At 39.4% G+C, this 117798-nt stretch overlaps 4 protein-coding genes across 9 annotated transcripts; 1 reads left to right on the top strand and 3 right to left on the bottom strand.

The window, feature by feature from the left end:
* Positions 1-4093: 4093 nt before the first annotated feature.
* On the bottom strand, positions 4094-24514 carry SUV39H2 (SUV39H2 histone lysine methyltransferase). 5 transcript variants are annotated; one of them, XM_045533877.1, is made up of 6 exons: positions 24312-24514; positions 21778-21923; positions 10418-11089; positions 8470-8616; positions 6583-6712; positions 4095-5749 (listed from the first exon to the last, which is right to left on the bottom strand). In XM_045533877.1, exons 1-6 carry the CDS (start codon positions 24340-24342, stop codon positions 5643-5645), a joined length of 1233 nt encoding a protein of 410 aa, XP_045389833.1. In that variant the 5' UTR covers positions 24343-24514; the 3' UTR covers positions 4095-5642. The 5 variants fall into 5 exon arrangements, with proteins under 5 accessions (XP_045389839.1, XP_045389833.1, XP_045389857.1 ...); XM_045533901.1 differs by lacking the exon at positions 24312-24514 and adding an exon at positions 24077-24093; XM_045533883.1 differs by lacking the exon at positions 8470-8616 and having other exon boundaries at positions 4094-5749.
* Positions 24515-29243: 4729 nt separating this feature from the next.
* On the bottom strand, positions 29244-57826 carry HSPA14 (heat shock protein family A (Hsp70) member 14). 2 transcript variants are annotated; one of them, XM_045533804.1, is made up of 14 exons: positions 57534-57826; positions 56416-56496; positions 56259-56341; positions 46812-46860; positions 46572-46677; positions 45648-45738; positions 44445-44549; positions 43183-43344; positions 41777-41932; positions 40115-40217; positions 33208-33420; positions 32604-32777; positions 30309-30379; positions 29244-29461 (listed from the first exon to the last, which is right to left on the bottom strand). In XM_045533804.1, exons 1-14 carry the CDS (start codon positions 57588-57590, stop codon positions 29383-29385), a joined length of 1530 nt encoding a protein of 509 aa, XP_045389760.1. In that variant the 5' UTR covers positions 57591-57826; the 3' UTR covers positions 29244-29382. The 2 variants fall into 2 exon arrangements, with proteins under 2 accessions (XP_045389760.1, XP_045389768.1); XM_045533812.1 differs by lacking the exon at positions 33208-33420 and having other exon boundaries at positions 57534-57811.
* Positions 49497-54103, bottom strand: LOC123625382 (zinc finger and SCAN domain containing 29). The gene is made up of 2 exons (XM_045533825.1): positions 53397-54103; positions 49497-52875 (listed from the first exon to the last, which is right to left on the bottom strand). The coding sequence occupies exons 1-2, from the start codon at positions 53956-53958 to the stop codon at positions 52352-52354; spliced, it is 1086 nt and encodes a 361-aa protein (XP_045389781.1). The 5' UTR covers positions 53959-54103; the 3' UTR covers positions 49497-52351.
* Positions 57827-57986: 160 nt separating the features above from the next.
* On the top strand, positions 57987-69939 carry CDNF (cerebral dopamine neurotrophic factor). Its single transcript, XM_045533788.1, has 4 exons — positions 57987-58164; positions 64865-64992; positions 66098-66239; positions 69532-69939. Exons 1-4 carry the CDS (start codon positions 58050-58052, stop codon positions 69708-69710), a joined length of 564 nt encoding a protein of 187 aa, XP_045389744.1. The 5' UTR covers positions 57987-58049; the 3' UTR covers positions 69711-69939.
* The last annotated feature ends 47859 nt before the right edge of the window (positions 69940-117798 follow it).

Raw genomic sequence — 117798 nt, 5'->3', positions numbered from 1 at the left:
TCAATTTCCTAATGATGAGAGGTCCAGTTCACCAAGATGACATAAGAATTCTATATGTGTATGCACCTGACAATAGCTTCATTGGAGCAAAAACTGAAAGGCAGAAGAGACACACTAATGCACAATTATAGTTAGGGACTTTAACATCCCTTTCTTAGTGTATACACAGCAAATCAGAATGTCACCATTAGCCAACCAGACTGAGTTGACATTTATATAACATTCCACCCCCAAACAGCAGAATACATCTCTTCAAGCACACATGGAACATGCACCAAGATTGACCATATCTGGGGCCATAAAAACACTTCATTTAAATTGAAAGAATAAACTTGGATCTATTATAATAAACTGATGGCTATAGAAAAAATAGGTACCTTATTTCCAAAGATGTTACATCATTTAAGAACCTTGATGTGAATACAGTGGTAAAATTAAAACTAGACAATTAGGACATAAAAGAAAATGCTTTAGAATTAAATGGCTAAAAGTATGTGTGTGTTCTGTGTCATTCACCTTCCTCAGAGTCCATCAATAGGTTATACTTTTGTTACGTATGTGGATTTAATAAAGTTTTATATTCATGCTTTGGTATGCTGACATTTCATAGACTAAGGAAGCAGAAATCACTTCAAACAAGTTTAAACAGAATCTCTAAAACAATTTGCAGATTAAATGATATGCATTCTCACCAGGCTGCATGGTAATTCAATCATAAAGAAGTATTCAACCCACTAGACTAATTAGGATAATAGGACTCAGTGTATATGTAACTGTACATAGTCACTGATACCTAAGACTTAGTTTCACCATTGTACCTTATGATCCAAGGTGGCTGTTCAAAAAATGCCTGTAAACATTCTTCTGAATATATTCCTAGCATTATTATAATCAGACCATCAATTTAGTATTATACACTGCTGCATTTTCATTGTTTTATGTGTGAGTCTGGCATCAAATGCTGGCTGAATGAATTTAAGGGCTAACAGCACCAGAACAGACTCTGATCAACAAACCTATAGCGATCACCAGAAATTTTACAGCAAAGGTTTAGAGTACACAGTTACAATAGCTAATACTCATATATGGTGCTTCCTCTAATAATGTTCTTAAGTTTTTCACACAGTATATATTACCTCCGTTGATCCTCACAGCCATCCTTTGAGGTAGATACATTTCTTATCCCCATGTACAAATGAAGAGGCTAAGGCACAGAGGTTAAGTTCACATAGCTAGTAAGGGGCAGAGTGAGGATTCAAACACAGGCAATTTGGCTTCAGAGTCCATACTCTTTTTTTTTGTTTTTTTTTTTGAGACAGAGTGTCACTTTGTTGCCTGGGCTAGAGTGAGTGCCGTGGCATCAGCCTCGCTCACAGCAACCTCAAACTCCTGGGCTTAAGCGATCCTACTGCCTCAGCCTCCCGAGTAGCTGGGACTACAGGCATGCGCCACCAGCTAATTTTTTCCATATATATTTTAGTTGGCCAGATAATGTTTTTCTATTTTTAGTAGAGACGGGGTCTTGCTCAGGCTGGTCTCGAACTCCTGACCTCAAGCGATCCACCCGCCTCGGCCTCCCAGAGGGCTAGGATTACAGGTGTGAGCCACCGTGCCCGGCCTAGACTCCATACTCTTAACTGCTATGCTATGATGCTTCTCAAAAAGAGCATTAAAAAATGGCCAGGATTAATTGTAGTGGCCACTTGAGTTTTACTTTAAGAACTGTAAGTTATAGGCCAGGTGCCATAGCTCAGGCCTGTAATCCCTACACTTAGGGAGGCTGAGGCAGGAGGACTGCTTGAGGCCAGGAGTTCAAGACCCTGTCTCGGGCCGGGCGCGGTGGCTCACGCCTGTAATCCTAGCACTTTGGAGGCTGAGGCGGGTGGATTCTTTGAGTTCAGGGGTTCAAGACCAGCCTGAGCAAGAGCGAGACCCCGTCTCTACTGAAAATAGAAATTATCTGGGCAGCTAAAAATATATATAGAAAAAACTAGCCGGGCATGGTGGTGCATGCCTGTAGTCCCAGCTACTCAGGAGGCTGAGGCAGAAGGATTGCTTAAGCCCAGGAGTTTGACGTTGCTGTGAGCTAGCCTGATGCCACGGCACTCTAGCCAGGGCAAAAGAGTGAGACTCTGTCTCAAAAAAAAAAAAAAGACCCTGTCTCTACAAAAAATGAAAGAAAAATGAGCCGGACTTGGTGGCACGCACCTGTGGTTCCCAGCTACTCATGAGGCTGAGGCAGGAGGATCGCTTGAGCCCAGGAGTTTGAGGCTGCAGAGAACTACGATAATGTTACTGTGCTCCAGACTAGGTGATGGAGCAAGACCCTGTCTCAAAAAACAAAAACAAACAAAACCCCCTGTAAATTATAAAAGGAAATGTGAAGAAAAATTCTTTCAAAATGCCAAGATATATCACAGAAGAAACCCACAAGCTAGTCACATTTGCCTTAAGAGAGGAGTCCTAGGACTCAAATGTTTACATAGCAGAAATTGAGTTTTTAAAAAGTTTGCTTGAAGTTGAAAATTATATATTTTTCAAATATGGTTTATGGCCTATTACCTGGGTGATCTTGGGCATGCAAATGTTACCGAACTAGTCTAAGCCCGTTACCTCAGGTGTAATATAGGGACGACAGCACCAACCTCATAGATTAATGAGAAGTACATGAATATATATAAAGGGCTTGCTCAATGAATATTAGCTCTGAATTCAAAAATCCCTTTGCATTTCCAGGCAGTATTTAGCACAGGATGTTTAAGTACCTGATGACCAGTAATGCTCAAAAAATTTGAGAAGTAGCCATCCACAGTACACTAACTAAATGTACATTTGTACTTTATATTCAAATTCATGAACCACGATGACAAGTTTTCTTAAAAGGAAAGTAACATTTAAAAGAATCGTATATAAATCTTCATTTAATCTTCTAAGTAATCAGGAGTATATCAGTACTTTTCTGCCCTTTTGGAAGACTTACTGGAAATGACTGTAAAGTAGTCAAACAAAGCTAAGCCATGGTAAATACAACATGGAATGATAAACTAAATTTATTTTGCTAAGGAAAAACTGTTGAACTAAAAGAGAAATAGTGCAGTCTAGACTTTAGATATGTGGGGAAAAACCCTGAGATTACTAATTGTATACCACAATCCTCTTATGTAGATACTGAAAATGTTAGTATTAATACAACTTGAATGGTGGATTTACAATTTTAAACTTGATCTATTACCTTTGAATATTTGCTTTATATTGAGAGAACAAATTCTGACATCTTCAGGAAACTAACCTGACTAGTTTAACAATTGTTAAAACCCTTAATAGCTTCATTTAAATAATTTCTATTTTACTGCTGAAGTTTAGCTTTTCTTTTTTTAGGAAAGATATTCAGCTTCACCAAAGTTCAGATTTTTAATAATGAAGGTAACATAAGTACTTAAGGTCCCAAAAGCCCATTAAATTTCTATTAATAAGGACAAAACTACAAGTTTACTGAAAATAGTCTTTTTCCCTTTGCCCTCCAGTTTTACTTTTTTTTTTTTTTTTTATTTTTTTTGTTTGAGACAGAGTCTTGCTCTGTTGCCCGGGCTAGAGTGAGTGCCGTGGCGTCAGCCTAGCTCACAGCAACCTCAAATTCCTGGGCTTAAGCGATCCTACTGCCTCAGCCTCCCAAGTAGCTGGGACTACGGGCATGCGCCACCACACCCGGCTAATTTTTTCTCCATATATTTTTAGTTGGCCAGATAATTTGTTTCTAGTTGTTAGTAGAGACGGGGTCTCGCTCTTGCTCAGGCTGGTCTCGAACTCTTGACCTCGAGCGATCCACCCGCCTCGGCCTCCCAGAGTGCTAGGATTACAGGCGTGAGCCACCACGCCCGGCCCAAGTTTTACATTATTTTTAACACAAAAAGTCAACAAGATCAGATAACTAGACAGTAAAACACTGACTTTAAAAAATTATGTCTTTAAACCCACAAGAATCATAGTTCAAAGCAAGCTTGGCCACCAGGGTAACATATAAACCTGTGACCCTTTCTCACCACTGACACTATGAGACTAATTTTTCATAAAGAAAACACCAGAAATGCCATTTAAAAAGTGTATTTTTCCGTAATACATTCTGCAAATTTTGGTTAGCAGATATACTGTAAGGCTCCAGACATGTAAACAATTTATCCTATATTATGAAAGAACAAAGTCATGTGATGGCAAGATAATGGATAATAAAGGATAGCTTCTCCCAAAAAAGAGGAAGGATTAAGATTTGAAGTGCACATTCTTGAAGTCAGTTCAGTTTTTATCTCAGTTTATTTTAGGCCATGAAAGCCTAGAGCAGTGAGCTTAGGTAGAACGTAATCAGGAATACTGAAAGCTACATTTATTGCTGCATTTACCTTCACATCATTGGACGCCATGACTGGAAATCCTAGAATTAGAGATGAAAGCGGTTTTTCCTGATTGAGGTTTTGTACCATGCCAGGGGAAAAGAACCCAAAGAACAAAAAAAACCACAACCCCCCAAATTAATATATTCATCAGTCTTCACAGGTCAACTAATAAAAGGTCTCATAATTTAGGCACATGCTTTGCTCAAGTTTAGCTTTATCCCATTTAAAAAATTCATGTATAAAACAAGTATCAATTCCAAATATAGATTAATTTTTAAGAACAGCCTGCAGGAAATATAAAAATAATTTGGTGGAAATGTTAAAACTGCCTGAAATTGAAAAGATGTACTATTAATGCACATGACATTGTCACTGGGTATAGCTGCTCTCCCCAGGCATCCTGTTTTACTGTTTTCGACCACAGGTACTCAACATGGATCGCCTAATTCACATTACTAAGAAGTGCCCTTAAAGCGCTCCATTTCCTCTGCCTGGTCCTCCCCCAAACCTTCCTGGTCCCACTGTCCTGCCCTTTCAAAGCAGCATAATGGCCAGCCATTCCAGACTTTTAGGAGATTTTTCTTCTATAGGATTAAAAAATCTTTAAGGATTACAAGTTCAGACATACACCCCTCATAATGGTCTAAGTTGCTTCAAAATATGAAATCAAGCTAAAATTTTTTTACATTGAATTTTATACCTTCAATTTCTATGTCATTAAGATGCCAATGTTTTAATGAAAAAGTAGAAAATAGAGTATAAAATTCAGTATCACCTATTTGTCTCAAATACAGTGAGTATTAAACAGTAATGACAATGTAATAACAAAAACAGAACTTGCATGTTTCCCCAAACTGAATTAACTCTATTTCTCCAACTCTGGGGCGTATGTATGGCAAGTCAAATTTCTGATTTCAGCAACTGCTACATTATCAGTTCAACACTCTTCAAATACTGAAGAAGGCATTTTTCTATTCACATGGACTTTTTACGTATGCATATGCTGACCTGTAAATAGTTTGCCTTCCATGTTTGGTCTCTAAGCACTACACATGTAGACTTCAAGTCAGTCTATGTGGCACACTGGCACTCTCTTTAGAAGCATTGGTAATACATTTGGCAAATGTGTTGAAACATGAATTATAAATTAACAAAGGTATAATCTTGCTGATATGAAAGAGAGTCTCAAATATTCATTTTTTAAAAATGTTAACATCAGAAAAACTACAATTATCATTTCTATTTCCTGAAAATTCAGTTGAGGTAACCTCTGCAAGTCACAGCTCCACATTTACATACAGTTCTGACCCTCTTTTTGGCTGGGCTGAGGTCAATAGAATCTGAAGATATATCTCCAGAACCTGAATACACAGAAAAAGAAATAAAGGAGAAAGAGAGTTAAGACAATTTAGAATGAATTTCTAAATCTCTATTAAAGTAGCTAGCAAGGGTACTTACGTATTCAAGACTGTTAGAGTAAGTTAACTCCCAAAGAGATATAAGTTCCCTTGTATTTATAAATAAATGTGAATAGCAGAGACAAATCATGATGGATTATCCTGAAAGGATGGTATGGGCTAATAATAGGTAAAATTTATGTTTATTACCCCGTACTTGTGAATATGGATTTCTGAAACGACACTTACTGGGAAAATCTAATCATTCATTTCATGCATTACATAAGAGCACATAAAGTGAGGTCAAACAATAACAATATGTAATGGGCATCATTCTTTGAAAAACAAAAGAAAAAAAAACATCAATATTGTGACAATAAAGCAAAGAGAATTAAGTGTTTTTTAAAAGCCAGATTCAAGTAGGAATGGAATTCATGTGATTTAAATTATATTTTCAATCTTTTAAATATATATCTTAATAAATATTCAGCAATGTAAGCTAGTATAGTATTGAGAAAACATGTTATAATAAATCAGCTTCCAAAATGGAAGTTCTGAAAAAAATCAGGAGGCAATGTGATGTCGATGAAAGACCATTCCTCAGCCCATGGTCAGGCAGACCTGGGTTCCAGCATTAGTTGTCAGATTAGCTTCGGACTTTAAGATCACAAACTTAGAGCCTCGATTTTTTCCATGTTTAGTATTAGTTTGATTCAGATGATCTAAGGTCTTTTCCTATCTTATTTGATTCTTCCTATTGACACTAACACTAATGAAACTGTACTTGAAAACCATACCTTTCATTTGATAATCAAAAGTCAGCTCTTCTCCAGCATTTATGGTTCTCGTGGAAAACAATGCTATTCGGGGAAGACGAGTATCGAGGTTATCAATGAAAACATTGAACACCTGAAGATTTGGGTCACACTAAAAAGGAACATTAGAACCCATTTAAGTAAAAAATGATGTGAATGAGCTCTTCTACCTGCCACATAAATTTTTATTTTCCCAGAGTATTAGTTTTTTAAGTTCCACTGGAAAATAAGTTGCTTATTGTTTAGAGGTCTTTGAGGCATGCACATTTTTTTACTTATGAAAAATTTTAGGCCAGGCACAGTGGCTCACACCTGTAATTCTAGCACTCTGGGAGGCCAAGCCGGGAGGATGGCTTGAGGTCAGGAGTTGGAGACCAGCCCTGAGCAAAAGGAAGACCCCCGTCTCTACTAAAAACAGAAAAATTAGCTGGGCGTGGTGGTGCATGCCTGAGACTGCGGCAGAGGAATAGTTTGAGCCCAGGAGTTTGAGGTTGCTGTGAGTTAGGCTGATGCCATGGCACTGTAGCCCAGGTGACAGAGAGAGACTCTGTCTCAAAAACAAAACAAAAAATTTACACATACATAAAAGTAGAGAAAATGACATAATAAGTCCACATGTATCCACTAAGCAGCTTCAACAAGTTTGCCAATCTTCACTCAACTTTTTTTTTGCCTTGAAAATTTCAGTGCAAATCCCACATAACATTATCATTTCACCTCTGTTTCAGTAGGTCATATAAAGAACTAGAATAACTATATTTAAAAAATCAAATCAGCACTGTAGAACTCAAATTTCATATTGCAGAGAGTTCCATCACCTTAACTTTTGTTCAGTATTTTGAGAACACTAACTATACTAACTTACGGAATATGTGAGAAGAGAGATCTAGTGAAACATACTAAGAAATCAAAATAAGTGTTTAATTGTCCTTGGATGGAATATATCTGTTTTGAGAATATCTCAAATTTATTATCAAGAAATAAATTCCTTAAGGTGAAAATTTAAGTAAATCAGAAAATTCACAAGGGAGTCAGGAGGTCTCTGTCATTTTACTGCCAATCGTACACTAATTTCTTGGTATGAAATCCATCAGAAGTTTAACGCGGTCTACCTCCTTATATGGTCATCTAAGTAACTCTCTGAAACACACTTTCCTTGTTATCCATAAAATCTCTATAAAATGGAGATAATGTCAACCTCGCAAGCCTAATGTTATATTATCTACAGCTGGTACTCAGTAAGTACCCCAAAATTATTAACTTCCTTATTTTTGGAAATAATTTTTATAGAGTCTAAGATTTTGGAGTTAAGTCCAGCTGTAGTCTAAGTTCTTTCAGACACTAATTAAAAATTAAGGAAGAATACTAATTTATAATTTAGAAAAATAGCCCCAAATACTTCAATATTCTGTAAGTCTTTAAATTTTATAAAAAATGTTAACATGTTACGCAAATACATTTATCTTTAGTTGTACATCCTAAAATTTAGTTGTGTTAACCTCTGTAAGACACCTATGTAGTTGTGTGTGATTCCTAAACATATTACCTCTTAACTCCTCTACTCATCAATTTCCTCCTCTGATATGAATACCTATCTTATAAAGTTACTGGAAAGTTTAAATAACGTATTAAAATACATTACTCTTATAAAATGCATGGTATTGGGTAGGTACCTCAATGTTTATTTTCCTAATACAGCAATAACACCATGACTTAACAGAAGTGGCCCTCATATTAAAATATGAACTTTGGAAATGTTAGAAGCATATGTAGTTTAAAGATGATTATTTTTCAAACTATGGAAAATCATTAAAAACAGTACTAAGTTGAATTATTAGTCTGGTGTACAGTTTAAGTATTTCTTCTTACACTGTGATTCACAAAATGAGACACATTTCCATATCGAGCTGCATCCACAGTGAATTCATCAGATTCATAGTCCAGATCAAAGAGATATGTGATTCCTTTGTTGTCATATAACTGCCCTCGTCTTTCAGCTTCTTCACTTGTGATTACCTAAACAGAAAAAACTATAGTATATTATGTATCTATTGCTGAACTGAAGAAACCTTCATCCATAAATTTATTAATATATGAATGCCTACAAGTGTTTAAAAAGTGAGAGATTCAAGTGTCATCAAAACAAACATTCACATAAAGAAAGAGCCCTATGGAAAGAAGTGGGAAAACAAAAAGAGGAAAAATGATGACGCAAAAGATTTATGACTTTTTAAATAGGATTTGAGACAATTAACAAGTTGAAACATTGCACTACTTTCATTATAATTAGTATGTTCGACAAGCTATACAACCAGAGCTCTCTATAGGGCATAACTGAATGTTAAGGACTACATTTGCAAGTATATATCCTCGAAAAGCATATTTTCCCTATAACTAATCTATGTGCAGTTACAAATGGAAATTTGTTAATAATACAGGGGAGAAGACATGTTAAATCTGCAGTCAACCATGTGGAAAGTTTTGTTTTGTTTTGTGGAACAGGCTGTTTTCATGAAATTCTGTAAGTTCAAAACCATCATCTACAGTTCTGCTTTGTCACAAGCTCAGCTCAAGAAACCAAAAACATCTAAAGTGATTCATGTCACCGATCGAACTTGGCTGCTGTACTCATTCATAAGTTAAAAAAGATAATTTGATTAGCCAAAAACATTGATTGTACAAGATCTAGAATCCTGAAATGATTTATAATAATCTGCCATTGTCTAAAAGTGTAAGGATCAAAAGAGGGATCTCATTTAATTTTAGAATTCTAGATGAATACAGATAACTATAGGTGATCCAATTTCAACTAATTTAAAAAAAACAATCAGATTTGACAACCCCAGATACGCAGCCACACGCACATCTTTCTAGTCATAGCTTAACCCACCCTTCAGTTTGAGGCAGTGCAGTGCAGTGGTGAAGAACATGATTTTGGAATTTTGTCTTTTTTTTTTTTTTTAATATTTTTAAAATATATAACTCATGTTTTTTTCTTTCAACCGCTAGTCTACCAGGGAGATTTTGTAGTTTTGAATCCTGGCTCTTCCTTACTCCTATGTGACCTTGGGCAAGTTGCTCAATTTCTCTGTGCCTCAGTTTCTTCATCTATAATGACGGAGATAATAGTACTACCTCTTAGAGTTGTGGAGAGCATTAATGAGTGAGTTAATACATAAAATGCTTAGAACAGTAAGTGGCACGCGGTAAATACTAGTTTTTATATTTATATAAGTATGATTTGTATACAAGTAAGTTTCCTAGTATTTGGTCATTCAGAGAATGGTCCTTACAGTTCAGAGTATCTTGAGTTACTGATACAGTCTGATTTTCTTATCGATGCAGTAAATGCTTGTATGTATAGTTTACAATACTTGCTTGTAAAGCATTGGCCTACCCCATAGTATCTTTCATATTGATACGAAATAGGGTTTTGCCAACTATACTTAACCATACTTGGCCAAATGAATGAACAACTTTACAGTTTCAAAGTCAGCATGTGATCTGGTTTTCTTCTTAGGACTTTTGTATAAAAACTGTCATATTTAAATATTTTTAAATGCTAGCTTCAATAACTATGAATGAGTGTTTGCTGAATGATGACTGTATCGATTTAATTTGCCATTATCTATTTTTTGTTCATAAGTTTATTTCTAATTATGCCAGTGAACCCTTCTCCTAAACTTGAAAATAAATTTCTACATATCTGCAGATAATATCAAAATGTACCAAATATTTATGTTATTCAGGTAAAAAGGCAACTTTTCAAAAGCATTATGCATATATGCACATTATTTGCTGTATAAGTTAAACGTACCTCTCCAACATATTCCATGACAAAACTCATTCTTTTAATCTTCACAAGGGTTTTTACACCCCAGCCACGGCCATTGCTAGTTCGAAAGATGCAAAGTGAATACTGTGTGCCTTTTTGTACAATCCTATTGGGACAATCAGGTCCACATTGACACCTTGAGTTGCATTCATAGATGGGGGTGCCAGGCGGGATTTTAATTTGTTGGTTTTTGTTATAAGCCAAAAGAACTCCAGCTTCAGCAGGACAACATTTGTCAAAGAAGCAATCCGTGCACGAACAACCACATGTAGCTTCGTTAACTAAGCTGATTCCAGGAGCTGGTTTATATTCGTTAATATAGTAGAAGTCTGAAGGTGGGCCCTCTAAGTCAACAGTATTTTCAACAAGTATCATTCCTTTATGATTCTTTCTTCTGTTGAGTTCATCCTGCCATCTCTGCAGAGCTATCCTTTGTTTAGCCTTCTTCACAATGTACTCAGCAACCGCAGGTTTCAGAGTTTTGTTATTGTCTTTTGGAATTATTGCTTTGCCTTTCTTTACCTGAGATAAATAATTATGCTTGTCATTAGAGAATTGCTGAAGCAGTAATGGGCACTTGAGATTTTGTAAAGGTTCCCAAGTACTTGTAGAATCTGGCCATCCTTTCCATTTTACAAGATAATATTCCATATCCTTGAAATACAAAAGAAAATGCAATTCAGATTACAATAGTCCCACTTATTGAAAATAATTAAACATCTTAAAGAGTAAGGTATCCATTACTATTTTTCTGAATAACAGTTCAGAGGCACCAACTGGGCTGAGGAACAAGAGAAAGCCGCTGTGTGGGAGCAAGTCGCCCACCCATGAGTGAGCTTATTTTATCCCACCATCTACATCTTCGTGTTTTGCTTTATTGTATTCTATTCAATAAGCAGTAATCCTTGTGAATTAAAAGAACTTTGTTTCCTTTGGAAAACTGGATACAATTTTTTCTGCTAAACAATGTGATTAAATTATGGTGTGAGGATATGTGCCAAACCTGTCCTTCTGTGGAAGTATATATTGTGGTTCCAGGAAAAAAGCCTAGACATACATTTAGGTATGTGTCAGACTGATCCTCAGTGAGGTTTAAGGACTTCTTCCTGTCAAGTAAATGCTAGAGTTTGGGACTACTGTTAGCAGGTATCTGCTCATGCAAGCACATAAGAGAGCCACATGGAAAAATCTAATATATCTATTCCCCTTATTTCTATAAGTTTTTAATTTTTTGGATGCTAGAATAAAGCAATGCCTGGTCCTCTGTTTTTTTCTGTTACAGTTTTTCCTACCATAACCCTGGGTTATGCCAAATGTTGTCAGCAAACAATAAGAGAAATAGATACACGGGCTTTAAGTCCGATGATTAAATTTTCATCCAGCAAAACTAAAAACATCTGCCACTGAAGTTTATTTCCAAAATAATTAATTGTATTCTTTGATTTTAGATGAGTCACTTGCATTTTAAGTGACTAAGTTTTACATGTTAATCACGTTTGTTACCTACTTAATTTATGTTTGTAAATATCTCACAAAACATGAATGGCTTTGGCAAAATAGTACAGAAACCTCAGTAATGTTTTTACTTTATAGACTTGTCTTTGCTTTGTAAGCATATTTTACTTTTAAAATCCAAGACAGATATTTCCATTTTGAAAAATAAGATAATTTACACAGAAAAATCACATTGACTTAAGAAACAAATTCAAGTAATCTGATAACCTAAAATTTCAAATAAAAGCCAAAAATTTCATTAAACTTATGTATTATATTAATATCTTACTCTGATATGTAATCAACTCTTGATTACCTATAGAAATGGAGTACAAGTAGTAAAAATGATCCATAAATCACTCCTATGTAGTTTGGAATGCATCGTATGAATTTCTTCTTAAAGACATCTTCCCCCACTATGGTTGGCTTAAGTTAAATTTAGTCAAAATTTTAGTATCGATAATAAGTGAATGAAAATTTAGTCACTAGGGGTTGTGATGAAATGTAAGGTATTACTAGCATTTAGGAGCAAAATCTCACCAGGACAAGAAGGCAATAATATGTGAAATATGCAGCAACGTAAGACAATCGATACCATGAAAATATAAAGAGGAAAACCAACACAGGTGAGACAATCGGAAAAGGGAACAGAGGAAGTAGAACAAACTACACTGTGAAGGGCTGACAGAATTTGTTCAGCAGGGAACGTGGCAGGCAGGATGAAAAACATAAGCAAAAGCTGGGAGCTCAGATTTGTATGAAGTGTCCAGAAAACACTGAGAAGATGGATTTGTCTAGTTTTAAAGTTCGGTTCTCACAATTCCTAGAAAGCTCGGTGTTTCTGGGGGGAGCTTCATTAAATACAAATACATTTTACTCCACTTTGTTATGCAAGTTTACAGATCTTCTAATCACCCGGGCAATGAACTCTTCAGCCCTATCTCATTTGACCTCACTATAGCAGCAGCCACTGCGGGACCATCCCCTGGGCTCCAGTATCATTGTTCTCTCTTCCTTCTTGATCCTTTCCCACTTTCTTTGCTGAGACTGCTTTCCTTGCCCATCTCTTAAACAACTGAGCTACCCAGCACCCTGCCCTCAGCCCCTTTTCATGCCAAACAAGTGTTTATCCCTTTTGAGAAAGAGACAGCCAGGGACCTTTCCGTAGCAAAAGCCACATAAGTAACATTTTTGGCAACTGCAGGACATTTGGATTCCAGGTTAAGAATTCCTGTTCTAAATGGGCCACCTCATCACTCCAATGTTTTGTTTTTACTATTAATTATACGCTGATGATTTCCAAAATTTTCTCTGCAACCCCCTATATCCAGGCTGCTGGATGTCCAACAGGTTCCTGGACAATCTATCCACACAGAACTCACACTGTCCTTCTTAACCCTCAATTCTTGCCTGGTTTAATAATCTTCCAAAACACTGCCTTCCTCCAGACTGACAACACTGTCGTTCTTCATCACAGAGTTTTCTTACAAAAAACAAAAATCCACTGAACCAGTTACTCTGTTGTTTTCTTGCTTGAAAATTGATAGTGGTTCCTACTCTGCAACTAACAGAATAAAGTTAAACTTCCTGTTAACTTTATTATTACTACCAACTAACTCCCTCGTGTTCCCATTTCTTTTTTCTTTTTTTTTTTTTTGAGACAGAGTCTCACTCTGTTACCCGGGCTAGACTGAGATGGCATCAGCCTAGCTCACAGCAACCTCAAACTCCTGGGCTCAAGCCATCCTCCTGCCTCAGCCTCCCCAGGAGCTGGGACTACAGGCATGCGCCACCATGCCCTGCTAATTTTTTCTATATATATTTTTAGTCGTCCATATAATTTCTTTCTATTTTTAGTAGAGCCGGGGTCTCGCTCTTGCTCAGGCTGGTCTCGAACTCCTCAGCTCAAAAGATCCACCTGCCTCGGCCTCCCAGAGTGTTGGGATTACAGGCGTGAGTCACCGCGCCTGGCCCCATTTCTAATTTAAACTGTAAGCTACTTGTGGGAAGGGATGGCATCTTATTCTTCGCAGCTTGAGAACGAGCACAGTTGACTACCATATCTCAGGCTCTGTGTAACAAGAAATATGACTACCAAAATACACGCGATATAAAAATCATAACAGTAACTATACAAATTCTTAAAAGAAATACAAGCTGTTAAACTGAACCTGGAGGTAGCAATCCATGGTTTCTCAATATTTGTTTTTGTCACCTGCTGTCTCTAGCCAAGAAGTGGCAGCAAACACCAAAACTTTAAAAGAAATATACATGGGAGAACAAAGACCAAGAACATTTTCTATCTTTTCCATTAGCTAATTTTTTGTGCCAATTTGAAAATAATCATTACATTCAATATTAGCATTAGGATAACCTGATTATGACAACACCAGTGGTTCCATGGGAACACAGTTTGAGAACCATTATATTTAATGGAAAGTCACTGGATTTTCATGCCAGTGACTGACAGACAGTAGGAATTGTGAGAGCTGGATTAGAGACCCAGCACTGAAAAAAATTGAGCCACATGACTTTGGAAAAGTCCTTTCCTGGAGCTTTGTTTTCCCAATCTCTAAAATTCAGATTATAGTCCGATGATTTCTGTGTTATTACAGTTCTTAAGAAACACTCTAGGTGCAATCAGACTTGTAGGAATATTAATCTATTGTTAGATGTGGACTATTCTGTTTGCCTGTGTCATGCAGTACAGTGGCAGTTCTAAAGACATAGACGTACCTGTATGCTTTAAGAAGCCAACGCTGTGGGTCATATTTATCATTTACTAAGACAGAAACCCCATCAATGTGCATGGAGACTCTTGTTCTTTACTGCTGAACTAAGTATGTTAAATACCCATCGTTTTATCAGAAAGCATTCTGTATGTGATGTGGCAAGAATGCTACTGCAGAAAAATCACATGGCACTGAGACCAAGTATGACTATAATTTGCATCCTTTAAGTTCAACTAGACCCTCAACATGAATTCGTAATAGTAACCCTTCTGTTCCCCCAGACAGCATTCTTTCCATTTCCCAAGTTGGCTATTTCAGACCTCCTCTACTTTACTTAACGTCCCTATCCCCCTACTTCCTACATTATTCTCAGTGGCATGTGATCTTTCTTCCTAATGCAGAGAGAAAGTAGAAACCATCAGGCACAAATTGCCTTAATTTCCAGCCTTGCACAGCCATGTAACTAGAGAGAAGGTGGATGTGGATACAATAGAAGAGATGTACTTCCTCCATCAACTATTCCTCTTCTCCTATTTCTTCAGTTTCTCTCTACTGGTACTCACTAGCATGTAAACCTGCCCCATTTTTTAAAAGCAAAATAAAACCAAACTGCCCTTGAGATATAAATGCTTGTATATACAAGGAATCTCTAAAAGACATACTGAATTGCTAAGAGTGAGAGACTGAACTAGGTCACGGGGCAGAAGATTTCAGTATCTCGCCTTTTATAACATTCAGTTTCTTAAATCACATGCATATATTACCCTCTTTAAATTTTTTTAAATAAAATTATGAACACCCTCACACCCACATAGCCCTGTCTCTTTTCTTGAAAGCTAGGATTCATACAAAAGCAAAAACAAACAAACCAACAAAAAAACAAAAAGAAATGAAAGCCAGCATTCATGGAACAATTGTCCATACTATACTTTCTTACCATCAATTTATTCTTTAATTCATTCTTTTGGCTCCTCTATCCAAGCCACAGAAGCTGCTCTGAGGGCATCAATGGCCCTCCATTGCTAAATCCAATGGATTCTTGGCAGTTCTTTGACCCACTGTTTAATAGTCTCTTTTGTTCACACGACCTCTCCCTCAGGCGTCCATGATTTACTCTTCCAGTTTTCCCACCATCTTTCTTGCCAGTTTGTCTCATCTCTTCACCAGGTCCTCCTCTGAGTGCCCCTCACTACCCCTCAGGGCTGGCTCATCCTCAGTCTTTGTCCTTCCCTTCTCACATTCATTTTGCCTGGAGTACTGCAGTAGCCTCTTGCCACCATTCAGGACACAACAGCCAGTATAATGGTTTCAACATGTACTTCTCATCATGCCACTCCCTTAAGACCAAGTGCAAAATCCTTTTCTTGGGCTTTAAGGAACTGCACTTTCTGGGGCCTGCCCACCCTTCCAGCCTCATCTCGCCCTCTCTTGCTACATTCCGCGTGCATGCTCTACCCCTTGAAGGCCTTCTTCCTATTCCCTGACGAAGCCAGGCTGTCTTCTTCCTCAAAACCTTCCCCTACTTATCTCTTCATTCTTTAGTACTAGGTCAAAGCATCAGTTCCTCAGGGATACCTGCCCAGTCTCTCCAGGATAAGTTAGATCCTTCTGTGACAATAGCACTCACTTCAACTATAATTAAAGTACAGTTGTATTTAAGGGATTTCTACCCTCATTAAAAGATAAATTCCATAATATCAGAGACCATATCCCCATGTTGTTTACTGCTGAGATTCCTGGTTCCTAGCAAAGGCCATGCTAGATGGCCAATAAATGTATGTTGAGTTCATGAATGGGAAACTATATCTGCTCCCAACGCTTCAATCACTCACTATCTTTTTTTGCCAATTACTTCAAGATCTACATTTCTAGGTAGATCTCACTCTTTATTCGGAGCCACATTTCCAGCTGGTTTAAGTTCTACTTACAATATACTCAACTTTCCTCCCCAAACCCAATCTAGTTCCTCTTCCTATATTCCTGGAAGTTGGTAAACAATAAATAATATCATCTACACTGCTGCCCAAGCAGAAACCCATATTTTCCTAGATGTGGCTCCTTCACTGCAAACTCCTACCCAACTGTCCGACCAAAACCACAGACATAAATTTTATAACCTTATTTTAAAAAAAAATTCACCTACTTCTCTTTCTCGCCATTGTTAATACTTCAGTTCTAGCACCATCGTTTCCTGCCTGGCTATTATGACAGCCATTCAGAAAGTGGAGCCGTGTGTGTGTCATTCCCTTTCCTTCCTGCCAACCAACTTTCCTCTGCAAGGAAAACTCCCTCAATTACAAATCTGATGTGTCACTCTCTATAGAACCTGTCAATTGATTCCCCTGTCAATTGATTAGGATGGCTGAAAGATCCTTCACTCGTCTCTCACCTTTTCCACGTCCAGCTCCTACCACCTCATTCTCTAGACAGAAGCCACACTGAAATCCAATGCTTGTCTTTTCATGCCCCACTTGAATATCACCTTTTCCAGGAAGCTTTCTGTGACCTGTCCTAGGTGTACCTCCCAAAGACGTTATAATGATGTTTGCCATAGCATTTATTTTATATATATACTGCAATGTCAAACTTCCCCACTAGGCTGTTCTTTAAAGTAAGGGATTGTTTCTTACTAATCTTTATATTCCCAATGCCTACTACAGTACCCGACACAAGGAAGAAACAAAAATGTTTGTTGAGTGAATCTATGGGAAGGAGGAGAATGTATGAGTCAATAGAGTACTGCTATAATCTAAGCATGAAGCCAGGAAGGTCTCGTCTAATAGTGATTGTGGGCACTGGAGAAATGACTGGCCAAAGACAATCCAACTCACTAACCACTGACTAAACACTCCTCTGTACCAGGGACTACAGAGTCCCAGCCCTCAAATGATGGACAATTTAGGAGGGAAGGCATGACAAAAATTATAAAATGTGACAAGTTCTAGAATAATAACAAGAACAGTGCTTTATAAGTCCTGAACATAAAGCAACTAACTTTGCTGGAGGTGAGGGAGGGAGGTTACTACAACAGGTGGTAACCTTGACACTGAACCTTGCAGGCTATATAAGGATTTTGCCAAGCAGAGAAGAGAAACAGTAGTATTCCAAAGAGGAAACTGGATGAGAAGAGTAAAGGGCACAAAGGTACATGATGAGCTCAAGGAAATTAGAATATAAGCTATGTCTGTTTTTCAGCTATGTTTCCAATGCTTGGAACAGTGTCTGGCTCACAGTATGTGCTCAGTAACTCTTAGCTAAATCAAAGAATCTACAAGTATTTCAGTGTGGACAGAGAATAGGATATGCCACAAGAGATGAAGCTGGAAAGGTGGGTGGCCACATGGTAAAGAACCTCAGTCCCATGCTAAGTGTCTCAGATTGGTAGACAACAAGGGAACCAGTAAAAGGTGTAAAGCAAAGCCCCAATGCAATCAGAGCTAGATTTCAGAAACTGTAATGGCATTATGGAATAATGGTACTAAGACCATATTTTTCATAGATAACACAATCTGATCACCTACTAGATTTAGAAGGTAAAACAGGAGAATTAAAAATTTATGAAATTATTAGGTTAGGTAACTGGGAGAATTACAATTCTGTTAACTAAGACTAGGGAACGTGCCAGTACAGGATGTAAATTTGAAGGAGGAAAATACTTGCGATTTTGAATGTGATGAACTTGGGCACCTGTAGAGTATCTAGTTCAAAATGAAGCCCAGAAAGAGGTCAGGGTCTCAGAAAGATTTGGGAATCAGGAGCCAAACAGATATACGTAGAAACCATTGGGCAAGAGGTTAGCTATGGTGTACCTGCAAGGTGAGAAGAGGGCCAAGGACTGGAGATGACTGATATTTCAGAGGGAGGATGGATAAGAGACAATAAAGGAGATTCACAAACAACACTAAGAAAAACAGGTGGAAAAAGAAGTGGGGATGATGGAGGTGAGTACAATAATGACAGTAAACACTGATATAGTATAAATACACATGTCAGCCCCCGTTCTAAGCATTCTATCTAAATCAACTCATTAATGCTATTATTAATAGTACCCTATGAGATCGGTACTATAACTATCCTTATTTCATAGACAAAGAAACTGAAGGACAGACAAAGTAACTTGTTGAAGGTCTCACAATTAATAAATGATAAGAGCCAGAACTTGAACCTAGGCAATCTCTCCATAGACAATGGAGTTTCAAAGAAGAAAAGGTAGCCAACAGTGTTAAATGTGGCAAAGTACTAGAGTAAGATTTGAGGTTTTCAAATTTGGCAATCAGAAGGTCACTGATAGATGCACAAACCATAATAAAGTGGGTTAAAAAGTTAATGAGAAGTGAAATGACAACCTACAGAATGGCAGAAAATGTTTGCAAATCGTGTATCTGATAAGGGATTTGTATCCAGTATAAAGAACCATTCCAACTCGATAATAAAATGACAAAAAAATCCAGTTTTTAAAAATTGGCAAAGGATCTGAATAGACAGCTCTCCAAAGATATACAAAATGGCCAATATGCACATGAAAAGAGGCTCAGCATCATTAGTCATTGGAGAAATGCAAATCAAAACTGCAATAAGATACCACTTCATACCCACTCAGATGGCGGTCATCAAAAGTCAGATAATAACAAGTATTGGTCAGGATGTAAAGAAACTAAAACCTTCAGACATAGCTGGCGGGAAAATAAAACAGTGCAGTGCTTTGGAAGGCGGTCTGGCAGTTCCCCAAATGATTAAACATTGAGTTATCACATGACCCAGCAATTTCACTCCTAGGTATACACAAGAAATGAAAACTTACGTCCACACAGAAACTTGTACATGAATGTTCATAACAGCATTATTTATAACAGTACCAAAATGGAAACAACCCAAATGTCCATGAAGTGATGAATGGATAAATTAAATGTCATATACCATACAATGAAATATTTGCCAATAAAAAGAATGAAGTACTGATAAATGCTACAACATGGATGAACCTTGAAAACATGCTAAGTGAAAGAAGCCAATCACAAACGACCACATATTGTATGATTCCTTTTATACAAAATGTCCACATAGGCAAATCTATAGTGATAGAAAGTAGATTTAGTGGTTGTCTAGCATTGGAGTTGGAAGGTTATGAGTGAGGTGTTTTGGAGGGTAATGGCTAAGGGATTTGGGGTTTCTTTTGGGGGTAATGAAAAACATCTTAAAACTGTAAGTGTACTAAAAGATGTGATTTGTATCCTTTAAACAGGTGAATTGTATGATGGCAGCAGGTAAATTATATCTCAATAAAGCTGTTAAAAAAGTTAATGGGAAGTGAAGTAGAAGGTAAAAACAGGAAATACTTCCATGAGTGGGGAGGCAAGGTTAAAGAAAGATTTTTGGAGGTAAGAGAAGATCTCAGTATGTTTACTGATTGGGATAAATAAGTGAAAAAAAGAGAGCTTGATATAAAAAAAGACATCAGAGATTAACCAAAATCCCAGAGGGGGTGGATAGGAAGAAAAAAGAAAAATGGTGACATCTCCAAGTAAGACTGAATGAAGATACAGATAGCTTGTGGTGAAGGTAAGTTGAGAGTTCATACTAAAAGGATCCTATTTTTCACTGACGTAGAAGAGGTCTTCAGCTGAATATGAGAAAGTAGGTTACTGAATCTCCTCAAGAACGTCACCATTTGTATGTACAGTAAGAAGCTCAGAAAAGTAAGAAAAGTTAAAAATAGCTGACAAAATGTGAAAAAACAATAGATAAAAAGCTTGTCAAGTAGAATTGAGCAGTATGAGAACAGAAATAAATTTTAATGGGGCTGATAAGCATGATTATATGATATCCTCAGCTAGACTGGTCAGTCCAGAGCTGGTAAATTGAGAGGGCAGAAGATTGGGCTGTTTCAGGGGTTGAAGGATGCCGAGACTATAGATGCAATGCTTGATCCTAAAGTCCCACTGAGTGGGGAAGGCAGCGATACCAATGGATATGGACATTTCAGAGAAGAACTGGATTTAGTGACTGATTCAATATAAAAGATGAAGGAGAAGAAAAACAAAGAATGAAACAGAATTCCTCATTCATTTATCTGAAAGAATGGGCAGATTAATGACCAAAACAGAGTTCTTGGAAGGGGAGGTAGGCCAACGACAGATGACTTACTCAAAAATATCATTGTAAGGTTTAGATCAAAAAACCCAAGATGCGGCCAGGCGCAATGGCTCACACCTGTAATCCTAGCACTCTGGGAGGCCGAGGTGGGCGGATTGTTTGAGCTGAGGAGTTCAAGACCAGCCTCAGCAAGAGCGAGACTTCGGCTCTATGAAAAATAGAAAGAAATTATACGGACAGCTAAAAATATATATATAGAAAAAATTAGGCCAGCATGATGGCACATGCCTGTAGTCCCAGCTACTTGGGAGGCTGAGGCAGGAGAATTGCTTGAGCCCAGGAGTTTGAGGTTGCTGTGAGCTAGGCTGACGCCACAGCACTCTAGCCTGGGCAACAGAATGAAACTCTGTCTCAAAAAAAAAAAAAAAAAACAAAGCTGAGATGAACAACTATGTCATTTTTAAGAGGAATAAAGGGAGGCCCAGAGATGTTAAATAAGTTTGCAGAAGCTATAAGGTATGAAACAAAGGCTGGAAATGACTTTGAAATCCAGGGTATCCGATTATATCCTAGAGTCTCACTAGTATTTGAGTTTGACATGATGGTAGGACATACAAATGGTGACGTTCTTGAGGAGATTCAGTAACACTAAAATCCGTTTGAAACTCTAAGTTCATTTCAGGTGATAGGGGAGAAATATGATCCAGGAACAAAACGAATGACAGGAGAAGCCAATCTGAGACCAAACATTTGCTCCGGTAATCCACCACAGAGATAATCAAGAGTTGGGTGCAGAGTGATATAAGCACCTTAAAATATTCTAATGTAAGAACATTTCACACTTCAAAATCCTCTCAATGTTATTTGGCAATACAGATGACAGGACATATAAATTTATCATGGCTTAGAATTTTAAACATTAAGAAGAGCTTCGCTTACTTTTCAGGTTCTTTTTATGTTACAAAAATATGAAATACTGAAGTCTGATTAGGTCTCTTTTAAGGGGCTAGATATTTGCCTTACCTTTACTACCTTGTAGTCACACAAGTATTCCACCTCATAATTGTTTAGATTCCTTTTGGTGATTCCAATGGATTTACATGTGAGCTTTTCTTTTCTACATAATTCCTGAAGAGTATCAAGGGAAACTAGGCAAGGCACACACCAAGCTACAATAAGAAAATAGAATTCTTTACTAATGAAATAGCTACTCAATTAAAACAAAAAAGAGAAACTTAAAACCTCTAGATCCCCACCATTTAAATGGCAATTTTATAGGACTAAAAGTTCATATGACAAGAAACCAATTATGTGTCTTCAAGAAAAAATTAAGCATTGGTAGAACTATTTCGGTAAATTGGCTTTTTCACGGATTTTAACCCTACTATGCTTAACTGACATCAGTTAATTTCTACTAAGCCACTTGAACAAAATGTTGCACATCTATAAGCTTTTTGAAGATTATCTATAGATGCAAAGGTCAACAGAGGAACATTTTTGACTTCCATTATATTCTACATAAAATATAATTGCTATTTTAATAAAACATAGATCTCTAGGACATATTGTATGTATACATATCTAAAATATATCTTAAAATGCAATCTTATAATTCATTAAAGTCACTTTTTCATTTAATTGGACAATAAGAACCGAAATCTAATTGAAATATAGTTCTACAGTTACAAACTCAAATCATTATGTCCTAGTTTTCCCACTTTGGAATGCTGCATGAAATTTTAAATTTTAAATCCACTTATTATTTTGCCCATGTGGCAATGTATTATCATCAAAGTAAATAAACCCAGAAGTTATAGTTTAAAAATGGAGAGTATATTGATTTTTGTAACACTTATTGCCTGTATTTTTTAAAGCCAAGAGTTACCAGTGTTCAATTTAAATAATCCATATACTGAACTTGAAAAAAATCAGACATACTCATAATCAACCTTACAGATGCCAGAAACTACTTGCTGCAGAAGATTTTACCCTCAAAGTTCTGTGACCAGTATGCTACCATACTGAATTTAAAGTATAAATTAACAAAGTCATGTTTACGAAAACGTAATAAACTTGGTTTTATGGCTAGTGTTAGCAAGCACTAGGCAGGAGCAAGAGTCCTCTGTCCTACCCCTTGCCTGGCCACCTAACTACATGACTTGAGGTCTCAATCTTTCTGGGGTGTCAGATTCACGGGAAAAAGATGTGGGGAGTGGAGAAAATTGGATTTATCAAACAAAATCTATCGGTAAACTCAAGCTTTACTTGGTAGCTCTCCGAGGTAGTTGCAATAACCTTGTGTTTTGAGGTAATTTCCAGGGAAGAGAGAACACTACTGTAAGCTGCTCTAACTTTATTACATCCTTTCCTCACCCTCCCTAACCTCACACAGCGACTTTACTGTCAGAAACTCTTAAGCACAATTTCCACTACCCCCACTGGCTGCAGACGACTCATAATTCTAAACCAAGAAAGGGAAAGATAATCTGCCCCCCAAAATCTAGGGGGCGAGGTTGATAGCTTTGGAGTGATGGTTTCGGGGCAGGGCAGCGATGATAGAGAAACGATCCTATAAACCCCTTAAACCTAAAAAAGTTGAGGTTGTTTTGGGTAATGTTAACTTCATTATGCTGACCACATTCAAAGGGGGTTCCTCTCGGGTGTCTACCCAAGGTGTATTGCTCCACTGTTCCTAATTTTTTTTTTTATCTAGTTGGGAATTCAAAACACAACCCTCCATAAAAATGCTACCTTTGAGAAAAAGGAAATTTGAACATAAAAACTGCAAATACTTGCTTAAAAACAATCAGACAGTCTACCATAATGCAGAGAAAGATTTCACTGACAAAAATCAAATACTTCATTACCACCGCAGAAAACTTTCACTAGTTCACATTACCCCCTGCCATTCTTAAAGGAAGAAAAAGGTTCAGGGATAATGAGGTCATAATCTCCGTGGAGAAAAGCAGAGCGTGAAAACACCTCGACATTCCAGAATGCATTAGACGTTCCAGAATTTCAAAGCGCGCGCGACACACCCCCCACGCGCGCACCCACTGTGCAATTCTTCGGCGTTCGAGTAACACGCAAGTTCCTGGTGGGTGGAAAAGTAACCGCGAGCCACACGCCGCGCCCTCGGACGCCCGCTTTCTGGGAGGTTTGCAAAGAGGCGCTGAGCCTCCCAGTGTGTCCGCAGTGCGGGGGGTCCTCGCTCACTCCCACTCGCTTCACACCTCAGCCCCACTTTCCTTCTCCCCCTGAAATTAAGGTCACGTTCACACCCGCGGTTCCCGCTTCCCAGTTAAAAGGCCAGAGCGCACACCTCACGGCCGCGCAAACCACCACAAAGGAGTCGAGCCGCAGCCGTGCCTGCAAGACGCGGGCCGGGAGGCGGGTCGGCGGCTCGCGGGGGGGAGGGTGCATCCCGGGCTCAGAGGCTCAGCCGGGCGGCGTCCGGCCACGTCGCGGTCCAGCTGGCCCGCGGGAGCGCCCCGCTGCCCGGGCCCCGGGAGCGTGCCTGGGGACGGGTAAGGCGAGGGGCAGCGCTCCAGCCTCACCTCCTCGCGTCTCGGCCCCGGCCGCCGCCATCTTGAGGAGCTTTCATTCAAACTGGCGCGGTCTGACGGGATAGCTCAGCTGGCCCGACGCCCCGCCCCTGCCCGGCCAGCGCGGGACTCGGGGGGCCGGGGCTGGGGGCTGGCACCCTCGAAGCGTCCTGACGTCACCGGAGGCCGACCCCTGCCGCAGCGGCCAACGCGCCTGCGCCCTACGGCCCAGCCCGGCGGGGCGGGGCCAGGAACAGGGGCGGGTGCGTACGCGGCGCCCTGACCCGGCTGTGGGTTGCGGGGGGATCCGCCTCTGGGTTAGGCGGACCCCCTCTAGGCTGGCCGTCCCCTCCCTTAGCCCGGCCCACCTCACGCTTTACCACACTTCTCTTTCGACCCGTCTCACGGCGACACCACGCGCGCTCTGCAAGACGCGATCGTGCAGCGGGGCACACGGTGCAGAGAAACGTCCCTCGTGGCCCTGCTCCTCGGCCGCCTGCCCCAGCCAGCCCTTGTTCTGTTCCCTCCCACGCCGCCGCCCCAGAGCTCGTGGTCTGAAGATTGGCCGCACGTGGGGACCCCTGGAGAGGTTCGGTCTGGTCCGAGTCCTGAGATTCCGATTAATTGGCGCGGAGTATGGCCAGGCGTTAAATCTTCCTAGGCGACTCCAATGTGCGGCGCGGTTAGAAACCACCGGGCGCCTTCAGGGCTTCCCACTTTAAGGGGAATAGCAATGGGCTGGGGGTGCTTGATTTTAATGCAGATTGGAATTTGGTAGGTCTGGGAGAGGACCTGAGCTTCTGCGTTTCCGACTGGTCTGGGGGCTCACACTTGGGTGGCGAGGCCACGGGACGCCCTAGTCCCGACAGCAGGACGGCTCCTTCCCGCGCCCACTCTTCACACCGCGGACGCAGGGACTGTTCTGAACACCATGTGGCAGAAATGTTAGAAGGACAAGCTGCGGAAACTTTGGTAGGAAGCCATTTGACATCTACCGAGGATTTTTGAAAGATTCATGTAAGAAATTACATAAATATTTCAAAGTAGCATGTGTAAATTTGAAAGACTGGAAATGAATGCAGAACCTTAAAATAACGGTTATTTGATTCCATTATGAAATTCTGTCAAGCCATCTAAAAACAGATGTTGGCCGGGCGGGGTGGCTCACACCTGTTGTAATCCTAGCACTCTGGGAGGCTGAGGCGGGAGGATCACTCTAGGTCAGGAGTTCGAGACCAGCCTGAGCAAGTGTGAGACCCTGTCTCTACTAAAAATAGAAAGAAATGATCTGGACAGCTAAAAATATATATAGAAAAAATTAGCCGGGCATAGTGGCGCATGCTTGTAGTCCCAGCTACTCGGGAGGCTGAGGCAGGAGGATTGCACAAGCCCAGAAGTTTGAGGTTGCTGTGAGCTTGATGCCATGGCACTCTAGCCCGGGCATCAGAGCAAGACTCTGTCTCTAAATAAATAAATTAAATAAATAAAAATAAAAACAGTTGTTTCTGAAGCTTTTAGTATCCTGGGGAAGTGTTTCGCATGTTAAGCAAAAACGAAACAAATCCCCTAAAACTATATAAGAAAAAATGGGAAGATACCGAAATATAGTCTTTCTGGGGTGATTTTTTCTTTTCCAGTCATTTACGTAGTAAACATTTTCTATAATGAGCGTCTCATTGCGTTGATAATAAAGAATACAAGGTCCTGTTCATCACTATCACATGGAAGGGCATCTGCTAGGATTATTTCTCCAGACCCTTAAGACTTGGAGAGCGGGACTCCCTTCCCAAAGCGTCTCCTTCGCTCTGCAAATGTCCTCACAGAACATCATGAGCGTCCACGGCCACTCAACTTCTTTCTTGGTTTTCCTTCTACCTCACTGGCCACTCTTCACTCCCCTTTTGGGCTCCTTTTCCTGTATCCAACCTAAATGTTGGGGTTCCTCCGGGGCTAGCCCAGGGACCACATTTTTCTTATGCTCTCCCTGTGTGACTGCCTCAGTTCCCATGGATTTAAATATTATCTTTACACATAAGATTCCCAAATTTTTGTCTCCAGCTCTGACCTCTGATGAAATATCTTATGGTTTCTTGTTATGGACTGAATGTTAGTGTCCACCAGAATTCATACGTTGAAATCCTTAACCCTCAATATGATGGTTTAGGAAGCAGAGCCTTTGGGAGGTGATTAGGTCATGAGGATAGAACCCTCGTGAATGGGATTAAGTGTCTTTAACAAGGGCCCCTTCAGAGCTTTCTAGACCTGTCTTCTGTGAGGATATAAGATGATAACAGTCTACAATCCAGAAGAGGGCCCTCACCAGAACCTGACCATGCTGGCACCCTGATCCCAGACTTCCAGCTTCCAGAACTGTGAGGAAATACAATAAATTTCCGTGTTTACAAGCCACCCAGTCTATGGCAGTTTGTTATAGCAGCCCAAGCTAAGATACCTCATGAGACTTCCACCTTATATGTAGGTATTAATTCCCATTTTTATATTTGGCACTGTCCTTTAGACAATGTCAGACATGTAAACAGGCAAAATTATAATTTGACAGCCTTTTGCTGATCAGTGTTCAAGTTTTAAAATGTGTATGACACAGCAAAGGTAATTGGCAAAGTGCACAAAAAATTATCAAGATGTTCACCAAAAATACCTTAACAGTTGTCACTCTGGGGCGTAGAGGACAGAATGTTTTATATTTTTTTCTTTTTGAATTTAAATTTTATAATGAACAGGTAACATTCTTAGAAAAAATGTAAAGCTATTTTTACCTCGAAAAATAAAAAAACACTAGAAAACTTAGTTGGCAAATCTTTCACAATTTAGAAAAAAAAATTGTCACTTGAGGGTACAAGAAAATTTGGGAGAATTTCATTAGGAAATAGAGCACTTATTGATGATGATTTCAAATTTGATGTCTGGGGGGAAAAACATGCCAAGCTGACCAATAAAGTCAGAAGTAGTGGTATTCCTTTCCTTCTTTATTGTGTTTCTAAACAAACCATAAGAAATGCAAAGGATGTATTTATTTAGTGGCCATTTTCCTATAAGATACAAAGATAACATTTTTTCTTCCATGTAATTCATTTATTAGATAAACATTTATGAATACCTACTATGTTCATGTACTGTTCTAGGGGCTGAGACAAAATGGTGACTTAAGACTGAGGGTCTCTGCTCTCACAATGCTTAATAATCTAGTCAAGCAGTCAAATAAGTAAATTATTACCTAAATATGGAAGAAAAAAAAGTTTTGAGTAAGTCTTATGGTATTTTATTCCACAAATTTCAATAATCTACTTCATGCCAGGCATGGTGGCTCATGCCTGTAATACCAGCTGCTCAGGAGGCTGGGGTGGGAGGATCACTTGAGGCTAGGAGTTTAAGACCAGCCTGGGCAACATAGTAAGACCCCATCCCTAAAAAATTTAGCTGGGCATGGTGGCACACAGCTGTAGTCCCAGTTACTCAGGAGGCTGAGGCAGGAGGATTGCCTAAGCCCAGGAACTCAAGGCTACAGTGAGTGATGATTGCACCACAGTACACTAGCCTGGGTGACAAAGTGAGACCCTATTTCTTTTTACAAAAAAAAAAAAAATCTACTTCAGGGTCAACAAACTTCTGTGAGGGGCCAGAAGGTAAATATTTTAAGCTTAGTAGGCCATACAGGTTTTGTTGCTACTACTCAACTCTGCCTTTGTAATGTAAAAACAGCCACAGACAATACATATACAATTCAGGGTGCTACACTCTAATAAAACTTGATTTACAAAAACAGGCATGGGATAGATCTGACTCATTGGCTATAGTTTGCCAACCTTGATCTATTTTAAAAACCTAACAATTAATTACAAAATAAAATCCTAAAACACTTTTCCAAAGCATAGTTGAAAGCATTTAGACCTAGCAGGTGAACTAGTTCCACTGGTATTTTCCGATTTTCTGAAGACACTTAATGGTTTATACATACATTAATTTTATTTCAAATTTTTTATAACTTTGGAAAAACTCCTTAGAAATAATAAGTTCTCAGTCTTAGTCCAAAGAGCATATATACTTTTGATGCTGCTTCTGTATTTAAAGACTTTGAAGAATTAGAATCACATCTGAATTCTCCTCATGGTTCTGTCAATTTGATACAGAACAATCATGAAAAAAATTTAAGTTCCGTTTCTGTGTCTTTAGAAACTTCTAGAAGAGTATTGCCACCCATCTGCATAAAAACAATTTTAATAACAAAGCACATCCATAAAGTTTGAATCGATTAAAAACAGCACAGTTTTTTGTTTTTATTTTACCACTGAGTAAAGGTATTTCCTCTCCTAGTTCTGCTGAAACCCAAGGAGAGGAATGAATGAAAACTCTCTTGGGGATACAACCTAGATTTGCTCATCTTGCAGCTCTTCCCCCAGTATGGGCAGATCAGTTCTCTTGTTTTACTTAGAGAATAAGCTTTTTCACTGGGAGTCCGCTGAAGATCTCAGTGCGCTAGAGATGTTCTCTGATGAACAGAATATGGCTACCCTTCTCTTCAAAATAAAAAAAAGCTTTCAATTTTAAAAGAAAAACATGTTTGTTGGAGGGAAAAAAAATCAAACTTAACAAAATTGTAAAGAGGAAAAGTAAAAGCCCCTCTCCCAATTGTTGAGTTTATGAGTTTACTTTTTTTTTTCTTAATGTATCTTACTTTGCATATGGTTCTGCAATTTTTTTTTAATTAATACCAGGGACTTTTAATTGTTTTCTTCATTAAGTATCTAACAAGAGTAAAAGACTTTTTAAAATTGGAAAGTATAGAAGCAAAAAAACTTAAAAAAACACCATGTAAAATTTCCTTCAACCAACTCAATTTAATTCTAAACAGCTTCATGACAAAACACTTGTATTTCCCACCAGTAATTGTTCATCTTACATGAAAAACAAAAAAAGATGCAACACTTACTGATATATTGTAGTTTAATAGAAACATAGCTTATACTGTTCGTTGAAAAAGTATTTTAATATAAACACCACTTATACACAAAACCAAATAATGTTGATAATCTTGTTTTAAAAAATCCTCAGTTTCTCTAGAACACTAGGATGCCACCTCAATAGTGATAGCTTCACATTTTCCAGTCTCTTGATCTGTGCACGTCACATGTAAAGATCCATCCCTAAACAAAAAACAACACCGCATAAGCTTATTTCATAGAAACAGAAAATCAACAGCAAATTACTTGAGGACTTTGAGTAAACAAGGGTTAATTTTAATTTCCAAAAGAATATTCAGATAAAGAACAAATACAATCACAATGTTTTTAAATTTAGTATCATATGCTATATTTGGATAGTTCTTAGAAACCTCCTCCTAGACCATTAACACAATAGTTGTATTCCTTGAAAACCCATGATGGTACACATCTTAAGTTTAAGACTTCATGCAAGATTAGGATCCATCAAGCCTTTTTCAAGCCCAGGCCAAGGTACACCAACCCAGATGAATTAGACATTCTTCCTAAGTATGGCTTATACAGTAAGTTGTCCCTAACGTTAATCTGGAAAGGATTTACTTGTAATACATAGTGGTATGGATAGCCTGTTGTTAGGGACATGGTAATAGGTGAATTTAGGTAGCCATTTATTTCCTAGAGATTTTCTGTAGCAATAATGAAATAAACTTATCTTTTCACAGGGCAAATAGTATCAATTATATAAACTTTAGAAAATTATATTGAAAATTGATAAAATGACATCTCAAATGAGCAAGGACCAGCTTTAAAAGGTTGACTGTAACCAAAATAGAAAGTTCATAAAAATATTCAGAATGCAAACGACTTGAGATATACTTTTCTTTGAACAGTGTAATAATTGTTTAGGGTAAAAAATATAATTCCCTGAGAAAATCTTGTAGGTTTTTAATAAATGATTTGTCTAGAATGACAATGGGTGAAAAATCAACTCACAAAAGGGTCAAGTTTCAAAGTGAATTTTCTTAACATCAGAAGTAGTTTAATTTTGTACCTTTTCATAGTAAGGACAGCTAATATATCACGTAATCCATTTTCTTTTTTATCTAAATCCTGGAGTACAACCTGTTTATGCAAAAAATAATACAAAGACAATTCAGTCCTTTGATATATTAATGAATTGATGAATCAGTTAGTACAAAAGGACCACATCTTTCTTATTACTGAAATAAAACTTTTAAAATAAAGCAGTTTTCAATTCTGCTACCATTTAAACAGAATTCAGAGAATAGGAGGAGTGAAGCTTTGTTTACTGGAAATGTCTCTTCCAGAAGGAGGCATTTAAGATAACTAATGCATTTGTCCCTCTTAAATGTCATGTCCTAGGTTAAAACGATTGTTTCTAAGAAGTACTGTTTGTCTCAGAAAATAAACACTACTCTCTTTCTTGTAATTAAACCATTACTAGTAACATGTAAACTATGTTTTGGCAAGTCTTCCACATATACTTAAAAAAAATCAAATCCTTAAACCACCTTTTAAAGGAAATACGGCAAATTCTTTTGTACCACTAAGATAATATTTGTAAGTAATGCTAATGAATTTGGTATAAAATTCCCCAGTTTCCTAAAGAATGGTATGCCAATAAACCAAAGTTGGAGTCTACCAGTGACTTTTCAGACTTTGCCAAGATCAAATTTAATGCTCTGAGGTAAGTCATGAAATACATTGTTTTACTCATTTGTAAAATGGGGTTAGAACAGATGGGAACTCTGAAAGATTCTCTTCTAAATTCAGTGTTATTTAAGTAACTCTTCTGGAATCTTTAAGTTAGGTGGCAGCACTAGGCTATGAAGAGAAAAGGTACTACATGTGAAGAGAGAACAGCTGATGGAATACTAAGACTGCCATCTGAGTTTAGAACCCTGGCACATGGGGAAGTTCTTATATTTACACAGTGGAATTGTCTAGAAGAGCTTCTAAAACTTTACCAATGGATTCCAAGTTGGTAGGTCTGAGCTGCAACCCAGATTTGCCATGTATATGTGTGTGTGTGTGTGTGTGTGTGTGTTTGTTTTCATTATTCTTTCATTGGAATTATAAAATATATAAGCTAAAGATATACATATATTTATACACATATACAGCATCTCCCATCACTAATAAACACCCCCTTTTCTCAAAATAACTAGACATTTTAGTCTGGTTCCAGGCTTCTCTTAATGAGTACATTTTTTTTTTTTTTTTTGGAGACAAAGTCTTGCTCTCTTTTTGCCCTGGCTAGAGTGCTGTGGCGTCAGCCTAGCTCACAGCAACCTCAGACTCCTGGACTTAAGCAATCCTTCTGTCTCAGCCTCCTGAGTAGCGAGACTACAGGCATGTGCCACCATGCCCGGCTAATTTTTTTCTATATATATTTTTAGCTGTCCAAATCATTTCTTTCTATTTTTAGTAGAGAAGGGGTCTCGCTCTTGCTCAGGCTGGTCTCGAACTCCTCACCTCGAGCGATCCTCCCACCTCGGCCTCCCAGAGTGCTAGGATTACAGGCATGAGCCACCACGCCCGGCCTTAATGAGTACATATTTAAAAAAAAAAAAAAAAAAACTATACTCTTTTAGTCATTCTCTGTTGTTACCTACATTTATTTAATTTTACTGTAAAAGTAATTCATGCTCATATCCTGTGCTCTTTGTAAAAAATTCAATACAAAATATAAAAAGTAAATTACCCTCAAATGTATCTACCCACTGTGAAGTTTATGAAATATGGTTTAAATACCTATAGATATCTTCTGTATACATGCATGGGTATCTAAAAGTGCACACCCACTGAAACCACCTCCCTCAAACACATTCAAGCTCTCAATGTTTTTATTTAAATACAAATGACATCACAGTGTAAATACTGTTCTGCAGTCCTTGTGTGTGTACATTTAAATGCAACTTATTTTTTGGACATGTTTTGAAGTAAACAACACAGCTCCACCTCACTCTTTGTAAAGGATGCAGAGGATCATACAGTGTGAAATCTGCATTGTGATTATTTTGAAAAAGTAAACGTATCTCATATCAGAAGCACCTAATTACCAAAGTGGACCAAGAGCACAACAGAGAAGCGGCATAAATACAAAGTGTATTTTCTTTGTATTTTCCCAGAACTCTTTCAGGTTAAAATTCTCTATTTCTTCTCTCTTTCAAAAATGAGTAAGTAGAAGCAATCCATTCGTAGAAATGTGTTAGGTGTCCTATCTACATTTTGTATGAATTGAGATATTAAACTGAATCTAATCCAGAAGGAAAAGCTAAACTGTTTGATGTGACTAAGTCATAGTCTCATTTCATGTCTTCACCTGTGCAAACTTGGTTTCCTCTTTGGCAGAGTTTTTCCCCTCGGACTCATAGAGTTCTAGGCATACTGAAGAAATACTTCCAGGGGCTTGTAACGTGTGCTGCCTTCGAGCCGGCAAAGGAGTCCCCGACGGAAACAGTACTGTGAATCTGTTGGCTCCCGACTCATCCACTCCCTAGTAAGCAGGAAAAGAAGGTGCACACCCTCTGGTATTTATCTTTATAATTTAAAAAATTATTCCTATTATAAATGAAATATATATTCCTTGTTGATAATCTGGAAACTAGGCAAAGAGAAGAAAAGAGAAATGAAGCTTAATCCCACCTCACGTTATTTGAAAACATACTGAAACATACCTCTTTATCTGTACTGGAAGGTTATGATTAAAAAATTATAGCTAACTTTTATTTTTCTAAGAAATTAACATGTTAGATAAATATGAACTAAAAGAATGTATTAATAAGAAACTCATTAAAAGATTATAAACCTAAATTTAAAATCTTTACCAGTATGCAAAGTTTTATTATATAATCATGGTATATTTAAAAACTTACGGCAATTAATTTGTACTTTTTTATGGAAAAGTATACAAAAGCTAAACAAACCTTAACTAAAATATCTTTGGCTGAACACTCTATCATAAGAGAGTCTTCCACTAACAGGTTTTCTTTCCCAATAAGAATTCCTGCTTCCATAGCTGCACCAATAGGAATGACCTCATCGGGAGGGATGGAATTGAGAAGCTCTACAGCTGGGAAAAGATCTTTAATCAGCTGCTGTAGCCTTGGGATTCGAGAAGACCCTCCACAAAGGACAACCTAGCAAATGAAAATAATCCTCAGTCATCTGCTTTTCAAAAAATGGTTATTTCTCAAAATAAAGCATAATAGGCTGAATCACCTTCACATATAATGGTAAAATACAAAAAAAGCCCCATATATTAACATATTATGTTATACTTAACATATACATACATACACATATTTAACATATTATATGTAACATATTCTTCACTCACAACAAAATTTAAAATAAGGAAATCTCACCACATATTAGAAAATACAGTAGAGTAGTTCATGATTAATACTGTGCATGTGAGGTTTAACCACAAAGAGTCACTTGAATAGAAAACATTAATATTTTGTACCGTTCCAACTTTTTTTCCTCCAACCTTTAAAAGAAATGTTTAAGTAAATCTTACAGCATTTTTGTGATAAAACAAATATTGCCAATCTCTTTATGTGAAAACTATACCATAGATTTTTTGGTCTTCACTATGAAGAATAAGTTTCTTGAGGAAAAAGAGATATTTTATGAAGCTGCATTTTAAGCTGTTGGTACCATCTTATTAAATCTTTTATCTCTGAAGAACTTCACCTAAAGTTGCTCCCCTAAATTGTAAATCCCTTAAGTTCCTCGTTTTGATTCATCTGTTTAGCACTGTGACTGCATGGACATTCAGAATATTGAATAAACACATTCACAGCCCAAGAAAGCAAAACATCAATAACCACTTCTTATTTCACAGTCTCTAAATGGATGTTCTCCAGCTCAATGTGGCAGAGTAGAGGACTAATTGATGAAAATGTGGCCTCCTTGACATTCGGCATGCAGTGCGGAGGACACCCTATTAATCTCCAGGTGAGGGCATGAGGACACCAGCCTAGGAAAAGATCCTCAAAAGATTTGCTTTGGAGATAAGTAAAAAGAAAGTCTTCTCGAAAATTTTATGATTCCAGGTAAATACCAGGAGAACAAAAATGCAGAATATGCTTTTTCAAATTTCTCATATTCAACATCAAAAAGCTTTATTAATAAACAGTAAGCAGCACTATGCCCCCCCCCCCAAAATCCAACCCTTAGAAAACCTTGACTTTTTGTATTTTTATTTTAGGATAAAAAGTACAAAATTGGTGATACTATGAATGCTGACAGTAACCAGTAAATTTAATTTAAATAAATTCTTAGGCTGAGGTGGGAAGATCACTTGAGGCCAGGAGTTCAAGACTAGCCTGGGCAACATAGCGAGATCCTATCTCTACAAAAAAGTTTTCAAATGTCTAGTATAAGATTTCTGCAGTATAAGATTTCTTCTGCAAACTTAGATTTTAATAGAAAATACATATTTCAAGTATAATTAACTATCCTTACCAAGGGCTTTTCAAAGATAATTTTTATAATATTTCATAAAATAAAATGGCTGTTAAAAAAAAACACCTGTATTACTCTGCTTTGGCTGCTACAACAAAATCCCACAGACTGGGTGGCTTAAACAAGAGACATTTATTTCTGCCAGTTCTAAAGACTGGGGAGTCCAAGACTGAGGTGCCAGCAAGGTAGGTAATTCTGGGGCCTCTTCTCTTGGATTGTAGGTAGCCACTATCTCACTGTGTCCTTACACGACCTCTTCTCCGTGCGTTTTGGGGTGGGGTGACAACAGCTAGCTCACTACATCTCTTGTAATGAGGACAGTGAGTCCACTGGCTCAGGGCCCCACCCTGACAACTCCATTTACTTTAATTACTTCCTTAGAGGCCTCATCTTTAAGTCATTCTAAGTAAGTTCAAGTACCTGAGTCAAATGGATTAAATCCCCTATTTGAATGTGTCTCAGCAGTTTTTAAAGAGGGTCAGGGCAAGAGAGGCAGAGAAGGGGGAAAAAAAAGAGGAGGAGGAGGGGGAAGAAGCCACCGCTTCATAATGTCACAACATTAGAAGAGCCTGATCGTTAAGGGGCAGGTCATGCTCGTGGACACAAGAAGAGAGGAGGTAGGGAGAGGAAACATTAGAAAAGGACTAAGCCTGGTTTAGGGGCCAGGACTGTTACTCTCATCTTACAATAAACATCTTGTCCAAATGATGACTGAGACTCAACCACATGCCTCTGATTCTCCCCATGTAGAAGACTTGGGAGCCACTGATAAGCAACTTTCAGAAGAAGCCACTGACAGCTCACCATCCAGAGATGAGAGAATGAGTTGGAGCCAACAAGCAGCTAAGGCACTTCTTTAGAACGCAACCACAAAACAGCACCATTCCCCTTTTAAGTGTCTAATGTTAACAGGGGCCCTTCTGTTTGGACAATATGGGTAAGGTAGAGAAGCCTGAAACTATCCATCTAACCTTTTATGCTAACTTAGCATAAATAATTAAAAATTAAAAATCACCACAGAAATTAAATGTGAGAATAATTCCTCATAACCAAATAAGGTACATCTCAAGAATATAACGATAGTTTCATATTAAGAAATTACTAATTCATCACATAACTTTAACCTCTTCAGAGGGGAATCTGACTTGAAAAATCACCCTGTCACTATCTAGGCCCTTAGCATGCTTTGTTTTTCTTCCTATTAACACTTATCACAACTAGACATTATTTTCTTTATCTGTTTCTTTATTACCATAGAACATCCTCCCAAGAATGTTCTATGAAGGCAAAGACTTTGCTATATTTACTACTACATCCCAGGTGTCTAGAACCTGCCTAGCATGGAATAGGTATGCTCAATAATATTTGAGGGTTAATCAGTAAATATATTTGAATGTCTGCCTAGCAAATTCAGAAGAATCTATTAAAAATCACCAATTCAAAGAGTTCACAAAGTGGCAAAATGTAAGATAAGCAAAATCGAAAGGTATCCCATTTATTAGCAAAAAACAAATTAGAAACTTAAAGTATTAAAAAATCTTACTCAAAATAGCAATAAATCTCATAGCACTCCTAGCAATAATTATATAGTAAACATTAAGAAAACATATAACTTAAGAAAGAAGATTTGACTAGAGAGAGAGATCAGCTTTGTGGTTAGGAAAATTGATTAACTGTGAAGTTATTACATCATCCCAAGTTATTTATAGACTTAATGCAACTATATCAAAGTCACAATGAGATTTTATATAAAAAGTTGAAAAAAATAATTCTAAAGCTCCATGAAAAAAGAAGTATAAACAGAATGAAGAGAATTTTAAAACTGCAATGTTAAAAATGAAGGTTTGTATCTACTCAGAAAGTAAATTGCTTTTTGGTGAGCAATTTGATAAATACTAAAAGTCTTAAAACCTGGGATTTACTTCTAAGTTTTATTCTAAGGAGTATTTATTTAAGGATATTCACAAAGTCACAAAGACTGTGTATAAAACTAAAATAACCTACATATCCAATATAAAGAACTGGTTTTATAAATTATGGTACATCAATGCAATGAAATACTATGGAGCTATTAAAATTGCAGGTATAGAATGTGGGAGCTTGCTTAAAACAGGGATTAATAACCACATCCATGTATCTAAGCTCCCTTCCATAAGCCCACTAAGCTGACAGTAAAGGGATTTAAGAAGATATAGACAGAGAAGGACAAAATAAATGGAAGAGAGATCTTGAGGTTTGAGATTTCAACAAATTTTGGAAGCTGGAAAGGAGAGAGCTAATAATCGTTTTAAAGCAGATGAAGTTTGAGATAACCAGAGAAGCAGGGAGGTTTGATGCACAGAACCCCAGAGCACCACGTACCACACACAGGGAGGGTGAAGCACAGAACTGAAAACACAAGGGCTGATAGAAAGCACACATGGAGTGATTGGTCCTGTGTCCCCTCCCACACCTAGACAGATGGCCACGTGCAAGTTCTCCCAGAATCAGAAAAGGAAGTTTGCAACACGCTGCCACTGAGTCATGGGACTTAGACACAAAGATATGGCAGGGGCAGGGTGGGGCCTGGTGCTGAAAACCAGGGGAAGAGGAGAAATTCTGCATATTCAAGAGTAGGAACCCTGGAGCCCAGGAGTTAGAGGCTGCAGAAAGCTATGATCGCGCCACTGCATTCTAGCCTGGACAACAGAGGAAAAAAAAAAAAAAAAGAAAAGAGTAGGAACCCTGATGCTTTCTGTTTTCAGAAGGCCAAAAACCAGACCTGTCCTCCTCAAGCAAGAGATTAGAGAATTTCTTCCCGAAAAAGCAAATACTCCTAATACTAGACCTTCACATACTAAAATTAGAAGAGCGACGAGCACAAGCATAAAAGAACACAGGTTATGGAGAAAACCTGCCTGAGTCCCGGTCCTGGCTCCATCACTTATGTACCAGCCCTAGGACTTAACCTCTGGAAACCTCTTAGTTTCCTCATCTGAAAATGGAGATAAAAGTGCCTCCCTCCTGGTGCTTCTGGGAGGATTAAACGTTTTAAGGCATGTAAATCCCTATCATTCACTCCCCTCTCCCCTGTTAAGAGGATTATCCATCCCCGCCCACTGCCAGGACTTGGTAAGTGGAGTGTCTGTCCCTGCCTGCTGTCGGGCCTGGCCATGACACCGAATGTGAACATACTGACGTGCACCTAGCTAAGCAAGAGGCTTTAAAAGCTGTGCATGTTTTGCCAGTGCTCTTCCTCTCTTCCCTCTGCCACAAGGAAGTGCATGTCCCAAAGGCTGCTCCTTTGGCTTGGGTCCTAGAATGAGGAACAGGTGGAACACAGGCACAGTGGTAGAGCTACAGCCACCTTCAGCTGCCCACAAGTAAGCCAAGTGAGAAAAATCATCTGCTATAGAAAACCACTGAGAATGGAGGGTTGTTTTGTTACTGCACCAAGGTCAACAACTCAATAGACAATTTCATATTATTAAGTTCTCAAAAGCCTAAATGTTAGGAATATCTGGAGAAGGAATCTTTCATAACATTCTCAGCCCTAAGAGTATTCCATCTCAATTCAAGCAGCTGAGAGTTGTACTAATGGCGATAATTAAATGTCAGGGATCCATGACCAGTTAATGAAGGAAGGGAACTGACACTAATTGATCACCTACAGCCCAGCCCTTGAGCACCTAGAAAAATGTCTGGCACATTATAAGTACCAAAAAACAAAGATAACCTCCCCCACCAAATAAAGAACTTGTTCACCTAAATTGCAAAAAACCCCCAAAAGGATTTCTGTCCCATACCATATACCGAAAAAGTTAAAAATATAAAATTGTCAAGCTACAGACAAGTGAGAAGAAAACAGTATTTAATATTTGTCATACATGTGAGCAAAACACCTGAAGAAATCAGAGTAACAGGTTAATAGACTTAAATAGATAAATAAATAAATCAAACCTCTATATGCCAAACACCTTTCTCCTTAGCAGAACCAAAATTAAACAGTGAAGTACATGCCTTGAAGGAAGATTACAGTACATGATAGTTAATATTCTGACTATATAAAGCACTCGCACAAGTTTTTCTTTAAATGTTAAGATTTCAATGATTAAGTAGGCAAAATATGAAATATTTACATACAAGGAGATTACATACAAAATTAAACATTTTAAAATAATCCTCTAGTAATCAATGAAATATAAAGTGAGAGATTTTTTTTAATAGTCAATTGGAAATTTATCTGTACATGATAAAACTCAGTGTCAGCAAGGTTATAGTAAAATGCGCACTCTTATGTACTGTTGATGGGAATATTCAATTCTTTTGGAAAGTATAACAACTTGAGGTAAAAATAGTCTTAAGCTATTTACAGTCTTGACCTAATAATTTTATTGTGGGAATCTACCATAAAAAATAATCCTAAATATGGCAAAAGCCTATGTCTGGTTGGGCACAGGGGCTCAGACCTATAATACCAGCACTTTAGGAGGCAGAGGTGAGAGGATAACTTGAGGCTAGGAGTTTGAGACCACCCTGAACACCATAGCAAGACCTCTCTACAAAAAATAGAAAACTTAGCAGGGCATGGTGGAGCATGCCTATAGTCCCTGCTACTTGGGAAGCTGAGGCAGGAGGATGGCTTGAGTCCAGGAGTTCAAGGTTGCAGTGAGGTATGACGAAGCCATCCTACTCTGGCCCAGGCAACAGAATGAGACACTGCCTCAAAAAAAAACAAAAAACAAACCCTAGCCTATGTCCAAAGATGGACATCATTCTGAAAGAGTATATTTAATAAATAGAAATAATTTTGGGGAAAAAAGAACAGATTAAACAATTCTAATATTTTTGAAAGTCTGAAAATACTTTCCTAAGCAAGTGGAGAGAAGTAGTATGGTGTACCAGTTAAGAGCAGATTCAGCAATGATACTGGGTTAAATCTTGGCTTTATTATTGATGTTTATAACCATGTGATCTTCAGGAGTTGCCTAATCTCTGTACTTATAAAATGCCTTTACTTATAAAATAGGGATAAATAACAGTGCCTACATCACCGAGTTGCTGGTAAGTATTCAATGCGTTAATACACGTAAAGCACTTAAGAAACAGTGCCCAACACACAATAAGCATTCAGGTATCTGCCTGTCTTTGCTCACATTTAAAAAATATACTGGAAAGGAATTATTCTTTTTTGCTAGGAAACTAAATATACATATGAGTTCACCAGAGCCATTAATCAAAATTTAATCAATTTTCCTTATTAACACAAAATCAGAGAATATTTACATGCATAAAAAAATTCTTTCAGTACCAAGAGCTATTTCCTAAATTCCAAGTCTGAAACTACTCCTAAAATAATTGAGAAAAATATAAAAGCATTACCTTGTTGATGTCATCTGCTGTAAATCCACTTTGATCTAAGAGTTCTCTGATTGCGTCTATACACTTATTAAAAAGTGGAGAACAAAGAAGTTCAAATCTTGCCCTACACACACACACATACACACATACACACACACACACACACACACACACACACACACACAGGAGAAAGAGAGAAAAAAGGCTTAGTATATTTAAACAAAATTCTTTTTCTTGTGACAAGTAATGTACCTTAATGTGATAGTTATCTCATTTATTATGATCAGAACAGGATACTAAATACCAGCAGTGCAATATCACAGGCGGGATGGAGTCTAAGTTATTCATCTACATATGTATAAAGATATTTAATATCAAATTCAGGTGAAAGTGTCTCTTGCCCATGGCCTACTTACAAGTTTTCAAAAAAAAAAATCTAAGAATATATACACAATATATGGCATTCCCAACAATATACTTATTAACCCTAACCAAATCGTCATTTGGAAGTTTTTGCTATTTTTACATGTTAAAGCTTTGAAAATTATTTTTAATTATTTTTCTTGATAGTCTATGTTATATTATAATAAACTTAGCCCTTTCGTATTACCTAAGAAGCTTGAATGCTGGCATATAATAAAATTTAAGAAAAATTTGTTCATGGAAAATGTATTCCCTAATTTCATACTGAACTTCTAAATGTAGATGGGTGATTTTAAAATGTTTTATCTATATATATTAAAACATACTTTTATGGTTGAAATTTTTGTGATAAAGGCAAAATTTCCTTAATGAAAAATTATAAATTTCATTTCCTTAATTACTGATATTAATAAGCAAACATATAATGAATACTTGGATAAACTTTGCACTAAAAAATTAGGGAAATATAAAAATATAAAAACACTCTGTCCACAAAGAAATTTCAATTCAATTTAACACCTTTTCTATCTTCTGAGTTGTGGCTTAAAATCTTTCTGCAAAGATCTAGAGCCATGCTCCACAATAGACTTTTCTGCTAGCCACCAGCCACATAAGACTATTGAACTGTAAGCTAGTGCTACTGAGGAACTAAATTTTTAATTAATTTAAATTTAAATAGTCACAGGTGGCTAGTGGCTATTGTATTGGGCAGTACAGATCTAGTCTTCAGGAAAGCCCAGGTAAAGTGAAGAAACCAAATTAAACAGATGAAAAGATAATGTAATCAAATATAGTCATGAGAATCCTAAAAATAATATACTATTGCAATTCTGGAAATTTTCACTATGTTCCAAAGTCACCTGCTGGGCTGTTGGGAGGTTTTGATGGTAGCTATCATTAGTGTTAGCAAATACGCAACACAAAAACCTAGGGCAGTGTCCTCCACTTGCACTTTCAGGGTAAAAGCATAATCACTTGTAACCTAGGATTTAGGTTGAAGTTTCTAGGATGCCTTTTTCACACACTGCTAATTATAGCCATAAAATAACTGGGCAAGCAATCACAACTGATAAAATGACTTTGGGAACAGCTATTTAGTCTGACAAAAATTGGACCCCAAAAGTAAAGACAGTAAAATTCCTCTTTTATAGATGGCTAACAAATCTCAAACAAACAAACAAAACCCAAGGTGAGAAAATTAAACCTAAGTAAGAATGCTTTTGGAATTTTTTAAGAAAGTTTTTTCAACTTGAGTTTTACCTGGACACGTTGCAATCAAAATCTTGACCTTCATATAAAGAGTCAAGGAAACAGTTGGCACTTCCCAAGGTTGACAAAGAATGTTTTGCAACTTCAGCACTGTTCATCAATTTCATCATGGCTCGGGCATTTCCTCTCACATCATGTTTAAAGGATCTAAATTAAAAATACAGCCTTTCAATTTTAAAATTACTGGGCCATTTAGAATTTATCGTAACTAAAATCTGGATAATCCCTATTAGAATGATAATAAACTCATGAATCAATATTAGATACCATATTTTAGTATTCTGCTTCTAATTCCTCTAAACTTTCCTAAGAACATTCTCTGCAATTAAAAAGAGGGTCTCCTCAAGAAAAATAACTAATTTACCAAATACTTTGAATTGGTGTATTATGTAACCATAACAGTAGATTATACTTTGAAGCAAGCAGAGTAGACATGATCCTTCACATGAGACAACCAGAGGCTGAAGGAGATTTATTAACTGGGTCAAAGTCTCCTATGTTACTCTTTATAATCACAACACTATCATTGCTAAATGGTATAAAATTACCAGTTGAGCATTAGGGAAAAAAAAAACTAGAAGTGCTTCTTCGAAGAAATTTGACACATACAAAATAAGTAAATTACAATTCCTCTATCTCCAAGGAATTCATTTTTAAAACTACTGGCTAAGTAGTGATCGATGGTTTTGTTTAAACAATAACTTTACAACAGAAAGCAGTATAGGTCTTTATTAAACAAGTGACAAATTACCATTTTTTCAAGACTTTTTCAAACAATGAATTTAATCAAACTGGCAAAAATACTGTTTCAACTACTTTTTTTTCTTTTTACAGTGGCAATATCCAAAGTATAACCGTTATATATTTGACTCTTGCTATGTCCAAACAGGATTAGAATTCTGAATGAGGTAATTACATCCAGTAAGATGACTAAAATATTCCTTGTGTATATTAGTAATTAAACACTCCATAAGACATTAACTCACTGGAATATGATGATAACATAATGCAATCTTCACCAGATCTAAACTTATAAAAAACTGTTCAGAAGGCAACAAGGCCTCAGTGCTTACACCAGACAGAAGAGCAATACATGAAGAATTAGAAAAACAAACTTGAGATCCACGCTCACGCAGTTCAATGTCTGGTGGTCCCTTTATTCTAAGTGAGAAATCCAAGTAGCACACTGCATTGAGCACAGCCTGGCCTCTGCTTCCTTGCTATTGCCCAAATAGGACATTATAACTCCAAATATGAAAATATCCAGTTTTCAAACAATGAAAAACAAAAGCACATTCTCCTTTGTAGCTGGATAATTTAAAATAAATTAGGAGAAAAATAAAAAACTGGAAGAGAAACTTCTATCAAAATGTATTATCCAGGCCATTAACACTCACCTCTGGAACTCAGAAGCTAGATACTGTGCTAAGGTTTCAGTGAAATGTGCACCACCGATGTTATCATCAGTGTTTGTTGAAAGAACTCGATATATTCCACTGTTAACTTCCATGACACTGAGAGATAAGGATGTTCCGCCAAGCTTAAACACCAAAATATTGCTTCGAGAGAAAGAAAGAGTTAGTTGTTAGCCAACCACAACATTTTAAAGCTAGGTTGAACATTAAGAGTCACTTAGTTTAATCACTTTAAATTATAAATGAGGAAACTGAAAATCTCAGATGAGTAATTAAGTTGTTCACAGTCACTCAGTGATGAACTCAGCCTCAAACCCAGAGACTTTCTGAACCAAGTCAAAGTTCTTTTTCACTTAGTCATGCGGGTACCACTGTATTCTTCTGAGTGACTAGAATTCATAACACTAACTTTTCAAAGGAAATCAAGAAGACATTTGTGATTACAGTGAATTTTAAGAAAATTGAATACAGAAATTCTATGTGTTAATACTATGCAAGTTTCTTAGTGTAATAACATGTTCTGTAGATATAAAACATACACAAAACTAGGTGTTAATTCCCAATTTCTCAAGCATCAGAATTCAAAATTTGGTGTTTCCTCTACATTTATCTAGTTTATCTAAAAATAATTTCCTAGTGACGTATACATATTAGTTTCTTTCACTGTGAGATACTAATGAGGTGAAACAACTAGGGAAAGTCAATACTCTATCTCAATTCATTTCTCTAAAGTTGTATGAACATCAGGTCTGTTAAGATGTGCTGATAGCTAAATTAGGAATAAGTGTATCTTACTATTTCACCATCAAAAGGAGTGCCAAATCCTTATGCTGGATTTCCCCCATCTCCTGTCAAGTCAGATGTATATGAAAGTATCCAGTGTTCTAAACATGTCTAATAATTTTTAAAATTGGTAGAAAAATCAGCAGTGCCCTAGCTTGAGTTGGAGCTTGGCCAGGCATGTAATTTTCAAATCTTCCTCCAATAAAGGGACAAAATGAAGGCGATTAAAAAAAAGTGCAGAAAAGCTCAATCTTCCCTCCTGTTCTGTCCTTTCTGTTTTTCCTAGGACCTCTTTCTTAACTACTAATATTTGAAAACCTCTAGATAAGAGTTTCAATATCCTTCTATGTATGAGGCTTGGGAGCCACTACATTATATAACAATCCTTATTGATATAACTGCTATAATCTAAAATGTTCTCTGCACTAAAAAAAACTTAAAACTGCAAATATGGTTTTTACCTTTTTCCAGTAGGGGAGTCTTGTCCAATTCCATAAGCTAGAAGAGCTGCGGATGGTTCATGGATTAATCGCAAAACATTAAATCCAGCAGCTCCTGCTGCGTCTCTGTGAACAATTTGCTTTCAATGAATTTAATATCACAACATATTCAATACTACATTTTTAGAAATGCCCTGCTAAAGATTTCATGCAACAGCAAATAAGATTTCACAAGTAGAACATGAAGTGCAATGATCTTTAGAAGAAAATAGAACACAGAAATGGATGTGACTTATTAATAAGAGTTCACTTTCTGTTTAAAATTATAATGTTCAGAGCCCATTTTCTTGACAACGAAAATATGTGCTTATATTGAATAAGGAAAATAAAGCTCTCAAAAATGCCCATGCTAAAAAAAAGAAGTTCACTTTCTCTGGGCAGTCTTTCTGGGCTCTCAAAGCCTTCATGCCATCCAGAATTTCCCCATTTAAGACACTATCACACTTTATCACATAATTCTGTGAGGTCAGAAATCATGTCTTATTTATATCTACATACTCAACGCTCAATATAATATGGCTTAAACAGTAATCAATAAACATTTGTTGAGTGAAAAAGAAAATGCCTATGCTTATAAACTTCAGAAAGAGATTAAGACAAACTCATAAAACATTTGAAAATTGCTTTAATGTAGGGTCACAGTTTTTATAAGTAAATAAGGCAATTCTCCACCATAGAAGCAACTTCAATATTTGCCAAAGCTCCATATAGAATAGAACTCTATTCAGCAAAGACATGCTTGTTTACCAATTACATTTGCATAATGATGTGTAAAAACTAAGGGCAACTTTTTTGTTTAGATGTTAAGATCTAAGATGAAGAAATAATCACAAATATTTTCTAAAATTGCACATTCTTCTGTAATTCCCATTTAAACATTAATTATAGGAAACTAAGGCAAAGTAATTAATTAATAACAATTTAACCTGGAAATGAAAAATGTTTCCAATCAAAACAGCTAAGAGGGTACACCACATCTAATTTTACATTCTCTTAGCTGTTCATAAAGGGAATGTTAATGATCATTACCTTGCTAAGCTATTTACAAATATAATTTTATTGCCTAAGATATTTTCAAATATAATCTTATCTTTTACTACACAGTAATATTGTGAAATTTGTATTTCCTTTAAGCCAATAAGATAGACCCCATATTATACTTACCCAAGAGCCTTTTTCTGCTTTTCTCCAAAATCAAATGGGACAGTAATAACTACATCATTTGCATCTGAGCCCAAGACAGAATGTGCCGTTTCTGTATATTAAAAAATATAAGATTAATTCTGATGACAGAAAAAAATGTCAAGTGATACTTCCTGATGTTTATTAATTTATGACAAAGATCTTCTTACTAAAAAAATTGCCCCACCCTGTCAATTTTCTTCTCTGCAATCTTAAATCATGCAGTACTTCCTGTGGTTTTGGTTAAAGCTTATGGACATAGAACTAGGTACTTTCCAAAAAGCCTGGCTCTTAGGCTTCAAAGTTTCAGCCATCTTCCAAATCAGATTGGTTCCATAAAGAATGATCTTCTAATGCATCAGTGTGAAGACACATCATAATAAGGTTAGTTCAATACATTAAAAGCCTGCCTTCCATCCCACAGGTTCATAGCATCATTGCAGAGCTGAAGTGAGCCTTATAAATAATCTACTCCAGAATTTCCCAAATTGTTCAACAGGATACTGCTCAGAGGAGAGCCTTTGCCTGAAGTGGTGATAAAAATCAGACCTACTTAATCTGCCTAAATTACTGTTGAGAGTGCATGGTCAATGTTGAAGAGAGATATAATATTCAGTATTCACCAAGCTTATTTGGCCACTGAATCTTAAAAAGTTTTGAAAATGCTAATCTGAAAATGCCCATTCCATTTATATTACTTATAGAGCAATTAAAGTCAGGGAAGGGGTGTTACTTAATCAAGGGCACAGCCAATTAGTGCCCAAACTATGTCTACAGTTTAGGGTCTCTTTACTGCAAATCCACTCAATCACTCTGCTTCTCCCAAGATCTAAAAATACCTCTAACTTTTTTTTTAAGGTCAACTTTCAAAAGGCCATGAAAATTGTTATCTCTTTTGCTCTATACCTTTCATTTTACTAAATATCAGTCTGGCAACATCTTCTGGGTTAACAAATTTTGTTTCTTCTCCAGTATCTATTTCGTATCGTAATTTCCCATTTTTTTCAATGACCTATAAAAGGAATAATAATTGTGCTCAATAAGAAATAATTTTAATAAAAACTCAAAGTTTCAAATCAATATTATATGCCATGACCTTGGCAGTTACTTTGTGTGACAGGGAAGCAATAATAGAACCATACTCACCAAACATTTACTTTCCGTGATGTATTTCTGAGCTTGTGGATCATCAGAACTGTTCATAAAGAAAGATAAAGATAGCTAAGTATTAAAATCAGTAGTGTAGATATATAAGGTTTAAAGACTGTAGTTTTCAATATCACTGGAATATTAAAATATAAATAAAATTATTAAGCTGCATAATAGTAACAGTCTTAAAATATTTACAGGATATAGAAATGGAGTATTTTCATTGAGAAAGGGAGAACTACATTATAGTAATTCTACTAAAGCACTAATCTTTGAATTTGAAAGTAAATAGTTCTTTCTTGTTCTGACCTTGCTATTAACAGATAACTACACATTTTGGGGTGGCTTTTCATGATATAATTAATTTTATGTCATATTCTTTCACACCTATGATCCTGAAGACCCCAACCACTGAGATGAAAAGGACAAAAGGAGATAACCAAGGACAAACCAAAATAGCTAAGACCATCTTTGTTGCCTGGTTTCCAGATATAAATCAACACCAAAAACCAGAAGACGGAGTGAACATATAAATGTTGTATATGGAAATGTGCAGAGTCCTATAGATATTCATATATATAGATTTATAATATCCCAAAGTAATAAATAAATGTATATGGCAATGGGAAAATTAAAACAATGGGTACTATGTTGCTAAAATTGGAAATAGTAATTTATGCAGGCTATGAAATGTTTTCACATATATTATTTCACTTTATCCTCACAACACCTAAGTGGGGCATGTTTGGCAGGTATTATTTTGGATTGAAACAGGTTCAGAGAGGCGCAATGACTCATAAGCTCTTAAGAGGCAGAGCCAGTACTTGAGGCCAGGTCTTCTCTATCAGGCTACTATTGTTTACACTTTGCCATCCTGCCTCCCACTCACACTGTCAATGATCACAGTGCTTCTGCCTTTTGAGCAGGAATAGAAATCTGACCCTTGGCTTAATTTCATCTAAAAATTAAGATGAAATAGACAGTACACTTCCACTAAAACTAAACCCTTCTTCCAAAGAGCTGTGACTGTTCTACTTGGAGACCACCTTAAAGGTTCAGTAAGGAGCTGACGGCTAACTGCTGAAGGGTTACAGGACATCTGAGGACCTTCAAGTTTGACAGTTGTTATCTCTGACATTTCACTTTGACACTTCTAGTTTTATTTTTTATTGTGAAGGTACATCCTCCGTCTCGCAAACATGTCATTTGGCTTGTGATCATCTTTCAGATTTTTTTTACAGCAATTTTTGTGAAACTGTAAGTCAAAAATTTGTGTTATTTTTGAATATGAGTTTCTGTATGGAACCAATACAGTGCAGACAACTCAAAATATCGACAAAGTGTTTGGGAAGGATGCGGCTAATGAACGCACAGCACATCAATGGTTTGAGAAGTCCTGTTCTGGTGATTTTAGTCTTGAAAATGAGTCACGTGGGCGGCCTGAGAACAAGGGGGATAATGATGAACTGAAAGCTGTAGTGGAAGTAAATCCATCAAGCTACGTGTGAATTAGCAGCAAGGTCCGACCTTACCATTCCAACAATCTTGGACCATTTGAAACAAATCAGCAAGGTAAAGCAGCTGGATAGATGGGTTCCACATGGAATGAAGCGAGCACCAGAAGAGACATTGTCTCGAATCTCGCCTTTCTTTGCTGTCACTACATAAAGGCAAACCATTTCTACACCGTATTATGTGTGATGAAAAATGGATTCTTTTTGACAATCACAAGTGTTCAGCACAATGGTTTGATAAAGACGAAGTGCCAAAACACAGTCCAAAACTAAATATTCATCAGAAAAAGTTAATGGTGTCTGCATGGTGGTCCAGCGCTGGTATCATCCACTACAGCTTCATGAAACCTGGTTCATTGATTACAGTGGATGTCTACTACAACCATTTGGATGAAAGGAGTAATGCTTGCAATTAAGCAGCCAAGATTGGTCAAGAGAGACAGGACAATCCTCTTACAAGACAACGCTCAACCCCATGTCGAACAAACAATGCTGCTTAAACTATAGGCTGGACTTGGAAACTCTCTGTCATCCAGCGTATTCACCAGACCTTACACCAACTGACTACTTCTTCCAGGCTTTGGACTGCTTCTTCCAAGGAAAAATCAGTTGTCAATAAGCTGTGGAAAACATCTTTCACAATTTCATCACCACTCGCCCTCTCGGCTTCTCTGCTGCTGACATGAACAAGCTACTGTTAAGGTGGCAAAATTGTGTCGATAGTTTAGGCGCACACTTTGAGCGTACTGCTTGTTCTTGTTTGAGACATAATAAATTACACTTTCCATTCAAAATTGAACATTTCATATTTAATGGCCTAATATAATTCCAGCATGACACTTCCTGGTTCTGTTTTCTTTAAAATAGAATTTAAGTCAACCAAGATAATTTATCCTATTATGTGTTAGGTTACCTACTACTCGGACAAGATAATTTGCCAGGAAGGATATTTTATGGAACTCATACAACTATTAGAAATGGCAAATTACTTCTGAACTGCCACGCAAAGAAGTCTCTCTTATCTGAGGACAGAAAGCACATGTAGCTCTTAGGGCCACATACAGGCTAGATGCCGGAGAGTAGTTACCAGAGAAGTAGAAAGCAGAGAATGGAGGCGACAAAGGATCACAGCTATCATCAGAAAGTAGTGGACTGACCCACAGGCACATACAAGTAAAAACTTTATTTGTCCACACCAGGATTAAATTACTGAACATAAAACAAAGGTGATCGAGGGTTGGTATACACAGCACCGCATTTACATCATGGTCTTTGGGAGGCAGAGTTAATCCTACTGCTGTATTACAAGCGTTATCAGCAATGCTATTTTCTCTTCCTCCCCCTTCCCAGGCATCCCTTACAGTCAGCACCCCGCTGGGTCAGCAGACAGCACTCACGTGCTCTAGGGTCTCCTTCCCTACTACCGTTACATGACAGCACTTTACACATCTAAAAGCACCCTCACATTCATCTGTTCCTTTGATCCTCACAACACCCCTGTGAGGTAGGTAGAATGATTATGAGTTTTCTACTTTATAGACAAGGAACCTGAGTTATAGAATGGTGGAAAGGCTGTCCAAGGAGGTACAGGTGTAATGGCTGGGCCTAGCGCATGAGCAGATTCCTGGCTTGCTTTCTTGCATGCTGTCTCCCAGTATTGCAACTTCCCTCCCCTTAGTATTTGTAGCATATTTTTCTGCCTGCTTCTTCAGGACCTTCCCTTTGAGTTTTATTTCCATGTTCAGGTCACTTTACCCATGAGATTTTCACAATACTACCTCCAAACTTTAACTCCACTTCTACTCTTCAGCACTTCGCTCATCTCCAAGAAATTCCTGCCTAAGTACTTTCTTACCATTATTAGGTTTATATAGTGCAGGTCTAACTCTCCTTCAAGTACTTCCCTGTTTTTCCAGAAAAATCTGCCTATCTACAATAGTATTATCCAGTTATAAGCGACACATACCCTTCCATAGCACGACCTAAGACAATTGAGACAATGTATGTATCTGGACCCATTTCAACGCTATAATATATGCCCTTTTAAAAGAAGCAAGGAATCTGTATGTCCGGTGTGGTGCTTAGAAGTTCATATTAATAAACACTAGTACCATAGAATGCTACCTTACAACTGTTACCAGTATTTCAAACATACATTAATATGCTGCTATGACTGAAAGTATTACAATTAAATTCACTTCCACTTTGCCTTTTTTTAAATTATGCTATTTAAAAGATTTTTAGAACTGGAAGGTACTAGAAAAAAGTCACCTAGTACAAGTCCCTCAATTTAGAGATGAAGACACCGAGGCATGCAAAGGGCAAGGGATTTGCCCGATCAAACAAACTGCAAAGGTTTGGGATCCAGGTGTTCTAACTAGATACCAGCATACTCCACCACTCCAGCTGCCTCCCCCGGCCACTGCACATTCATCACGCGGCGTGCCTGCCTGCCTGCCCTCTATTCATGGTTCTGGGCACGGTCCCACTGTTGTTTTGACCACTTCTCCACCCATCTGCACTTCCAGCATTTAGCTAAGCACCCGTGCCTGCAAAATACAAAAACCTCATCTCTCCCAACATGCCTACTTCCCCTGCCCCCAGCTTCTAGACTGTAAGGAAGCTTTATAAATCCCAAAGATTCCTATTTGTAGTAGTTCCTGAAAGTACTAAGAAAACCACTAGAAGCTTTACGTTAGTTTAATGTGGCCAGTACTGGCTTCCCTTCTAAAGTAAAGTGGAAGTTTGGCATATCACCTTCATCTCTTCCAAAGAAGTCAGGGAAGGGATGTGAGTGGTGCATTTGTTGAGGGTTTGTGCTTAAAAGGAGTCCTCTATTCCAGGCAGTCTTTATCCACACCACCCTGTAGTGTCTCCAAAGCTAAAGGGGAAATAAAGCTGTTCTCTTCTACCATACGCCATTAACTGCATGAACTTTTGTCTGCAACACTTGAGAAAAAGTAACCTTGGAAAGTTCCTTAGAAGGGAAGTTTTCTAGGGCTTTCCCTCTGTAACATACTAGGCAAAAAAAAGCTAGCAGAAGAGAATGAAATTAGCTAAAAGATTGGAAACTGATATAATAATCAGAATGGTTTCCACAATGCTCAAATGGCAACCAAAATTTAAAGATGTAACTTAGGCACATAAAGGGACCCAAATACTATGCAATGTGAAGCATTTACTTACATTTTTTATAAAATAGCCAATATTTAATTATATCAAAAATTATCAATATGAACCGTAACATACTATTGTGACTCCCTGTTAGTTCTTAATTATATCCTTACATTGACAGGAGACTAAGAACTAGTAAAATGAAGGAGGGAAAGATGGTCTGACTGCTTACTAGTAGGTATGTCAGAGACACAGCAGTGACAATGTACAAGATAAAAGGTACAAATACATGTTGTGCTGATCCTAGCCTGATGAGCCACAGAGGGGTTTAAAAAATTAAGATTCCAAACTCCATGAAGCAGTCAAGTTAAACTAGTGAAAAAAGATTCAAGCAATGAAGTCATGGTACACAGACATACTTCTGTATCTCGTAAACTAACATGCCTCACCCTAGCCTTACTGCAGCCCAGGTCATACGCATTAATAACTTAAATGTGTACAGTACTTTTAAACTCTTTCACATCTATTAGCCATTTGACCCTCACAACAACCCTGTGAGGTAGGCAGGGCAGGAGTTAATATCAACCCCATTTTACAATGAGGAAAACTGTTGTAGAGAGGTAAACTAAATTGCCTTACATCAGAGACAAAGCCAGGTCGAACTAGCTCTCTTGGACTTGGCTCCATCCATTTTCTATTTATTAGGCTACCCCTCGCATTTCTGAAAGTTCTTAGTTAGTGGAGAATCTTGGGGAAAGGTACTAGAAAGTACATTCCTACTACTCTGCATATTAATGGTTCATCCACTCTTTTTTCTCTGAGGACACAGAAAAGGAGCCAGGGTCCTAGAAAGCAAGTATTGGAACTAGACTTCTACCAGTTTAGGAAATAAACTCTTATAATCAGTTCCTAGCTTTTGGTGTTTGAAATCAACCTCTGAAGCAATTTTTCAAGGCCTAGCTGAAAAGCACCAGTTGCTTCTTCCACCGCTGTCGCCAAACGTCTGACCGCGATGACAGCGTCCCTGCGGAGCTCATTGGCAGTGTCTTGCTGAGCACTGGCCTCCTCACCAATAGCAATCAGCCTGTCCAGTTTTTCTTCCTCACGCTTTGAAAGTTCTCGTGCCAATCTCCTGTTTTCTGCCAACTCGGCTGCAATGGTCCTGGCCACTGACCGCCTTCTTCGCCTTGCCCACCTTGGAGGCGGCTCACTGGTCAAAGGCCTATCCCCACCAGAAACAAAACCAACTCTGGGAGAGGAGACCGGAGGCCGTGGTGCGGAGGCTGCACCAGGAGTGTTGCGGCTGGTGCTGGTGCAGGGACTGGGCTCCCCGGACACACCCAGTCTGGTCATGGGGCTGCTCTGACAGGGAGCAACTGCACCTCTGAAAAGGTTGTGGGAGTTGCTGTAGGTGGGGGTCCCTTGAGAGCACCCTGAAAAACAAAGCAACAATGTTGCAAAGAGGACATTCCTGCTAAGGGAATGCTTGCAGCCAGCAGCAGAGTTGAGAGACAATTACAAAACTATGGCAGTTCCTGGAAAGGTCCCTTTCCGCCAGGGATTGGGAAGAATTCATTTCTTTACTGTGGGCATTTTGGCCTGTTTAATTTTACCTCCACAACTTCCCCCTTGCCTTCTGCAACCCCTTTCCAAGTAGCTATCCAACCTGCTGTATAGCTACAAATCCCTAAGTACCCATTACAAATAATGCCAGAACTAGTTTGGTTCTAAAGAGCATTTCTAGGTTTGAAGAGTTCTAACACCTTACCTACCTAGGGCCATAGCTTTTTAAAACCTTGAGGTTTTATCTTACTATTAGGTTTAAAAAGCGGGGGAGCATTAGGGGTAGCAGAAGTAGGGAATATGCTCAGGAGGGCACTATCCAAATATACACTGCTGTTTAGAACCAAGTGACTCCTCGGGGACCCCAATCCTTCACATGCTTGGGAGTTACCTGCACCCGGGGATTCATCCCAGGAGTCCTCGAGGTCACTGGTTTCGGGTATCCGGTCACTGATTCTCAGCTGACAATCCTCATCTGATTCCTTAACTGTTTTCAAGATAGGCTGAAGATCAGCTGCCTGAGTCCTTTTTGCTTTCAGAATGCTGGTTCCCTCTTCCCCTGGGGTGTCAGAGGCCACTAAAGTCTGATCACAGTGCTTGGCCCAAGCAGCATCCTCCATTAAGTTGTCTGGGTCAGTCACTATCTGATTTCGGAGAAGCTGATCCAGCGTATCATAAAATGGACAGTGTGGCGGGTCACCCATACTTGTGGCATGGGCCACGTAGGCCTTTAAATATAACGCCTTCAGAACTTTAAACTTGGAGCGGCACTGACGTTCGGTGCGGCGGAAGCCTTCCTGCTGCATTCGCTTAGACACAGCCTGATAGACATCTGCATTATGATGCACAGTCTGGAGGCGCTGAATATACTCTGCCTCGCCTAGTATGGAGAGGAGGGTTCGTGTCTCCTGTCTGGACCACCGGATGCCCGCACTGCTATTGGTACTGGCCATGGTACGCTGGGAAGGAAGGCTGGAAAGCTCCTGTGCAGCAAGGTGCAAATCTCAAGGTGTGGGGAAGCTCTGTGTGTTCTCAGGAGCCAGCCGATTCTTCCCTCTCAGGGACAACTGCTGAGAAGCCAGGTCCAAGGACTGAATTTCTGGCTGGAAGGCCACAGGGGAATGAGAGTTACAGGGATAGTGTAAGGATAATTTTGGCAGCAAGTTAAGTGGTGCTACCTGTGAGTAAGTCATAAATAGGCATGAGGCCAAGACTGAGAAAGCTCTACGTTGGGAGTCTGCCCAGGGTGGATACTGGACCAGGGGCTTAATGGCTGGGTAACAAAAGGACTGGCTCCTCCACAAAGGGCCAAATGCTTCTAAGGCTGAGACCTGGTACAACTATGAATCTGTAAAAATCACCATTGACTGGTAAGTGGGATAGACTGAGAGGCACAGCAACGTGGACCATGAGGAAGCTAACTCTGGAGAAGCCCTAGAAGGACCATGGTGTAGCAATAATCTGAAAGGTGCTCATGCTTTACTGACCTCAAAATAAGTAGCACACTGTGGCTGTGTTACCCCTCTGACTGTCACTATTCTACTCCTTTGCTAAGAGGTAACTTTTAGGGCTAGAAAACTGAGCTTCAGTTGTTCTGCTAATATAAGACTTTTTGCATAATAATGGCAAAAGACAGCCACATCATTACTGTAACCATCTGCCCCCAAACAGCAGCATAAAACAGAAAAACATTGCTATGGAAATGTTCTATATCTGGACATATCAAGGTCAGTATCCTGCTTGTGATACTGTACTATAGTTTGTAAGATGTAATCACTGGGAAGTAGTAAACCCAGTAATATACCAGATACCTCTGCATTATTTCTTACAGCAGCATGTAAGATTACAATTATCTCAAAATAAAAAGTTTAATTAAAAAAACAGACACATTGCTGGCTACTAAGTGATTCCAGCTTCCTTCTCTCCAAACTCCAGACTTTATGATTTAAAAATATTTGACCAACTTTTTTGAGACAAGGTCTCATTCTGATGCCCAATCTGGGTGCACTGCAATCATAGCTCCTACTCAAACTCCTGGGCTCATGCAATCCTCCTGCCTTAGCCTCCCACGTAGCTGGAACTATCGGCATGACCCATTGGGTCCTGCCTACTAACTTATTTTTAATGTGCTTAGTACGGAGTTTGTCAACAGTCAAAAGGAATGGGAATATATCTATTGTCACAAAATATTGAATTCTAAAACACTATGGTTTTTGGCATAGTGCATAAATATCCTAAGGAAAAAAATTAATATCAAGCTCAATTTAACATAGGTGAGAGATAAAAAATATATACATAAAAAAATAAATATTAATCTATAATCTCCAAATCCTAAATTCAACGTGAGGAAATTTCTATTTAAATTTCTCACTAAACAAAGTAGAAAAGATACTGGGGCTGAGGGTTAGGAAAACTGAACTGCAATCTTACCTAGTTCACTCCTCCTCACTATTTTAGAAATGCCACATTTCTCTGTGCCTTGATTTTCTCATCTGTAAATGGGGAGAAATAGTACCTATCCTACCAATTTTACAGGGATGTTGAGAGAATTAAATAAAATAATAGATGTGAAAGCACTTTGAAAATTTAAAAACACTCTATCAAGTATTACTACTGCAGTGAAAATGAAAACCCTTAATTACTGTAATCTATAATTTGAGGAGACAGAAGTCTGGAGAGGCAAGCCTCTTTAATCTTCTAATTAAAGTTACAACAGATGATTGACCTGATTCTTACATAAGACATTAATTAAGCTATTTCTCTAATGATTACATTTGTTAGCCAACTGGAAAAGTTACTTCCCAGGAAGTGTCACAAAAGACCCTAAGGAAAATCAAAAGCATCTATATAAATTATAACCAATTGTAATAGGCTTTGCAAAATTCAACCACAGTGCATAGAACTCTTCAAATTCCCACAAAATCCTTGAATTTCCCTCAGTCAAAAAAATATGAAAATGTGAAAAGTTATTACCTAGGAATGACGCAAATTATTAAAATTAAATCAATGGTGGCATTTATCAATACTAACAGACCTGTCAGCAAGAAATGTCTGAGTGAATTCCATCCTTTAGAAGATCCAATAATAATAATCAAAAGAAACAGCCTACTGGGGTACTCTCTGAAATGACTCAGTCATAAAAAGCAACCAAAGAAAACAAACTATGGTGTTACCAAGTTTCATTTCACATTATTCTTAGAATTTATGAACATGTTTTTACTACCACATTTAAAAGTATCATTTTGTTCCATACCTTCTGCCAAGGATCCGCTTTACTTTCATTACTGTATTTGAAATATTTCTTATTCTACTTTGTTTTGCTGCCAGTCCAACAATCTGAAAAAGAGCAATATATTACAATGCATGTAATGTTTAATTATTTCAAGGTATAAAAATAAGGAGAATAGTACCTCTTCATTTTCTGAGTAAGCGACAACAGCTGGAGTAACTCTATCACCTGCATCATTGGCAACCACACCAGCCCGGCCATCCTAGAGAGAAAAAACGCACAACTGTATTAGCTCTTTTGAAATGAAATACACAGTCACATTAGACATATTCTGACATATGTGGGCCAGTGTTACTTTGCCACCTATGTGGAAAGAAAAACTGCTGTATCCACATCTTAAAGTTGTAGATTTAATTATTATTAATTTCCTAGTTTTACAGATCTACATTCCCTGAGGAATGGCCCCATTTTTTCAGTTTGCTCTGCAGAATCAACAATTGGATCAAATATAATAACCTTTCCATACACAATAATAACAAGCCCATTATTACATGATCCTTCTACTTCTCTGCCTTCTCCCACAAATACATCTTTCTTCCTTTTTATACAAATAAAGTAGCACTAATCCCTTTGGCTTTTCTTTACAAACCACTGGACATTTAAACGCGGGAGCAGTAGCTGGGGAGTTCATTATTACCATTCCTTCCGCCTCCCCATTGAGACGAAGGCTACAACTCCTTGTTAAAATCTCTCACCTGCAGAAAGGCCAAGTCCGGCGAGCATGTTCAATCAACCGGCTTCACAGCCAGACACGCTTCGTAGGGTCAAGAGGTCCAGTTCTAGATTGCGGCCACCCCGCCCCTCTGGGTCCTAGACTTTCCGGCCCAGCGCAGCACGTCCGGCGGCCCTGAGGTCTCCGCGACCACCAGCCTCTGGCTATCTCGCGGTCGCTACGTCCCCAGGACCACCTGGCTACAGGAATCCTGGGGCCCTCCGGGCATCCCGCGGCCCTATAGTCCCTGGGACCCTTCCCGGCATCCTGCCTCCACATCTCCCGAACCTCGCGCGCCGGCGTCGCCACGAGCCTCCCCCAGGGAGCAGCCGGCTTTCCGGAGGAGCCGCCGCGGAGGACGAGGCTGGGCCCGCTCTGCCCTTCGCCTCGAAATGTCCCCGCAGCAACCCCACTCTTAGCGCCGTTCCTAGGCCGGCGACACGCCGTCCTCGTGCCTGTAGATGACCCCGCGCCCAGAGAGCTGTGTGGCCGACACGAAGCCGTAGCCCAGCGCCGCCAGTCCTCACCTTGTAGACGGCCACACAGGCCGAGGTGCAGCCCAGGTGAACGCCGATGGCCGCCATGAGGCGGCAGGGCCGGCGGCGGCGGCAACGACGAGACCCGCAGCCGCAACAGCAACCCGCCGCCGAACGGGCCCAGCAGGCACCGCGGAGACTTCACGTTCCCGCCCGCCCACTGCGTCCGGTCCGCCGCGTCGGCCTCCCGCGTCGCCACCAATCAGCGTGAAGGTCCCACCTTTCCTCACGGGGAGTGGGCGAATAGCTTTAGTGCGCCTCTGCGCGCTCCGCGGGAGCCGTGCCGCGCGTGTGAGAGTGCGCACGCGCCAGCTGGGGAGGGAAAGGAAGAGGCGCCTTCGCTCCGCCCCCTCCGTGCCCCTTTCGTGAGAGCCAATGGAAGCTGTCGGTTGAGTGGCGTCATTTGTCCTAGCAACCCGGGGCAGATCGTTTCCCACCCTGGGCTCGGTGCTTCAGCCAGCCTTAGCCGGGCGGCTGGCGGTGCGCGATTGGAGCTGCGGGCTCAGCATGTGGTGCGCGAGCCCAGCTGCCGTGGTGGCCTTTTGCGCGGGGCTCTGGGTCTCTAGCCCGGTGCCGGCACAGGGCCAGGAGGCCGGGGGGCGGCCGGGGGCCGACTGTGAAGGTGAGCGGTGTGAGCCCTGCTTGCATGGCGGCGGCACCGCGCGGCAGGCAGCTGTTGTCCTTGGCTTCTCCCGGCCTTGGCTGTAAATTACATGTCACCCGGGAAATGCGGGCCCTGTCCCTGGTTTCACACAGCCCACGCCTAGGCAAAAGCTGGAATTGGGCCTGGTGACACCTTGAGGCCACGTTCTGGTTTTGCTGTGACTATTAAACTGCTGCAATGAAAGGTGGTGGGTTACGATTTGGGTTAGGTTTTGTGCACACGCTGCTAGACTCAGCTGACCCTGGCGCCGGACTAATTCTGCTGCTTCTAACCGGCGAGACTCGCCTTTCCTTGCACAGAAGACGTCTTTCAAGTCCAAGCTAGTCTGTGACTCCCACAAGGAAAATAAAACATGACAGAGTTGAGGTGGCTTAAATCAGAGGACATGGCAAACATTTGTTAGGACTCTACAGGTGACAGTTGCTTTACAAAGGAGTGCATTAATTCCTTAGGAAAGGAATACAAAAGAACGATCCTTTTGCTGTGGTTGGTCACAGTGTGTCAGCTGTGGACTTGCACTGAGAACACGTGGATCTATGTCTTGCCAAGCCCACAAGCTCTGGGGCTGTTGCACCTGGTTCTTGCAAAATCAGCGTACTTTACTTTAGGAGCTGTTAAGAGAAAAGAAGATAAATAGCTATGCTAGCCCTTTCCTCCTGGACTACTGTTAGCACTCACTTCATGTGTCCTTGAAAATAGTTACTTTAAATGTATATCCCTTGAGCTTGAGAATCGATCCCTACTGAACAGGAAATTGTAGGCTCACAGTGTATGTTTAAAGAATGGATGAGTATAGTCTGTACTATAAATAAAGTCTTAATAATTGGAGGCCAGCTTTCTATTAGCCCTCCAATAATCTTTTTTCTCCAGAAATTTAAAATATCTACATTATATTTTAAACTTGACATAGATATTTGTTTAGGTAAGTTATAATTTTGCTTAAAGATGTCATAGAATTGTATCCTATACAATTAAAACCAAGTTTGTGAAGCACAGACTGTTGATAAGTCATCAGTAATTTATTTTCTGGAGCTTCTACCTAAAAATGTTTCAGAAGTGACAGAATCTTGATTAAATGTGAAGCTTATGCTGTGGTTCCTAAATTTACTACAGCATGTTCTGATTATTAACTTGCATATCTGACTAACCTGTGTATTTATTTCATTTGTTAGGTAAAGAGGTTGTATAATCACAGATGAAGGAAATACTACTTTGAGGACAAAAAGAACTGGAGTCTAGATATGGCTTTATTACTGTTTATGAGCCTTTCTTATTTGCAACTTAATTTCTTCTCAATGTGTAAGATTAAAATGCTATATTATGTATACTAGACCAAAGGTAAAAAAAAAAAAAAAAAGGATGGTTCATGAGCCACCTCAGATCTATTGATTTGTTAAGTTTGCAAAGTATTTTGAAAATATTTAAGTTAATTGGTTACATTTTAGAATTGGGAGAGTTCATATAAAAATTCAGATTTCTGGCTTATTTCAGAAAACCAGATGACCCAACAAGACTGGCCCGTGTGGCTATGTAGTAAGAATTAGTTGTGCCTGTTCTTTTTAGAAAGCATATGTGCTCCTCGGGTCTTAAGGGGGTTTTTTTGTTTTGTTTTGTCTTGTTTTTAGCTTAGACTCAAATTGCTTAACTCCTTCATTTTCCTTGCCTGTGGATATTTAAGTTTGTGAGGCCTGTGTTAGGTAATGTGAGGCTTACTGGAAACATGTAAATATTTCTGGATCTCTTTAAAAGGATTATATTATTATGGCACTATTTTAAAAAACTTTCTTATTTTGAAATAATTATAGGTTCACTTATAGGACTATCTTTAATAAACAAAAAACTACAACATGAATAAAAAGCGTATGGTTCTCTGAAGTTATTGTAACAATAGAAAACATGCCAGGAACCTTAAGTTACTAATTTGTTTAGTGACTTATGATTCTCTTCGTGTAAGTCCAAGGAATGAATTTCCCTTCTCTCCTTGACTTCTTTCCCTTTCAGAAACTTTCTTGCCTTGTATACAGTGACACTACTTTTTTCCTCGCCTTTGCTTCCTGTTTCTGTGCCCACTTGTCCAAAGTATCTTTGTGGGCTTCCAATCCTCTAGCCGTGGCTTAATACTAGGATTTTCCAGGGTTCTGCCCTCTGCCAAAAACACAGTGAAAGTGGGAGCCAAAGCAGGTACAAAACAACGATGCAGCCAGCTTTGCCTTGAGAGCACTTGTTAGCCACATGTTCTAACTTAGGTTTTCATGGCTTTGGCAAAGTGAAGACAAAATCCAGGAGAATCTGCTATTACACTCCTAATCCAAGTTAACTTGGCACCCCAAAGACCTAGATAACCATGGCCTAGGAATTGTATAACTTGAACTTTTTACTGCGTAAAAGCAAAATATATATATATACTTCTTGATAACTCATAATTACAAACTGTGGGTCGAAGACTACATTCACACTACTTAGGTGATCTGAAATATCTGAACTGAGAATTTTGCTTAAAGTGAATTTAAGTAGATAGTACCCTTAGGCATCCGCAAATGTGAATCTTATCTATGGGAACCCACATTCCACCTAGACCTCAAAGAATTCGTACAAAGTTCTAAGAAATAAAGCTCCCATTCAGAAAAGTCACAAACCCACAGGGAAGAAAGGCACAATAAGTGACAGCTAGTTGAGACAAGAGACAGAAGAAGCATACCTGCAAAGGTTTCAGGTATTGAAATGACTAGGCACAGAATACATGATATATATATGTATCATATATATAAGCATTTTATATATATAATGTTTAAGAAATGCATTTTTTATGTTCAAGGAAAAGGACAGGATCAAAAATATGAACAAAGGGCAGGAGACGATTAAAATGTCCAAACATCTTTGGAAAAGAACCAAATAAACTACAAGAAAATTGATCAGATTAACAGCAGATTAGATGCAGCTGAGAAACGCATTCTTGGTTAGAAGATCTGAAGAAATGATCAAGAATGAATCACTGAGAGATTAAGTGATAAAAACCTGAAAGAGAGGTAAAGGTACAACGGAGATAGAAAAATTCCAACATATGTTATCTGGATTTCCAGAAAGAGAGGAGAAAGGGAGGATATGGCAGAATAAAAGAGATAGTAGCTCATTTTGCAAAAGTGATGACAGTCATTAAGCTACAGATTTGGAGATCCAATATATTCCAAACAGTATAAATGAAAACAATTTTCCACGCAGTTATGTCATAAGGAAATTGCAGAACACAAGAGAATAAATTTTAAAAAATCTGAAAAACACCCAGAAGGGGAAAAAAAGAACTGATTACCTTCAAAAGAATGGCAATTGGACTGACAGATGATCTTTTAAAAACAACAATGAAAGGCCCAAAGTCACACAGCTAGTAAGTGGTCAAGCTAGGATTTGGACCTAGACAGTTTAATTTCAGAGCCCTAACACTGAATCTCTAACTATACTGCCTTCTGAGTGTAGTGTTGGGAACCAATTTCTTTAGGAAAACATTATAAATAAAATTGGAACAATGAAGGACTACATAAATGCTCCTCAACTTATGATGGGGTTACATCCTGATAAACCCATCATAAGTTGAAAATATCATAAGTCTAAAATACACCTAACATCATAACTTAGCCTAGCCTACCTTAAACATGCTCAGAACACTCATATTAGCCTGAAGTTGGGAAAAATCATCAAACACAAAGCCTATTTTATAATAAAGCGTTGAATAGCTCATGTAATTTATTGAATACTGTACTGAAAGTGAAAAAACAGAATGATTGCATGGGTACTTACAGTACACTTTCTAGTGAATGTGTACTGCTTTAACCGCTTTGTAAAGCTGAAAATCGTATGTCAAACCATTGTAAGTCGGGGACCACCTGTACAAATTATTGAAGAAGTTCTGTATGTCCTTAAAGTCTTAATTCATTATAAAGTACATTATATTTTTAGGTAGCAATCTTGCCCTAATCCTGGTACCACCAAGATTGATCGGGTGGGTTTTTTTTGTTTGTTTTTCTCCCCAAAAAACAAACTGTAGCAGATAATGGGGGACTGTCTTTAGTTCTAAAAGATGTGGATGGAACTGCTAAAAATAATCTTTTCTAGCCCACCGATAATTTTATTAATTCCATGAACCTGATTTTAAGCATTTTATCATTATCTTTTTGACAAAATTGTAGCTTTCTTCCTGTAGGTGGCATTATTATATTTTTCAAATACTGCTTTTTCCTTTTGGGCTCTGGCTAATTCCTTAACTGAACTGTAATTTCACTTTAAAAGATAAAATTCAATTTCATTAATATTACCAAATATTTTATTGAACATACGGAGGGGTTATAATTATCAAATACATCATGACTTTTTTTGAAACAAATTAGGAAATATTTCAAACATATGGAAAAAATGTATATAGTATATACTTAGCACCTAGATTAAATGTTAATATTTTTCTGTATTTGACACCATTCTCTCTTAAGAAAAAAAACAAAACTATTAGCTGCAGCTCAGTCCAATTCTTTTTTCTTATCCTTCCTGTCATTTTTCAGAGGAAAGGTCAATTCAGAAGTAAATGTGTGATTCCCATCCATTTTTAAAAAACTCTTACTGTAAATGTACTGTTATATAACTGCAAGTTTAATAATGTACACATGTTGTAATTAATGATATATTTAAATTTATTCCTATCACTTAAATTTGTGAGTTTTTAAAGAAGTATTGTGCTTTGTCTTTGTTTATTTTTTCTCTTTCTTGCCTTCTAGTGGACTGACAAAGTTTATAAAGTCCCTCCCTCTGCCCCCTGAACCAATACAGATTTAGAAGTAATCTAAATATTTTTAGTTATTACCCTTACATTTTTAGCATGCTTAATTGGCTAAAAATCAATATGAGTTAATACTATTTCTCTACCTTCCACCTAGGTAGTAAAAGACCTTAGGAAGTTTAACTTGAATTCTCCTTTGCTTCTCATATGTTACAATTGTACCATATTTGGATTTTACATTATGTTTACACTACTATATGTTCATTATTTTTGTTTATACAGGTCATCTTTATTGAAATCGTCTTTATCATTTTCTTTTCTCATAAAGAAAAGAAAGCTCCTAAAGCTTTCAGTTTATTGTATATATTATATTGTCCCAAAACATAATCAATCATACTATAGGTTACTTATTCATTTTCTTTTCAAATCTGATCTTTCTTCTTTGCAGGATACAAAGTGAAGACAAAAACATCTTAATTTTTATAGATTAGAGACAAATTAGCAGGCTTTCTAATAAACATTTGCTTTCTTTTTAATTAAAATTCTCTCCACTGTGTACACAGAGTCTGTAGTTGTATTAGTTTGTAACAAAAAAATCTTTCACGATACTGGGACACGTGCATGCACCTGAATTTGGAAATAGAACAATATGTTGTTATATTTATTTATAAGCACCTTATTTGAAAAAAGTATTTAAGATGGTATACAGAAATGCAAAACTCATATCCATGCACTCAGAAGCATATACAAACACATCTATTATGATACTGCCTAGGCCCTACTTAGAATCAATTTTACAACAAAACTCAAGCTTGACTTCCTGTTTGCTAATGTGTTTCAGTATTAAATTAATTAATCAAGTGAAAATAGTTTAAACTACTTGAGAAGTCTAGAGTGTGTATTGGAGTGACTGATAGATCTTGCCTCATTTACCAGGCAGATAGATAAGACACCTGGTCACTGGGGCATGGGGCACAGCGCACGTTACCTGGTTTTAGTCCCATGAATTAAGAGGAAAACTAAAACCGAGGGTCTAAGCACCCTCCACTCTTTCTCACTGTGTTTCCCCAGGATTCTTTTTCTAATATTAAGGCCGCTTTTTTCCAGCACACGCTTCTGGCCTAAGTTTCCTTTTGGCCTGCTTGGCCTAGACACTTGCCCATGTGGGAAAGCCACCGCCTCCCACGGCAGGATAACCTGATGCATGAATGTGTGGGCCCAGAGTCGACCACTTGGGATCTAATACCATCCCTACCACTTCCTGGGCAAGTTAGTTGACCTTTCTTTGACTCAGTTTCTTTTTCTGTAAAATGAGGATAGTGATGTATCTACATCATACCTTCATCGTGAGACTTGAATGAGTTAAAATACATTAAGTGCTTAGAACAGGGCCAGCACCTTTAGCACCCAACGGATGTGAACCATGATGGTTGTTATTGCCTGGCTCCATCGCTCCTGCTGGCTGTGGACACCAGGGCTGAATGTGACTGTTCAAATTGTGAGGTTTCACTTCAGGGTCATGACGATGGAACAGAAAGACTTATGCAAACTGCCGAGGGGCGTCATTCAAGATAATTTTTCAGGTTTTTGTCTGTGCTTAAAACTAAGCTTGTCCCAAGATCATATCCTTTAGAAGGCTATATTTTCTTTTAGGTTTAACCGAATTTTGTGGAAAAGTTCTTATTTTAGGTGGAACTTGGTTCCAAAGATTGATCGATGAATGGATTCAGTAAGCTCACGTTAAGTAGCAACAGGCCTGAAGTCATTGTTAGAGTTTGAATGTTGTCACAACGCATTGACCCATATCTACTTTTTTAAATGTGGTCAGTGGGTCATCAACATAGATGTGGTAGTGGTTAAGTTGTGCCTACAGACATATTTCTGTGTTGCTTCTAGTATGTAAAGAATTCTTGAACCGATTCTACAACTCCTTAGTAGACAGAGGAGTTAACTTTTCGCCGGACACCATAGAGAAAGAATTGATCAGCTTTTGCTTGGATGCCAAAGGAAAAGAAAACCGCCTGGTATGGTAAATCTTCACCTTTTGTTTTTCCCGTGTGCTTGAAAAAAACTAATAGTTTTGTTTTTCATCTTGGATTCAATGTCCTTCACTTTTATGGTTGCCTCAAGCATGTTCGTGGTAGACAGCAAGCAGAAATCTAGTGATTTCTAGTGATTTCTAGAAATCTCTAGTGAAATGGAGTCCTGTGTATTTTCATGCAGAATATATTATCCAGTTTCATTTTACTTTCTGAGTATACCACAGGCAACCATTTCTATGTTTTCTTAAATGAAATTATAAAATTGAATTCCTAATGAGAATTTACTGTCCTAAGTTAAGAGTGGGTAGACTTTCCATTTCTTACCAAGACAATTAGTCAAACCGATCAAAACATTTTATATTATTATTTGTACATAACTAATAAAGTGTTTCTGTTTTCTTATAATGGCATTTATATGGGGTTTCCTGGGTATACACCTATGGCTTGTTCCAATATACCATTTTATATCACTAAAGACAATTTCAAGCCAATTCCTTTTTGCCTAAAATTGTCATGTTGAATTTGTCAGGTACATCTGCATTGCTGACTGCTCACCATAGACACATTGTAAAACTCATGTCATTTATTTGTATCATTAAGTTTTATATTTTTAAATGTAAAATGGTTAAGTCGGGGAGTTTGAAAAGCAGCATTGCACAATGGAAAAGAGCATGGACTCTAGAGCCCAAATGCTGGATTTTATAATTCTGTTTCTTCCATTTGCGAGCTGGGTGACCTTCAGTTGGCTTGGATATAAAATGAGGATAATAATAGCACTTCACAGGACTGTTGAGAGATGTAAATAAGTTAATACCTTTAAAGCACTGAGAGTGCCTGGCACAGAGAAAACATTTAGTAAGTGTCAGCTCTTCCCATTAGTCTTTTAACACCATGTGAATTGCAGGGCACTTCTAATTAGGATGATCACAAGAACGGAGTCACCTGTTTCCTGGTGTCTTCATGTGCAGGGGTTAAACTTTAATAGCTGGACCATGAAAACTAGGATAACCTCTTTTTCACTCTTCCATACTGTGTTTCTTGCTGTTTTCATTGTCTGGGACACTAAATTCTCTTCTTTTTCCATCAGTGTTATTATCTAGGAGCCACCAAAGACGCACCCACGAAGATCCTAAGTGAGGTCACACGTCCGATGAGTGTGCATATGCCTGCAGGGAAGATCTGTGACAAGCTGAAGAAGATGGACAGTCAGATCTGTGAGCTGAAATACGGTATCACAGAGCCCGGCGTTCTTCCCAACACGTCCTGTGGATTGCCAAACTTCCAAACCCAGGGCCATGTTTTCTAAAGAGTCAGTGTTAGAAACAAAGAAATTCTCCACTCACCAATTGGGGTGCTGGGCTGAAGAACGGTGCCTAGTATCATCTGAGTTTCTTTGAGGGAAGAGAAACTCCCTACTAACTCCGCATAGTACTGGCATAATCAGCATTAGGTTAAAACTGCCAACCCCAAATGGCAACGTTGAAACTCACAATGTACTAAGGCAACATCAGCTATGTATGTTAAGGAAAAAAATCTCAAAGTACAAAGAGAGCAGCTACTTGTTGTGATTTAGCTCTTGGTAACCTATTAAGACAAAAGTTGCATCTATTCACAGATGATACAAGGACTTTGAAGTTGTCAGTGTGATTCTATCATTCTTCCTGGGCATGTCTACCATTTAATTTTAAATTTTAGGAAGTAGGTTATTCACATCAAATCAGGTTTTGCCTGATGAAATAGCTTATCAGAGGGTGCCTAAAATAAACAGTAAGGAAAGGAAGGAGATGTTCTATTTAAAACATTATCCTTGGCCTTATAAATTTTACATGGATAGATCTATTCTTATAGTAAGGATTTATATCTGGGCCACACTTTGGGGTAGATTGACAAGGTCTGATAAAAGGATGAGGAATCCCTCCCTCAGCCCATCCTTGACAGCTGAAATTCTACCAGGACAGACTCATTTAAACTACCTAAGTCATTAGCATCCAACTCTAGCTTATCATAGTCTTATTTTCCAACACAGCTGTGTAATGTGCCTATGCATCATAGCTACATAGTTAGCTTTAAATACGTTTAAGGTTGGAAGCCACCAAAGACAACCTATTTCTCAAATTGCCAAGCGCAAGACCTAACTCCCAGGGTAGTTATTATGGGTAGGCATCCCTTTTTATTGGCTTCAAAAGTCATGAAGTAGAGGCAGAAATCACTGGGTCCACATAAACAATATTTGCAAAAGGGACAAACCTATGCAGATTTATTCATTCAACAAATTTATTTTGAATAACTTCTCCTATATGCAAGGGATCTTAATAGGGATCCTTAATAGAAAAACTAATCAGATATTGAGAAGAAATGAATGCTTAATGTTTTGGCAACACCGGCCACTAGAGGCCCTTGGGGAGCTGTGAACTAGTTTTAATTTTTGTATGGACCTATTTTTTTTTTTTTTTTTTTTATAGTTTTAGGACATCACAGAGGTTTTCCCCTTTTTAAAATTAATGCCAGATGCCAAGTTCTTTAGAAGAATTCAAACAATTGACACTTGCAAAAAAGAATTTTTCTCCTTCGACCTGTTATCTTGAATAGATACATCATTCTAAATTCTCCCTACCTTATTGTTTTCAGCAAAGATGAGATTGAATAGGGGCCTTTGTGCTGTGGGATAGTCATAATTTGGACTATAAAAATTTCTACTTTTAAAGGTATTCTTTAAAGGTCAGCCATGAAATTAACAAGCCAGATAAGTGTAAAGTGGGAGTATGTTTTCAATTAGGAAGGTGTCATTTGGTTTTTGACCTGAAAGAACATTTTCGTTTGCTTGCTTTGTTATTTCAAAGGATGAGGAATCACTATAAAAATCTAAGGGTTCTCTGGAGTACTGTGTATAGCTGACCCCTCAAATTAAAAAAAGGGCGTTAACATCCAACTTTTGAATTAGAACACACTTACTAGAAATTTTTGACAAATCGCTTGACAACTATTTAATTTTTAATGTTTTAAAATGTTATGTTCTATATCACTCAGGGGAAAAAACAGGGAAAGAATTTTTAAAGAGAGGTCAAGCTGAAAAACTCCTGGGCTGCCACTACCTGTTTAATAAGTAAACTTAAAAGTTATATTGGCCGGGCGCGGTGGCTCACGCCTGTAATCCTAGCACTCTGGGAGGCCGAGGCGGGTGGATCGCTCAAGGTCAGGAGTTCGAGACCAGCCTGAGCGAGACCCCCCGTCTCTACTAAAAATAGAAAAAAATTATCTGGCCAACTAAAAATATATATAGAAAAAAAATTAGCCGGGCATGGTGGCACATGCCTGTAGTCCCAGCTACTGGGGAGGCTGAGGCAGTAGGATCGCTTAAGCCCAGGAGCTTGAGATTGCTGTGAGCTAGGCAGACGCCACGGCACTCTAGCCCGGGCAACAAAGTGAGACTCTGACCCAAAAAAAAAAAAAAAGTTATATTTATGTCCAAAGCAAATACCTGAGGGTCAAAGAGAGTTTCCTTTGAAAGAGGAAAAGTTGAACCCTTTCTGATAGGCAAATTATAATCATTAGTGTATTATAGATGAGTTTAATTTTTTTTTTCCTATTTTGGGCTCGGCAATGGAGAAGTAGCTGAGTTCTTGATATTTTCTGCCCATAATCTGTAAACAAAGAAACAGCAGTCTTGCTAGAGGAGTTAGATGTTGATAACAAGTATTACTGGCAAGAACTGTAGGAGCCAGGTTGGCTGGCACCGAAGCACTAGCATTGGAAAGGTGGGTATACCGCAAAGGGCTGCCAATGAACGCTGTGATGATTTAGTAATCCCATTAGGGGTGGGGCAGCAGGTGAGTTGAAACAGAAGTCCAAAACAATTCAGGTTCAATGAGAATGCTCCTAATTGTGACGACCTGTTTGGTTTTTTTCACATTTTTATTTAAAACTCAATAGTGTTTTGTCATGTGTTTGCTCATCTGCCTTAAGGAAAATATATTTTCGTATAAAAAGTGAATCACAACGTGCTGCTTTTTATGGTCTATGGCTTTGAGTTGGCCTCAAACCAAGGCCATCCCAAAGGCACTGACTGCCTCTTATGTCTTTCCTTGTTACCTCGTTTGATGCAAGTATAATCTCTTGGAGAGAAAGTCAGTTAAAAACACAAACTGTTCCAATAGTTTTGTATATACACTTGTCTCTCCGTACTTGTGGGGCATTGGTTCTAGGACCCCACTCAGATGCTAAAATCCTCATGCACAAGTATCAGCACATAACCTATGCACATCCTCTCACATGCTTTAAATCATTTCTAGATTACTTGTAATACCTGATAAAATGTAAATGCTGTGTCAATAGTTGTTATACTGTACTGTTAAAATTGTTGTGTTGTTATTTTTTGTTTCGAATACTTTTGATCTGTGGTTGGTTGAATCCGAGGATATGGAACTCGTGGATACAGAGAGCAGTTGTGCTACATTTTTCCTAGAGGGTTTTTTTTTTTTTTGGTTTTGTATTTTAATTGTGCTTTTCCTGTTTGGTATTTAGAAAAGAAATTGGACTTGGCCTCTGTTGACCTGGAGAAGATGAGAGTAGCAGACCTAAAGCAGATCCTTCGTAGCTGGGGGGAAGAGTGCAGAGCTTGTGCCGAAAAAACCGACTACGTGGATCTCATCAAAGAACTGGCCCCCAAGTACGCAGCTACACACCCCAGAACAGAACTCTGACCTTGAACCCGGCACACCATGACTTGTGATTAGAAAAAAAAAAATGTCTAGTATATGGACATGTTCATGAAGGATAACTAGGAACTGCATTGTATTTGGTCTCATACTTTTTGTGTCAATATTATACCTCTGAATTTTGTTACTTTATGAGTTTATGATTAAAACTACTAATATTACTGATATCAGACATTTGCAGTGTACCACAACTTACAAGTACTTTTCTCATACTTTTCTTGGAAGGCCTATGTAAATGACCATTGCCTGTCTCCTAAAACTGGGAAAAGTGAACTGCTGAAAAATTGATGAAGTAAATTGATTCCAAGAGGGAAGAGAGTGCTCAAAGGCTCCTCACTGCACACGATTTTAAAATGTATTTGACTAGGACAAAAGAAACAACAATTAGCTTATGTAACACACAACTTCAACTCCAAATAATTACCTAACATAATTAAAACATTTTTTTTAAAAAGTAAATTTTTAATTTTCATCTGCAAATCACTCTACATGCTAGCTCTCTTTGGAGTCAGCAATGGCTGGGCAGGACTACCGAAAGTTAGTATTTCCCATCGGAAGAAAACCTGCTTAAAGAAAGTACATCAAGAATCCACATAAGTGTACCCAATGTTTTGGCAAATTGTAACAACACTTGCATTGCACCTAGTAGTCTGGGAGGCCAAGGCGGAAGGATCGCTTGAGGTCAGGAGTTCTAGACCAGCCTGAGCAACAGCAAGACCCCTGTCTCTACTAAAAATAGAAAAAATTAGCCGGGCATGGTGGCACACACCTGTAGTCCCAGCTACTCGGGAGGCAAGAGGATTGCTGGAGCCCAGGAGTTTGAGGTTGCTGTGAGCTAGGCTGACACCACAGCACTCTAGCCTGGGCAACAGAGTGAGACTCTGTCTCAAAAACAAAAACAAAAACAAAAACACTTGCATTGCTAATTGAACCAAGCTCAAGGTCTTTTTCATTCTTCACGGTTACATATGAGACAAACTTTTGATAGAAAATTAAGGCATATTAAGAAAACCTGTAGGCAACATGGAACTTTATGTTTCTTAATGCTATTTTTATCAGCTTTAAAATTGTCAAATCATTTTTGGTTCCATTTCCTGGCCATATAAGAAACCCAGAGTAGGAGTGGTTGCCCCTACATGGTAGGTGGAGGTGAGAAATGACTGTAAAACATTTCCCTGGAACTTTCTGGAGTGATAAGAATGTCCTCTCTTGATTGGGCTGACGATGGTTACATGGGTGAATAGGATTATTAAACTTATCTGGTAGTACAATTAAGATCTGAGCATTTTATTGTATGCAAATTGTCTGAAAAAAAACCACTGTAGAAAAATTATTGAAAATTAACAAATTAATTGATTCAAAACACCTTGTTCATTCAAAGAATTGCATTTACTGCCTGGGAGTCGTTTTGGGGAGTGGAGGAGAAATTTTGCAGAATGAAAGTATACATTGAAGGTATAATTTTCACTTTTAAATGCTGCAGACGTAAATGAATTTTCAGCTGGACAGCTGGGATGTAACTGAACTTGTCAGAGAATTTGTGGTTCCTAAAGAGAAATGTATATGTATCTATGTAACTGAAAAATGAGAATAAAAAAGCCTTGGTTTAACGAATGAACAAAATGGTTGTGTTTCTGGATTTTGGCAGCTTGATCACAGTGTGTAAAACACCTACTTTATTTTGAATTACATCTTTAAAAAGTCCAAAGTTAGTTTTTTTTTTTTAACTCTTTCTAGCCTTTGTTTGTTTTTCTTTTTGCGTTTTGAACCTATCAAGAGATGTGCTGTTTGAAAATGGTATGATTGATGTCTGTTCTCAAAATTGGGTCACATTTCTTTGTCATTTTTTTCCAGATGAAAATCTAGGTAATAGAAACTGTGCTCAGCGGGTCCCTGAAACCAGTGGTGTTTAGTCTGGTTTTTCAAGTCAAATTTACTCTACAACAGTGTTTCTCAAACTTCCTGAACTGTGCATCTAAATCACCCAGAAATCTTGTTGAAATGTGAGTTCTGATTTGGTAGGTCTGGGGTGAGGCCTGAGATTCTACATTTCTTTTTGTTTTTTTACTTACTTACTTAATTAATTTTTGAGACAGGGTCTCACTCTATTGCTTGGCGTAGAGTGCAGTGGCATCATCATAGCTCACTGCAACCTCAAACTCCTGGGCTCAAGCGATCCTCCTGCCTCAGCCTCCCTAGTAGCTGGGACTACAGGTGTGCATGCCACCATGCCCAGCTAATTTTTCTATTTTTTGTAGAGATAGGGTCTCGATATGTTGTTCAGGCTGGTCTTGAACTCCTGGCCTCAGGTGATCCTCCTGCCTCGGCCTCCCAAAGTGCTGGGATTACAGGCACGAGCCACCACGCTTGGCCTGATTCTCCATTTCAAACAAGCTCCTAGGTGATGTCCACAGTGAACCCTTCCAGGGACCACACTTTGAATAGCAAGGGCCTAGGTCAGGGATCTTGTGATTGATTTATTTTTTCGTTTTTCAGTGCCAACCTAAATAACAGAGAGAGGGCCTCTAAAGGAAAATATTAATATGTTTATCTGGGAATAGAGCATTGCAATGGAAACACACATGTTGTAGGAAACTATGTGTGTATTCAGGAAAGTAAAGGAAGACAAAGGCTTTTAAAAGAAAAAAAAATGAGGATTACATAATTGTTTTAAATAATTCTCCTTGGCTACCTTCAATAACAAGGGTGACACCAGTCTGAGGTTGGACAGGCAGTTGCTGGGCAGATATCCTTTGCAGAAGTATTTTTTGTGCAAGGTCATGCTTTTTGCAGTCATTCGTGATAGTTTTTGTTACCAGGCATACAAGCATGAGAACCCTCTCTTCAGGGTCTCCCCAGCTCTATTTGTCAGGGTTCTCTTACCATGAGTGACTCCATTTGGGTTCTGATGACTTTTCACACCAATCTCAATCACTTAGGTTTTTGATAGAGTTGAATACAGCAATAACAACAACAACAACAAAAACCAAAAACCATAAGTCCAGAGGTAGCTCGTCCAGAATAAATGTGGCAGCTCCACAGAGTTTTTAGAGACTCAGCTCTAGTCTTTTTTTTTTTCACATCCTGGTCTTTTAACCCAGGGTCCAAGTTTGCTGCTGGAATTCCTTATTTCAGAAGGGGGAAGGCATGAAGGGACATGCCTGTAACCTGAGCCACCTTCTTTAAGGCAGTCCCACCCCCACCCTGGAGTGGCACTTAACACTCTGCTTCTATGCCATTGACCGGAATTTAATCACATGTCAAATTTGGCAGCCAGGGAGTTTGGGAAATAACATCATTTGGTTGGGTTCATTGCTGCTCAAATAAAATCAGGATTTTTTTTTTTTAGCGGAGGAGGAAAGGGGAAATACTTTGTGGCCACAAACTATCTATTCTGGCCACATAGTATAAATTTTTCCTTACCATGAATCTTAGTTATAATTCCTGGTTATCATACCCTAAATAACTCTTTCTCCTCCTTGCTACTTGCATCTTTCATAGATGTTTTTGCTTCTTTTTTTGGTTTGACAAGAAGTAGCTACCATTTTTCTATTTTATTTTTATTTTAAATTGCTTCTTCTTTTCTTGTGCATGTGTTTGTATGTGCACGAGTGTGCATTTTTTTCATGCATGTTTTTACTCAAAATCCACCAGCACATAAGATTTAGAAATCAGACATTCTGACAGAAGTGACAAAACTCTGGGCTAAAAAAAAAACTGTCATCTGAACAGTAGTAGGCTGGGACAGGCATTACTCCTGATCTAGTCTAGATTTCAAAAACTCCAAGCAGAAGACACTTTAATTTGGTTCTTTAATACACATAGGGGACTAGATACAACATTTAGAGCACGACTTAAAAGTTGTAGCTCTTCATTTGAGTATAAATAATTTGTAATTAACATCCACTAAAAAGCTTTAAATTTAGACTGAATTAGCTTGGAATGTAGGATAAGAAAATATTTAATTAGCAGATCTCTAAACAGTACAGAATTTTGTGATCCAAAAGCCCCATCTATGGGTTTGAGCAGCTCTTGATAAGTTTTTTCTAAGCAGATAGATGTGTACTTTTATCCCATGAATCTCATCCAAAAGAAATGATTGTCAGGTGGCCATTCTTGTGTGTTTGAAATAGAACAATTCCACCAGTTCTCTTGGGTATGCTATCATTCTGAATTTAGAAACTTTTTTTCATTAGTCTCTATCATGTATTTTAATTTTTTCTCCTTTTTGTTTTAGCATGGGGATCTCAATCTTATACTATCAACAAGGGATTCAAATTAGAACTTTTATTGCATTAAGTTATTCTTCCCCTAAGAATACTTTTTTTCCAGTAACACAAAACAAAGATCAACACAAAAGGAAACGAGTAGTATGTATTGTTTCACAATTGCTTGTTTTTTGGTTTTTTTTTTTTTTTTGAGACAGAGTCTCACTCTTTTGCCGTGGCTAGAGTGCCATGGCATCAGCCTAGCTCACAGCAACCTCAAACTCCTGGGCTTAAGCAATCCTTCTGCCTCAGCCTCCTGAGTAGCTGGGACTACAGGCATGTACCACCATGCCCAGCTATTTTTTTCTATATATATATTTTTAGCTGTCCAAATCATTTGTTTCCATTTTTAGTAGAGACGGGGGGGGGGGTCTCGCTCTTGCTTGGGCTGGTCTTGAACTCCTGACCTTGAGCGATCCTCCCGCCTTGGCCTCCCAGAGTGCTGGGATGACAGGCGTGAGCCACCGCGCCCGGCCAATTGCTTGTTTTGATATGCTTTTCACTGGCCAAAATTTTGAGAATTGGGATTGGGCAGGTACTCATGGGGCTAAATTTCCAACTCTCAACAGTGGACTGTGTGAGATTGAGAAATCAAAATTTTAAATGTGGTTGTCAACAGAGGTTGGGCTGTTAATTATGAGTGAAATGGAACTGTTTTAAGGAGCATGCTTTAAACATGGATTTTTAATCCCTGGCTCAGTGGCTCTCGACTTTGCTCTGTCTCAAAGGCATCTGGGCAGTGTTTAAAAGTCTCGAAGTCCAGGCAGCACCCCAGACCAATCACTTCAGTCTCGGGGTGGTGGGAGGGAGGGGAGAGAGAGTCCCACGTGTCAGTGTCTTTTTTAAAGCTTCCCAGGTGATTTCAATGTGGAGCCAAAGCTTGAGACCCACTGTCTGAGCCCCTCTGCATACGATCCTGACAGCTGTCTCCCAGCGTGGGGGTGACTCGGTGTATGAAGCTCAGGTCATGCAGCTTTGCTCTCGCAAAGTGTGATGATTGATGTTGCAACCTAATGCACCTGGTCTGGAAACTGCTGTACTTTCCATGAACACACACCTGCTTATTAAGATACTGTGAATTAGTTGTCTCTACTAAGTAATGCATGGATTAACCCACATTAAGAACAAAAAAAGAAAAAGAGCACATAAAGACAGACTACAGGCCCACACAATTCATTACCCAAATCCATTGGAGCTACATGTTGTTGGAATTAATGATTTTTCAGATTTGAGAATGGTAGTATGGTACATATACTAATATTGCATAACCTCCCACCCCGCCCCAAACAGGGGCTCGGGGCAGCACCCTGGAACACCCTCACATAAATCTGGGTCAGGTTTTGTCACCAGAAGAATTCAGGTCACGTAAATGAGTCACATACAAGAAGTTTTGATTTCAGAGTTCTTGTTGGATATTGAGATCTTGGGTTAGAGATCGTAGAACTGTAATTTTGCAGCAACTCTAATCCAGGTGTTATCAATCACTAATTGAGCCTTTGGGCCCTCTTTTACAAAACCTCTACCTCCCATCTTCCATAGAGTTCTAGAAGTTGGAAAACACCTGGGGCCTCAGAAAAGCAGGACTCCAAGTGCCCTGCTTTTTTCTTTTGGTCACTTGCATTCCCAGAGCACAGGGCAGGGTAAGCATGAAATACCCACGGAGGAAACGCACTCACCGTGTTGGCTTCCTTCCCCACACAGGTGTGTCCGCTGTGGTTTTTCTTCTTCAGGTCACAAGAGCTGAAGCAGCTGTTCCTCCTTTCTGCAGCCCCTACCTACCCTCATGACTCCTCTCTCAACAGACTAAAAGTCTGCCCTGGTCAAACTTTGCAACCCGTTGTCTGCTAGTCTCTCTGCCTGCAACATTTACAATTGGCTGCAGGAGACGTTGTTTACAGGGCTCTTGCCTTTTTTCCTTTTGAATTTTTTAAAGCCTATTTTGGAAAGAACAGATCAAATGTTGGCTCCTTAGTGACGGAGCCGCTATAAATACATTCTGAGGGATCTTGGGCTGTGCAAGCTCTAGCAAGCGGTAAACTTGCTCACCTGCTAGATCATATCCAAGAATGTGTGTGTGTGGCCCCGGAGTTCACATGTCCCCCTTACTTCTAAAAGCCTTCCCCTGTCAGGTAAATATTTACTTGTAAATCTCAATTCTTCTTGAATCCTAAATTAACAGGGGGGTCCTTGTTTCTTTCCGAAAGGAGTCCAGAGTGTTCTCCTTTCCAGATAATATTGAATATGTATATGTATATGTTTTTGCCTTACCAGGAAGTTCATAGTAACCCAGCACCTTGACCTTGGGCAGTAAGTACTCAAAAGCCTGGTTCGGACCCAGACTTTGAAAATGACCTTTGCAGTCTGCTTTCTCTAATGTACAGTTTGTTGTACATTAGTTTCATTCTACTAGAAAATCTTATTACTGTCGTAGCATCCTGAATACACAAACATAGAAGTAGCAATAATAAGATGGAAAGAGCATGGAATTGGAATTTGAATCTCGGTATGCCTATGGTTAGTTGTGCTGTTTGAGGTGAAGAGTCATTCAACTTTTCTGGCCCTTGGTGCTTCCTCTTAGAATGCGGCTAATGATGTCTACCTAGTAGAGTTGTTGCAAGGATTAAATGGAAAAGTGTAAGTAAAGTATGTAACAGAGCACCTAGGGTGGAGCAGGTACCTCAGTAGATAGTGGTTTTATCGGAATGGGACTTTTAAAAACTTCATTGATTCTCACCGCATTGTGCAATGAAGGCAGGGTAACTACCAGCCCATTTTACAGATGAGGAAGTGAGGCACAGGTAACATATTTGGTAATTTGCCCAGGAAATGAATTCAGGCCACTTGACTTCCAGATTGGATTGAATTTTTGTCTGAAAAACTCAGGGATGACAGTTTGATGGTTTAGAGAATAGGACTTTAGAGTGATCTTTGGGAAGCAAACACACTCACACTTCTTGCCTTTGAGTTCTTAAAGGGATTGTGAGAAATAGCCAAATAAAATGGCCTAAGGTGATTGGAATTCAATAGATACTATAGTGAATATAATGTGTCCTGGAATGGCAGCTGTGATCAGTGGTGGGCTAAGTCTTTTATTAATATTTGGGGCTACTCAGTATTTTTGGAGCATCCTTTAATTCTATACACCTCCACGATGCTCTTGCATTATGTGAGATGCAGGAGAATTTAGGTCAGCTATTTTGTCCAACAGCACAAGAGTGATGAAATATCTTCACGGACCCTCACAGTATAAGCAGCCACATATACCAAGTCTCTGGAAACACCTGAGATATTTACTCCTCGGCAGATGTCCTCAGAATGCCTATGAAACTCTTAAAACTACATAACCTAAAGAAAAGCATTTTGTGAGTTGTGATTTTTGGAACTAGTTTGACTATCAGCAATTTCCCCATTTATCTTCCTTTTTCTATTAGGCAAAATATAGAATATCCTAGAATGTGATATGCTGTTGTTCTATTTTGCAGTGCTCTTTTTCACTCCTTTAAATTGTTAGAAAGTATGAGTTGATGTTTTCATAACAGTATCACTTATTTTCACCTAAGCTATACTTACTGGCACACATCCTAAATTATGTATCTTTCACCTAGAGGGAGGAAAAATGTGCAATATTCTGCTTGGGAATATCAACAAGTATCTATGAATGTAGATATCTTTGTTTAAAAGCCTATTTAGGGCTGGGCGCGGTGGCTCACGCCTATAATCCTAGCACTCTGGGAGGCTGAGGCAGGCAGATCGTTTGAGCTCAGGAGTTCGAGACCAGCTTGAGCAAGAGTGAGACCCCGTCTCTACTAAAAATAGAAAGAAATTACATGGACAGCTAAAATATATATATAGAAAAATTAGCCGGGCATGGTGGCGCATGCCTGTAGTCCCAGGTACTCGGGAGGCTGAGACAGGAGGATTGCTTGAGCCCAGGAGTTTGAGGTTGCTGTGAGCTAGGCTGATGCCACGGCACTCTAGTCCAGCCAACAGAGTGACATTCTGTCTCAAAAAAAAAAGAAAAAAAGCCTATTTAACACTTTAATTAAACCTAAGCCTTCATGGGTAAAGACCATATTGAAAAAACAAAAGGCCACTTAAATGCTTTTACTAATTTTTGCAGTTAATGCAACTGGATTTTTTTTCCCCACCCCAAAGAATGGTGTTGAATTGATGACTCAATATTTTTAATGTGACCATCACGTGTGGTTTAAATGGAAGGAGGATTGTGGCCCTGGCATTTACAAACTTCATCCCAAAGATCTTGACACTTTGATGACTGTGCCACCTCCTTGGAAATGAAAACATTCAGGAAGGACGCCTAGAACTCCTTTTCTCTTAGCTTCATTGGCCCCATTGTAGAAAATCAAAAGCCTCACAAAAAATAACCCCACACAAGCTTACTTTCTGCTTATGCCTGTCAATTATACTTCGTATTCCCAGGGGATTGGGAGTCAGTTTTGCAAGAGAAATGTCCAAGGCTTTGAATGCTCATCCTGGCTGGACTTCTGCTCTTGCTTGTACTTCCTGGCTGCCCCACAGGTTGGCGGGGTGGTGGCACCACTCGTACCTCTGACCCAGCCCCATCTTGCTTTGGGAAGCTCAAATTCTTTCACCTATGGCCTCTTCCACTCCCCACTTCTAATTACAGAATATGACATCCACACAGAAACATCACTATTCCCAATATGTCAACTATGTTTTACGCATTTAAAAATTATGTCCCGTAGAGACATCAAGAGTTGTGATTCAGCAACAAGCGCAATGAAGTTATTTCCTCTGATTCTGTTTTTGCTGATTAGGAATGTGCCTGAAGAATTTTACCTGTGCGTGTATTCTGTAACATATGCACAGTCACAGGATAAGGGGAAAAGTTCCAGGGCCCATTCGTAGGTAGGCGGACAGAGACCTCCTAAATTAAAATAAAATAGAGTCTTAAAAGAGAGTGGACTGTGAGAAAGAAATGAGATGAGGAGACACCTTGAAATTTGCTAATTACAGTGTATCAGGTGGGCATGTAGAAAATTCGGGGCCCAATTGATGGGTCTTTATGGTTTTGTCCCTTGCCACAAACCTTGTCTTGAATTTACCATTACTTTTGGATACTTGGGTAACCCAAGTCTAGGAATTTTTTTCCTCCTGTGATATTCAGTAGTTCACATCCTGACTGTAAGTACACAATCTTATATAGTAGGAAAAGTTTAAAAAGAAAATAAATATTTTAAAAGATATTAACTGACAACTTAAATATCTTCTGATGGGGAATTGGTTTAAAAAATGTTAAAATATCAAGATAAGGCAATTATACACGGCAACTGAAAGGCCAAGGCAGATTTATCTATCTATGCTGATGTGGAAAGATCTCACATGTTTAAGTAAAAAAAGCAAGTTGTAGAACAGTGTATACAATATGATCCCATTTTTAAAAGACAGCAACAAAACCCCTGTATATCTACATAGGCATAGAAAAATGTCTCAGTGATGCCTTTTGCTTTCTCTCTTTTCACATATGTATTATTTATTTTTGTTAAAATTGGTGTTGGATTTTATTATATGCTTTTTTGAGTAACTTTTATTTTCAAATAATTTTAAACTTACAGAAAATTTGCAATTTCAAAAACAGTACATAGAAGTCTTATGTGTCCTTCCCCAGATTCAACAATTATGGACCCACTTCATTTTCCTTAGCTGTTTCTCTATTTATACATCTTTTCCCTCAACCATTTGAGAAAAAGTCCCCAAGGCACGATGCTGCATTACTCTCTAAATACCTTAGTGTGTATTTTCTTAAAACAAGGGAACTCCTTACACAGCCACTGGATAGCCACCAAAATCAGGAAATTAACATTGATACTATGCAATTTCTAACCCACAGATCCCCACTCAAATTTCACTGATTACCCCAATAATGGGGTCTAGGATCCAATTATGCAGGATTGTGTATTGCATGTAGTTAGCATGTCTGTTTCATCATTTTCAATCTGGAAAAGTTATGCAGTCTTTCCTTATCTTTTGTGGCCTTGACATTTTTGAAGTAAAGCCCATTTGCTTTGAAGAATGTCCTCAATTTGAGGTTGTCAGTTGCTTTGCCATGATTCGGAACAGGTAGATTGCAGGACTATCACAGGAACGATGGTGTGTGCTCAGCACATAGTGTCAGAAGGCACAGGGTGTTGATTGAACCCATCACCAGTGATGTTAACTTTCATCGTTGGTGTCTGTCATGTTTCTCCACAGAAGAGTTCATTAATAAGTACTTCACAAAGGGATTTTAATAAGTATTAAGTATTGGTAAGTGTTGATAAGCATCCATTAAGATGTTAATAAGTATTTTAGAGGGAGATAGTTTGAGACTGCCTAAATATCTGGCTGCTCATTAAAACTTCATCTATTAATTTTGGCATCCACAGATGCTTCCTACCAGAACCAATTATTACAATGGCTGATAAATAATTATATAATGCTACCATTCCTTCCACAATTATTAGTTGCATTCAACTATGAGGTAGAGCACTTCCTTATTATTTATTTAAATCAGTGTGGATTCACAGATTCCTATATTATTGAATCAATTACAATTAGTATATTTACTAGCATCATTTGCTTTGATCAAACTGACCCAGATTTGGCCAGTGAGAGCCTTTCAAGCTGACTTCTGTTGACTTTTGACAGTCCTTACCATTCTTGGAGAACTTCCTTATTTTCTGACTTAAGAAATTCCAACTTCATTTTGTATCTTCCCTGCCCCAGGCATAGAATCAGTCGTTTCTCCAGGAAGTTCTAGTTTCTTTTACTGAAAATGGTATTTAGAAACCAGTATTTAGGCATGAAAAGTGCTCAGTGCTATGAGGGTATCATCAATTCCAGGCTCTCTCCGTGGATAGAGCTAGATACACACATGCACATCCATCCATACATTATTTGTGTCTGTATCTACACATTTTGGAAATTCTGCATTCACGCTATTGCCTCTAATTACAACCCAACATCACATGTTATTCTAATCTTCCTCTCTCCATATTTGTACCTCCCTTCTTCAACAGGGAGAAAGCTGGTTCCTGTTATCCTCAACATATTTGGTTAATTCTTTTGGGTGCAACCATCCTCCCATCCACTGTGGCTGTCTTCTCAGCTCCACAGCCTCTGACTCACATTGGCCAGGGCAAGGCAAGAGCTAATTCCTTCCCCCCAGTCCTGGTGGGGTGCCAGCTGAGAGTTTCACACTCATATTGTTTTGCATGAATCTTGACTATTTTACTGGGGGGATTTTTACTCGTGGCTGAGTGCAAAGTGTCTATGCTTAGAATGTCAGGTTTATACCACAGCCATGCCAGCTGCTAGCTGTGCAATCTTGGGCAAACAAGTTCATCATCTCTACAATTCCCCTCTTCAAAGAGAGGCCATAGCAGGGAGAAGGCAGGTCATCCTGCTGTTTCTTGCAGATTTTGGTATAGATCCTCAGTCTCAGAATGAAGGATTCTGCCATCTCCAGTCAAATATCTATCAACTGAACAATGATCAGCAACCTTCAGTGGGAGAGCGTGAGATGATTTCAGGGCAGATGTTGCTGTACCAGCCAGAGAGGAGGGAAGTATCAAGCAGTGCTTTTCTACAAGTCAATCCACTTGGGATAAACATGACCCACTGCAGAATAATGTAAATTTGGGGCCTCAGTTTCTTTCTTTGCAAACTGAGTATGGTCCCATGGGCTTCCCTACCTTAGAGAATTATGTGAGGACCACATAAGCTAATATTCCCCAGAGTGTGAAGTGGGAGATATTGAAAGAATATTTCCCACTGTCCACCCCCACCTCTTTTCAAAAGTAGTACATATTCACTCTAGAAAACTTAGAAAACCCAGGTAAGCAAAAGTAAGATAATAGCTATCACTGGTAGTGCTATCAGGCAAAGATAATAATCGTTTGCAATCATTTTGGAATATGTGCTTCCAAATATGTGATTTCTATGTACATCAGGTATCAAGTATTAATACTATGCAATCCTCACACTTTTCCTTCTGTGCAAAGTGAGGACAAGATTCTCTCTGGGCCCCACCCCTGATTCTCCTGAGCCTCTTGTTGGCTGACCCCATAGTACAATATGCCCACAAAGCAGTCGGCAAGCGGGCCAGGTGCGTGTGTGCACCGTGTGGACAGCGCACCGTGCACTCCTCCTGGTGGGCACTTCTGTTGGACTCCTCCGCCCCACAAGGCCTTTCTTCCCTCCCAGGTTCAGAAGGCCAGGGAACAGGTTTCCTCAGTCTTTAATCATAATGAGCTGTCTACTGCGGAAGCTGGCTGGAGTCCAGACCCCAGGGGAAACAGCAGTAGGAGCCTTTTCTATTGAAATGCTACTCATGAAAGCTTCTCTGGCAAATGTGGCTCTAGAATAGGTTCAGAGGATGTGGCGGCATGTATGTATGAGCTCCAGCGGGAGATCACAGCTCTAGGAGATGTACATGCATTCACTCCCGGGCTTCCCATCCCCTCTGCCCTTCCTTTGACGTTGGACTGCCTGTCACCTGGTCCACTGACCAGATGCTTGGTTATTTTTGTAAACAATTTCTGTATTCTCAAAGATTACAAAACACATATTGGTGCTTAGGGAGACAAAGAGGGGAAAAGAATAGTAAAAGTTATCTGCCTTTTCTCAGAATTCTCACCACCCAGCCAATGAAAGGATGCTTGTCCAAGTTCAAGTTTACTTTGCATCTCTGAGGACCCACAGCTGTTCCCATCACATATGCTCATCAGAACTCACAGTCTAGGGCCCTGTTCTGGTACTGTCATCTCTTAGCTTCACTCGCTTAATAAACACATTAATATGTGCTACGTATTCTGCCCCAAAGTTGTTCGGCATTGTCTGTTGATGGTTTGAAATTTTACCCTGAGAGAGTTGAGACCTTTGCATCTGGAAGGTTTTATTCATCAAAAAGAAAGTGTCCGCTTGAAGCTCAGACTTGGGGGGATGGGGGGCATGGGCAACATATATATAACCTGAAATTTTGCACCCCCATAATAAGCTGAAATTAAAAAAAGAAAGTGTCCAATTAAAACACAAATGACACTTGAGCTTTGTCCATGAACACATCGCTGTGTAACAGCTGACACTAGCTCAGCTTTAATGTCTAGATGGAGGGGAGGCCAGAGGGGGACGCCAGGGTGATGGCGAAAGTGCCCCAGAAGGAACGACTAGTAAAACCAAGTAGCATCTCAACACAGTTGCGGAGTTTGCTGGTTTCATCATTTAGTAGAATTTGGATTCATTTCTGAATGAATTGGTAGCCCCATTGCTTTATTTTATTTAAATCCATACCCCTGACCCCATCCACCTCCACCTCCCACCATGTCCTTACTTCGCTTCTCACCAGGCTTAGCAACGTCATGATCGTTGCTTTGCACGTATCCTCTGCTCCTTCCATCCTGCCCAGTACTCTCCTGGCAAATTCTGCTGAAATCCATCTCTGGCCTGTGCCACCCCTGCACCTGAGCAGTCGAATGTGGCTGGAGAAAAAGCTCACACCCGTGAGGATGGTCATGCAGCAACGACGTGACTCTCCACCTGCAGGAGCCTGAAGTGTCCCCTGGAAGTCCTACCTCATTTCCCTCGTCAATGAACTCTTCTAGACTCAGAGAAGAGCATTTCACATCTTCTCTCCTTTCCTGAAACCCCAGCACCTCCTCACTGGTCCTCCCTCTCAGCTGATAACCTTGACTCCAGTTGAGAAAATGGAAGTGATCACAAGAGAATGTCTTCTACTTTCCCTAAGAAATCTACCAACCTGCTTGCCTTTGGACCCAGGTACTTTCCTTTCCCTCATGTTAGATGAGGATCGGTTTATGCTCATTCCTTCCCACCAACTTTGTCCCTGCATCCTTCTCTCTCCTGCATCCTTGATTTCCTTCCTTCTTTGGGATTATGCCCATGAACACCCAAATAGGCTGTATTATTTCCCACTTATAAATAAGTAAAACCCCAAATCCCAGACCTCCCCAAATCACCAACTACTGTCCTATATCTCTATTCCCCTTTATTGCAAAATATCCTGAAAGAATTGTCTCTACCTTTTTATAATATCTTCAATTTCCTATGCTATGAGAAAACAATGTCTTCTCTTTATTTCTTTTTAAATATAGGCAAGAACCCCTCTGCTCTGTATTTTTCTGTGAGCTTCAAATTCTCCCCTTTGCCCTGGAGGGATCATAGATTCTACACTTAGATGTAAAATTTGAGCTGTAAATAGCTTCAGGGAGAAGGATTGCAGGGTATGGGAGGTTTTACTCTTTATGTGACATTGTTTCCTATGCAGTTCCATTTTCTAACTGTGTACATACATCGCTTTCATTAAAACAGGTTGACAACAGTAATCGGAGCAGATGCATGATGGGCCAATTTTGCTTGTTTGTTTTTCCTTTATATCTCTCTGAATTAAAAACCTAATACATGTTTTATTATTTTTAATAAAATATATAACTGAAACATTATACCGTCTGAAAAACAACTCCCCATTTCCCACTCTCCTTAGTCCTGGGCAGCTACCTTGCTACTCTCTGCTTCTGCGAGAATGTTTTAAATACCTTATATAAGCAGAATCATGCAGTGTTTGGCCTACTGTGACTGGCTGATTTCACCTAGCATAATGTCCTCCAGGTTCACCCCCATGTTGTCACATGTGGCAGGATTTTCTTATTTCTAAAGGATGAATAATATCCCATTGCATGTATATGCCACATTATCCATTCATCCATCGGTGGTCACTTACGTTGTTTCTGTATCTTGGCTGTTGTGAATGATGCTGCAATGGACAGGGCAGTGCAGATACCTCTTCAGGATCCTGATTTCAGTTTTCTGGGGTATATTCTCAGAAACAGCATTATAGGATGATATGGTAGTTCTATTTTTAATTTTTTTTTTCTTACACAAGGTCTCATTCTGTTGCCTAGGCTAGCATGCAGTGGCATCATCATAGCTCACTGCAACCTCCAGCTCCTGGGCTCAAGCGATTTTCCTGCCTCAGCCTCCTGAGTAGCTGGGACTATAGGCACGTGGCGCAAGGCCAGGCTAATTTTTCTATTTTTTGTAGAGACAGGGTCTTGCTATGTTGCCCAGGCTGGTCTTGAACTCCCGAGCTCAAGTGATCCTCCTGCGTCAGCCTCCAAAGTGCTAGGATCACAGGTATGAACCACCATACATGGCCACTCTATTTTAAATTTTTTGTTTTCCGTGGCAGCTGCACCATTTTACATTCCCATTAATGGTGTGCAAAGGATTCCCTTTTCTTTGCCAACACTTATCTTTTGTCTTCTTGATAATAGACATCCTAACAAATGTGAAGTGATATTGTAGTTTTGAGTAGCATTTCTCTGATGATTAGTGATGTGAATCACCTTTTCATATACCTGTTGGCCATTTGTATATCTTCTTTGGAGAAATATCTATTATATTTATATCCTTTGCCCATTTCAATTTTTTTTGCTATTGAATTATAGGAGTTCCTTATAGATTTGGGATATTAACCCCCTATTTTTCCCATTCTGTGGGTTGCCTTTTCATTTTGTTGATTGTTTCCTTTGCTATGCAGAAGCTTTTTGGTTTGATGTCATCCCACTGGTCTATTTTTGCTTTTGTTGCCTGAGACTTTGGTATTGTATCCAAAAAATTATTGCCAAGACCAATGCCAAGAAGTTTTTCCCTCATGTTTCTTCTAGGAGTTTCACAATCTCAGGCCTTACATTTAAATCTTTAATATATTTTGGGTTGATTTTATGTGTGGTGTAAGGTAAGAGTCCACTTTCATCCTTTTGCATCTGGACAGCCAATTTTCCCACTACCATTTGTGGAAGAGATTTTCCTTTCCCCATTGTGTATTCTTGGCACCCTTGTTGAGGATCAGTTGAGCATATACGTGAGGGCTTATTTCTGGGCTCTCTGTTCTGTTCCCTTGGCCAAAGTATGTGTGTTTATGCCAGTACTGTGCGGTTTTAATTACTGTAGCTTCCTCTTACATCTTGAAATCAAGAAGCGTGATGCCTTCAGCTTTGTTCTTCTTGTTCAATACTGCTTTGGTGATTTGGGGTCTTTTGCAGTTCCATATGAATTTTAGGATATTTTTTTTCTATTTCTATAAAAAATGCCATTGGGATTTTGATGGGGATAATATTGAATCTCTAGATTGCTTTGTGGTCATGTGGACATTTTAACAATATTGTCTTCCAATCTATGAAAATCCAGAATTTGAGTCACATTCAAAAAAAAAATTATTGGCTAACAGAATCTTGTATTGCAACCTTCTACTTAATACTTCTTTCTTATCCAGTGAGTCCAGTGACTACTGTTAACAAGAAATAAAATTCACTCTTTCAGGAGATTTGGCAATTTTAAGAACCTTGAAAATATCTATATTTTTATGTTAATATCTTCATGGGACAATCTAAAATAAAAGGGGAAAATCATGAATATTCTCCTTCCAATAGAGGGAAAAGGCTATATTCATGCAAGGTCTCTATCTCTTTTATTCTAAAGCAGAGAGCAGTCGTACAATATATACCAGGCAGCCACTGAACACAATAACATGAAGATCTTGTAGCAATATGAAATACTTACGGTATAATAAGTGAAGAAAATAGGATTACTAAATGTTTTTCTGTATGTATATTATATTTTAATTATTAAGTTTTAAAAATATTTAACCAGAGCAATTGACCAAGAATCCGAAATCTCCAGTCTTTGTAATCTTCCTGTATCTGCCACTAACTCATAACCATAGTCCTGTTTTTCCTAAGACAGGACCCTCGAGACAAAGTTTCACCGAGCAGAAGCTGCTGGATAAACTCAGAATTGTCCCTGGTCACACGCCCTTCAGTGACCCTCCACGCAGGGTATGGTCTGTTGGTCAGTCTGAATCATTTGTTAAGCATCTGATTATCCACACATCAGAATTCCCCAAATTTCTCGTGTATGCTGACAATTGAGGGGTGTGTTTGCAGATCAACGATTTGGATATCATTTTATTAACTACAAGTTATTTAATAATTTAATTTAATAATGTATGATGGCTCACTGATATCTCACAGAGAAACCCCTCCCAGAATGGTCCCATTGTAGAAGCAGCCCTAGATTTTTATTTTCCAGCTGAGGAAATGGAAGCCAAGAAGGAGCTATGATTTGTCCAAGGTCCCACAGCCGCATGGTGACAGGGTTGAGACCAGAACATGAGACTTCTGACTTGTAGCCCATTATTCTTTGAAATGCATCACTGTGGCCCCAAACACACTGGTTTTATCATTCAGAGGCACAGTTAACAGAAACAAGCTTACACGCATATATGATCTTCCAACCAGCAGATGGCAATCTATTGAGAAACTTCAGAAACATTTTTGGTTCCTTTATAGATTTAGTTTGCTACTCTTCATAGGTAGGGGATGAAGCCTACCATCCCTTCAGTTCTCTCTACAAATTACTTTCTTTCCAACCTATCAGGGATCACAGGACTCCAGGGATAATAAAAGTAGCATCTCATAGATAAAAGGTGAGAATAACTATGATATCATAAAGATCATAAACTTCTGCTTAAGAAATTGTTTTAAAATTTTAATTTTCTGGTTTACTGTGAGTCAATATAAAAAGCCGTTCTATTCTGATCTTAGTTGTTGAAATGTTTAATGTGTTATGAGTCCATTTCCTGCATTAGCAAATGAAGTCTATGCAGCATGATTTGCTCTTAGAAGCAAAGGATTCTGTAATGGTTTATGTCACTATTAATTCTCATTGTACGGTACTGATGATGTACATGCAAAAACCTGGGAGATAATATGGCTTAAAAGTAAATCCTTGAAATCGTTTGTTTATTTTTTTTTTCAAATGCTGCTGTCCTAACAATGAAGTGTAAAAACCATCAGGACAATTGTGGGTTTCACTCAATCAAACTTTTTCCATGCGACAGAAATTAAAATTTAGGATTTTTTCCCTGATTCACGTAAGCACTATAAATGAAATTAAAATTCCTGCTTTTTTCCCCCTGATTTATGTAAACATATTCTCCATTTGTCCCTCTGGAACCATCTCCTATGCCTGTCCCGCTGGGTCCATAGGGGGTGGACCTCAGGGGACTGCATCAACTGTACTCCTCTGCTTCTGTCTTCTTGTGAGGTTTGCTCATGAGAGGCATCAACAGGTCAGAGGACAGGAGAGAGGTTGGGTATTTATTTTTCCCATTCTTTGCTTTTCTCGCTGACATTTTGGCAGCGAGTGCATTTCTCTACAATGCACTGGGTCAGCTTCTGTTAAGCGACGCTGCTTCTAGGACTCCAGCCCACTTCGGGTCCCAGGTACCTTTCCTTGACCTTTCAGACTCGTGGGTCAGGATGTTTTGCCTTCCCTTGTTGGTTCTCTTCCTCCCACCCACATCTCTGCACAGTCGCTCATTAAGTTCTCAGTTTAACACTTTAGGTACACCATCTGTTGCCTGCTTAGATCCTGGTTGATACAATAACTAAAACATATTGCCTTGGGAAAATCTAAACATCATAGTGAACAATCCCTTCCCTTGCGGAATTATGATTCCTTATTCCATAATAATTTTCTGCAGTCCATGTGGTCTTCTAATAGTGATTTTCTATTTCCCTTATTTCTGTCTTTATTACTTTGTGTTCTGCAAGAAAGGGTTGTCTCTTCTTCCCATGTATTTATTTACTCATTTGTTTATATCAGTATGGTCTTGTGGATATTGATTTTATTCTTTGAATTATTATCCAATATTAACATTCTTCTGTTATTTACCTTATTACTCAATTTGTTCCAGCTTTGGCCACTGGGCGCTCCTTCAGGTTGGCTTCTAACATGCTATCATTCCTCCCCCCTTTTTTTTTCTCAGTACTTCCTTACCTTCTGGCACGACAGGATGCACCTGGGCTCATCTTGTGTTTTCTTTTCCCCAACCACTTCTCTGAAGAACCTGTTTTCTTTTAGTGGAGAATGGTATTTAGAAACCAAGATGTGGGAACTACATGTGCTCATTGCTGCCAGGGTATCACTGCTTCTCATTCCTCTCAATGGACGAAGTAAGAAATATGTATATTTATACTAACCCATGTATACATATGGGTTAGTGTAAACACACATATATGCATTTATTTATGTATCTGTATGTGTAAATATATATATATTTGTGTTTATATATACATACATATATGCCATATATGCACATATATGTGTGTATGTGTGTGTTTGTATTTAAAAACCATGAGTTTGAATCAGAAGAGAGTGTGATAAGTACATACTACTTCAAATTTATTCCAGTGAGAGTAGCTAAAGATATCATACTTTTAACTTGGAAAACAATTTTAATATCCAACAAAATAACTTTAAAGGCAAGAAAATATCTTAAGGGACAAAGAGGAGCCTTATGTACTGTCAAAAGGAATAAACAGAGCAAGAGGATATAATCATCATGAGCATATGTGCACCTAACAGCATACACTTAAAGTATAAAAAACAATTAATAGAACAGGGGGATAAATGTATAAGTGAACAAGGGCAATTGGAGGTTTTATTATAATTGTCTCAGAAACTGATAAAACAAGCAGACTAAAAGTAAGCAAAGATATATATAAGAATTATGCAATTAAGAAAGTCAAGCTATTAGATACTGTATTAGTTTCTTGTTGCCACTGTAACAAATTACCCACAAACCTAGTGGTTTAAAACAACACAAATTTATTCCCTCACAGTTCTGGAGATTAGAAGTCCAAATGAGTTTTACAGGTATAAAGTCAAGATGTGAGGTTAAAAATCAAGACACCTTGACTTTAACCTTGTTCTTTCCAGGGGCTTCAGGGAAGAATCAGTTCCTTGTCTCCTCTAGCTTCTAGAGGCTGCTGGAGTTCCTTGGCTTTGGGCAGCATCACTGCAATCTGTGCTCCATCATCACACGCTTTCTCCTTTTTTCTGCTCAAATCTCCCTCTGTCTTCCTCTTACATGAACACTTGTGACTGCCTCTAGGGCCCATCTGGATAATCCAGGAAAATCTCCCCATTTCAAGGTCCTTAGCTTAATCACATCTGCAAAGTCCCTTTTGTCATAAAATGATAGTCACAGGTTCTGAGGATTAAGACATGGATATCTTGGGGGGTCATCAACCTAACTTAGATGTACAATTAGAAGTTGCCACCTAACAGAAAATATACACCTTTTCCAAACACAGTGTATATACGAAAACTGAACACACACTAGGCCGGAAGAGAAACCTCAAGAGATTCCAAGGAACAAATATCATATGAGTTTTGTGCTCTGACCGTTATGAAAAATGGTTAGAGATGAGTAACTAAGGATATCTAAAACAAACAAAGCCTCCTTTGCCTGCATACTAATTAGTATATTACCAATAACGTGGTAAAAAGGAAACATAATGGAAACTATGATAGAACTAAAAAACACAGTGGCAACATCTTATGTCAGCAAATGTTAGGATCACATCGAAAGCAGTAGTCACAACAGTGCTGTTGATAAAACTTTCTGTGATGATGGAAATGATCTATGTCTGCTCTGTTCGATATACTCATAGCCAGTAGCCCCGTGTCACTCTTAATCACTTGAAATGTGGTTAGCGTAACAAAGGAACAGAATTTTTAAATTTAATTTAGTTTTAACTAATTTAAATTTAAGTTTAATAGACACATGTGGCTAGCGGCTACCATACTGTGTTGTGCAAAGTCAGAGGGCAATTTGTGCCTTTAAATATATTTACAAGAAAATAAAGAAAGGTTGGGAAAAATGAGCTTATGTCTAGTTGGCAAGAGCAACGTGCAAACCCCTTTCCTCACAGAGATAAGGGCAGAAATCAATGAACTAGAGAATGACAACAATAAAGAAGATGAACAAAGTCAAAAGGGAATTATTTGAATAGATTAATAAGCTGGAGGCTGTGTGCAGTGGCTCATGCCTGTAATCTTAGCACTTTGGGAGGCTGAGGCGGAAGGATTGCTTGAGGTCAAGAGTTCGAGATCAGCCTGAGCAAGAGTGAGATCCCATCTCTACAGAAAAATAGAACAATTAATTAGCTGGGTGTTGTGGTGTGTGCTTGTAGTCCCAGCTACTCGGGAGGCTGAGGCAGGAGGATCACTTGAGCCCAGGAGTTTGAGGTTACAGTGAGCTACGATGACGCCACTACACTCTACCCTGGGTGACAGAGGGAGACCCTGTCTCAAAAAAAAAAAAAAAGGATTCTAGTAAAACTGATTAGAACAAAAGAGGATACAAATAAACAAAATATAGAAATACCGGGATAAATAGTCATAAAGCAGTGATGGCAGCAGAGGCCAGTGTTGGCTGGACCCTTGAGTATTGCTGCCATTGATGTAGTCCATTGTTGACTGAAATGTCGTTGCACAGAGCATGTACCCGTGGCAGGAGGGAGAGGATGTGAAATTAAACAAGGACACCTTTACTGGCCTTACCTAGACGACAGCTGTGTTTCTGGGTCTTATACCCGGGTCCCCTATTTTCTGCCCCTTCCCTGCCCCTCCTGTCTTGGGTAGGTGACCTTCTTTCCTCCACACTTAGAAGGAAATGACTCTTCCTGCTACTGCTGTTATGTGTGTTGTCTTGCTGGGACCAGGACTGTGGCTGGGGGTAAGGGGAGAGCCACCTGTCAGGCAGAGGATGTTCCCAGCACGACTCACCCAGGAGCAGGAAATGACTAGAACGTTGACTCTCAGGAGGGAGCGGGAACTCAGGACCTTGTCTCTTGAGCCTAGACTCTAAGGATTCTAGACGGGCTTGGTGGGGTGATAAGGTGGTCCCTGCCACTGGAGACTGGACAGGAACTTGGCCAGGGGAAGCCGTGGGAGACCCTGGTGCTTTGGGGGCACTGACAATGATGTGATCAAAAAGAAAACATTTTTTTTTTTTTTTTAGAGAGAAGCATAATTCCCTTTGTAAGCAGTAAATTCTGCTCACACAGTACAGAGTATTATCTGCTGAATTGTGCAGGAGAAGGGATAGGTGTGTCTCTTTTCTTGGGCGGGGTTTGTAAAGGGGAGGGCTGTGCCTCCCAAAGCCACTACAGAAGGGCAGTGATCAGTGGGGACTCCATGGGGACAAGCCATGGGCTGCGAGGTCAGCCAGCCTTCCCGACTTGGGTCATCGCATTTCTGGGAGCTGGAGGGTGTCCTCACGGCACTTACCACCCTTGCTCCCGTGCTCCACTGGCATGTCGGCTCCAAGACAGTAGGGTCCTGGCTCATTTGACTCCGAGCCCACAGCAGCACCTGACTCAGAACCTGCTCTGTAGCGGGTTCTCAGTAACTATTGTTTGAAGTCATGGGTCCCGGTGTTAGTGCTTCATCTCTGGGTTCTATATGGAAAATGACTGATCTGAAGGCATTGTGACGATGGCACAGAATGACTCAGCTCAGCTCTGTCAGTCTCTTCTTTGGAGAGATCACCAGAGCCAAATCCTTGACTTTCATCTAAGACCTTGCCTAGGATTAAGTGCGTTGGTACCACACCCCCTTGGGACGTTTCCATGCTAGCTTTTGTAAATGGAAGAATAAATATTTGCACCTGGTTAAGAAAAAGCCAAATGGTACAGCAGGGTATACCAGGAAAAGCGTCTTCTTCCCAGACCAGACTTTTAGGGTCCCCTCTCCAGAGGCAGATACTAACTTCTTGGGTATTTCTTTATAAATTTTCCCTATAAATGTAAGCACATACATGTATATATTTATATTGGCATATGTATAGATATGTACATGCACTTAATATAATTGGAAGTATACTATTAATACATTCTTTGTTTTCTAGTTTGCTTTTGCCATTCAAAATATTTCTTGGTGATTTTCCATACTGTCCCATGTAAATTGACATCATTCCTTTTTTTTAATAGCATTAGGTAATACCTGCACATGATTTAAATATAAGCCATATATGAGAGTTTATAATGGAAGGAATCACCTTCTGCCTCACCTATAGCCTTACTTCTCAAAGGCAACCTCTTACAAGTGTTTGTCTTTGGTTTTTCTGCTGGATAGTGCCCTAGTATAAGTAACATGTTTGTACTTCTGTTTCTTATCGACAAAAATATTATCTATTGAAATTCTGCTGTAATATATGAGGATCTATCCCACTAACTAATATGCTTAAGCCTCTATCTATCAATTTTAGACATTATTTATTGATGTTCCAACAAGATAGGTGATCATTTATTGGCTTACTCCACCTATGTCCTCCCAATATTATCCCATCTCTATTTGCAATTCCTCCCCTTGTCACCTCTGCAACCTCAAACACCATACATACTTAAAACTCCATTTCTTTCTGTATCAACCATAAGGAACATCTTTTGACTTTGAAATATAAGACTATTAGCAAACTCAACCCTTCCCTGCACTTATAGCACTCCATGCACAATGACCTTTCCATCTTGCATAATCTCTCAGCTCTCCCTTTATTTTGCCATTGTCAAGGCTGATACCATTTTCATTCTGTTCTATAACCATAATGAAGTCTTCTGTGATGTGCTGGTATATGTGAGTCACATACTGATGAGGACTCTTTCCGTAGCAAGTGACAGAAAATTCAGCTCAAAGCAAATGAGGCAGGAAAGGAAATTTATATGCTGACAACACAAAACAGCCAAGTGTAGGGATAGATCCAGCCTCAGGTAAAGATTTGTTCGAAAGTGTTATCAGAAGCTGGTTTCTCCTGGCTCCAGCTCTTAAATTCTGCTTCGTGTTGGCTCCAGCCTGGGTGAACGTGCCCTCGGGGGACAAGATGATGGCAGCTGCTTCTTCCTTTTCCTTTCTCAGGTTTAAGTCCAGCAAATCCAGTGGGAAGAAAAGAAAGTTTCTTCCAAGTAGTCAAATTCTGGAATTTATTCTGATGGGAGCAACATGTTCTCATGCCAATTCTGGAACAACTATGGGTGGGCTGGCTATCTCACCCTGGGTCTTAGGTTCCACCTCTGGGAGCAGGCCAGGAGCCTCACCTGCAGCACAGAAGGGGCTTCCCAAGAGGAAATCAGAGTGCTGTTGTCAAAAGAACAGGGAAAGGGTGCTGGGCACCCAAAATAATAAATACCCACCCTAGGCAACAAACTCCTTCAGGGTTCTGTTCACATAAATTTGTGAACTGACCCAGTGAAAGATACAAAGAATGATGGTTACTGTGGTCTGACAGCTGTGCAATCATTTTTTTAAATGTCATTAGCCAAGAAAAATCTATCTGGAGGCAGAATTTTTCTTGCGAGCCACCAGTATGCAACTATTTATTGGTCTTGTATATGTTTGTTCTGAAAGTTGAAAAAATGTGAATAGCATTTATATTGGTATGGCTATGTCAATGGTTTTTTACAGCAGAGTGAATTAATGTTTTGAAATTCTTTAGGATCCCTGCCATGGGGCACTCAACGAGAATATTCCTTGTATCAAGTTGCCAAGATTCACCCCTCCTTATGTTCCTTCGGATCTTTGCTCAGAACCAAGCTGCCTTGTAGCTGACTCCACACTTGTACCAGATTCTTATATGTTTCTTATATATTAATAGTGACAGAGCCTGTTGCCTAATCAACTGTAATTTCCTTTCTCCTTGCTAGGATATTTTCTTTTATTTACCTTGGTTGTTGTCATGTTTGTTGCAGATCTTCTAAACTGTCTCGTGATATCTTATGATCTATTTGTATTTTTACCTGAGGGAGGAGTTTGAAGATTGACAGGGAACTCTGTGAATGTTGGTGGGATTTGGGAACTGATAAGTTTAAGGTAGTTGGCAGAGAGCTATCTATTATGGCAGGGCCCTAAATACCAGAACGAGAGGGTCTTTGTTCTTGGATCCCAACGTCCATCCTAGCTACACTCACTAGTTCATAAGACCGTTTATGAAATAGTTTTAGATAAGACCAACCCTTGCCCCTCGTCTTAATATTTTTTAATTTATTTAGGACTGGAGGCTAAATACCAATTTGTATGCTGTCTGCAGGTAGGCAAGGGTTTAGGAAACGTTTGTCTTCCATAATCAGAACTTCAATTAATTCTCTGTTTTCAGACGTTCTTCTAAGTTCCCTTGCTGCTGTTCTAGTCTAGAGCTTCTATGGGGTTGTGCTCAGCATGCTGGCTTTCTGACTTTTTTTGTTTTCATTAATTAATAATATATCATGTGATTTTTGTTTTATAGAAATTTGTTAAGTTTTCTCATATGGTAATGACCCTCTTCCCATTCTCTTTATAGTGTTGTGAATTTAAGCCTTTAAAAGAATTCCATTAGTATTATCTTCATGGTTTCTTAGAGGAGGATAAAAACATACATGCTTAACTGACATGCCTTATTCAACCTGACATCTCCACATCTTTCTTTTTCATAGCTGTATAATGTTCAATTGTTTGGATGTTTTCTTGTATATTAACTGTCTTCTGTTGATTAGCAATTATTTTTGTGATTGTAGACACAGTTGCTATAAACATTCTTGGATATACCTCTACACGTAGGTATATTTATAGAATAAATTCTTAGAGGTAGAGTGTTGGATTGAAGGCTATTGGAAAGCTCCTCTTTGGAGTGGCCGTGTGCGTGTGTCTTTGGAAAGAGGTGTTGCATACTGATAAAAGCATGAGCTCTGGGGCCAGGCTGCTTGGGCGCATAGCCCTGCCTTTCTTCCTTAGCAGTGCTGTGACCCTGGGCAAGTTACTTAAGTTTCGGTGTCTTCTAATGGGTAAGCACGGGAAAAATAATATCACCTTTCACCTAGGTTTGTGGGGATCAAATGGATTAATTTTGCTGAGATTCATGTCTGATACTAAACACTCAAGCACCATTGTCTATTAGTGTTATCATTCTAGGACAGACTTAGCAACCATACTAGTCAAAAAACCACTGTTCTCAGTGGGCCAGTGCTGGGACTCCAGTTAGTTCAGACATGCTCCTCTAAGCACCCTCCTTGAGGGAGGTAAGGTGGTCCCCATGATGGGGCAGTAAGCTTGGGGCCTCAGCAGACCCAAGGGAGGGGCTCTGAGCTTTCTTACCCAGTGGTCAACTGAATGTAGCCACTTGCAAGCTGCATAGTTGTTTTTGTTTTTGTTTTTGTTTTTGAGACAGAGTCTCACTCTGTTGCCCGGGCTAGAGTGAGTGCCGTGGCATCAGCCTAGCTCACAGCAACCTCAAACTCCCGGGCTTAAGCGATCCTATTGCCTCAGCCTCCCGAGTAGCTAGGATTACAGGTATGTGCCACCATGCCCAGCTAATTTTTTCTATATATATTTTTAGCTGTCCATATAATTTCTTTCTATTTTTAGTAGACACGGGGTCTTGCTCTTGCTCAGGCTGGTCTCGAACCCTGACCTCTAGCGATCCACCCACCTCGGCCTCCCAGAGTGCTAGGATTACAGGTGTGAGCCACCGCCCCTGCCCTTCTTTTTTAAAGTTTATTTTTCATTTGTATATATTCATGAGGTACAAGCTTAATTTTGCTACATTGATGTATTGCATTGTGGTGAAGTCAGAGCCTTCAACACATACATCACTGAAGCAACACGCATCATACCCAGCAAGCAACCTCCCACCATCCAGCCCCCATGCACCACCCTACCCTCCAAGTCTCCCTTGTGCATCGTTCCACACTCTGCTTCCACATGTGCACATTCTTCAGCTGCCACTTATAAGTGAGACTATGCATATTTGTCTTTCTATGTCTGAGTTGTTTCACTTAAGATAATTTAAGGGGAAACTTCTAGTTCCCTCCATGTTGCTACAAAAGACATGATTTCATTCTTTTTTGTAGCTGAATAGTATTCCACTGTGTATATAGACCACGTTTTCTTTATCCAATCCTCTGTTGATGGACACTTGATGGTTGATTTTATATCTCAGCTACTGTGAATAGTGCAAGCTGCATTGTTAACTGCTGTCTCTCCAGGTCCAGACAAGGCTTGGCACATAGTTGAATGAATGAATGAATGAGTGAATGAAACCAGGTTTAAGAATTGATTTTGCTTTAATGTCGTCTTATTATCTCCAAGCTTCCAATAATGTCTTGTGACCTGTCGCAGCCTAGCTTTACTGGGAGCACACTTGCTGAGACACAGCATAGAGGACCCTGCCTGAGTGGACAGAAGCAACCAGGGTGGGCAGAGACAAAATGCAGTTCAGAGGGGTTCCCAGGAACCTGGTAGAAGTCTGGGTTTCCTGCTCCCTTGTGGGTGGGGGATTTGGCCTTTTTGCACCTGGGCATTGAAAGGAGAATGCACTGCCAAGCCCAGGCACAGGATCTGCTACATGGTAACCTCTCAATAAATGGCGGCTTTCTATATTCTCCTTCTAACTTTTGGTGAAGACTAAGATGATGTGTGCATTTGATGCTATAACCACTCTTTTGCAAGCCGTGTCTGCCTCCATGTGTTGTGGCTGTGACTGCCCATTTAGAACCATGTTTCCAGTATAGCTGTGATGTCGGTAAGATGACTGTCAGATTGAATGAAACTCAGAGACCAGATAGGACAGCAGGGCTCCTGGACGTCTAACCAGCCTTTCTCAGTGGCTCAATCTTGCCTAAGTCATCTGAAATTTCCAAGAATCTGTTTCTACCTCTATAAAATGGAAATGAGTGCCATAATAGTTACTACCTGTCTGGGCTTAGGAACACATCTTGACATTAAATGAAAAGAGAGAGCAACCAGATAACTTAGTGTGGGTAACATGCCCTCAAATCTTGACCCAAAAGTCACTATCAATGGTAAAACCATTACAGTGTTATGTTTCTGTAACATTCCTAGCAAATAATTGGCTAAGGAAAAAAAATCTCGATTTTGAATTGTGTTACAATATGATTTTAATTTATTCTTATTTTTTACCATTCACATATTCATGCATTGAGAAATAGAAGAGCTATGTTCAAAAATGGGTTACTTTCTGAAATTAGGTAATATATACTGTAGATAAATAGACTATTCCTTCACACCTACATAATACCATCAAATAATAACATAATACATGATGATAATTGTTAAAATGGGGCTCTTTTTTCTTCTTGGTGTGGTTGAAAACTAATCAAGAACACAGCACGTGTAGTAAAAAAATTAATAAAGACCCATTTATGGTTATCAGATTGGGCAAGACAGATTCTGAAACCAGGAAGCTTGTTTGTGGGGAGGATTCGGGAAAGTTCCTGTGACATCAGACTGAAACAGGGATATCGCTCCAGAAGAAAGATTCAAGTCTACCTCCTATTTTAATAATGAAACAGCTGCTAGGGTCGTGGCCCCTCTAGGGGTCTTCGTTTGTGATGCAGAACTGGGTCGTTCCTGTTTTGTTTGGGGGAATAAATATTTGAATGGGGTAACCAAAGAAGGTTTTGCTGGCGTTATGATGTCATTGATACACGGGCGGGCGCTATTATGGCGGATGCTATCATGCTACATTAGCGTTATGCCTCCAAGGTAACCTGAAGCAGCCATCTATTGACTTGGCACTACCTTACACCGAAGCGTCTGCCCTGCCTGGGGACCGTAACCCGAGCCAACCACATACCTCACAGACAGCTTTCTGTAGCCACTGACAGCATTAAGAGAGGAAGAGCGCGAAATCGCCTGGGATGGATGCTCGGGAAGGGGACCTCGCTGCTGAGTGATTCTTGGGTGGGTGGTCTTGCAACTCCTCAACTTCTATTTAGGGGCAGTCAGTAGCAGCTCCTTTTCTTGAGGCAAGGAAGTTGTTTCTGTAAGGGAACTGGAGGTGATCTGCACCCTTGGAACAATTTCCTTTTCCCCCTTGAACTTTGCAATGTTTCGCTGCAGGCCGTGTCCAGCGGAAAGCGAGGCTCACCAGAACCCTGCAAGCGCCGTCTAGGAGGATGCATCCGTTTCCGTGCTCAGCTCTGCTCGCCTGTTTCGGGAACACAAGGGAGAACGCTCCCTTTGACCAGCCCAGCACGGCTGACACTCATGCCACCGTCTATGTGCAGCCCGTGGCCACCGCGGGCAGACACCCAAGTCACCCGAGAGCAGAAGGCGCTCCGGGGAAAAGGCGAGATGCCAGCACATGCGCGGACAGAAATGGCAGCGCGAGTCGGGTCGCAAGTGACCGCGCTGCTGCCCGGCCTGCGGAGACGCCCGAGGACCTGCCCGGGGCCCCGGGTGATGCAGGGGACGGTGAAGCAGTTACTTTTCAGACTTCCATCCCCAGACCATCCATTATTGACATGCCAAAGGTGAGTGAGTGTTCCCGATGCCCTTATAGACGGGGTGGGGCTGGATGAGAGGTCCGGTCCTTGGGAGGATGCTTCAGCAACAGACTCCTTTAACCTTATTATTGAATAAGGCATTCTGAGGAACTGTCACTAGTGAGAGGAAGTTTAGAAAGCCTTTTCCTTCTGAGAATGTTCTGGAAAGATCTGGAGAGAGACAACCACAATAAGCACTGGAGCCACAGCAATGGCCAAAATTGACCTTGAATTTACTGGCTGTGGTGCCTCGGAGCCAACAATGGTTCAGTAAAAGATTAGGAGTAATATAGTCTGGGAAAGCATTTTTTCTTTCTTTCTTCTTTTTTCTTTTACTGATCTGTAAATTTATGTATATGAAAATCCATAATAGGAAAAATTTGATCATAGAATTTAAGAAATTGCCTCTACTTAAAATGAATCACAAGGGAAAATTTGGAAATGCTGATCAATGTGTGCATAGCGGTACAGAAAGGAACTGACCTATACAACTATTCATAATACATGTTTTTGTGATAATTTTCTGAGAGTTGAAGGCAAGACGAGGAAGTTATTTGAAAAAATGACGCCACTGCTTTAAAAGGTAGCATCTTGGGTTATTTATTTATCTATTTTCTTTCTCCTTTTTTTTGGCATTACTGAATTATAATTGTTGAATATTCCTATTGGATTGAGATGCACAGTTATTTCAAAGTTTCTTGTAATCCCAAGTTGGAGAGGCAGTGTACTCCGAAGATATCTCTTTAGCTTTTTTGTTATCCTGGCCAAGTAGCTTAGGACCAGATTTAAAGAGTTGAGAAACTTTGAGGGATCATTTTTTCTCATCATTTTTTGGTCTGACTTGCTGACTTGAATCTAAGAGGCCTCATTAGCAATGAAAACTGCTGAACAGTAAAGATAGGGTTAAAACATAATTTAAAAAATAGTCTCATTTGATACTCTGCAGGTTTATATTTAATGATTGAAGCTCTGTTATCTGCATCCTTCTAAAATTAGGCAGAGGTTTTCGCCAAGTCCTCTGTTAGAGCAATAACTAATTGCTTTTTTTTTGCACCACTAAATCAAAACCCAAAACCAACCAACAAAACCCAAAACATTTGTTGTTTGATTTTCAGTGTATAGCCACATCCATGTTAAGATATTTTTAGTAGTACTGTAGTTAGCTGATTAGAATTAATGGCCAAATTTGTATTTGTTGGATATTCAAGGAACAAAGGATGTACCATTTTAATGAACCGGAAGACTTTCTATTGGGTAGAAATTCCAGCAACCCAAGAGCCACCTCATATTGCTGAGGACAGCAGCAAGGATGAAGGGTTGATTTGATGTTATCCTTCTGTTTTAGAGGCATAGGTGACATAGGGCTCACGGCAAGGATGTGTATTCAAATAGAACAAATGACAGACACAGGGGCAACATCGGCAGATACAGTTCACTTGGCAGGAGCCAAGTCATGGGTGGACTAGAGCTGGATAGAGTCGGGAAGGCTGGAATGTAGAGGCCATTGGAACAATCCAGACAGAAACAGCAGGAAGATGATGTGGGAGGGACCCTGCAGGGCAGCACATGTGGCACTTGACTGCAGGGTCCAAACTGGATGGGGAGGAGAGTCAGACAAGACTGGTGTGATGGAATGAAAACTCTGACATTAATTAAGTGCCAGGGTGTTCAGGAAGAGGGCATTCTGTGAGCATGTAAAGGGACATCTATTCTAGTCCAAACGCCAAGAGCTAACCCGTACAGAGCACTTGGGGTCCCCCAGCCATTCTTCTAAGTGCTTTCCACTGAATATCTCATCAAATACTGGTGACAGTGAGGGGCATAGTCTTATGATGCCACTTTACAGAGGAGGACATTGACACTTAGAAAGGGTAAGACACTTGCCCAAGGCCACAAAGACAGGATGTGGCAGAGACAGGATTGGAGCCTAGTTCTGTTTGATTCCCAAGTCCATCCTCTGAATTATAATGTGCTTCTACTACTAATTAATTGCATAGTGTTTGAGGATTTACAATCAAATATTCATACGCGATCTCACTTGATATGCAATCAAATTTAAATTCCATATATATTTGTGTGAATCTATTTATATGTAAGTGCACATATGTAGATAATTATTCTTTGTTATTTATTCATTCACTTAACCTTTTCCTATCATAGCGTCATAGTGTAGAACAACACAGAAAGGGATATGTTCCATTTTGTCTCGTGATAAGGACAAAGCTTTGTTGACAACAGCATGGCCATTGCTTTGAGATCTTGTGATTAAAAGTGCCATAGGACAGCCCAGATTTGTCATTTCCAAGTAATTTTGCAGTGGCACGTTCCCCTCCACACATGATGGATGAGATGCTTTTGTTACAATCTTGCCTGGCAGCAAAAATATTTCCCTTTCGGATGCACTGATTTTCATCATTTAAGCTGCCTGGGTAGAGCCCACAAATAATTATAACTTTTTTTTTTTAAAGTTCAGCCTCAGAACATAATTATAGCTAAGAAATGGGGACAAATTTCTCCATCCATCTTTAGTTACCTGGTACTCAGAAAAGATCAGAGCTCGTTTAAATGTGAAATAACTGCTGGTTAGAGAGGAAAAGTTTGAGGTAATGAAGCCAAGGGAACTAAGCAAAAATGAAATATTTTTGTTTTGTGGAAATATAAGTGCACTTGTCTGTATTTAAAAAGTGATACCAATTAGTCTTCCACGTTTTTGTGGTCATCTCTTCCCTGCTTGAGGCCTGAAATCAAGGTGATAACAACCCTAAAATGGGGATGTGTTTTATCATTGCTAGCACCTTTTATACTTTTTTTTCCTACTTAGGGATCATGCAATTGAAGTGTCTTATAATTGATGGAATCATAGAGTCAATGAAATACAATAGCATTGCTGTTTAATTTTTTTTTAGCCAGTAGTATTGTGCTCTTACTTGGTGAGGACAGCACTAGCCCTGGGAAAACACTGGATGATTGAGGTTCCTCACATTCCAGTGCAAGATACAATTGGGTAAACTGGCAGTATCAATGCAGTTTGAGAAGGCTTATGGGTTAGCAATGCATGTCCTACGAACACAGTAGGCTCCCTGCTCAGCCTTGGGAAGACAGAGGAGGCTGGAATATATGGAGAAGGGTTTTGACCTTATTTTATTATAATTGCACGTCTGACCCAGCACTGTGGCCTTCCTAGTTGAGTGGTGCTGTTTTCTCCTTTCTCTCTGTCAGTAATGTAGCAGTGTGCGAAAGATACAGTTCACATGCCGGTAGTTTGAGCAAGTCTTCCTACAGCAGTTGTAAGTTTTCATTTAGTTCTTACTCCAACTGAGAGTAGCCAGCCAGATGCAGAAAGGGATGGGAATTGTGGTTTGGGAAATCATTCCTGGGTATTTGAACAAAAAGTCAATTGTCCAGAAATGAAGGGGAACAGGGCTCATCTTGGAGTTGGCAACTGCATTGCTTTCTGCAATGGGCTGGCTTTGCAATTAGGCAGAGACATGGTAATTAAGCCATCCCCGGCACCCCAGCGGTGGCCTGGGTGAAGATTCACAGGCTCAGGTGGTCACTGCTTTCTAGGGCCTCGGGCCTCAGCGTTGCTGTCTGGAAACACAGTTTTGTCAGTCATTTTTCTCCAGGAGGCGGTCTCTTGACATCCAAGCTTACGAGAGCCTGGTGTGTGACTCAGAATGCCTGTGGAGTGGGAAGCTCCGAGAACCAACTGACTGAACCATGTATTCTCCCCAGTAGAAAATCACAAGTAAAGAGAAATGAGAACCATGCTTTTTGTTGGAAAGCATGGACTCAGAGGAAGGAGAGCCATGTACTTTTTATTACAGTGAAATACACATAACACAGAATTTACCATTTTACCTATTTCTGAGTGTACAGTTCTATGGCATTAAGCACATTCCTGTTGTTGCACAACCGTCCCCAATGTCTGTGTCCAGAACTTTTTCATCTTTTCTAACCGGAACTCTGCACCCATTACACAATGACTCCACGCTCCCATTTCCCTCCAGCCCTTGACAACCACCGTTCCATTTTCTGTCGCTATGAATCTGACTACTCTGGGGACCTCATATAAGTGGAATCATATGGTATTGGTCCTTTTCTGTCTGGCTTATGTCACTTAGCATAGTGTCCTCAAGGTCCATCCATGATGTAGCCTGAATTTCCTTCCTTTTCAAGGCTGAATAATAGTCTATGGCACGCACACCCTGCATTTTGGTTACCTGTTCATTCATTGAGGTATACTTGGGTCATTTCCACCTTTTGGCTATTGTGAATAGTGCTGCTGTGAACATGAGTGAACAAATTCTCTTCAAGACTCTGCTTTCAATTCTTTTGGGTACATACCCACAAGTGGCATTGTGGAATCATATGGTAATTTTATGTTTAATTTTTTGAGAAATTGACACATTGTTTTCCACAGTGTCTGTGCCACTTTACATTCCTACTAGCAGTGCTTATGGGCTTCAGTTTCTCCACATCCATGTCAACTCTTGTTTTCTGTTTTTGTTTGTTTATTTCTTTTTGATAATAGTCATCCTAATGGGTGCAAAGTGGTATCTCATTGTGGTTTTGATTTGCATTTCCCTGATGATTAGTAATGTTTAGCATCTTTTCATATGCTTAACATTTGACCATTTGTGTATCTTCTTTGGAGAAATGACTATTCAAAATCTTTGCCCATTTTCAAACATAGGATTTTTGTTGTTAAGTTGTAGGAGTTCTTTACAGAGTCTGGATATTAGCCCTTTATCAAACATATGGTTTGAAAATATTTTCTCCCATTCTGTGGGCTGCTTTTTCACTCTGTTGATAGTGTCCTTTGATTACACAGAAGTTTTAAAGTTTGATGGAGTCCAATTTATTTTTTCTTTTGTTGCCTGTACTTTTGGTGTCATATCCAAGAAATCGAATGTCATGAAGGTTTCCCTTATGTTTTCTTCTAAAAGTTTTGTAGTTTTAGCTTTTACATCTAGGTCTTTGATGTATTTTGAGTTAGTTTTTGTAGACAGCATAAAGTAAGTGTCCAACCGCATTCTTTTGCATGTAGATACCCAATTTTCCCAACACTGTTTCTTGAAAACACTCTCTTTTCCCCACTGAATGGTCTTGGCACCCTTATTGAAAATCATTTGACCATGTATGCCCTGGTTTATTTCTGGGTTCTCTATTCATTCCCAGTGCTCTATAGGTCTGTCTTTATGCCAGTACCACACTGTTTTGATTACTGTTACTTTGTAGTATGTTTTGAAATCTGAAAATGTGAGACCTCTAACTTTGTTCTTTCCTTTCAAGATTGTTTTGGTTATTTGGGGTTTCTTGAGACTCTATATGAATTTTAGGATGCATTGTTCTATTTCTGCAAAAAAATCATTGGAATGTTGATGATGATTTTATTGAATATATAGATGGCTGTGGGTAGTATTGACATTTAATAATATTAAGTCTTCTAATCCAACAATATGATATGTCTTTCCATTTATTTGTGTGTTAATTTCTTTCAGTAATGTTTTTTAGTTTACAATGTATACTTCTTTTGCCTCCTAGGTGAAGTTTGTTCCTAAATATTTTATTCTTTTTAATGCTATTGTAAATGGAATTGTTTTGTTAATAATACTTTCCTTTTCATATTGTTCGTTGTTAGTGTATAGAAATGTAGCTGATTTTTGTGCAGGGGTTTTGTATTCTACAATTTTGCTAAATTCATTTATTAGTTTTAACTTTTTTTTTGGTGTATGTGTAATCTTTAGGGTTGTGTACATATAAGGTCATGTCATCAACAAACAGAGAACATTTTACTTCTTCCTTTCCAATTTGGATGCCCTTTATTTCTTTTTCTTGCCTAATTGCTGTGGCTGGAACTCCCAGTCCCTTGTTGAGTAGAAGTGGCAAGAGTGAGCATCCTTATTTTGTTCCTGATCTTAGAGTAAAAGCTTTCAGTTGTTCATCATTGAATATGATACTGGCTGTGGTTTTTTTTTAAATGTGGTCTTTATTGTGTGGAGGTAGTTTCCTTTTATTTCTATCCATATTTCTTATTATGTTTAAGTGTTGAATTTTGTTAAGTGTTTTTTTCTGCATCAGTTGACAAGATAATGTGTGTTTTCTTTCCTTCATTCTGTTGATACGGTATGTTACATTGATTGATTTTTCTCAACCACTCCTCTGCTCAAATGGCTCCCATTTCCCTTGGAATAAAAGTCAAGTCCTCACAGTGGCCCATATGTCCTATACAAAGTATCTCCCTTTACTTCTCTGCTCTCACCTGCTGCTGGGCTCACTGATGGGGAAGGTAGGACTCAGTGGGGTTAAGCATCTGATCCATTACCACTCTAATGATAACCCTCCCAGCAGCCTAGGAAGCCCAGGTCAACAGGTCAGAGCATAAGTTCCACGGGCAGTGCAGAACTCACTACAAATTGCTAAATATGCTCTTATTTGCTGTTCTTGTCTAGGCTCCGTGCCCATCCTTCCTCTTTTCTTGGCACAGTCTTTGTTAACACTTGGGATTATTCCATGAACTGAGTTTCAGCTTCCTTGGTTCGAACCTGATTCCAACCATGCTGTCTTGAAGAGCTATAGCAAGGCCATGTTCATTGTAATTGAATTTGGTGTTTTAGAGACTCCTGGGATACTTATTAGCAGAAGAGCTCTTGGAGGTGTTCACCTCTGTAGGCAACTGATCTCATTCAACATATTGATTTTTATTTTCAACATCTTGAAGTTGTCTTACAGTCAAGACTTGGGGGTACCATCTGTAGCAGGCAGTGCTGCTTAGAAACTCGTGTATAATCATTACACCCTGTATCCCACCTGTACCCTACATCCCCCTTATTTTATGGCACCCCTGGGGACAGCTCTGCGGGGCTGCATTTCCATTTTCTGGTACAAACCAATTTTTCCTGCATTTCTTTAGAATGAAATCTTCCTTTTCTTTTCCATGGGCCCAAATGGAAAACAACAGAATTCTAGCCTACCTATAAAAACAATTACCCTATTGGCAAAGGTCTCTGCTGAACAGATGATTTGACATAAATATTTTTTAAAGAAAGCAATTTACAAATCCATGCAGTCAAATGTTAGTTTTCTAGTTCCTTGTTATGCTCCTGAGCAAAATCATTAACTGTCCCTCCCTCCCCAAACAAGGAGGATATCTGAATGAGCTGGTAAGAATCCAGTCTCATTCCCTTTAAGTCCTGATCATTTTTTTATTCCTGGTTTCTATTTCCAAAAGACGTTAAGCATAGCGGCATGATCGTGCATGATATACCCTGTATCCTCAGTCGGGAATTTTCCAAGCTGGAGATTCAGTTGCATCCCAACCGGAAAAGAGAGAGGCAGCTTCTTGGCTTCTCTTAGAATGAAATAAAATGAACAGCCCTCATAAAACCATGAAAATTTACACCATACAGCTTTGGCTATTGGAAACCATCCATGAAAGACTGCAGACAGAGGATGGCAAAAAATGTACAATTTTCAGATAATTCAGCATTCAGGGGCGTATACTATATTCCAAACTAAGAAATAAAAGGTGGGCATATAATTTAATCAAATTTTAAAGCACCAGTTTTCAAGTGAGGTTACCACTGCATTTATCATTCAGTTAGAAATGACAAATATCTTCTAAGTAGATATTGATACATTGGAGGGAGAAAGGTACAAAGGGAAGAGATTGGCCCATATATTTGAGCAGCACCTATTTCCAGCTCGTCAGAGAGAATCTAGCAATCTGCCTGTGACCTAGTTGTTCCTTTGCCCTCAATTTTCACAGATAGTGAATAAAAGAGCAGGGTTTACTTTGTTCGTAGGCAATGACCTAGAGTGTCTAACCAAAGAGCCACCCAAGAGATTCCAATTCACTGACAAAGACCCACTTCCCCAAAATACCTGCATTTGTATAGTTGGAATTTCTGTTCTCTTGATGAAATACCCTGTAGAGTTGTGTTTCAGTTCAGAAAGATAATTCCACTATTCCACTCGCTGGGTATGCTGGAACTTTAAAATTTCTTATGTTCCGGGAACCACAGGGGCTGGATGAATGAATGTGCTATATCAATCATGGGAAATTAGAGATTTTTTTTTTCCAGCCAAGGACATGGTTAACCTGATCTGAACTGCCTTGAGTTTTCCACTCACAGTTCCTCCTTTCCAAAGAAAATATAGCTCAGCAAGTGAACACTTTTTCCAATATGAGGTTGACACACTTGGTTTTGTAATTCCGCACCAGGGGAGGTAAGAGGCTGGAAATTTTAGGCAATTAGAAGAAGGAGGATCCTTCACAAAGGGCATCGAAGCTGCTATGGGAGGTGTTTATGATCTCGTTGTGGAAAGTTGGTTTGTGTGTAGCCCACATTCAGTTAAGTGGAAAATGACAAGTCAGGCGACTGTTAGAACCTAAGGATACAGGCATGACTTGATTATCCATTGTAATGGAGAAATTCCCCCTCAAATGAGCTACCTGCAGGGGGAGAGTCAGGTCCTGTAACTTCAAACATAAGATCTCAACAAAAAAGGGTAGTAAGGTGTGTCTTCTGTAATTTATTATTAATTATAATGAATGCAATGCAATTTACAAATGATGAGCTGGCTTAAAAAACTGAAAGGTTTTATTTGTGATATAAAACAATGCACGGTCTTGTACAAGTTCAAACGTCTTAGATGGATACTTAGAGTTGATTCAAAGTTATTTCCTTTGTAAAATCACTCTCACCGATCAATCTGCTTTCTGGTATCCTAACTCAAGTGGGGGAAGACAGGAGGCAGTAGAGATGGCAAGGTGCTGGCCACCAGGAACTGCGGGCCATGCTTCTGCCCATGAATCATGGTGTGAGAAAATCACATATACAGAGGCAGAATAAAGGGGGATCCTGTCTAAGGATGCTCTAAATGGGGGCAGCAACATGTGTACCCCTAACCAGTAATAATTCCTCTCTTATCTGGAAATTGTTTTCCTTTTTGACCAAGCTGGGCACCTCAGGGGGTGCACACATGAAACACTGATGGAGCCAGAAGACCAGCCGGACAGACCCTGGTGCTTAGTGAGGCGATGGGTTTCCCAGATGCCTCTCACTCCTGGGCCTTTCCCAAGGACTCCAGAAGTCCCATCTGTAGGAAGCACAGTCCTTTTGGCAGAGTGTCTGCCAGAACCCATGTGACTAGGATGCATAGGACTTGAGTGTCTGTAGCGAGAAGTAACTTAGTGTAGTGGCATATTAATCTGAGTTATTTCGACCATTTCAAACTGTCCAGGAAATATTGGTAGCCTCCAGCAATCAGAGGCTCATGAGGGCTGTATGTTTGCCCACCCGTGGCTTGCTCTCTGGTGATATGTTACAATAAAGAATGTCTCAAGTGAATTCTGCCACAAGTACAAACATCTGGTGGCAAGCTGGCACAGAAAGAGTCACATTTGCTGGTTCTGCATACTGGAAGAAGTCTCTAGATTCTGTCTTTTTTTTTTTTTTTGAGACAGAGTCTCACTTTGTTGCCTGGGCTAGAGTGAGTGCCGTGGTGTCAGCCCAGCTCACAGCAACCTCAAACTCCTGGGCTTAAGCGATCCTACTGCTTCAGCCTCCCGAGTAGCTGGGACTACAGGCATGCGCCACCATGCCCGGCTAATTTTTTCTATATATATTTTTAGTTGGCCAGATAATTTTTATTTCTATTTTTAGTAGAGACGGGGTCTTGCTCAGGCTGGTCTCGAACTCCTGACCTTGAGCGATGCACCCGCCTCGGCCTCCCAGAGGGCTAGGATTATAGGCGTGAGCCATCGCACCTGGCCCAGATTCTGTCTTTTTAAATAGCAGCTCCTTGCCTGAATAAAATAATAGATAGGAATGCAACAATATTCTAATGGCAAAACCAGCAAGCCTTCTAGTCAAATGGGGTAAAGGAACCTTCTGTTAATTTTGGCTCCAGGACCAAATGAAGTTCAAGATCCAGGATGCTTTTGTAAAGGAGTTGGACTTCTGAACTGGCCACATTCTTATCCTTCATTTTGCAAAGGCAAAGATGCCAGTCTGTCATGTCCTTCGAATACCATTCATTGCACAAATGCAAAAATTATGTCCCGAATCTCTTATGCTAACTCACAAGCCCTCCTGTTCAAACTTAGGTAGGCTCATTGGAAGTACTTCCTGTAGCTACCTCTGGGTGCAGGCTACTGATTAGGGGCGTTCAGACACTAACTAATCACCGATGAGTGTAGACACCAAAACTTTCTTTGCTTTCAAGAAGGAACACAAGGAAGAAGGTGCTCAAATTTGGCCTTTGGATGTTGTTGAGTGAGGATGAGATGCTGGATGCTACAGTCACCATCCCATGAGCATGAGAACACAAGCCTGCAAATAAAAACCATCTAGAGGTGACAGCAGAAGGCAAGAAAGAGCCTGGGTCTCTGATGATGGCATGGGACCACTTCAAGTGCAACTAACTATCCTTAGAGTACAGATGCTCATTGTGTTTACACTTAAGTATTTTAATTAGCTAAAAACTATCAGAACACATTTGTTTTCTAAGGATAGACCCGGCTATCCCTGGGAAATCTCTAGGTGATCTCAAAGCCATCTCAAATTCAACGTATTCAAAAATGAACTATCTTTTCTTCCAAACCTCCTTCTTATATCACTTAGGATGCTTTTAGCTGCCAGAAACAGAAAATCCTGCTCAAACTTCAAGAATATGTGGGTGTATTATCTCACTTAAAAATAAGCCCTGATGTAGAAAAAAAAACTGTGTATAATTTTACAAATGCTTTTAACAATAAACCACAGAGATGAGATAAATATAAAATGCCATCTTAGCGTTTATTCCCTTATATTGCAGCTGCTTGTGTGCCTGGCTCTTGTAGCCACTCAAAGGCAAAACCAGTGCTTTTATCTTTGTAGCATCCCAAGCCCCTAAAACAACACATTTTAGGCCCCCATCAAAGTTTGTTGACCTAAGACATGAATTCCCACTCTAAAACTTCAAAGTTAGACTTCACACTAATTACTGAGTAAGCACAAAAGAAATAACCTGCTAAACATTTTATTTGAAGTTATGTGTTCCTCATTAAACCAAATTATGTTTTTCTCATTAAACACTCTCCAGCTTAACTATAATATATGTCTCTGGCTTTGCTCTCAAATTTAAACAGTAACCCATTGCGTGCAAGATCATATCCTTCATACTTAGATCACTTAAAAACGTCTTTGAGATATTGAGTCTCTGCAAATCAGGAAAAAAAAATTCATCCAGAAGCATTGTAAAGGCAGAATTGTAAAAATATGCAAAACCATTCCTGGCAATGTCCTTAGTATAGCTAGGTGTCTCATTAATGTGAACAATATCATTTATATGCTTCTCCACGTGCTATTAAAGTCACAGAGAGTAATGAGGTAAATGTTTCCCTTTGTTTTCTTCTGTTCCTACTTTAATGGTATCATTATTTGTGTTATTAATATTTTATATTTTCCCCTGTAATGCTTAAAGTTCTGTATAAGCAGTCAATCTTTCCAGCACTGTACTAGAATCATAAAAGCTATTATCCTGATTTTGCAAATAGAAAAACTGAAGCATAAAGAGGTTAGATGTTTGTCATGCAAGAAATTTCAGTGACAGGCCAGGTGCAGTGGCTCATGCCTATAATCTTAGCATTCAGAGAGGCCAAGGTGGGAGGATTGTTTGAGGCCAGGAGTTCAAGACCAGCCTGAGCAAGAGCCAGACTCTGTCTCTACTAAAAATAGAAAAATTAGCCTGGTGTGGTGGGGAGCACCTGTAGTTCCAGCCACTCGGGAGGCTGAGGCAAGAGGATCGCTTGAGCCCAGGAGTTTGAGGTTGCTGTGAGCCATGCTGACACCACTGCACTCTAGCTGGGGGGTGGGGGAACAGAGCGATACTCTGTCTCAAAAAAAAAAAAAAATTGGCAATGGGTGAGGAAGACAGGTGAAAGGAAACTGCTTCCTCTGGCTGAGTTCACTTGCAAATAAAATTTCCTGGGTCTTCTGTCTCAAATCTGAGTAATACACAGTTCATTGTTCAAGGAAAAAAAATTATCTCGGACCCTACCCCCGGTGTGGTCTTAAATTATTTCCATCAGGTTTTAGAATAATGAATGGATCCCAAAGATACTGGCGGTACTAAGCAAAGATAAAGTAAGAGTACATGAAGGCTCTATGCCATAAACTTCTCCCCCTGATTTTGAACATCCTTTCATTTATTCAATAAACATTTATTAAGTGCCTTCTCTGTGCCAGGCATTGTTCTAGGAGCGAATTGTAATAGACAAAAAGACAAAAGGAGCCAGTGGGGAGTCTGGCACGGAAACCGACATAGGGTAGCATCATACACTGAGTGCTTAACCGAGGTGAGCCCCAAGTTCCAGGTGAGCCCAGGAGAGGGCGCCAAACCGGAATTAGGTGTCGGGGATGGTGTCAGAAAAGGGTGACATCGCAGGGGACAGAGCGGAAGCTACATGAGTAGGAACAAAGACAGAGAGTGTTGACATGGAAGTGTTTAAAGAACAAAGTTTTTTTTTTTTTTTAAGTCCATTTGCTGGCATTTTGTGTTCTGTTTTCCTTTCACCTGAGAATGCCTGTGAGGAGCCCTACCTGGACTTTTAACTGCAGGTGACAGTTTCCTGCTCCGCAGTTCCCCAGGGGCTGGCCCACTGGCACCCACTCCACCCAGGGACCCCAGCTGGGCATCAAGGCAGCCTGGGCCACACTCCCCCACCACCCCCTGCAGACGCGCCCAAGCCCTGCCCTGCTCTGGAGTGCTCCACAATCAACTGGATAGTTTTAAAAAATTGCTAATATTAATGCTAACATCCCAGAAATTGGCATTGAATTGATGAGAGATGGGACTGTGGCATCAGCGTCTTTAAAAGGCTCCCTCCAGAGATTCTAATGCGCAACCAAGATTGAGAACCACCGATCCACCCCATGGAGACTGGAGAATTTATGAACGCAGGGATCGCAGAACTGGCAGAGGGTGTTGCTGTGAAAACTCCCAGCCAGCATCACACGACAGCTCCCTGATTGTTCTTTTATCCCCAACATTTTCTAAGATCCTTAAGGAAGACAGTTCCCATTACCAGGTGTGAAGGATTCTTGCCCATTCTGCCCTCAAGTCAATGGCAGAACAAAGTTAAGAAGGGAAAAGGAAGTTTCCATGACGCACTGAGGGTTTCACAATCCATAAGTCATGCCTTGTCAAATCTCCTTTGAAATTTGAAACAAAAGTGGCCCTGCCCATCAGCACTGTAGGTGGATTTATTTTTGCCTCCTATCGTGCAAATAGAATCAGTGGCACTCTTCAAATATTAGTCTCAAAACATAGTTCTATATCATACTTGGTGACTAACTGAAAATCTTTCAAAACTCACCTTCAAGCTCCATGATTTGCTTCCCCCAGAAAGTAAAACCCAGATGGTTTTGTGTAGAGAATAAGGAAGAAAAGGGCAGGAGGGTTTTATCCATCCTTCCCTGGAGTTGATTCCAACCAAATGATTTTAGCTGGAGACCTTATTTTTCCTTTACCATGGACATTATCAGGAAAAGACTCTGCTTGCTTTAAGAAATCCTCACAGGTGACATTTTTTCTTTGGCTACTGGAGATTGCCTCTCTGGATTCACTACATGACATTGCAGTTTTGAGGTCTCATTCACACCTCACCACCTCCCTGTAGAAGTCACCAGGCAGTGGTTTCTTGTAGCCCACAGACTGGCCTTTCCATCTCTCGACTTTCATCAAGGAAATTTTGGACTAGCTCTGTGTGGCTCATTGAATAGTTTATCCAGCGAGGATCTCCCAAGAAACAGTATCAACAGAATATGTGTGTGTGTGTGTGTGTGTGTGTGTGTGTATGTGTGTGTGTGTGTGTGTGTGTGTCAAAAGAGAGGGAGAAAGAGAAAAGAGAGAGATTTTAAGGAATTGTCTCATGCAATTGTTGGGCTGATATCTCCTTTACTTAAAGTCAACTCATTGTGGATGTTAACCCCCTCTACAAAACACTTTCACAGCAACACCCAGATTAGTGTTTGATTAAATATCTGGGTACTCTGGCCTAGCCAAGTTGACACGTAAGACTACTTGTCCCAGTTTGATAAGAGAATTAAATTATTTCCATCAATTTCTAGAATAGTGAATGGACCACAAAAATATTTTCAATATTAAATGAAGATTAAATGATATGAATATATAAAAGCTCCAAACCATAAAGCTCTCCCCTGATTTTGATTTTTTTGATTCAGCCTTTAATTTATTCAGGAAACATTTATTAAGTGCCTTCTAGATGCCAGGCATTGTTCTAGGTGCTAATCATAATAGATAAAAGAAAAAGAGTCCCTGTCCTTAAATTCCTCACAGTCTAGTGGAGAGTGAGACACATAAACAAATATATTTTTTGGATTTTGGAATCAGAAGACCTGAGTTCTACTCTCCCACCCACTTGTTAAGTGGATCTTGAGCTCATCTCTTTAAACTTTTAGAGCCTAATTTTACTCTTCTGGAAATTTGGGGATGGGATACAGATAGACCATTCCTAAGGTAGTGATGTCCCATTCGACTCTAGAATTCTGAGTCTTTCAAGATAATTCAGCATCCTGAATGCTTTTCTTCCTCATCTTAAAAATATGAACACCCTGTGGTTAAGGATTTTGTGCTAGAGAGTTTCAGTAAGTGAAAAGGTGTTCTCTGGGGAGGAATGGATGAAAAAGGAATCGATGGTGTGATTTCTAGAGAGAGCAGTTATAAGGGAATTGATCAAAAGGATTTTTGAGGATGACACCGTAGCTTTGTGACCACAGAGCCTTTGCTTAGAGGATCTGAGTGATTTTTGATTCTTTTGCTGGTAGCTCTATTCTCCTGGACCCAACCCTGGCCTCTTACCTAGTGTGACTTGCTCATGCTCAAAATAAATTTCTCCAGGACCACTGAATCATTTTAAGCTTAATTCTGACCCTCGTTGGTGTTCAACACTCCATAGAAGTGTCAAGTCATGAAACCTATATGTTTGCTGACTTGGTTCAGATGGTTGGTTTCCAAGTTTCTATCCCTCTAAATACATGCTTTCTTCTCGCAGTGAAAATGTTGTCAGCTACATTAAACTGCCACCAAAATAGCTCTTAACTCATGCTCTGGCCCTGGAAAGCAGAGATGACCTCAGATCTGTAGTTAGGAATCAAATCCAAGCTTTGGTGTTTGAAAGCATTTTTCATTTTCCCCAGATCTGTGTTTTGTCTTTGACTGAATAATTTTGAAAGGAAAGAGGTTTGTCAGTTTGCAGTATATAATGGATTGCTCTAAGAAAAATAAAGTTATCTGTGTGGTTGCAGAGACTTGGCAGACACGTTGTATCTGGCAAGGTGCATTTGCATCTTAGTGCCAGAAATCACGACTCAAACCATTAAGGAAAGTACAGCTTTATTACTGAAAGTCCAGAGTCAGTGGCTTGATACAGTGGCTTGAAGGTGGCACTGAAGACAAGCTCTTGCCATGTGACCTCTGCGTCAGCTCCTTGTAGAGGCTACATGGGCTCCCAGTGGTTCTTCTGGCTTTGGGTGTTCACATGCTTGTTCAGCTGGGAGAGAGACAATTTCCTTCCCAACCATAAAGCAAGTTGTGGACTTTCTCTAATTTTCCTTATGTCCAAGGGAATGAGACAACATCTGCTCGGACTAGTCAAGCCAGATCCTACTCCAGCTGGAAGTGAGACAGTCCTGTCCATAGTACATTGCTTTTCAGCAAGGGGAGGGGCATGGGGGGTTCAGGGGACACACAATGACCCATTTATATGGATTTCAGAAATTCCTTGCATTCATTTTTCCTTTTAAAAAATTTCATCTGTGCTATGAAAAGTTGGTTAGTTGAATTCAAGGTGATTTTTTTAGCCATTGCATTCATTATATTTTATATCAGGGAGGAGGATGTTGAAATGTGGGAAAACAAATGACAAAATACTTTCTGTAGTTATGGAAATGGAAAAGTTAAGCATAATTTTTTGCATTCTTTGAGAAACAGTAAAATTTCTCTTTGTCATTGAAGAGTAGATGGGAAGTGAAACATTGGAGTCAACAAAAAAGGCAGTCAGTCGTCTAAATATTTACCCTCACTTTTTTATTCCATTCCTTTCTTTCATTTGCTTTCTACCCATGCACACGTAAGAAATATAACATAGATCTGAGGAAAAATAAAAGAAAAGAACTCTGTTTCGCCATTGGAGTTAAGTGGCTCTCTCGTAAAGCTCGGGGTTCTTCCTGCATATTGTGAAAAAGCATTAACCAGTGAGGAAGACCTGCCCATGATGAAGGTGTGGAGCTAGTGAGAATGTATTTTTTAAATCTCTAGGGCTTTGATTTCATAGGGTTTTATGCTCCCATTCATGACTGCTGGTCACCATTGCTGTCTGGTTAGGAGCGAATGGTGGGTGCCCATCAATCCATGAATGGATTAGTAAACTGTGGTATATGTATACCATGGAGTATTACTCAGCTATAAGAAATAACGATGATACGACATCTCTTTGGTTCTCCTGGAGAGAGCTGGAACCCATTATATTAAGTGAAGTATCCAGAGAATGGAAAAACAACCATCACATGTACTCACCAGAAAACTGGTTTCCCTGATCATCACCTAAATGCACATCGGGGAAGGATACCAATTGGATATCAGACTGAGACGGTGGGGGGGGGGAGGATGGATGTATGCCTACATGATAAGTGCATTGCGCACCGTCTGGGGAATGGTTATGCTTGAAGGTGCTGACTCGGGGAGGTGGGGGGGGAGGGGATGGAGGGATGACTACATGGTGAGTGCCAGGCACACTGTCTGGAGAATGGACACACCTGAGGCTCTGACTCGGGGGGATGGGCGGGACATGGACAATGTATATAACCTGAGCTTTTGTACCCCCATGAAGAGCTGAAATAAATAAAAAACAAAAAACAAAAAAACCCCTTTTTATATGTGTGTTGTTGTGCATGAGTGTTTGTGTGCATGTGTGTGTACACATGTGTGTTTCTGTGTGCGTGCGTATGTCTGTTCACTGTGATCTATTATCACTCTTTTTACCACCTTTTTGGTAATGTCATAAATAGCTTTCGAACTAGAAACTTCGTGTGGTTAGCTTTGCACTTTGGGAACACTTATAGCTTATTGAAATTACACTAGGGCTGATAAAAATGACCCATTCTTGGCATTTTCCTTCATACAAAATGCATCCTCAGTCCCTTGCAGGACAAGGGCCATGTATTGGAAACTGTACAAAAACGGATGTTTCCCCCAAATGCCCTCTAGTTTTGAAAGCAAAGAGAGGTCCTTTAGAAATTCACACTGGTGTGTTTGTGTTGGAGCATTCTCTTTGGGGAGGCCAGGGTGGGGTCTTTGTGTTCGGACTCTGCCTCTCCCCAGGGACCCTAAGAAGGAAGCGAGGACGCAGATGTGCAGAGCCCATCTGCCCAGCTGGGGCTGCCCCTCATTACCTAGCGGATGTTGGCAGCAGATGGGCCAGTCCCTTCACAGATGTGCTGACGCAGAAACAATGCCTGAGGCTGACCTGCTCCGAATAGCAGTGGGACTAGAGCAAGAGTGGAGAAGCCCAAGGCTTGTACCACCCCCAACTCTGCCTGGAACCTTGAGGGGCCTCTAGCACACACCCATGTACCCTGCAGCCTGCAGGTTCCCTCTCTGTCCCATCCCTCCCCAAAGAGCCACTCCTGAGCCCCCTTCCTGGCTAGAGGCATGTACACCTGCAGGGGATCCACCAAGAGCATAGACTCCAGGAAGAAGCCCCTACCTGGGGGGGTTTGATCAGGGAATCACTGGGTCCCTAGCACCTGGAGCTCGGTCTACAAGGGGCAGAGGTGCTGGTTGGGCATGTCCCATGGCCTTGAGGATGCTCTGAGCAGGGTTCTCTCGAGCAAAGTGCTGTGGACGGAGGCCCTGGCTGCCTGGGTGTAAGGGCTAGATTCCGGGTCCCACAGCTCCACGATGTCCACAGTACAGTATCAGTAAAATAGCTTGCTTTGTTTGTACTTTTCATAGACCTGCGTATTTTTGCCATTGATGGCTTTGCAGTGCTCTAAAAACCTGTTTCCGGGGAATTCCATTGTTATGTCTTTCTAGCATGATGCGGCTCCCTTGGTTTCCAAGATACCCTGTGTCCCAGGTCTTGGCTCTGGCCACAGTCAGTATTCATCTGGGGAGGACACCTTTAGAAGATGTTGGTGAATGAGAGGCCTTGGGGATGCCACCAATGGGTTTCATCCTAGCTTGGCCTTGCCCCAGGTGGTTTTTCCTAGGTGTTCTCCTCACCGGAGCTACTCACTCCTTTCTCTTGGAGTTCCCAAATGCCTTAATTCCCAACCCTGAGGTGCCTCCACCATGACGGGCTCCCTGGGTGTTCCCAGATGGAATCGGACCTTTCTTTCCTTCCCTCTTCTCTCTCTTTGGTTTAATGAGCGGATGGTCATGTTGAGAGAGCTAGGTGAAATAGCCTACCAATCCCCTCCTCCATGCAAAAAAATACAAAGCCGAGATGAAATCTCTTGGTTTCATCCACTCAAGGTCTACTCTGTGGATGTGTTCCTGGCTGTTCACGATTCCTCCCAGCACACATTTGCA

The sequence above is a fragment of the Lemur catta genome, chromosome 1, assembly GCF_020740605.2.
Source record: "Lemur catta isolate mLemCat1 chromosome 1, mLemCat1.pri, whole genome shotgun sequence".
NCBI classification, from domain to species: domain Eukaryota; kingdom Metazoa; phylum Chordata; class Mammalia; order Primates; family Lemuridae; genus Lemur; species Lemur catta.
This window is presented reverse-complemented; position numbering and strand designations above follow the sequence as displayed.

What these genes read in the sequence shown, in the direction of transcription:
- CDNF (XM_045533788.1), top strand. Translation starts at nt 58,050, where the DNA reads ATGTGGTGCGCGAGCCCAGCTGCCGTGGTGGCCTTTTGCGCGGGGCTC. An exon ending in GCCGGGGGCCGACTGTGAAG is followed by an intron (nt 58,165 to 64,864) that starts GTGAGCGGTGTG and finishes TGTTGCTTCTAG; the next exon opens with TATGTAAAGAATTCTTGAAC. An exon ending in GATCTGTGAGCTGAAATACG is followed by an intron (nt 66,240 to 69,531) that starts GTATCACAGAGC and finishes TTTGGTATTTAG; the next exon opens with AAAAGAAATTGGACTTGGCC.
- LOC123625382 (XM_045533825.1), bottom strand. Translation starts at nt 53,958, where the DNA reads ATGGCCAGTACCAATAGCAGTGCGGGCATCCGGTGGTCCAGACAGGAG. An exon ending in GGATGAATCCCCGGGTGCAG is followed by an intron (nt 52,876 to 53,396) that starts GTAACTCCCAAG and finishes TTTGTTTTTCAG; the next exon opens with GGTGCTCTCAAGGGACCCCC.
- SUV39H2 (XM_045533877.1), bottom strand. Translation starts at nt 24,342, where the DNA reads ATGGCGGCGGCCGGGGCCGAGACGCGAGGAG. An exon ending in GTGACTACAAGGTAGTAAAG is followed by an intron (nt 11,090 to 21,777) that starts GTAAGGCAAATA and finishes TTGTATTTCAAG; the next exon opens with GATATGGAATATTATCTTGT. An exon ending in TCATGGAATATGTTGGAGAG is followed by an intron (nt 8,617 to 10,417) that starts GTACGTTTAACT and finishes TTTTCTGTTTAG; the next exon opens with GTAATCACAAGTGAAGAAGC.
- HSPA14 (XM_045533804.1), bottom strand. Translation starts at nt 57,590, where the DNA reads ATGGCGGCCATCGGCGTTCACCTGGGCTGCACCTCGGCCTGTGTGGCC. An exon ending in TTTGATTGCAACGTGTCCAG is followed by an intron (nt 40,218 to 41,776) that starts GTAAAACTCAAG and finishes GTGTGTGTGTAG; the next exon opens with GGCAAGATTTGAACTTCTTT. An exon ending in AGGAAACCAAGTTTGCACAG is followed by an intron (nt 30,380 to 32,603) that starts GTGAAGACATGA and finishes TTGCATAAACAG; the next exon opens with GTTGTACTCCAGGATTTAGA.